The sequence below is a fragment of the Thunnus maccoyii genome, chromosome 10, assembly GCF_910596095.1.
Source record: "Thunnus maccoyii chromosome 10, fThuMac1.1, whole genome shotgun sequence".
NCBI classification, from domain to species: domain Eukaryota; kingdom Metazoa; phylum Chordata; class Actinopteri; order Scombriformes; family Scombridae; genus Thunnus; species Thunnus maccoyii.
Window position 1 is genome coordinate 16,279,660 of NC_056542.1, and position 137,132 is coordinate 16,416,791.

General features: G+C 39.6%; 12 protein-coding genes and 1 long non-coding RNA gene across 20 annotated transcripts; 7 read left to right on the plus strand and 6 right to left on the minus strand.

The window, feature by feature from the left end:
* The first annotated feature begins 1,532 nt into the window (after positions 1-1,532).
* Positions 1,533-13,283, plus strand: tuft1a (tuftelin 1a). The gene is made up of 12 exons (XM_042422636.1): positions 1,533-1,823; positions 8,063-8,143; positions 9,277-9,378; positions 9,503-9,589; positions 9,842-9,892; positions 10,029-10,115; positions 10,884-10,994; positions 11,092-11,315; positions 11,419-11,524; positions 11,626-11,709; positions 11,839-11,933; positions 12,120-13,283. The coding sequence occupies exons 1-12, from the start codon at positions 1,764-1,766 to the stop codon at positions 12,190-12,192; spliced, it is 1,161 nt and encodes a 386-aa protein (XP_042278570.1). The 5' UTR covers positions 1,533-1,763; the 3' UTR covers positions 12,193-13,283.
* A 505-nt stretch (positions 13,284-13,788) lies between these two features.
* c10h1orf43 (chromosome 10 C1orf43 homolog) lies at positions 13,789-17,262 on the minus strand. Of its 2 annotated transcripts, none has more exons than XM_042423370.1 (7): positions 16,947-17,262; positions 15,628-15,729; positions 15,419-15,527; positions 15,262-15,315; positions 14,991-15,160; positions 14,677-14,735; positions 13,789-14,545 (listed from the first exon to the last, which is right to left on the minus strand). In XM_042423370.1, the coding sequence occupies exons 1-7, from the start codon at positions 17,007-17,009 to the stop codon at positions 14,329-14,331; spliced, it is 774 nt and encodes a 257-aa protein (XP_042279304.1). In that variant the 5' UTR covers positions 17,010-17,262; the 3' UTR covers positions 13,789-14,328. The 2 variants fall into 2 exon arrangements, with proteins under 2 accessions (XP_042279304.1, XP_042279305.1); XM_042423371.1 differs by having other exon boundaries at positions 14,991-15,157; positions 16,947-17,261.
* Positions 17,263-17,695: 433 nt separating this feature from the next.
* On the plus strand, positions 17,696-27,668 carry si:dkey-92i15.4. 3 transcript variants are annotated; one of them, XM_042423367.1, is made up of 8 exons: positions 17,696-17,777; positions 17,961-18,102; positions 20,596-23,575; positions 23,660-23,855; positions 24,576-24,674; positions 24,769-25,018; positions 25,120-25,236; positions 25,972-27,668. In XM_042423367.1, the coding sequence occupies exons 3-8, from the start codon at positions 20,955-20,957 to the stop codon at positions 26,133-26,135; spliced, it is 3,447 nt and encodes a 1,148-aa protein (XP_042279301.1). In that variant the 5' UTR covers positions 17,696-17,777; positions 17,961-18,102; positions 20,596-20,954; the 3' UTR covers positions 26,136-27,668. The 3 variants fall into 3 exon arrangements, with proteins under 3 accessions (XP_042279301.1, XP_042279300.1, XP_042279302.1); XM_042423366.1 differs by having other exon boundaries at positions 17,745-18,102; XM_042423368.1 differs by lacking the exons at positions 17,696-17,777; positions 17,961-18,102 and adding an exon at positions 19,200-19,401.
* A 460-nt stretch (positions 27,669-28,128) lies between these two features.
* aqp10a (aquaporin 10a) lies at positions 28,129-33,306 on the plus strand. Its single transcript, XM_042423372.1, has 6 exons — positions 28,129-28,757; positions 30,147-30,273; positions 30,665-30,802; positions 31,143-31,261; positions 31,571-31,788; positions 32,753-33,306. The coding sequence occupies exons 1-6, from the start codon at positions 28,674-28,676 to the stop codon at positions 32,919-32,921; spliced, it is 855 nt and encodes a 284-aa protein (XP_042279306.1). The 5' UTR covers positions 28,129-28,673; the 3' UTR covers positions 32,922-33,306.
* LOC121905251 lies at positions 30,804-35,133 on the minus strand. Its single transcript, XR_006098381.1, has 3 exons — positions 35,046-35,133; positions 30,929-31,000; positions 30,804-30,820 (listed from the first exon to the last, which is right to left on the minus strand). It is a non-coding gene; the product is annotated as an uncharacterized LOC121905251 (long non-coding RNA).
* Positions 34,908-65,007, plus strand: atp8b2 (ATPase phospholipid transporting 8B2). Of its 4 annotated transcripts, XM_042423364.1 has the most exons (31): positions 34,908-35,367; positions 37,801-37,897; positions 39,090-39,157; positions 44,658-44,716; positions 44,867-44,980; positions 46,397-46,495; positions 46,674-46,735; positions 46,837-46,909; positions 47,320-47,390; positions 47,497-47,576; positions 48,153-48,311; positions 48,404-48,492; positions 48,708-48,904; positions 49,388-49,508; positions 49,974-50,061; positions 50,169-50,203; positions 50,318-50,477; positions 50,584-50,772; positions 51,879-51,994; positions 52,150-52,314; positions 52,739-52,850; positions 53,768-53,873; positions 55,172-55,412; positions 55,609-55,792; positions 57,058-57,281; positions 57,389-57,472; positions 59,470-59,715; positions 59,888-60,026; positions 61,653-61,783; positions 62,757-63,365; positions 63,453-65,007. In XM_042423364.1, the coding sequence occupies exons 3-31, from the start codon at positions 39,133-39,135 to the stop codon at positions 63,540-63,542; spliced, it is 4,068 nt and encodes a 1,355-aa protein (XP_042279298.1). In that variant the 5' UTR covers positions 34,908-35,367; positions 37,801-37,897; positions 39,090-39,132; the 3' UTR covers positions 63,543-65,007. The 4 variants fall into 4 exon arrangements, with proteins under 4 accessions (XP_042279298.1, XP_042279297.1, XP_042279299.1 ...); XM_042423363.1 differs by lacking the exon at positions 37,801-37,897; XM_042423365.1 differs by lacking the exons at positions 37,801-37,897; positions 39,090-39,157.
* Positions 65,008-65,620: 613 nt separating this feature from the next.
* Positions 65,621-77,479, plus strand: il6r (interleukin 6 receptor). Of its 2 annotated transcripts, none has more exons than XM_042424275.1 (10): positions 65,621-65,867; positions 68,707-69,339; positions 70,645-70,768; positions 71,489-71,658; positions 71,775-71,944; positions 72,169-72,325; positions 72,998-73,035; positions 74,131-74,188; positions 74,514-74,619; positions 74,854-77,479. In XM_042424275.1, exons 1-10 carry the CDS (start codon positions 65,786-65,788, stop codon positions 75,113-75,115), a joined length of 1,800 nt encoding a protein of 599 aa, XP_042280209.1. In that variant the 5' UTR covers positions 65,621-65,785; the 3' UTR covers positions 75,116-77,479. The 2 variants fall into 2 exon arrangements, with proteins under 2 accessions (XP_042280209.1, XP_042280210.1); XM_042424276.1 differs by having other exon boundaries at positions 74,134-74,188.
* Positions 77,480-78,826: 1,347 nt separating this feature from the next.
* On the plus strand, positions 78,827-82,159 carry LOC121905904 (RIIa domain-containing protein 1). Its single transcript, XM_042424489.1, has 4 exons — positions 78,827-79,063; positions 79,172-79,248; positions 80,256-80,302; positions 81,047-82,159. The coding sequence occupies exons 1-4, from the start codon at positions 78,980-78,982 to the stop codon at positions 81,115-81,117; spliced, it is 279 nt and encodes a 92-aa protein (XP_042280423.1). The 5' UTR covers positions 78,827-78,979; the 3' UTR covers positions 81,118-82,159.
* A 213-nt stretch (positions 82,160-82,372) lies between these two features.
* On the plus strand, positions 82,373-96,469 carry otoa (otoancorin). The gene is made up of 28 exons (XM_042423722.1): positions 82,373-82,514; positions 83,324-83,391; positions 83,526-83,575; positions 84,552-84,573; positions 84,840-84,888; positions 85,318-85,459; positions 85,672-85,734; positions 85,833-86,020; positions 86,101-86,234; positions 86,863-86,981; positions 87,084-87,226; positions 88,383-88,491; positions 88,625-88,849; positions 88,930-89,100; positions 90,334-90,474; positions 90,688-90,737; positions 90,856-90,976; positions 91,066-91,184; positions 91,298-91,439; positions 91,612-91,805; positions 91,895-91,985; positions 92,461-92,772; positions 93,030-93,179; positions 93,260-93,402; positions 93,894-94,030; positions 94,210-94,307; positions 94,407-94,551; positions 95,872-96,469. The coding sequence occupies exons 2-28, from the start codon at positions 83,334-83,336 to the stop codon at positions 95,952-95,954; spliced, it is 3,399 nt and encodes a 1,132-aa protein (XP_042279656.1). The 5' UTR covers positions 82,373-82,514; positions 83,324-83,333; the 3' UTR covers positions 95,955-96,469.
* On the minus strand, positions 96,461-105,912 carry znf687a (zinc finger protein 687a). The gene is made up of 11 exons (XM_042423721.1): positions 104,395-105,912; positions 101,906-103,906; positions 101,409-101,664; positions 101,065-101,288; positions 100,779-100,963; positions 100,503-100,679; positions 100,251-100,413; positions 99,912-100,151; positions 99,709-99,821; positions 99,228-99,330; positions 96,461-98,754 (listed from the first exon to the last, which is right to left on the minus strand). The coding sequence occupies exons 2-11, from the start codon at positions 103,883-103,885 to the stop codon at positions 98,143-98,145; spliced, it is 4,053 nt and encodes a 1,350-aa protein (XP_042279655.1). The 5' UTR covers positions 103,886-103,906; positions 104,395-105,912; the 3' UTR covers positions 96,461-98,142.
* A 91-nt stretch (positions 105,913-106,003) lies between these two features.
* LOC121905483 (26S proteasome non-ATPase regulatory subunit 4-like) lies at positions 106,004-110,911 on the minus strand. The gene is made up of 10 exons (XM_042423723.1): positions 110,809-110,911; positions 109,565-109,705; positions 109,368-109,482; positions 108,756-108,842; positions 107,828-107,896; positions 107,455-107,670; positions 106,991-107,099; positions 106,725-106,862; positions 106,320-106,375; positions 106,004-106,228 (listed from the first exon to the last, which is right to left on the minus strand). The coding sequence occupies exons 1-10, from the start codon at positions 110,832-110,834 to the stop codon at positions 106,058-106,060; spliced, it is 1,128 nt and encodes a 375-aa protein (XP_042279657.1). The 5' UTR covers positions 110,835-110,911; the 3' UTR covers positions 106,004-106,057.
* Positions 110,912-113,562: 2,651 nt separating this feature from the next.
* Positions 113,563-127,487, minus strand: LOC121906213 (phosphatidylinositol 4-phosphate 5-kinase type-1 alpha-like). The gene is made up of 16 exons (XM_042424936.1): positions 127,417-127,487; positions 124,014-124,048; positions 122,987-123,079; positions 122,614-122,744; positions 122,383-122,500; positions 121,417-121,569; positions 120,989-121,288; positions 118,553-118,788; positions 118,337-118,420; positions 118,166-118,214; positions 117,906-117,990; positions 117,596-117,766; positions 117,303-117,435; positions 117,146-117,208; positions 116,930-117,029; positions 113,563-116,798 (listed from the first exon to the last, which is right to left on the minus strand). Exons 1-16 carry the CDS (start codon positions 127,460-127,462, stop codon positions 116,796-116,798), a joined length of 1,800 nt encoding a protein of 599 aa, XP_042280870.1. The 5' UTR covers positions 127,463-127,487; the 3' UTR covers positions 113,563-116,795.
* Positions 127,488-129,286: 1,799 nt separating this feature from the next.
* Positions 129,287-135,278, minus strand: LOC121905749 (extracellular matrix protein 1-like). The gene is made up of 11 exons (XM_042424247.1): positions 134,995-135,278; positions 134,126-134,185; positions 133,765-133,833; positions 133,479-133,535; positions 133,298-133,333; positions 132,911-133,185; positions 131,991-132,196; positions 130,779-131,067; positions 130,474-130,673; positions 130,062-130,143; positions 129,287-129,881 (listed from the first exon to the last, which is right to left on the minus strand). The coding sequence occupies exons 1-11, from the start codon at positions 135,062-135,064 to the stop codon at positions 129,708-129,710; spliced, it is 1,518 nt and encodes a 505-aa protein (XP_042280181.1). The 5' UTR covers positions 135,065-135,278; the 3' UTR covers positions 129,287-129,707.
* Positions 135,279-137,132: the final 1,854 nt, after the last annotated feature.

The window sequence follows — 137,132 nt, forward strand, 5'->3', positions numbered from 1 at the left end:
CACTGTGGGAGATTATCTCAAACAAGCTCCAAGTCTCTGCAAAGTCATTTTAATACTGTACGGCCTTCTTTAAACTTCAGAAAAAACATTGAAAAACATTTAAGGATGCTTTGGAAAATGGAGCAGTAATGTAAAGTTCAATATTTGTTATTTGCTGATAAGAGGTTAAAATTGAATATAAATTACTTTATGATGAATAAAACGTGTGAAAAAACACCATAAAAATCCTTAAATCACTGAATTGAATTCTTGTTGTTTTCCATTGCTTTGTAAGCCTAGTAGACACTTTTTGAACAGGTTCAGTCAGGAGATACACCTAACAGTTAATAATTTATGGATAAACTGAGCTGTGCACTGATCAACATTTAGAAGACATTGTCTTTGGACAGTTGAATAAAATTGTTTTAGTCTTTATAGCGGCTACCACCATAACACAATAATCATGATGTTGTAAATGGGAAATAATGCTGTAGGACATGTTGACCTACGCTGTTTGTTTTCACTGAGAAACTGTTTTGCATTGTTACTGTTGCTAGTCTGACACGACGTTAAGCTGATGAAACGCCTTAAAGGACCCGTGTGTAGGTTTAAGTGGTGGTGAGGTTGAAGATTGCAACCAACTGATTACCCCCACACCCATCCTCATCCTCCCCTTCCAAGCACGTAGGAGAACCTACGGTGGCTGCAAACCTTGTGAAAAACACAGAAGGCCCTCTCTAGAGCCAGTGTTTTGGTTTGTCCGTTCTGAGCTACTGTAGCAATATGGTGGTGCAAAATGGCAGGAAGAGGACTCGCTTCCCATGTAGATATAAAGGGCTCCCTCTAAGGTAACAAAAACACAAAGATCCTTATTTTCAGGTGATTGTACAATAATAAAAATATACTTGTCAATATTATATTCAATTTCTGCCAAGTCTGTTCTGCTAGATGCCACTAAATCCTACACACTGCACCTTTAAATGTTCAATCAAGAAAAAGTTAAGTACAATACACAGTACATGCTAATGCTGCTGCCAATACACAATTGATTGTGTCAGTTTACTGCTCTGCAATTTCTTGCCAACATACACAATGTATTCATCTGGCTGTACCACCACATTAAAAACAATTATTATCGTCTTTATGTGTGGATGACATCACACCATAAATCATCTTATTTTATTATTATACACTAATGAAAACATACTTTTGAATGTTATATTCCATTTCTGCCAATCGGTCCCCTCTGAATCCTACACACAGACCCTTTAAAGTCCCAGAAAAGCTTATCCTCCACTCGTCTTGTATTTTGTACAGTTGTTTAACAGATTAGGAGTGAACACAAGCGCGAGGGAACATTGTCATCACCTAAAGTAACAGTCAGGCGTTACAATGTAAAGTTCCTGAAAACTATTGTGCCAGAAGTTGCCGTGCTGGAGGCAGCAGGTACTTCCAGCCGTGTACTGACCCTCCCAGTAAAGAAATCCCCTGTTCCCACAGTGCCCTATTTGGCTGTTTCGGTGTGCTAGTGGGCGGGCAGGCGTGGATCACTCCCACAGTGACGCGATCACAAAAGTGTGCTGAGAGGCAGCCAGAGAGGAAGGAGCAACACACACATGAACACACCGGGTCAGAGGACTGATAACAGCAGCAGCTACCGTGGACGAGCAGCAGACAGAAATTGACAAATTCTTTTCACGGAGGAAGGAAGCTTTATATATTAATTCATCATTTCATTTATTTATTTATCTGTGGAGTATTTACTATTATATTAGTGACGAAAGATGAACGGAGTGACGAGAAGTCTGTGCACATTTGAGGACATCAGAAACCAAGAACATGGGGTAAGTTACTTATTCATTCACAGGTGTTTTTCCTTCTTCTATTTAATTATAAGTAGACTTGAGTGTGTTTATTTCAATTATGGGCGCATTATGGGAAACATAAGCAATGCATGGATTGATGCATTAACCAGAACACCAAGAGAAAAAAAACTACTTTTTCTCCCACTTTTTGCTCAATTTTTTGAATCTGTTTGTCCTTTTTCAGTTATTGTTTTTCTTTACTGCTCAATTTTGTGGACTTTTGTGGAGGCTCTGTGTTATTTTGTGATTCTGTCATGGATCTTTAGGCTGAGTGTCCTCATCTGTTCTAAGTGGTGTATTTACAATTAAGTCTCTGGTCTAGTAATTAAAGTATTAGCCCCCTACCTCCCAAGACCCACCGTGCACACATACTGTAGATGTAGAGACAGAAGCTCAGTATTAAGTTAACATCTGTGCCTGTCACAGGTGCCTTCTGCTCACATCATTTAAGAGCTTACAGTTGCAGTTGTGACAGACAGTGAAGGCAGCTCAGGAAACTAAAGCTTTGCTGGTGCAGTATGAGCACCACCTGTGCATGTGAAGTTGTTTTAAACAGGATTAAACTGCACTCTTCTTTGATTTGCGTGCATGCTTTACTGCCTGATACTTTTTAATGAGTGATCAGCAGCTTCCCAAGTCACGCATCAGGCTTTACCCCTGTCCACTGTCTGTATAGTAATGGTTTAATCATTTACCTCACCTGTAAAAGAAGACTGTTAACCTGCACTGTGGTTTATGAGGTTGCGGAGCAACCAGACACTTTCATATTATCAGCTGCCTCCTGCTGAGCTCAATAGTAGAGGCAGCAGACAGATCGGCTGCGCTCATATCAGATTATTTTCTCTAATAGAGACAACCCTCCCAGCCAGGATTGTGTTGAATAAAATCTAACTGATTATGGTTATAGTAGTTAATAGTTTTTGATACGAGTGCAGAATCCGAAAGCCTGATTGTACATCTGTGTCAATGCTAAAGGTCCAGACTTAAATGAGAGTGACTGTTGTGTAACAGTTCAACCGCCAAAAAGGGTACAAAGTGTACAAAGGGCAGCACCAATCACACTTCTAATGAACTGATTTAATTGTGTGAGAATGTGTCATGAAGCAATATGTGAAACTCCATATTTACTCAGCGTTTATTCAAGTTGTCATATTGTTGTCATTTTAACACGTAGCTGCTACCACATTTGCATCACCTTCATACAGAACACAAATTCGTCTTTATCAGAGACAAATCCCATAGTCAAATAATCATACAGCTACAGTATTTACATATCTGATATGGTTATACAGGTCAGACTAAATATAGGAGCCGAAGTATTTCACTTCTACATGTAACATACAGAAATGAATGTGCACGTTTGAAAGATAATAAAGATAAATAAAACTGACACCCTTACTATTAATCAGGGATACGTCTGTAAGGATACATGAGGAGAAGGAATGTGCCTGATGTAGCAGAGAAAAGCCTTGTTTTGTTGATATGTGAGTTTCCCGGAATTGAGATGATATGATGTGAAACTAAAGAGGAGGAACAACCAGCTCTGGATATGAAACAAAATGTTCTATAAAGTTTAAAAAATTGACCAAATTTAACCTTTTTTATTCATAAAATGATTTGAAACTTGTGGTGCAATTTCCCATAAACATAATGACGCAATATACCGAAACCATTTTCTGTCCTCTCAGGCACTTTTTAAATAATGCCACAATTATCCCTCCAGACATTTAGTTTCCCTGCGTTGTGTGACTTCAGACATTCCCTCCGTTTTTCCTTATCCTCAGTCACCATCTCAGTCAGGAGTGTCTGACATCACTGGCTGGGAATGGGCCAAACATGACATATACATGCATCTATGTAGAGGAACGAGAGGGGCACACCTGCTTCACACACAACACAGAGAAGGAAAAATAAACAGAGTTTCTCTTATTTTCTGTAGAAAATATACTCTTATCAGTGAGGGAACTCACTGATATAGGACAAGTCTATCTCACTTCATGACTCAGGACTGTGCTCCTAGACTAGCCGTATACGGTCATGGTCCACCTAGTCAGGTATTCACATGATGGTAACACACACACAATCCAACAAACGTTTCACTTCACACCCCAGCTCGACTCTTCCCTTTAAGTTTACTTAACCTTTTAGTTTGCACAGGCTGTTGACTAACTGAAGAGTCAGGACTCACAGTCAGTCACCACTTAACTATCCTTTTAAACTGCAACTCATCGAGTGACATGAGCTGTTAGATGCTAAATGATTTAATCAAGAGAGGACATAAACTAAACAATCATTTTCATTATCTATTAATCTGCTCTTTTTTTCATTAATCGATTAATCATTTAATTTACAAAATATAAAAAAATAGTGAAAAATGCCAACATTTTACACCCAAAGGTATTTAATTTATCATCATATATGACATATGAAACATATATGATATGAAAACTTCTCAACACAACCATTTTGTGAAACAAAATGTGGCATTGTGTCATGAAAAATGACTAAAATGATGATCAAAATAGTTGCCAATTAATTGACTAATTGTTGAAGCTCTACCTAAAACTCACTAGTACCTGCTTAGGATGAGCGAGTCAAATGTTGTTTGACCTTGTCCTCCCATTCCATTCCTGCCACAATTCTTAGTCTTGTTTACTTATTCTTCGATCAAATATTTCTACATCTCTGTCATAGCTTTGCTAAGTTTAAACTGTATTTTACCACAGCAAAGTTCCTGCTCAGCTGTTTGTGTTAAGACAACATTAAACACAGAGGAGTTTGGCAGGTTATGCTAATGATGACAAAGGATTTTTAGAAAAACAAATTTATCTTCCTTATTCCATATATAAGTACGGTATTGAAGGAAGTATGACTTTTGCACTAGTAAAAACATTCAAAGCGATGCCTGCAGCACCTGTGTTGTCAGCTCACACCTGTCGGCTCAGGGCCTCATCGGCAGAAGGTTTACGACGCAGATGGATTAACGACATAAGTGACATCTGTGCAGCAGGTTTGGGAAAGCAGAGGGACGGAGTGATTTAATGGATGGCGAAGTGCAGTCACGCATACAAACTCACAAACACTTGAGGAGTTGCTTGTAGAATGCAGGTACAGCACCTGGAGGCACAAGAAGGATGATTTACTATCACAACCACTTCAGAAATCAGAACACTTTTATATAATCTTTGTGGTTTTATATATCACGTAGAGCTTTAAGTAATATCTTTCCTTTTGCCCCAGATTCTGTTTATCAGCAGCATTCCCAGGGAGGTAGTCACCCCCCTCAGCTAATTTAACCCAGATGATTTACAGGCCTCCTGATGCCAAAATCCAAAACAAAAGCGTCTTCATACTCGTTAAGCCCTTCAGCCTGGCCGTACCCCGTGATCTTTTGTGCCTATTGTCGGTGTACCCAGCAGTGTGGCCGCTGTGTGTGCTTAGTTTCAGATTTCTGCTTTGTTATAAAGGTAGTGTGTACTTTGTGTATGTGTATATGTATATGTGTGTGGTTCCCCGCGCGCGAACGGCTGTGTACGTGTGCATGCATGCGTCACCGTCCATGAGCACATCCCACTGGTCCCTTTGTCTGTGTCCCCGGGAAAGTCTAGTATTACAGGTTATCTTTGTAGGTGATATAGATGTCATTTGTGTGTGTGGATATGAAAGAGAAAATAGACAGAGAGGCTAGTGTGTAAATAGTTGATGGCAGAGCGAGGATTAGCAGAGTCTTTGGTTGTCTATGAGGGGCCAGAGAAGTTGTATAATGATGGATTCCTTCTTAACAACTCTCCCACTGTTCCCCTTTCTCTCCCCCTCTTCTCTTTTCCTTCCCTATTAGAGCTTTCAGGTGTAATTTGAGAGGAAAGCATGTTGAATAAGAGAGGAATTTTTTGCTTTCATTTTCCTAAGTCCTGTTTGTTGTGGCTGACCATCTGTTATTTCCTCTGCCCACTTGTATTGTTCTTGTTACTCCTTTTCTGATCTCTCATGGCTTTTTCAGGCTCATCTGTTTCTCTCTGCTTGTTCTTCCATTACTCTACTTCCTGAGCAGATACCCGGTTAATCATAAAGACCTCCTGTATGCTACACAGCTTTTCTTTCATAACATCTCGCCGTTCTTTATCATGGCATTACGCAACACAATCCAGTTCATTTCCTCTGTCTGGTTAACATCATGGCCAGCACACTCTGCATATCAGACGTCGTGGTTTCTACACAGTAGAAGTGCCTTTATTCGCTTTGAATGCCATTCATAAGCTGCCAAAACAATCAAGCTTAAAAATTCAGTCTTGATATTTGAAGCAGCAGTTGACAAATCTCACTTTAGTAGCTGTTCTGCAGCTTTTGAGTATATCACCTGATTATAGATGTTAAAATCTTCTTTTTTTTGAGCACTTCAAAATGGAAATTTTACCACCTACAACTGGGCATCTGCTGATGAAGATCACAAGTAGGGCTGCAACTGATGTTTATTTTCATTATCGATTAATCTGCTGATTAAATTCTCTATTAACCGAGTAATCGTTTGGTCTATGAAATGCCAAAAAACTGTGAAAAATGTCCGTCACAGATTCCTAAAAGCCAAGGTGATGTCCTCAAATTGCCTGTTTTGTTCCACCAACAGTCCAAAATAGAAAAATATTGAATTTACCATCACATAAGACTAAGAAAAGCAGCAAATCCTCACGAATGACTGGCTAGAACTGGGGAATGTTTGGCATTTTTACTTTAAAAATGACTGAAGTGATTAATCACTTATAAAAAAAAAAAAGTTGCAGGTTATTTTTCTGTCAATCAAATAAATGGTGATTCAACAAATCCTTGCAGCTCTAATCAAGAGATATAGTTGAAGCTACTAAATGGACCTTGAGATGAGATTGTCTTGTCAACTGCCGAAACAGGGTGTGCAAGGTAACATACTGAACCTTTTGTCCTGCATGTTATGTACCAAAGGAAAACAACGAAACCAAATACGGCTGTACAAGAGGATAAATAACAAATGAAAATACACACACACCCAGTCAAGCATACTCCATACTCTCATAGAGAAATGCACACATGGTAATCCTCCACCAGATTCATTTCTTATTAACCAATTATGGGCAATATAATATATCACCAATGAATGTGATGATTTGTGCTCTTCAGTTATGTAATTGGTTGCATGTGTGCGTTTGTTTGCCGTATTTAACCACCGCAGAGCATTGCATCCATTCCTTCTTTGCCTGTTCTGTGTCTCAGAGTTGACATAAATTTAAACACAGGGAATACACAACGTAACATAAACAGAACAGCGTGAGTTATATAATGTCTTTGACCTCCTCTCTCACATCCACATACTTATACTTGCACACACACACACAGACACACTGCGTATCAATTATAAGGGGGTTCCCTGAGCCGGAGGACACACACCCACACACATCCTGGCTGAGACTTTTCCTGTTAAAGGGACTTCTATCCTGAGTCTAAAAGAAAACTGAGAATGGGCATCCTGGTTGCGTTATGGTTAAAGTGCATACCATAAAACCGCAACGTCCACAGCTCGATTCCCAGCTTGGGGTCCCCTGTTGCATACTACATCCCCCTCTCTTCCCTTATTTCCTGTCTCGCTATACTAACTCTCAAATAAAAAAAGGCAAAGTTCCAAAATAAATCATCTAAAAATAAAAAAAGGAAAACTGGGAAGGTCTGTGTGTTTTGCTTTTTTTCCTTTTTTTTCTGTTTGTTTGTCCAGTGTTGCATCTGTGCATTGTTTTGTCTCTGACTTACTCCTCCCTCTCATATTGTTCGCGCGCCAGAGTGTTTATGGCTACTGTGGGATTTCGTTGCCATGGAAATGTTCCGTCTAGCTTGACATTACATTTTCTGCCCCCTTTCCCAGAAATCCAGCCACTTCTTCCAATTGGCTGTGAGCATTTGGAGAGTTTCCGCCTAAGTCCCTATGACGTCCATAGCACACAATTTAAATCAAACAATCTGTCTCTGTCCAGCTGTGAAAAACTTTTGCTTTCTCTCTGACGCTTGCACCCCTCTCTTCTTACTGGATACTGCCCTTCTCTCCCTCCTTCTCTGTCTCGCCCAGTGAGTATGACTCAGTCTCTCCTCCTCTTTTTTTTTTCTCCAACTGAAAATAGTGCTCAATCAGTCTCTCCATCACATAACGGTCTCTTTGTGGATTCACTTCATCTTCTCCTTTTCTGCATCGGCTTTTTCAGGAGGGGTGCAGGCGACTGCGGCTCACACTGCACGACCAGCACCAGGCAGCTCGGAGCGCAGAGCAGCAGCACAGGGACAAGGTAAGAACTTCTTGCACATGATAACTTGGCCTACAATCTCGACTGTTACACCAGAACAATCAACATAATCTGAACATTAGAACAACAAGGAATAATAATGGAAAGTAGCATGAATTCAGTCAGTGTTTTAAATACATGATTTGGATACTTGATGCCTCAATCAAGTTCTGCTATAATCTTTTTTAGATACCATGTTGCAACGTTTAAATATATCTTTTTTGTGGATACACTGGGTCATATTTGTTGTAAGACATGAGGAAGAATGATCTGCAATTTCTTATGATTATTTTCACAGTATTTGTGTGTTTCTCGGCGCTACTGTACATACATACACACGCATCACGCCGCATTCCTACACACAAACCATACAGAGACACAAACCACATGTAAACATGCCATAGCTACCATCAGCTTTTCATTGGCGTGGTTCCTACACAGAGCTGCTCAAAACTTCTCAACACAACCATTGTTCAACCAAAACCAGCGCCAAAGTTATATAAAAAAAGGGGACCACCAGAGCGGCAGAGTTACATAACATCTCCCCACCTTCTTCTGCGTGTCTCTCTCTCTCTCTCTCTCTCTCTCTCTCTCTCTCTCTCTCTCTCTCTCTCTCTCTCTCTCTCTCTCTCTCTCTCTCTCTCTCTCTCTCTCTCTCTCTCTCTGCTTATGGTTTTAACCAAGTCTGTCCACCACTTCCAAAGAAGCACAAGATGTTTATGGGATAGTTTAGATCTCCATAGTGATTATGGCTAAATGTTTTTGCCTCCTGATTATAGAGCCTCATAGTCAGTCATATACACTTGAGAATAATTTACTCAGGACACGACTGAAGAAAAGAGTTTATTTTTGACGCATTCAGTTTTTCCAGTAAACAGTTTAAATGCATCTTTCATGTCAGATGGTCCTGACACCTTCATTTTAAGTTTTAAATCCCTGACAGGAATTCATTGGTGTTCTTCCAAATACTGTTTTGCAATATTGATCAGAAACGTGCACCAACTCCTCCTCTAGTGTTAACAAAGCACAGTGACCTCATTCATGTTCACAATTGCTTATGATGTTTGGAAATGTACACACCCATCCTCTCATGCTCTCGCAACACTGTTAACTCCTCTGATTTCTAATCTCTCAAGCCAATCGGACGTGCGTTCGCACTTGTGCAGCCGGCTAGTGACAGGACAGCTCTGACCCAGGAACCAGTGAAATCTACAGAGGAGCAGGTGGAGGTCATCAAGGTGGGTGTGGCACATTGACTGATGTTTTGTTTTTTTGTTTGTTTTTATTTCTAAATATGATATGTATGACTATTTTTCATGATTTCTCTGGAGTTCAACATCCATGTGTCCCTCTCTGTTGTAGGTGTATCTAGAAGCCCGCAAACAAGAGCAGCAGAGACATCAGCAGAGCCTGAAGATGCTGTCAGATGAAGTTTCACAGATACAGGAGGTCAGTCTCTGGACAGAATCTAACTCTCGAGTGTCTCACTTATACACAAACACACATTGATGTTACGGTATCTCAACCCTGAATCCTGGATTATGTAAGAATTTGCATGTTCCTCACGGCTCTTACACTCCTCTCTTGTTCTCCCTCTGCTTATGATGAACGTCATGTGTTCCACCTACTGAAAACACACAGAAATATTATTTTAAAAAATAATATCTCAGTAACTCACCATTATGTTTGTATTTCACACAGGTGAGATATTGCCTGAAGTCACTGAGGGAGCAAATGGCAGCCAAAACCAAGGTAGGTCTATTTTGAGCTGCTTTGTGCCCTTGCTATTGTTTAAGTCACATCCTGTATGCTTAATGGTATTTCCTCCACCTCTCTCATCCCCATCTTTCACTCTTCCCTTGCCCGTTTCCTTCTTTTCTCTCTCCAGCCGCACACAAACGGGTGGAGGGTCAGCACTCCGTTCAAAAAGAGTGTCTCATCTGCCGCCAAGGGAGGAGCTAAAGCTGAGGAACAGGTGAGCAGCCTCTCATGTGAACAACCTCTATTCAAGGTTGTGTGTAGACAGTATATGTACGCTGGAGCAATGCACGTATCAAACCTTGCACGCATTTTCTTGTGGGGACATTGTGTGCCAGTGTGGTTCATTTGATGCCTGTAAAGCGATCGCTTGACACTCAACCCCAGAGGCACAAAAGGAAAGCAGGTGTAAAGTTAAACAGGGGGACAAACAGATACGTGATATAGAGTAAAAGAGAGGATTCAAATGACAGTGAGAGTAAATCTGCTTACAGCACCCCAGGGTGTATGAAAATGTGCGAGAGGGCTGTTCCAGCACACACTGTTCCTCTGCCTGCATGTGTTATTGTATTCAGTCCCTCCTCATTGTTCCCAGCATTCCACAGATGCTTCATCCTTTAATAGTTATGTTGCTGTCTTTGAGCCACGCACTTTTAGCAACCACTACTATTTGCATGTCAGCACTGTTTTGTACGAAACCATCAGCGCTGACATCATTGTGTTTTGGTTTAATTGTTTTTGTACCAATTATAGCATTTATCTGTGAGTCACACTACGTTTTACTCACAGCAGTGTTGCAGAAGTAGGGAAGAAATACATGATCCAACCGCTCCAGTGACGCACATTACTACGCCTATTTTATTTATTATGACAGCAACACCCACTGGGCTTGCTTTGTTCACTCCTCAACATAAACAAGATTTTACATTACATCATTATAAAAGTATCTATCTGCTGATCTAACCTTTCATTCTTTCTTTGTCAGGAAGCAGATGATGAAGCAGAGAGAACCAAACTGAGAGAAGTCAGTAAGCGCTTATATGCGCAGCTCCAAGATGCAGAGAAGAAACACCAGGAGGAGAAAGACAGGCTGCAGGTAGCATAGACATATAGCTTGTTTTTACATTCATTATGCATTGTTACAAATAATGTACTCTGTATTTCGGATGCACTAAACTCCCTGTGTCTTCTAGGCTGAAGGCAGCAGGCTGAGGGAATGTCTGAGCGAACAGGAAGAGAAGTTGAAGAGCACAGAAGAAGCCAGCGAGAAGAAAGACAAGCGCATTGAAGAGCTCCAGAGGCTGCTGGGAGGGATGGAGCAGGAGAGCTCCACCCTGAGGGAGGCTATCCGCAACCGCGAGGAAGAACTCCGAGAACTACGCAAGATCAGGGAGGAGGGCCACAAAGGAGAGCAGAGGTCAGCTAATACACATACAAACAAACAGAAAAATGTATTCTTTCCCAATCAGTGACAATCCAATCACTAGTGGTGTCTTATAACTGTCTGTATGTATTTTTAGGACTGAGCAGTTGGAGAAGGAGGTGGCTATACTCAAAGAAAAGATCCACCATCTGGACGACATGCTGAAATGCCAGCAGAGGAAAGTCAGACACATGATTGAACAGGTGAGACTCACATGTGTGAGAATCTGCAGAGCAAACGCATCATCTCCGTGTTCATATTTGTGCAGGCCTCACTGTTTGACTGTGTGTTTGCTCGTCTTTAGCTCCAGAACTCTCGCATGGTGATCCAGGAGCGGGACCGCGTGATCAAAGAACTGGAGGAGAAAGTAGCTTTCTTAGAGGCTGAGGTGAGGGCTGCTTTCTGTCTCCCATAAAAATGTCTTTTTTTTATGACATTTCAGTGGGAGTGAGAAACACCTTTTTTTTTTCTTTACTGGAATAATGTGAACTGACCCTGTGACTTCCTGTGTGTGCAGAACCGAGAGATGCATGACCAGATGGACTACTTCCTGGGAGGGCAACGGTCTAATTCCTACCTTTCATCAGAGCGTAACCCTCAGATTGTCTACAGGTAATTTATTTTACCCTTCAGATTCGTACACCTGCAAACCTGGCCTTAAACAATACATGCAAACACACACATTTACTCACTCACACTCAAATATCCACCAAATCTAGTCGTACACCTGCATACAGTAAGTTGCATACCGGTGAATTGTTTTCATGCTGTTTCTCTCTCTTCCTCTTGTCTCCTTAGTAAACCAATCAGGCCGTCCAACTCTTCTAACAAACCCCTCCCATTCATCAAAGTCATCGAGATCAAGTCATGAAGCGACCATGCAGAGAGAAGACAGTTATTGGAGGGAAAAGCTCAGAACCACCAAACTGTTTTGAATGCAGACTGAAACCAAACAGCGGCTCCACTGTACTACCATTTGTTATGAGCTTCTCGAATGGCAACACTAACACTAAGCATTTGCACCGTGTACACTCTTGAAGGAAACTGTGTGGTGTTTGTTGGCTCACACACACACACACACACACACACACACGCACACACACACTGGGGCTTGTTGTGTGTCTGTGCGCGTGCATTTTGAATGACTGTGTGTCAGCTTTAATGTAGATACATTAAACATACTGATTCAGCTGATGTGCATTTTAAGTTTTGCATGTAATACTTCATATTGTATGCAAGTGTTTTCTTGCCCTGCCCTGTTTTGATTACTTTTTTGACCTTTGAGTTGATATTGTTAAATCAAAACAGAACTGCTGTGTAAAGTGCAGGATGGCAGACCTTTTGCCGTTATGTTGTTATCAAGTCCATATACAGAAATGTAGCATTAAAATGGCTAACTACACTCTCATGACAGATCAGTTTCATGTAAAAAAAAATCATTAACCAGATGATCTAAATCCTGTGTTCTTGTACTCATCAGTCACTCATTCATGGCTCACTTTGATGTTAATGTGTAAATATTGACTGTAGCCTATAAAAGGTATTTAAGTTGTTCTTCCAGTGGAGCCATTTTTAAATAATAATAATAATTATGTGTTTTTTAAGCCCTAGACCACTGTCGGGCACTTTATGAAAATGTGAGGAAGGGGTCTGCGGAAGGAAAAACAACATTGTCAGAGGCAGTGAAGATATTTAGCAACATAATAGCTTCATAGAAGTGTTGTTATCCTTCATATTTCTTGTAAAGCATTTCAGTTCCTGTTCACTGTGTTTTTGTACATAACATTCATGAATGTGATTTGATGTGATTTCTGCCTAACAGCTTTCTCCTTTGTATTTATTTATATTAAATAAAACCTCTAGACAGCTGTTGTAGAGGAGATTTTGTATGAAGTATATTCTAATCTCTTATCTGTGTTTGTGGTTCTCAGTGTAAAATAAAAAAAAATCCCTGAAAATGAATACAATGCTTCATTTTACCTTTGAGAACATTTACAGTACCAGTCAAAAGTTTGGACACACCTTCCCATTCATTTGAAAGAAAGTGTCCAACTTTTGACTGATACTTTAAGTAGATACTAAGAAGGGGGCGCCCTCTCCTGGACACTATGTATACTACAAGTTGGCAAACTGCACTGACCTTGTGTAAACACATCATACAACACTCGTCTGTCACAGTTTTATGGCAACTTGTACAGTAAGTACCTCACAGAAAAAAATCATTCAGGCTCACTGGGAACCCTTTATCCCAAATGAAATAAACAGTTCAGACTTGTGGGGCCCAGACTACCTCAAACAGAAAAAGAAGACATAAGTCACAAAAGAGACTGCCCCAGATGCAATAACGCACATCAACGCAGTGAATTAATGCACTGGAGTACTGTTAAATTACATTGCACTGAGAGAAGTGATTAAATTAAAAGAGCACTTAATCATCAAAATTCATTAAAGCAAGTATGGCTTCTGTAAAACACCAGTTTAAGGTTTAACAAAAAAAAAAAACCTGCTGTCAAATTCACTGCAACAAATGAACAGCAGAGACACATAGATGTAAACACAAGTGGCATTAACAGTGCTTTTTTTTGTGTGTGAAGTAACAATTAACACTGGTAACTATTAGCACATTTACGCACAATTAATTTTAACAAGTCTGCATAGGCCTTTACATTGTGCAATAAATACTGATTGTCTTATGCCATTGCATAGCCCCATAGCTGTAGTTTTATTTTGGTCAAATCAACCCTACTTACTATAGTCCCCTACTATAGTCTACCCAAATTTAGCACTCATGCTTGCAATAATACAGAATAAATGCATAAGCTACACTTAGGTTAAGAGCACTGTCTCAGTAGTCTGATATGCAATATACTGTAACCAGGCAATATGTTTAGAATATAAAGGCAGTGTTCACTCTGTAACTATCTGGCAGTCGCCACTCACAGGCACTTTAATCACCGGCACTGCTACCTTCTCCTTGACCTTTCCTTTAGGCAGACGTTACATATTTTCAGAACGTACTGTCCAGAGTGTTGTAGTTGTCTTTGAAGTTCTTAAGCTCCATAAAGTTTCTTGGCCGCTTGCTGCGCTGCTGTGCTGCAGATGTGAGGTAGGTGGTTTGGGTGGGGGACGAGGAGGAGCTCGCAGGCTCTGTGATGGTGGTCAAGTCTTTTGCTGCAGTCTGGTGGTACTGGCTCGGAGTGCTGCTGCTACTGTGAGACTTCACACTGAAGGGACGAAGGGAGAAACAGATTGTTCCCGGTGTATAATTAACATTCCATGTTGGGATTAGCATAAAAGAAAAGCTGTGAGGGAGTAAGAGAGTGCAGTGGGGGGGAAAAGAGTTGTGATTACTCACACAGAGGCCAGTTCTGTTAGAGCTTCCTGGTATTTTAGAAATTCTGCTTCACCAAAAGCCTACAGACATTAATGAGGACATCAGTAAGGACATGCGGGACACACACAATTCACCCTTCAAAATCTGTCTTTAAACACATTTAAAATGTTCAAATATTTATAATATTTATATATATATTTTTTTTTTTACAATCTCTCATATTTACTGTATCTGTCTGACTTTTCAAAGTTAATAATTCAATTTACTTGTTATTAATTTGGACTGTTTGTTGAGATGAATTAATGACAGTGTGTCTGTGGTACACACACACTGACCTCTGCACCATGACGTGCTCTATTGTAACCATCCAGCACAGTGTCAATGAGAGAGCTTTGGCTGTCTCGGAACATGCAGTGGGAATTTCGCAGCTGCAGAAGCCAGGTCCGAAATCTTTTCCCCGTCACAGCGGTAGACGTTCCTCCCAGTTGACGGAAAGGGAGATCTACTGACAGACAGTGCTGGTATTAGAGTGATAGTGTGGAGGGATTCATACTCTGTCGTGGTGAAAGCAATCCAAACTGTGATTAAGGTCAGGATTAATCTTACCAGTGTCTCTGACGGCATCCAGTGCTCTCATCCTGTACAGGTAGTCACAGCAACCTGCAACAAACACACAGACTCCTCCATTCACTGGCATAAAAACTACTCATGTGCTGTAGATACTTTCAAGTTTGATGTAAGTGTTTTTCTGTATGTCTCTTACCAGACTGTTCTCTCTGCTTTAGCCGATCATCATCTGGAGACAGCAGACGAGGCTCAAAGTGGATTTTCTGAACCTGGCACAGTTTGGCTTCAATTTCTTGTCTCAGCTCCTACAGCACACACAAGAAACACCACGCTATCAATATTATAGTTAACCAGCAACATACTGTGAAGGATGACACTTCTGGTTCATAATGGTGCGAGTGTTACCTTAGGAGCATTGTGGCCGAGGGGAACATGTGGTCCTCTCCGAGATTTCATGGCAAATCGCATAATTTGTCTTTTCACAAATATGAACAGCAAAACAAACACCTAGAGGAAAGTCAAAAGTTAGATAACCCCCAATATTTTTTTTGTTTGTTTATTTACTTTAATCAAGTGTAGTGAACAAGATGCCAGGGGATGATAAACAGAGCCAAATAACGAAAAAACACAACAAAAAAATTATGTAAATAATTAAATCAAAATGAAAAGTTGAAAAAAAAAATACAAAAGGAAATATTAATATTACTAGTTACTACATACATTTGCATGTTTAACTGCTTTTTGCATTATTTGAAGCAAAAGCTGCTTACATAGATTATTGGGTTTCCTGTTAAACATGTTAAAACAGGGCTTAACTTTAAATTTGCTCTTATGAATGTAGAATATGGCCTCATAAGTACATCAGGCTATTAATACAGAAATGCTTAGAGTTGTTCAAGGCAAAGGTACATTTTTATCTTTCCAATGCTTGCAAGTGCTTTCTGTATTTAAACCACAAAAAGTACAATTATTTTATTTTATTATTTTTTTTAAATCCTAAGCATGTAATCTGAAAAATTACACAAATATCAGTATTCAGAAGAATGTAGAATAAGGTCCCTTTTAAAAACTTTTATTTTATTAGTGAATATACTGTATTACTGTGAATATAGGTGAAATGATTATTTTGACTGTATTTAATATATTTCTATTTTGTATACATCACTAACTCTGTGTTATCAGCAATCATCTAACATACAGTAAGCTACACTTAAGTAATACTGGAAACATAAAAGATAAATATACACAATATACACTAATGTAACAAAACCTCAATACATTGCAATGTTTTGACAGTATTGCAGATTTGGTGAAGTGATAAACAATTATGTTTTAATGATGTCAAGTGGTTCAAATAAGGAGAAATGTTTACAAACACATGTTGCATTGATGTGCTGATCTGTGTCTTTTAATGGGTATTTGAACTCTACGAACTACTGTATGCATTGGTTTAATGTGTAAAGACAGCACTTTGTGTTTATGGATAAGAATATAGCAAGTAAGTTTAGCTCCTTGAAATAAGGGTTTTACATACTGAAACTCTGGAAAATGAGCCAAGTTACATGTACAATTCTGGGTCGACCTCAGCATTTGATAGTCCAACAGTTTCTTATGTCATATGCTGACATTTCGGTTGTTGTCATCGTGAGTTTAAACATTTAAACTTGACTCAGCTATAACACAGTTAGATCAAAATTACTGATAACAATGCGCAATAAACTCACCAGACTACCGTAGGCCATTACAAGCACAACGTTGACGCTCGACAGACGAGTATTACTTCGCATTTTCACGCAGATATTTATTAAACGGATTAATGTTAACGTTAAATAACAACTTCAAAGTGCGTCCAGCGGTTGATATTTGTAAGGCAGGCGGTTTCATTTAAGTAGTCGCTTTTAATACGTGAAGCTGACGTTAAACGAAAGACAGAAAACGGAGAAGTTAAGAGGAGTAAAGTGCTTCTTTTTTTTCTTCTTTTTTTCTTTTTTTACATTTCGCTGTCTAGTTTGTTGACTTCCGGGATAGTCACGTGACAGGTACGGGCAGAGGTGATGTCACGTCTGACGTTGTTTCTCTGGCCTCTTGTGCCACCTAATGTTGAAAGTAACTTCACAGGCTCACCCAGCAAACAAATAAATCAACACACAAACAATATTGATAAAGAAACGCAAACTTGAAGACTATTGTCAGTGAATACAGTCATTTTCAGCTTCAACTGTCACATAAATAAAAAGATACAAACCAGTATACCGCTTAATTCCCCCATTTATACACCCTTTATTTTTGTGTAGCTTCATATTGAAATCCCTACAGACTATCTATATGCACAGTACTATCTATATGCATGAGTGGACCCACTGATTCAATACTGTAAACTATCATTTCTCACAACACTCGTGCACAACACTTGTGCTGTACACGTGCTGTATCACATGCTGAGTCCTACACGCTAAAGAATGAATTTAAAGTACCAGTGTGTCTGTGTGAGCAAGACAGTCATTTGCATCCATCCTGCAGAGACACTGAGTGCCATTCTTCTGTCAGGAACAAGGGTGGGTGTCTCTGGAGTCGTACTGGAGCTATTTACCCCTAGTGACAGACTTATCTCTGTCCTGAGATGACCATGGGACCCTGCAGCCACTCTTTGTTAGGCTGGTCATTGATTGGATCATTAGAATACTAAGACTTGGCCTAGGATCAATGCTTCTGACTCAGTCTGTTCTGACTTTTGACAGGACAAGACTTTTTTTTTTTTTTTTCGCATTGCAGCATGCTGATGTGGTAACCACAGTTTCCTCTGTCTTAACGGAAGAGAGTAGCAGGTGCATGCAAAAACGCGCCAGCAACAAGATGAGCCTCTATGTGCCAACCAAAACTGTAAGTACTGGTAATTCTTTTTTATTTATTTAATATATCTTATAATGAGCTTAGCAGTTTGTTCCTCGTACATCTGTATTTCAATGGCTGTTTGTTCACCTTCCCACTTTGCAGAATCCAATTTTCCCACGAACAAAGCTTCTTCTTCAGTCTGAATATAAACTATCAGCAATCTCAGATGCCTCTCCCCTTCAGTCCACATTACAGTCCCACAGACTCAGAGCACTGGAGGACAAATGTGTCTGCTCTGGAGTTCTGTTTTGTTGTACATATGTCATGTGAGAAGTGCACTTGTGACAATATTTATCCCTGCTGGTATTTCTGGGTCTACATGAGCTCTTTCTGGTCTCTGGTCCCAATTAAAGGTGCTCTGTTATTATGTATTTTGATACCTGCTCAGCCCAGATGACTGGACTCAGGTTTGCCTAAGGTGTGGTGATATTATAAGCCTTTGTTAGGAAATGTCATTCTTGTTCCGTTTCACACAATTATATGAACTGTATCTCCTCTCCCTTGAGCTATGAAATGCTGATGTCACGCTGTAGAGTGAGAGACAGAGTTTGAACTGTCTGTAGAATGTGTATGTAAGCATGTGTGTGTGTGTGTGTGTGGAAGTGGTCTGTCATAGGCTACTTTTGGGGACAAATTTCAGACTTATGACCAGTTAATTGGTGACAGCTTGTCCAATTGGGGATAAAAATCCGTGTCCTTAGTCGGGAAAAAAGCTGGTTTCTGGGTCAGTGGTTAAGGTTAGGGTTTGGCAAGTAGTGGTTATGGTTATGGTTAGGGTTAGGATAAGTCTCCAGGAAATAAATGTAAGTCTATGTAATGTCCCCAAAAGTAACCATTTTCTGATGTGTATGTGTGTGTGTGTGTGTCTGTGTGTGTGTGTTTGTGCACTCCCTGTTGAGATATTTAGTGTAACACATTGAATTGTAGTCAGGAATGCAACCCTGTGAGAAGATGAAAAATAGGGAGAAAACAACAATGGGGGGAGGAGAGAGAAAGAGAGACAGACAGAGAGAGAGAGAGAGAGAGAGAGAGAGAGAGAGAGAGAGAGAGAGAGAGAGAGAGAGAGGAAGAACAGAGCAGAGAGAGGACGAGAGGATAAACCAGTGTGGCCAGTTTGCGTCACTGTACACAGTCCATCATGCAAAGCTGATGGCAAGAGAAGAAGACAGAAAGAGAGGGAGAGAGAGAGAGAGAGGGGGGTTAGGAGCTGATGTCATTACAGAGCACTGCCTATGCCCATGTCAACACAATGGTCTAGCATAAGTACAGGAGTCACTCGTAAGAAAGGTAAGGTGCATGTGTGTGTGTGTGTGTGTGTGTGTGTGTGTGTGTGTGTGAATAAGTGAGTAGATTCATGAGCAAATTTGTAATTGTGTGAGTGAGTAAATGTATTGTGTTTTTGTCTGATCTCTGGGTGCATTTGTGTTTTTCTCGGCGTCAGTTGCAGTCAATTGGAGTTTAAAGTAAATGGGGCCATGTTGCCCAGGTTACCCAGATGGGAGGCTTTGTAACCTAGCAGAACAGGTGTTTCTGTAAACCGACACTCAGACTCAACTGCACTGGAAAGCACCACCTGGAACTGTTACATGTTGTAACCTAGACTTCATAAAACACCATTTACAACTTTTTCTAATTATTCAGCATGTGCCTATGTCATTCACCTCTTCATTTGTTTTATGTCAATAGTGATGATTGGATCCTAACTCCAAGATTATGAATGATCAAAGATGCTTTCACTGGCAAAAAGCCTGATAACCCTGATGAACCATTGTCCATCAGTAGCCTAACTATCTTGCTCTCACTAAGCTGTATGTAAATCAAAGTGACTTTGTCCTCTTCTCTGTCCATCTTATCTGATCATTTCAACTGAAACCATTGTTACAAAGTTTCAATCAGTTGTTGTCTTCCTTCTACTGTATAAGACTAATACGTGCAGCACAAAGACTGATTGTGGCACTTTAATGCATTGTTTTCACTGAGTGGATTGCTGTTGGGTGGGTTTTTCCAGTTTTTGCTTCAGGTTTAGCTGACGTTGACAGGTAGTAATGCTGCTTGTGTAAACAGCCACTATGATATGTGTGTGTATAACAGAGAGCAGTATCTGAGTCTTACTTTTGTGTCAATGGGCTTATTGAGTCAGTGTGCGGGGAATGTTAGGAAGGCAGGGACGTGTTGCAAAATTACATAACTGACAGGGGTTTGGAGTGAGCACAGTGTTTTTGGTTCTCTGGCGCTCATGCCCTATCTTTTGTTCTATTTTTTTTCTCATCCCGTTTTATCTCCCTTTTGTGATTGCCATATCTTCTCCATTCGCTGTCCACTTCATGCTTCTCTGCAATATTTTATGTTTCCTCTCCTTAACCACTATATGATTTCTGTTTGACCACTGTGAGCAGCCAGAGCAACCGCAATCCACATATCACAACATTCCAGCCAAATCCGTTCTGAGGATGGAAATTTGTACATTTTTATGCTTGGCAGGAAATGGGAGCTGTTCGCTGAAGTTGTGCTGGGTAACTGAAGACTCCTGGGGACAGAACAACAAAAAAATCAAGAAGAGGGGTCCAGAGGAGACACCGGCTAACCACGAGTAGCATCACTGAAATATCAAACTTTTTAAAGCAGGATTTGTGTCATTACAAGAATCTAAACATGCAGGGATTGTAGTTGTTCCACTGGTTTTTGCACACTTAAAACTGCAGCATTCAGACAAATTGCTTCCACAGTGCAGTCTAAAGGACAGTTGCTTGGAATCTCTTAAATATCAAGTTCACTCTCCCACTCTCTTTTTGGGATTTGGCACTTGACAGGTGGTCATTAACTTTGTTTACTCTCAGACAATGGACTTGTCCTTGCTCCCTACTCCAGTGAGTGAGCAAAACAGGCAGAGGGCAGGAGCACTCTTCACTGTCCGATCGGCCAATTCTCCCTCTTACAGTCTCACTCGCAGGCCAGGTGTTAGAAAACCCAAGGCTTCTTCAGAGGAGGAGAGGGAGAGCGTGGCGGAAGCAAGAGAAAGAGAGACATACGGGAAACACACTGGCACAAATGCTGCAAACAAGGAGGACAACACAGTCACTGGACATCAAGCCAGGACAGGCAGCAGTGACAAAGGTCAGTGTGAGGAGAAGGAAACATCAGGCCACAAAATGTCTACCATGCTGAACCAGAATGGCACAGCAGACAAAACAATCACAGACTTTGGCATTGACAGAAGTTGTAACCCTGCATCTGAAAGCCGGGGCAGGACAGAGTGGAGAGGGTACGACCTGACAAGTAGAAGTAAGAGTTTAGATTGCAGAGCAGGGGCAAGAAGCCCTGATCGGGGCACCAGACCACCTGACATGTCATGTAAACAAGGAGGGGACATCAATAAACAGGGAAGGATAGGAGTTGAGGGTATGAGGGGCAGGTTGGTGTCTTCAATGAAGGCCTATAACTCCTCAGGTACAAGTAATGTTCAAGAGAGGATCCCAATGAATTACATGAACCAAACTTTGGACAGGGTCAGTAGGGATCATTCCCTCCCCTCCAGACTTAAGTCACAGTCTGGACCTGGCTCTGGTTTCAGAGAAACAGCCTCATTTGGGCCCAAAGGAGGCCAGAGTATATCGGAGCGGATACAGAAACTCTATGGGTCTGCTGGTTTTGGTAAAACAGAGGATTGCAGCAAAATTAGGGACTCCTCTATCCCTGTGAGAGACTGTTGTGATAGAGAGGAACAAGCTACAGTGTCCCACTGCAAAGGATCAACCCCGGATTCCCAAATTTCACCACAGCAGAGGTCATACGAGAAGGCAACAGGAGGGACCTTCCCCAGGCGTTTCTCCTCATTTGAGAAAAGGAGCCTAAGTCCAGTGCAAAGCAGGAAATCATTCACCTGGACAACTCAAAAAGACACCTCAGGTTCTGACAGTTTGCTTTCTCCAAGGACAAGTGGGAGCAGGGAAACAACACGAGGAGGACAGTGGCAAGACCAGATCCACAGCAGGTATTCAGAGGAAGGTGGAGTTAGCTGGGGTAGAGGGTTAGTAGAGATGGGAACAAGGTCTCTGGATAGAGCCAGGAGCAGGCACACTATAGCAGCTCAGATTAGATCAGCTAGGGCTGCAGGAGGAATTACTGCTCCTCCACAGTCAAACACTTTCTCAGAAGAAACATCTTTCGGAGGTCCATCTGGAACCAGAAAGAGAAGAGCGAGTGAAAGTAAGGATCAGGGAAGGGCAAACCATGGAGAGGAAAAGGGTGAGACACTGAGAGAAAGACCTGGGACAGAGGGTGGAGTTGAATTGAAGAGCAGTAATGCTGATGAAGATGTATTTGAGTCAAACTCACAGAGTATCAGAATCAAAACAGTGGAGAGGAAGACGTTTCCAGAGAAGCCAGCAGCCAGTGTGAGAAATAAGATCAATCAGTTTGAGGCTCTGACACAGAGATCCCAGGGTATAGCAACAGGCCAGGTCCTGATGTCCAGACGGACTTTTTCTGTGCCAACGCAATTCAGCAGGGCCCAAGATGGAGTGAAGAAGAGTGGGTCAGCAAAAGCAATAGGTGAACTGAGGGACAAGTGGGAGGGATTGAGAGAGGGAGGTGAGAAAGCTGAGGAGAAAGTGACAGGAGTAGGAAAGAAGCTTGGGTCAGAAAGGTCTTTATCACTGGATGAAGTTGGACTAAGATTAGGGAATAAAGAGATCGGAGGGAATAATTTGGCAGAGAAGGAAGGAAAAAGTACAAATAGTAGTAACAACTGCATTGATGATTTTGGTAAATATTTAAGACTCAAGCATACACTAGAAATTCCCTTAAATGGAGGAGCTCAACAACATCGCAGAAACTTTTACATAGATGAAACCGATTTCTCCAAACTCTCAAGCCCTGAGGAAGCAGGTGATAAAGGCGTGACGGCCAACAATGCAGCATCCCTGCAACTGCCTAACTCCAGAGACACTTCCACTGGTTCTCTTCAGTCTATTGAGCTGTCCGGTGTGCAGAAAACAACACCCACTGGGATTACTTCACCTGTTGGCGATGATGACAAGACTCCAACAAACACCCCAAACCAGTCGCCCTTTCTTTCACCGCAAAATGACACTCCCACTGCAGAGAGTGAAAATAAAAGCATTTCTGGCTCCGCACAAGCAGCCAAAACTCCTGAACCAGACTCCCCACCTCTCCTTCGTCCCCTCGCCACTTCCTCCTACAGCAACCTCCCCAATCTCATCTCTCCAGATGCCAGCGCAGCCTCTCCAAAAGGGAAGAAACAGGTATTGGACATGGATGCTTGGCTAGCTGGCTTAAACTCAAAGATTAAGGTCTGGAATGATGACGAGGATGATTATGAGGATGATGATGAAAGTACACAGAAGGATGAAGATTCAAACTATGATTCAGACTCCGGGGAGTCCTCGGTGACCATCACTAGTAACATGAGCCAGTCAGATCGCAGGAGCTTCTGTGTCAGGTGGGTACTATTAAAATGATCAGAGTCCTGGTTTGACATAGGTGTTCCTTTCAACAGTTTTTTCACCCTCTGTCCTCTCTGTAGTCTTTCAGACCTGTGTAACTTTGCTGGAGTTGACTATGAGTCAGAGAATGACAGCGATGAGTGGCAGTCAACAGGCCGGCGGTCTGCCTCGCTGAGCTCAGATGTGTCAGCGCTGTCATGTGTGTCTGTAATGCCTAGTGAGGAGCTCGACAGGCTGCTGGAGGATGTCAGGGGTCTGGGAGACAACACCCTGCAGGTACCAAAAGAGTTGCAGCTGGCCTTTAGAACTATTTACATGCTTTGCTCTGACATTTAACCAATTTCCTTATCATTACCATGAATTAGGTCACTTTTACAATTCTATTTTTTATCTGTGTCTCTATCTCTCTGGTTACAGTCGGTCATTTCAGTGGCCCCTCTTTGCTTGGCATTGACCTGCATCTATATATGATTTAACAAGAATACATTACATAAGTGGTTTCCAACCTAGGGATCAGGCCCATCCAAAGCGTCACAAGTTAAATCTGAGGGGTCAAGATATGATTAATGGAAAAGAAGAACAAATTAAGTTCTGCTAAGTAAATTGTATTTATTTTTGGGGGACTTTTCTCTAATCTTAGCTTGTTTGTGAAACATTTGGCCTAAAACAGTTATTTCATTGAAGCCATGTAAGAGGGGAAATGTCTGACTATGTAAGGGGTCACCAGACTATTATTATACTTCTAAAGATATTTCTACTGATTAGGATTCAGACCTAAAAATTAATATTGAGTTGATCCTAGTGGCTAAGGTTTCTCTGTGTCCTCTCGATGTGGAGTCCAAGGTTCAAATTCAGATTGGAACCTTTGTTCTGTGTAACCCCACTTTCTTTAACATAGATACAGTAAGACTGCTTAAAAGTCTCAAACATACACAAATCACATTGAGAGTATAACTAGAATTTCTTCCTCATTCTGTCTAACTTCCCTATTTGCAGGACTATGATGATGTGCAGGTGGTCGTCCTCCATAAGGAGGTAGGAGTGGGACTGGGCTTCAGTGTGGCAGGAGGCGTGGACCAGAGCAAGCCAGTCACTGTGAGAAAATACCCTTTTTTTGCTTTCTTCTGTAAAAAATATTTAAATGTATGTCTGTAGCTTCTTTATTTGTTCCTCAATGTCTTCTCTTCAGGTCCACAAGGTGTTTCACTCAGGTGTGGCAGCACAGGAAGGCTCCATAAGGGAAGGGGACCAGGTCTTGTCGATCAACGGCACAGCACTGTGTGGCTACGCTCACTGGGAGGCCCTGAGGGTCCTGAGACGAGCAAAGACTCGCGAGATGGGGGTGGTGGTCCTGAGGAAGGGAGGTGTTAGCAACATCTCGAAGGGGGGAGCACAGATAAATAATCAGGGACTAACACAGACTCAGATCACTGAGACAGGTGAGAAGTCACACTTTACCAGAACTCTGAAAAGACATTAGTCCTACATCTGCAGTAATATCAAGTGAGATACTATATCTGTGTTTTTACACTCCTCACAGGTCAGCGTGTGTGTGTGCGTCTGGTGAAGAACACCAGGGATCTTGGCTTCAGCCTGGAGGGAGGTGTAGGTTCAAGTCAGGGGAACAAACCACTCTCCGTACAGAAGATCTTCCAGGGTGAGAACAGGAGCTCAGTATGTCAGATCTTCATAGAGAAAAAGTTGACATTTATACATGATTTGAGTATTATGCCATCTGTTTTGGCTGAAAGAGGTGGACATAAAATACATGACATGGCTAAAAGTATTTAGATACCCGAACAAAGAAAGCACTTGAACATTATACCCCTATGTGATTGTTGAACATTTCATTCTAAAACCATGGGGAATAATCTACTGCTTTAAGAGCCTCCACTCTTCTGGGAAGGATTTCCATAAACTCTTGTAACCTCACTGCAGGAAAAAGCAGGCCGGACACTGATTTTGGCTGATAAGGCCGGGATACCAGTTAGAGTTTCAGTTCATCCCAAAGGTGTTGAATAGGGTTGAGGTTGGTGCTTTCTGCAGGCCATTCAAGTTCTTCCACACCAAAATCAGAAAACTATTTCTATATGAACCTGACTTTGTGTAGTTGGACTTTAATGCTGAAACAGGAAAGGGCCTTTCTCAAACTGTTGGAAGAACACCATAAAGCAATACCGCATGGTTAGTTCCTTTAACTGGAGAGCCCCAGACCAAAAGTACATAAAAGTCTGTGAACCAGTATAGGTTCATTCTATCTTCTCAAGTGAAGTAAAATTTCATTTCTAAAGTATGAGATTTATTAATTGATTCAAAAGTTTATTAAAGAAGCTTCAAATTTGCATTATTAAATAATAAATTAAATTAAACGCTCTCATTCTTTCACCCTCAGGAGGTCCATTTGACAAGGTTTATCCTGGCGATGAGGTGGTGGAGATTGAAGGTATAAGCGTGGTGGGGATGAGACGCCTGGAGGCCTGGACTCTAATCAGACGACTGCCCCCTGGGCCTGTGGACGTGGTACTATGCCGGCCTATTACACATCTGGAAAAATGAAGATTATTAAAGTGCTTTGCACACAGTGAAGTTCAGGGAATGATAAAATGACAGATAAAAAACTAAAAGCCATCCATGAGAGACAACATAACCTGCAATTAATGCACTATTTGAGCCTAATGCCATTTAAACAATTCATTTATAGTTATAGCCATTATAACATAGCTCTAAAGGGAAAAAACATAATCCTGAAGACCAGGTGAAAGATGTGTATTGTTTGTGAATTACAGATATTTGGCTCTCTTTTTATATCTTAAGGACTGCATCTACCTCAAGAGCTGAGATATTTCTGCACCAGCCAATATAAAAATGCACTGATGGGTCATACGTCTGTGAAGTCTTGCAACTGTAACTGTAAAGCAATTGTAACAGATAGTTTGGTCACTTATAAGCATGTAATGTGGCACCTGTATATGACACATGAAGAACATTGTTACACATGTTGTAATATATTGTGAATAGTCACTAACTGCATTAAGAGTTTATATTGCTTTTTAATAAATCCTAACTTAAATTGATGCTTTTTATTCTTGTGTCCTGCAGAGGGGGAAAGAGTGATGTGATATTATCTTTTCAGCACACAGAGAAACGGTGGGGAGAAAACAGTGAAGCAGGGGAAACAAATCTTTCCTTTTATGTTACCCGTCTTATCACATCTACTCAAGAGGAGATGTGATAAGATAAGATGTCACTGTGCAGCTTTTACAATCTCCACACACCATGTCAAAGTTTATGTTTTAGAGAGACCACCTCTTTTTTACTCTTTTTTACTCAAATCTTCAAACTCATTGCAGATAAAATAGCAATAAAAAATGATAAAAATCAAAGTATATTCACCATAGGGGATGCAAAACTGACTTTGCATGTCAAATAGTCTTGGTGTGTTTTGTATCTTATCAGATATCAACTCATTTTCCTGCCTCAGTCATGTGCCTCCCGGAAATTTATCAGCAATAACGTGATTCTTTACTCCTACACAGCAATTATTTGGGGTTACATAATCATTAGGAGTCCAGAGTCCAGACAGAGGAGAGATGAGGGGGGAGGCATTCCATGAATGATATAATTATTCACCGTATGTTGGGGCCTTTTCGACTTGAAATCCATTGACATTATTTACCAGTTATGCCATTTAGATTTTAAATTATCAGACACAGAACCAGCTCCATTAGCTTTTTAAGCATAAGTCTGATTTGTTTACTGGAACACATATATTTAGATTATTGAGGAATGGTGATGAATGAATGATATTGATCAAATTTAAGAATTTCTTCCTCATACACAGACCACTGTGGGGAATTTTAGAGTATTTTCCATGGCTAAAACTTAATGTCAGTCAGGCTAAAATTAGCCTCCTTTAGATTTCCATTTTTGCCATTTTGGCAGTTTATACACAAACTTTTATTGATGAATATTGGTCCTTAAATAAATAATATAAACTACTGACAAACAATTATATGAAAACTTGTTCCCTACAAACGCACTAGTGACTTGAAATTTATGACTTTCAAAGTTTTAGAGTCAACAGTTGTTGTGCAGATATTGTAATGTCAACAAATATATTATATATATATATATATATAGGTCATATATTATAATATTACTATATTTATTTCAGTTTTGTTAGTGTTACCTGTTGCAGTCTCTCACATGGACTCCTGTGTGGCACCTTGAACAGATCGATGACATATAGGTATCACTTTAACACACAATGTTATAAGCAGATATAAGTAAGTGAAATATTATAAAGTATTTGTCAACAATCAATCCATATTTCTCCTATGAAGACATATTTTATGTTATTACAACTGTGTTTTCCTTTATTATGATTCTGTTAATACACCAGTTTCCTTATAGGTGCCCACCGTACAAGAGGAGTTACGGTTGTTGACAAATACATTAATTAACACTTATATCTGCTAATAACTACATTATAGTGTGTTAAAAACCATTAACTATTTATATATTGTTTATGTATGATAAATAGGGCGATTTATAGTATAGGTGTTACGAAATAAAGAGTGCTTGAAAATGAAGAAAACCTGAGGTATATCTATCTGTCATTTACATCTGCTTTCTTTAATTATTATGCTGCTTTCTGTTGCTATAACGTATATCCTGTGGCTCATTGCCCTCTGTCAGTGCTGTCAACACATAATCTGAATCTGACTCTGTTTATGGCCTCTGTCTAACAGCTGAGGTACATTACACTCTCTGCAACAGCCAATCCTGAGATGTGACAACCCAGTAAATGAGTAATAGTGTTTGACCAGCTGTGGAGACAGGGAAGGCTGAGGAGAGACGTCCAGGTTGAGGTGGGATATAGTGCACTGGTCTCTCCAGATGCTCAGGTGGAGGTTGTAGCTGGAAACTTTATTTTTTTTGTCACTTTCTTCACTAAAAGCACCACATCAGCTGCTGACAGATAGACAAACAGATTGGTTGGCAGAGCTGAGGCCAGCAGCTGGTCTGTCTGACAGCAGAGACAGAAAGAGAGCTGAGAGAAGAGGGATTTCATCTTCATTTTCAACTCCAGCCATGTTGAAGCTGCGCTTTCTGAGAGTGAAGAATGCCCTGGTGCGAGAGTTCATGGCTGAGTTCTTGGGAACTTTTGTCTTGCTGGTAAGTGACATGTGACTCTGTGAGCTGGCTTTTTATTTTGAGGGTACTAACAAGATCCACACAGGGTTCAGAAAGCAGGGGGTTTCTTCAAATCCCTTCAAACATAGAAGTAAAAAGCTTGCAAAACATAAAACAAAACACAAGAAGAGAGAAAGATTTGTACATTTAAAGAAATAAATAATAACTTGAACAGTATCATAACTTTTCTAGACTTTGCCTTAATTTACACAAATTTCCTTTTCCTATTTACAATTTACTTCTTTTTAAATAATTTTTCTTCATTCATGTTATTATTATTTTTATTCATTAAAAAGAATGTCCTGGAATTACAGCATATTAAAAAACTCATATTGTCATTGTATTGGTTTGTCTGCTCCAAAGTTTGAAATGTATCATATATACATTTTACATAAATAAAAGAAAAATTGCGAAGATTGTCTACAAATTTTTGAATATTTCTTGTACATACGACACTGGAATCGCTGCTGAAGTTTTAGAAAGACTGACGTCATATGGAGGCGGCTTTCAACAAATACAAAAGTAAATAATTAAAGCACTTCCCAGAATCAGAGTTATTGGGATGTACCAAATGTATCCAGTATTATTCAGTTAACATGTGGACAAATGAGGAAATGTTTCCATTCCTATTTTAACTGAATTAGTTTATTTTGTTTTGCCAAATGAAGAAAGTCTTTTGACTGTCAGATATATACAAAGCAACAATGAACTTGACATAATCCATCAAATGAATTAGTTACAATAACTAATGTAAGTTTACATGAAGATCCATACCACATCTCATAATTTCACCTACTTTCATTCAGCTACTGCTGCCAACAACTTTGATGTCCTTGGCCTTCACATTAACTGTTATGACAATATAATTGAGTTTAAGGTGACCTCGATCCTGTAATAAATACATAACTTAATTAGTGATTTATTGCTCATCACATTTGACCAGAAAACACATTGTTGAGGTATGGTCTTTATGAAATCGATACATAATTTACAAGTGTGTGTTTACTTGTTACATGCTCTCATCTGTGCCGTTCAGAATCTTATTGTTTGTTTTATGGCCATTTAGATAAGAAGTGACTAGTCTCATCACAAAGTCTAGGTTTATGAGGTTAGTCTGTATTGTCTGTGATAACTGATCAAATGCTTGTTATATAAATATATTATATAACTCAATCCCAAAGAGAACATTACAAAATGTGCACTTGTATGTTTGCCTGTCTGTGTTTGAGGTGACCTTTGATGTCTGTGGATTTTTGCCATGGAAGGATTTTCTCTTTTTCCTGTAGAGTTTACAGTATTTCTAAGACTTTTCATGCCATATACTGAGTTCTCTCGCTCTATCTCTCTATCTCCATCTTATCTGCCGTGAAGCTCTTTGGCTGTGCTGCTGCAGCGCAGGTGAAAACCAGCAGAGACACTAAAGGCCAGTTTCTGTCAGTCAACATGGCCTTCTCTGTGGGTGTGATGTGCGCCATGTACCTCACCAAAGGCATCACAGGTATAAAAATGGACATAACTTTTTTTCCAATGATGTGATGTTTTAACTTATCACACTCTCAGCCCGACATCCCTGGGAAATGAACATAAAATCTAACAGCAGAATTAAGTTTACTGCCTCATACTCTGAGTTATGACTTTTCCATTACTGCAGACATTCACTGATCTGATCGCTCTAGATTTATCACATTAATAACTAGCAGTCTGGGCAAAGAGTCCATGTCCAGCTTTTTCAAGGTCTTCAGTCTGACTGATATCTACCCAGCAGACAACTACTCTGGGTTGACACGCTATATGGCTACAAATAATCAGATATTTCATTACCTTCCAATCTCCCTCACTGTAATTCACTCCTCTCTTCCTCTTCCTCCATCTCCTGTTTTTTTCTGCAGGTGCCCATCTGAACCCAGCGGTGACTCTGAGTTTCTGTGTGTTGGGGCGGGTGCCCTGGGGAAGGCTGCTGCCCTATTGCCTCGCCCAGGTGGTGGGAGCATATGTGGCATCAGGGCTTGTCTATCTGGTCTACTATGGTTCTGGCACCTCAAACTCTTAAATCATTGACATACAGATGGGTGATAAAGAAAAAATATACTGCATAGAACGAATTCAGATTATTAAAAATCTTGAATATGAAAATTATATGAATAATACAACACCTGTCTGAGATTTTGGGCTGGCTTGTTAGACATCACTCTTCATCGCCATCAAAACACCAAATGAGGGAGTATCTGTTGGAAGAGTTCAGAAATTATACCCATTACAAAGACTTCCATTTGTTGCCCATCTGTACTGTATATACATACACATTTCAATCCGGTTTGTTTTGATGTTTGCTATATTTGCATATCATGACCTCTGTTTCTGCCTCAGATGCTATAATGGACTTTAGTGGAGGAGAGTTGACTGTTTACGGCCCAAATGAAACAGCCTCAATATTTGCCACATATCCTTCAGAGTACATAACTTTGTGCAGAAGTTTCCTTGACCAGGTGAGTTGGAAGGATAAGTTGCCTTTTTCACGGCCGACATTTTGACTTGTCATAGTAGGAAAAGCACACTAATAACATTAACTATGGTTCCATTTTATTTGAGTGTGCCAGTAACTCATGACAGTGTGACAGTGAGCCAGCATGCCTAATACCAAGACCCTGAAGCAGAAGTAGGCCATCATTAATTTTATTATTTACATCTGTGTTTTTCCTACTGTGACATGTCAAAATGTTCATAAGACAGGTTTTCATCAGCATTTTAACAGCTGTTTCTTTATTGAACCTTGCTGTGTTTATACATTTTATTAGGTAGTGGGCACTGGCATGCTGATGTTGTGCATCCTGGGTTTGGAAGAAGGGAGGAATACCCCCGCTACCCCAGGGCTGATCCCTCCCATAGTGGCAGGGGTTGTCCTGGGGATCTCCATGTCAATGTCAGCTAACTGTGGTGCTGCAATAAATCCTGCTCGGGACCTGGGGCCACGTCTTTTTACACTGACTGCAGGCTGGGGCCCTGAGGTCTTCACGTAAGTATCTTATCTTACATATACAGCGTACAAGCACAGTACTAAACACACACAACTTCTCTGATTGATAATTTAAGAGTCTGTCACAGTAAACATTTAAGGCCATCCTGACATTTAAAGGCCATCCTACAAAACTGTTATAATGACATTTGAAAAGGGACATCGTTTGCCATTCTTATTGGTCTTTGACCTTGTGTGCCTCAGAGTATCATGTATGTCAAAGGTTATCAGCATTTAGTGCTGTTTTTAACTGGGTCACTTATGTATCAGCTTGTTACAGAACATCTGATTATGATCTGCTGTTTGTTTCATAATGCAACGTGTCTCTATATGATCTTATCGTGCAGTTTTCTGTGGTTCACAGCCATTACGAACTCCAAATTAACTCTAAAACAAGTTGGCAAGCACAAATAATTGCCTACTTACACTCAGAGCAACATTATCATCCCTTTGCAGTCATGTTTTTGGCGTCTTGGAAAATTTAAGTTAGCTCTGTTTTGGGCTCCACCAACAGAAAAAAATGTCTGAGGCTTCAGGTTGCTAAATGTTCTAGACCAGCTAGTCGGTATTCTTTGTCTATCTGAAATTTTCACAGAGTTGAGACTGAACCATGCGGTAAATTGAGACCCTTTTAAAAACATGTTTGACATTTTATGTCTAGAGAGATGAAATGAGGGGAGAGACAGATGGGAAATGCAAACATGCACATTATGGTTCATGGTTGGTTGCTTTAACCCCTAGACTACCAAGATAGTCTATCTGTAGAGCTGTAGAGAGGGGTGATAATTGTCTGAGAGTTTGTCACAATGCACAAAACCTTTCATATATACTGTATTGTATGTTGATTAAAAAATATGAATGCAGCTTTAAGAGAGGAGAGAAGTGTCTAAATGGCTGCAGAATATTGCACTTGACTACAAATACTCTTTACTATATCTCTGAATCCTTTTGTCCTGTTCTTCAGGTGTTACAACTACTGGTTCTGGGTACCCCTGGTGGCCCCACCTATCGGAGGCGTTTTAGGTAGTTTAATGTATTTGATCTTCATTGAGTGCCAACTGCCTGAAAATCCTCCAAGGAACCAGTCCACTATCACCACCATCAGTGAAAACATCAAGCTCGAGTGTCGGTGACAATCAAGTTAAAGGCTGCACAAGTGTTACTGAAATCATCGTAAATTATGTTTGTGAAAGCAGAGGCAAATGTTAAGACAAATGCACACACATCTTGTGATCTTGTGTTGAATAACAGGATATGCTTTTTATATATAATTTATGTAGTGAGCTTCTTAAACAGTAAAGTTGGAGGCAGCTGAAAAAGATATCAATTGTCTGATAAGGCTCTTTGGAATTGTTTTAAATATTGATTTATTCTTAGTAAATTATATCACTATGTTGTATTCACGTTTTATGAAATGCTAAAATGAATATTGAACATGTGTTGAGCTGATAAAGCTTTACTCTAAGAAAAGAAAATACCTCAGTCTCACTCTTAAATATAATTCTATTCAACTTTGAAACAGTGTTAGTATGTCAAATTTTGTGTAAACTACAGTAGGTACAAAATAATCCTGACTCCAGAGCTTTTAACTGTATCACACAGTTTTCATCAGTTATACAGTATAAATATAATTATTTATGCACTTTAACTTGGAGTTTTCTGATGTAACTGTCTTATTTGTTTCTGCTGATTTGTTTAAACTTATATTGTGGCACTTCACATTATAAAAATTTCAGTTTCATTTAAAAAAAAATCCAAGAACTTCATGTCTTTCTTGAAATATTTGAAAAGAAAAACTGACTTAATTTCTACATTATTGTTAGTATCTATTCCGAAATCCTTACAGAAAAAGGCAGCTGTACGTGTTGTTGAGTTGATTATCTCTTAATCTGGTGGCAGAGAGGGAAACCATTTTGTTGTTTCACCCTGCTAGTAAGCAAATGTCTTTGCTAATATAAATATGCTGCAGTGTTTACTGTATGTGAGGTAAACAGGGTCAAAGCCTGGTTGACATTCCTCTGGTCTCTTGAGTCCACTGGGAATACAGTACACTCAAGAGAAGATTGTGACATTGGTTGATTACAGAGTAATGATGTGTTTGAATCTTAGAGGCATGTTCACAAAGGTCAAGATTGTAAATTGGTGCTCTGCGACATTGACACAAACTGTAAATGTTATCAATTCATAAGCAATAGTAGGACAAGAGGGCGGAGAAGGACAAGACAACAATCTCAATGGTCTTTGGTAGCCTACTTTTTTTCTGCTGTAATATTTTCCACAGAGGTCTGAAGTGCACTGTCAGGATAACAATACAGTGACTATATTGAATAGCCATTAATCTAACAAGAGAGATTAGTCTATTCCATCCCTGGTCTGATGTGGAAGAAGAAAATTAAAATAGTTTGCATGCAAGGCCATCTCTTCATCTTCCACAGTATTCTTTCTGCTCCTCATATTATTCTTCACTTGAATATTATATAAGCATACGTCTGCATGCTAAAATGTTTTCAAGCAATAAAAATGAGTGTTGATAAGGGTATATGATTGTGTGTTTTAAAAACACTTAAGTTCAGTTTGACGTTATACCATTAGAGGGCAACCATTTTGGGTAAATGAACTGCACTCATAGCACTTTTCCACCTTAACAGCTTTACAATTTTTGCCTCTCAGACATACACACACCCACACACACACCAATGGGAAGCTGCCATGTAAAGGCGCCGGCAGTGGTATCAATGTCTTGCTCAAGGACACTTTGACAGGAAGAACTGGGGATCAAACCATCAATCCTGCAGTTAGTGGAGAATCCGCTCTACTTCCTGAGCCGCAGCCACTTTGAAGTTTTAGACTATAAAACTATGGAAAGTGATTTAAAAAGATCTGTTATGTGACATCCCATGAATTTCCACTATCACAAATATTATTATAAAATGTGTTTACATCCCTCTTGTTGAATCTACAGGTGCAGTGTATCCTCCCACAGCAATTGCACCATGGTGGGTTACACAGATGTTGTTGCGACCTTGAGCAGTGAACAGATGTTGGAGCAGGTATTGCTGATAGAGCAGCAGAGGGCGCTATGACACCAAAAAAAAAAACAAGCACATGGCTATTGATAAATGGCAAAATGTATGTTCAGACTGCCAAGTTTTTTTTTATGCGTATACTAAACTGTTATGAACAGAAATATATCCTAATTTGAAGCACTTTTAAAAGTTTTGCTTCCAAACAGTGGGCATTCTTAAATATAAACCCACCACAGATGCGGAGCAAAATGTCAGATCATCAGTGAATTTGTCCACAAAGTCTTAGTGCAGAAGGTGGAGATGGAGGTGGAGAGTGAGAGGGAGACTCAGCCCCTCCTCTCCCTCCTCTCTCCTCTCTCCTGGCCGAAGCCAAGCTTTCCCTCACCTCACCTCGACACGGTGTCTCCAGCGCATCCCCTCCCACCTCAGTGGCCTTACATCACGGGCCAGCGTCGCCTCTGATTCAAACCCCCGAAACCTCACCATGACCTCGGCGAGAGGAGCAACGAGGATGTCTCCACCAGGAACGTTTTTATAACGCCAACTTAAAAAGGTAAGGTCGTGTCTCCTGAGCTGTTGTGGTGATGGTTAGCTTCCTCATCATATACACCATGGCCAGCCGGTTTGCTTTATCAACTGATGATATTGATGTGTGTCTCGGTTTTCCTTGTGAAGTGCTCAGCTCGTCTTACTGCACCAGACTATGTAAGTTACTGTAAAGCTGCTCAGTGTGTGCAGCAGCTACGCTTCTTAGTTTGAGGGGATTTTAAACCTCCCACAAGAACTTATTGTAGCCTATAGAGTTTATAGTCATTACATTTTTCCCAAATTCAAAGTGAAAGTTAATCATGTCACTGTGCATTGACCCAAGGCCACTATAGCACACTAACTGCATTTACTCTAATGGATGTCTATGGACTGTGGACCTTGTGGTGTAAAATTAAATTACTCATGAAGAAGTCCACAGCCTGCCTTCAGAGCAGACCAGTTACACTATACTTAACTTTGTTAGAGTTATTCTAGTCTTTTGCTGTTTCACTTTGTTATTCTGCATTTCCATACAGTAATCCTGTAGTTCATTTTAAAAGGATGTCATGCAGATATCACAAAAAGTGAAGTATATCAGAGGAGATTAGAAACTCTGTCAAATACTCTAATTTTATTATCTGAATATAGAGAATGTGTTAAGTATGTTGAGTATACACAAAGGTGAACACAGCAGACATTAGGACAGATGATTAAAACAACAACAAAGCAAAAGGCCACTTTATGGTTATTGGCAACAACACACATCGGAATAGGAGGGAAATATATTCTCTTTTTGGGCTGCAACTACCAATAATTTTCATCGTCAATTATTCTGGTGATTATTTTCTAACCGATTAGTCGTTTTGCCTTTAAAATGTCAGAAAATAGTGAAAAATCCCCTTTATAAATTCCCAGAGTCCATGTCTTTATATGTCTTGTTTCATTTTACCAACAGTATTCAGTTTACTATCATGTTTGACAAAGAAAAACATGAAATAATCATTTATGAGAAGCTGAAAACAGCTAATGTTTAATGTTTTTGCCGAAAAACTATTAAAATGATTATTCCATTATCAGAATACTTGAATAGTATCGACTAATCAATTAATTGACTAATGGTTGTAGCTCCAGCCTCTTTATAAACTTAGTTACCTCTCAACAGATACACAACCTGTCTTCAGAGGCCACATGCATTGAGAGTTTAATGGTTGTTGTTTCAGTTTGTTGGTTAGTTTCTATTTGAAAATAACAATAGAATTGACTGTTGGTCCAACAAACAAAGACATCGCCTTGGGTCTTAGAGAATTATAATAGAAATTTTAATCAATTAACGAAAAAATAATCGGAAGATTAATCAATAATGAAATTTATCTTTAGTTGCAGCCTTAATTTGTTTTTATAATAGTATATCAGAGGAAAGTAATACTTACATAGGTCGTCCTTAATCCACTTTAAAATTATGTGAAGACAGAGAATGTATAGAGTATGTCTATTAGGTGCAACTAACGATTATTTTCATTATCGATGAATCTACTAATTATTACGCAGATTCATCAATTAATCAGCTTTTCAATAAAATGTGAGAAAATAGTGAAAATGCCCGTTATAATTTCCCAGAGTCAATGGTTACGTCTTTACATGCAAAACCCAAAGATATTCAGTTTACTATCATGTATGACAGAGACAAGCATTAATTTATCACATCTAAGAAGCTAAAAACAGCAGTTTTGGGGGGGATTTTTGCTTTAATAAAAAGACTAAAACAATTAATTGATTATCAAAGTAGTTCCTGATTAATTTTCTGTTGATCAACTGATCGATTAATCAACTAATTGTCTCACCTCTAATGTGCAATGATTGGGAAGATAATATTTCAGACAAAACAAATCAAAATAGCATCTTATTCCCCTATTGGCACATCAAAACCAGGAGGGGAAACAACTAGTCAATCTATAAATTTCATTTTTCCTTTTATAACTGGCCTTCGGAGCAGGACAGTTATAACGACTCAACTTTATCTTAAACTCTTGTTGTTTCAGTCAGTTGTTCTGTGATGTCTTGTGAAAATAACAGACTTATCTAGTCGTTCATTTTAGAGGGATGTCATGCATCTACCGCTGTTTTATAATTTATAACTGTAATATCCCTGAGACTAAAAACACAGTGTTATACTCTCAGGTCATGCACCACAAATCCACTTTTGAGCACCACAGACCTACAGTGTGTCTCTACAGGAATATTACAATATATAATGATTAACATGTGAAGAAGTGAAGCTGGTGTTGCCGCACATTTTATTAGGGATTTTTGTTGCTCCAAATCCTCTAAAACATCTGCTTGACTCCACTGAGAGAGATGAAAAAAAGATTTTTGCCCAGAGGCCAAGAAATCTGCTCAGATATTCAGTGTGTTCCTATTGTTTCTCACTCCACTGGCTCCCATCTTTATTTCATAAAAGCACTGCAGGTCTACGGGGTTATATGAGGTGCCAGCCACAGATGTAGAGCGTGAGAGAGAGGGAGGGAGGGATGTGACAACTGAAAAACTGAAGAGAGGTGAGAGACCATGACAAACACCTCTCACTCTAGACAGATAAGAAGATTTAGTATAAAGTAGTGTAGAAAGTGAGAAGAGAGCATGCAATATAAGACAAGAGTGTATGATAGGACAAGAGACGAGACTGGAAACTGTAGCTGAAAGCTGATCGGCCTAACTTACATGGATATAGACAGAGGAGTTTTTTCTCAAGAGTATCGATTGGAGACTCGCTGCCTCGAGTCCCTGTCTGCCATACTGTTTGTACCTTCTAGTATGCACTACAAACCCCAGCCAAAGATGTATAATGCTTCGCCTCTGCAACCCCATCTATCATCTTTCTGCCTCTCTGCACTGTCACTTATCCGAGATAAAACACAGCGAGTGGAAGCAGTGAGGTGTGTAATCTTAACAGGTCAGCATAAATGGAAAGAGAGGAGACACGTGTACAGGGGAAAGTGAAGAGGAGGAGAGGAGGAGATGTTTTGCTGTGCTGTGAGTCCGGCAGGGGAGAAATGTCGCTCCATTACTCTTTCTCATGCACCGTAGGAGGAGACTGACAGTGAATCTGGAGCGAGCCACCAGTCCCCAGACACAGCGTGCAACAGAGACAGATGCAGCTCTCTGCTGAATGTCATTTCCTCATTAGGGCTCTAACAGACCAGAGATGGTCTGGTGTGTGTCCTGCTGTGTAGGGGGTTGTAGTGCCTGACTGATTCTCACTTTCTCTCTATAATGCAAATAAATGGTTTTCATACTGTGCATACAATGTTTTTGTGTCATGACACTACAAAAACATGCCAGAAAATATCACTTACTATGGGTTTGCTGAAGTCCAGGCATGTACACTCTCCTCAGTAGAGCTGCAGCAGCTCAGCAGAGTAGTCGATTAATCGAGTGACAGAAATTTAAACACCAACTTTTCAGGTGATCAAATAATCATTTTGAGTCATTTTTCAAGGAAAAATGCTAAAATTCTCTAGTTTATCTTCTTAAATATGAATATTTTCTGGTTTCTTTAATCCTCTATGATAGTAAATTGAATATCTTTGGGTTAGTTGAGACAAAACAAAACATTTAAGGGTGCATCTTGGGCTTTGGGAAACATGGATCAACATTTTAAAGACCAAATTACTAATTGATTAATTGGGAAAATAATCAACAGATTATTTAGTAATTAATACTTCTCTACTGTCTTCTTTCCTTCTGCAGACAGTCCCATGGGCCATAGCAGAAGGAAGCTGGCAGAGTGGAGATGTTCAGAAAGAGGCCTCCTCCAGGTCAGTACCAGACACTAAACACCCTCATCACGTGTCCATTCAGGTAAACTTGTTCTATTAGTGTCGGTGTTCCTGGTGGCTTGATGAGGGTGAAACTATGGGATAAAGGATGAGCACCTCTTGGGCAGGCTAGCTCAGGAGGACCTTCAGAGTCTCTTTTCACCTGGCATGACTGGCCGGAGTATAGATAGCTCTAAACCACATTAACATACAGGTATAAATGCAGACAGGAAGTACAGAAGATAGAGTCTAACTTGTCCAAACCAAGTCTTGAGGTATTCAGAGATGCAATGAGAGAACACTGCGCACAATAGGTGTGACTGTAAACGACTTTCATGTTTTTATCCTTATTAATGTATATAGTTGTTATTCTGTACATGTAAATGCAAAGGGGGCCACAGTGGAGAGGTGCCCATGCAGGGTTGTACTTCAGAGCCTCAGAGATCTTAGTAGTAAGCACTGCAGGACATTAAGGGGGCCCATAAATTCTATTTTGGCATGTCAATAAATATAAAGTTTGATTGTAAAGTTGGTTTCTTATTACTCATCCTGATGAAGACTTGCAGTCTACGCTGAGTGTGTGGGTCTGATGCACAGCATGCAGCAGTAGAGAGTATTGATTTTTGTTGAGGTTTTTTGCAAGGGCAAGAAATCCTACTCATGATAATGCATGTCATCCAATCTCACGTCTTTCCTCCCTCTCACATCTGTTCTGTTTAAATGAACTAAATACAAGAATACCAGTCACTTTCATTATTCGAACTGAGCTGTCGACACCTGGATTCATGTAGCTCTTAGACAGCTATATGTGCTAATATTCATTGGACAATTATTTATTCTGGAGAAATACTTAATATGATGAACGTTTAAGGCATTACATGTTCCAGAAGTGGCGGAGAAGCAATTTACTGCAGGTACTTAACCTGCAGCAGCACATCTTTATTTAGTGTATTTCATGTGCGTGTCGTAAATAAGCTTCATGTAGCCTACAATATCAGGACAATGCATAAGTGAAGCGTGCGTCCGGTCATTTTTAATGTGTCGGCACGAGGCTTGCAACGCAGCACGTGCTCAGACACCTGCCAGGCCCTGCGTGCACTGCAGTGTACCATCTCCATTTAAAACGCACAGGAAACTGGACCGTTGCACGAGCCACTTTGGCTCCAAACGCCACAGCCGAGATCCAATCACCGCGTACCGTTTAGAGCCAACATGGCGCCCAGTTTCCAGATCCCAGCGACTCGCTCAGCTGTGGAATCCCTGCAGAGGCGGTTGCCATGGTAACCGCATAGTCTATGTGGTTACGTAATGCTTAAAGCAGGCAGTGTTTATGTTGTGGGTGATGCAGACTTGCACATGGTGATGCGACTGATCCATTTGTCGTTAATAATTGATAAAACACTACTGACAACCTTAAAGATACGTATAACTTTGCCAGCTAATTACTAATATTTAGCTATAATAAATGGGCTATAAATCTTGGAGATTTATAGCTGGAGAATGTGCCAAATAAGCGACTGATAAACTGTAAATTTTGTGACTGCCCTCAGAAAAATTACCTCAGTGTTTCTGCTGCAGGAAAGGGAGAGAAAACAGAAGATAGCACAGATGGAGCAAGTGCGTGTGTGTTTTGGGGGGTGAGAGAGGGAGTCACACAGAGGCAGGGATGGGACGGTGCGCGGTTAATCCAACTTGACTGAAGTTGAGACCGGAGCTTCAGCCCCGTCCTTGCGGAGATGTGGCGGTCATTTGTCGTTGAAACGGCGCACATCTAAAATAAATTTTTAAAAAAAGAAAAGAAAATTGAGACGGTGACCTTTAGAAAAGTCAAGATGACCGTACCGAAAGACATCCCGGAAAAATGGTTTCCAGTCGTTCTTTCCCTGCAAAGAAAGAAACAGAAAGGACTCAATGGATCCAAATCGAAAAAGAGGAGGACAGGTACGAGTTTCTGTGACAATTAAAGCTGTGGTTGGACGGATCATTTGACAAAGAGCTTTTCATTGTCGCAGAGTCTTTACTGTTGTTCTTTTTCAGCGTCGTCAGGAGGTTGTTGACTGTAGCATCAAATAAACATTCTTCATCCTCATCTCAACTGAGTCCAAGTTTCATTCCTGTCCCTTCATAACACTCACTCCATTTCATTCTTAAGTATGTGTTAATGTGCACAGCTCATCATATTTTATGTCAGCATATTTTATGTCAGCATATTTTGCTTTTTGTAATGTTCCACTTAATGTCTACTGGTCATACAAATCACTAAGCGATCCTATCTGTTCACTGCCATTATCTGACATCAATTTCCAAGCAATCTAATGATATGGAAAGTACAATAATGCTCATTCTTCATAATTCACTGTGCACTTTTTCACTGTCAACCAGTGTTTTGGCTCAATCTCAACTTTGCTTTTACCTGTTTTCAGTCCTACATCCCAGTAAACAGGAGGAGTCTAATGTGTCTTAAAGTCATTGCTCAGTTTTAGCGGTTTCCTGACTATTAATCTGTGTAAACAAAACTGAGTTTATCTGAGTTTTCTGCATGCGTAAATACGTTGATGTCCTTGTCTCTGCTGCCTGAGACACTGATCAATCTTCCAGGCGCCAGCTTCCGCTGTCACTGCACTGCCTCGTCTGTATCCTTATTCCTTAGCTTAACTATCACAAATCACACTGAATGTGCACCTTCATTTGACCTCCAGCATATCAGTCTGTCACTGTGTCACTCGCATCGCTTTCCAACAAATTAGATCACTGTGTGCGTGTGCGTGTGTATGCGTGTGCGTGACTGCAGATGATTAGATTTTCATCTAATTAAATCAGCCACAGTGAGCAATGATCACCTCTCCACAGAGTCTTATCCTTACTTAGCTTTAGTCATGGCAAGGACAATAACATTTCCCCATAGCGCAGATTAGCGCAGTGTGCTCTTTGGTCATTACTGTTATGACTTCAGCCGATGTTTTCTGTGTTATGAGAGTGTGTGTCCCTCATGGAGACATAAGGAGATTCAGAGCTGTGGCACGTGCCCTCACATGTCCAGCCATTGGGGGGGAGGGGGGGGTGTTAAAGAGACAGGGATGAAAGAGAAGGACTTGTTTTGGACTGCAGTTAGTCACTCTGTGTAAGATAGTATGATATTAAGTATTTTAGTTAGAATCAATATTAATGTACTCCTTTATGTCCCAGTTGTTTATAGAAACCTTATGCTTATGCTCACTGCAAATCCAGTAATTTCTCAGTAATGGAGCTTTATAGATTTATACAGACTTGCTGTGCAGCATCTTGTCTACATCAGGGCTTCTAATGCCCTTGAAGCTGTCAGAGACATTAAACACTTAATGGGCAGTTTGCTAAAGATGCTCATGCATTCAGGTTGGGTTGGTCAGGAAGCCTGTGCCTCTGTGCTTACCTGGCACAAGCATCTTGTCCTCTTCGTGGAGGGCTAATGCAGCCTTGGCACTGCCTGTCAGACAGAGCTCTCTGGTGAACACTTGCCCCAGAAAGCAACATAACGACCTTCAGGTAGATTGGAGAAGGGCCAAAAGGAAAAAAGGAAAAAAGAGAGGGCGAGGATTAGAAGAGTTTCAACAGAATAGGTTTTGGAGTATCTGTGTCTACAGGATCATACCAATCTAAGATATTGTCACACTAACCAGAGTTTAGAAAAGACAACGTCATGTGGTGCAAATACGCTCAAAGTCTAGCAGTTGTAACATGTCAACCTAACTTTAGATGCACAGTAGCTCTAATATAGGGGAGTCGACTGTCATGCGAAACCAAATTATATTTAACTTCTTGTTCTGAATCTAATAATGACAAGACATCTTAACCAGTAAAACAAGAATATCTTAAATGGTTTTAGAAACCAAAGAGGCCTATTTTTATTGTTTGTAATACATATTTAAAATTATTACCGTTAGTTGGTCAATATGATTATTTATACTGTGAGACAATATAAATTTGACAACTGTCAGATATTTTGCCATAGTGTTTAGGTGAAATCTATCCCTACAATATTTCTTGGTGCATGTCACTGAAGGCAATATAACACATCAATGAGCAGCACTGTTTCATGCCAGTATTGAAGTTTTATATGATTTTTGCATCAATACAATGAAGCACTGTGATTTTTCTGGTATTTCCTGATTTTGCCTGCCTGGCTATTTTATACATAAACGACTTCTCAATTGACTTTAACATTATATCTTAATATTGTCATATAAGATTGAAAACTCTCAAACACTGTGATTGAGGGTTTTATCCATATCATCCACTCCTGTTGTTACAGCTGTTTGGACTCTAAAATGCAAAACAAATGGAGAGAATCATTTATATTTTCTAACCCGACTAAATCCACTTTGACAAAAGCCCAGCTGGTCTGTAGCCGACCGAAGCTCATCTGTCGCGCCAAATGTGTCTTATAACGTGACAACAAAGAGGAGCTGTTATGGGTTCTCTTTAAGTGTCCTGTTTGTTTGGTGAAACTGAACACAGCACAGAGACGAAGAAATGAAAGGTAAGACAGGGCCTCTCAGTGCTGCAGAAACACAGGAAACCGCATTGTCTTTGTTTATGTGTGTGCACATAATTATGGGGCAATGGCATCTGTTGTGTGATGTCCCTTCCTGTGGCACCTTGCAGCCATCAGTCAAAAGTATGTCAAAGACTTTGTGGTTTTAGAATTACAGTACCTCTGTGCATAACATGTTTTGGCCCTGAATTTTTATATCTGTGCATATGCGTGCATGCGAATCGTGTACAGCTCTGTGCAAAACAGGCCAGTCATTTCATTTAAAAAGCTTTCTCATCAATATTAGAGGACGCTGGCCTGGTAGAGGAGGAGGGGAACTCCCAAACTACTTTGCATCAGCATGAACAGAAACCTAAAAACAGCAAGAGGATAAAGAACACGGTCAGGGGGAGAGTGGTACAAGAGCTCAAGCACAAGAAGAAGAAATTATCTTATTTCCTATAGATTAAAATCTGTTCAAAAGTGTACTGAGTGTTTATCTGTGACTAGCTGTAATGAGGCCCAGCGACTCAAACAGACATACACACACTCATCAGTAGTTAGGTGTCGTGTATCTGGCCCAGATTGCACATCCGGTCATTAAGAGACAGAAGTTGCAGCTAATTACAGATCAGAGGTAATTGGTCTGCTTGTTAGAACCAGTGTGTGTGAGGGAAAAAGAATGATTGTGTCTGCCCCTCTGTCTCCTCTGATACTATTCAGTCAACCTCCAGCTTTATTGAATTATAAATAAACTCACAAACAGTAGACCATCCTTCTGGTGTCTGTCTCCTTCACTTTCTCTCCAGGACTTCAGAGGATGTTACTGATAATGACATTTTTTAGGATTTATATCTGATTTATTTCAGATTTATATCAGATATGTCCTTTAATGCATTTTGACACACACACAGATGCAGAGATTGTAGTGCTCTCTGTGTGTTTTATGTTTTGATATAATCTTTCATGACTCATTTTGTGTTTTTGCAGAGGAGGAGAGAAGGGTCAGAGCCAACGACAGAGAGTACAACGAGAAGTTTCAGTATGCAGTAAGAGAGCTTTCTGTTTTCTCCTGTACATGTTCCAAAATGTAGAGCTGTCTTTAAAGATAAGAAAACAGTTAAATGTTTGAAACAATTCACTTGAAATAAAGTCAAGATTTATATTGGCTTTCTATTTTTACCCTCCTCCTAATCCAGAGTAACTGCATCATGACATCCAAGTACAACATCATCACCTTTCTGCCCGTCAACCTGTTTGAGCAGTTCCAGGAAGTGGCCAACACCTACTTCCTTTTCCTGCTCATACTACAGGTGAGGAAAGGGAAAAGGGAGAGAGAAAGAAAGAGTCCAAGCATGTTTAACCTGTTAAGCGACACTGTCCAACCCGTAGGACACTTAAGCCTTAGTGGTATTTTCAGGATTACTTATACTCATTCTGACTTTTTGGTTGTAAAATTTATCTTTTAAATGAGACCAGGGTTATGACTTTAACCAAAAGGGTTGAAGAACAGTAACCTTCTTATTTTGGGTACATTGTTTTCAGGCTTAGGGTGCCTGGTAAGAGGTTAATTATTATGTGTTGGGTGAGTAAGTTTACAACTTTAAGGGACAAAGATGCATCAGTAAATGATGGTTAGTGTAAGACATGCAAACTGAGCTCTAATTGCTGATAATAAACCTCTTGGGAGGTATTAAAAGGGAAGGTTGAATATTTAAGGTGAAGGAAATAGGAAACCCATTAAAAATCCAAATAATCTCAAAAAATAAATAAAATCTCTGAGGGTGGGTGATTAGAGAGAATTAGTGAGCTTATTGTAACTTGTAACTTGCTGACATTTTAAGCCTTATGAAACCCTTTTCAAAGCTCAATGGGAAAACACAAAGTTATACGGTAGTCAAGCTAAAAACAAGGCTTGCTCGAAGGAAGGGATCCACCTCAGTGACAGTATTGTTAAGAGAAGAGTTTGACATTTTGGGAGATGCTCTTTCTTTGGGGGATTCGCTGCCTCTCCTATGTTTGTACAGTAAACATGAAACTACTGCCTGCGACCAGTTAGTTTAGCTTAGCATAAAGACAAGGTGAAACTTCGGGGACTTGTAAATAGTACAGCACACAATCTCCCTAAAAACGGAAAATTGTCTCTTTTATGCTTTGATTTTTCTACAGTTAAAGCAAACAAAATATAATTTGTTAGTTAATGAGCTTTAGAGGTGCTGGTAAGTAGCTTTTGTTAGCTTAGGACTGAGCTAGGCTAATTGCTTCCCCCTATTTCCTGTCTTTGTGCTAAGCTAAGCTAACTGGCTGCTGGCCCCTGTTACATATTTACAATATAGACATGTGAGTGGTATCAATCTTCTCATATAACTCTTGACAAGAAGGCAAATAACCATATTTGAAATGTTTGAAATGTTGAGCGACTACTTTAAAAGAAGCACCCCAACAAACCTCATGCTTTTCATCAAGCATGTTTGTGTATTGAATTTTGAGTGTGCAACAAAATAGTATGTGAATTCACTGCTGTTCACCTGCAGACTTGAAACCTTCTTACCAGCACGTGAATACATAGTATGATGCAGTCAGCAGGATCCCTGAGGTGCACTCAGGTTCACAGGGATCTATGAGGTCTGCTGTGTGGCCTGGGTCAGATGGAGCTGTATCACATACTGCCTTTGCTTCCCCATTCAGAGTAATCTGGAGCTCAACTCTCTCTCTCTGTGTTTGTCTAGTTGATACCTCAGATCTCCTCTCTCTCCTGGTTCACTACCATCGTGCCTTTAGCTCTGGTCCTGAGCATCACTGCAGTAAAGGATGCCACAGACGACTATGTGAGCACTTATTTTACGCATCACACAAGCTTGCACGTGGATAACATTACAGTGAAATACAGTACAAGGACTCCTGATTACTTTAAATGTAGCCTCACAAACAAGCGGCCTCTGTTAAATATGGTGAGCCTGAATCAGCTCCCTCGCAAGAGCTCACGTTGATCTTTGTCTCCTGTAGTTTCGTCACAAGAGCGACAACCAAGTGAACAACCGTCAGTCTCAGGTTCTCATCCGTGGCTCGTAAGTTTGCTAGCACTGTTGAGGTGTCTTAAACAATATCAACAATATCTTTTCATCTTATACTCTTATCTTCACTTTTTCTCTTTGTTTTGCTATCTCAGGCTTCAGAATGAAAAGTGGATGAACGTTCGAGTGGGTGATATCATTAAACTGGAAAACAACCAGTTTGTGGCAGTAAGTGTGTCTAACATTGATTTGCTACATCGGTACACAAACACACACATGCACACACACACACACACACACACACACACACACACACACTGTCTTTATAGCAGTGCATTAATTTTGTGGTTTAAAGGATAAGACTGGCATTATTGTGTTATGTGTTTCTACAGTCAACATGAAGACCAAAATCATGAATCTATTAGTTTGTCTCTAAATACTCTAAAGCTATGATGTTAAGTGGATTTCAGTATAAGTGCATCATTAGAAGACAATAACAACTGCAGATAGTTACTAAGTTGTGTAGATGCTAATCATTTTCATCAGTGATGCAAACTATCTGTATCTTTCTAATTCTGTTTCTGTGCCGTCAGTGCTGTGCAGTGGATGCTAACCCCAGCTATTGTATCTATTTCCAGGCTGACCTGCTCCTGTTGTCCAGCAGTGAACCTCACGGGCTCTGTTACATTGAGACAGCCGAGCTGGACGGGTCAGAAAACACACCACACCTTACCGTCGACCTACAGTACCTCACAATCCTGCACAAGCAACAGGAAACTACAGTACATCTAAATCACTGTTGTATTATCTTGCAGAGAGACCAATATGAAGGTGCGTCAGTCTGTCTCGGTGACATGTGAACTTGGAGACCCAAACAACTTGGCTTCATTTGATGGTGAGATTTGAGAACCAGCTAATCTCTCAGTTTAGTTTCTCATTCTGTACGTCTTCCTTTCTCAGTAATCTAAAGGTCAACAGCCCTCAGTCTGTGTCTGAGTGTTAAACACAAACACTATCCACTTTCACACCCTTGCGCATTAACAAAGAAAATACACACGCAGTTTCTGCCCTCTCCCGTCAGCACTGAACTACAGCTTTTCATCAACCGCCCACCAGCGTACACAACCAAAGAGTTTTGTGTCAGCAGAGCACGCCCACACACACACACACACACACACACACACACACACACACACACACACACACACACACTCCTCACCTGCTCAGGAAAATGCATCACTGCAGCAAATGAACCCACACTTTGCCACAGATCAACTTACACAAGGTGTGTGTTTCAGCCTGGATGTGTGACAACGGCATGATGTCCCAGGGATGATTAAACCAACACTATATCATACTGCTAGGAAATATATCTAGTACTGTAATTGAATTTGGTGGACATCCATGATGTAGCATCTAATTTAGATTTGTGTGTGTTTGTGCACCTTTTGCTTGTCTCCTGTGCGTGAAGGTGAGGTAGTGTGTGAGCCCCCCAACAACAAGCTGGATCGTTTCACCGGGACTCTGTACTGGAGAGACAAGAAATACACCCTGACCAACCAGAACATGCTGTTACGAGGATGTGTCCTCCGCAACACTGAGGCCTGTTACGGCCTGGTCATCTTTGCCGGTAGGTGTGTCTGTGTGTGTATTTGTGTGTGTAATGTATGTCTGTGTGTGACACACATAGCAGGTCCAACTTTCTCCTGTTTTCTGTTCCAGGCCCAGATACCAAGCTAATGCAAAACAGCGGTCGCACCAAGTTTAAACGTACGAGCATTGATCGTCTGATGAACACTCTGGTCCTCTGGGTAGGACACCCCAAACCTCTCACTTTCATGGCTCATAACTATTTCAGGATGTCATCTCAGTGGCTTGAATCTAGTTTCATATCTTCTCTGATAATGTATTCAATCCTGATTTGGGCTCAACTAGCCAGAGATCCAAATGTAAGATATCTGATTGTACTTTTCAGGTTCCTACTCTTGCTTACATGTACTTTAATGTTTACCCATCTGCGCATCAGATCTTCGGCTTCTTGGTGTGTATGGGTGTGATCCTGGCTGTGGGTAATGCAGTGTGGGAGCGAGAGGTGGGCTCCCTGTTTCAGAGCTACCTGCCTTGGGACCCTCCTGTAGACAACTTCCTGTTCTCAGCCTTCCTCTCCTTCTGGTCCTACGTCATCATTCTCAACACCGTGGTGCCTATCTCGCTATATGTCAGGTGAGGAGACGTCAATGACAAAGAGACATACTGTATTAAAAAAAACTGTGATGAAAGACAAATATGAAAAACCCAAAAACTGAACAGATGCTGTATTAATACTCAGGATATACTGATATTGCAGTTGGCAGTTGTTTACACCAACTGTTACATTATTTACTCCAGGTATTAGGCATTTTCTAGGCATTCCCCCCAACTGTTGTCTCCAGACATCTAAGAGGCCTCATAATTCATATAGTGCAATTTCTTGGTTAAATCTTATCATATAATCATTTTAATGCTACATATAAAGCAGGCCTAAAATGTGTACATTCTTGCCTGTATTTAGATATTTTCATTTAAGCTCTGTAAACCTACACTGTACAGTACAACCCAACAACTACTCGCTTGTCATGGCGGGGTGTTAGAGCCGTTCTGCTTGAAACTGGCACTAAGTTGGGTGACTTTTACTCTACTGTTTGTTTGTAACTGTTTGTATATCAGCGTGGAGGTGATCAGGTTGGGTCACAGCTACTTCATTAACTGGGACCAGCAGATGTTCTGCTCACAGTGTAACACAGCAGCTGAGGCCAGGACCACCACTCTGAATGAGGAACTGGGCCAGGTGGGCATCCACACTTATACACCAAACACAGTGTGTGATATTTCATGCATGCTTATGGATTATCTATTCCACCCACCCATCCATCCTACAAAAAAATTTAGTTTTAGCTTGTGTTGCATTCTGATGCTTTTGAGGCTTAGTTCCTGATGCTTTTTTAGATACATGATCATTTCAATAGTCTGTTACTGCCTGTAATACAGACAATCAGTCTTAAATGATTTGAAAGATGTATTTGCATACATTTTTAAATAGATTTTGCAGTAACAATATAATGGAACCACATGTTTCATGCTGCACAAATTGGTTCCTCCAGATTAAAAATAAATCTAGATTTGGAGAGCAAGAAGCTTCACAAATTGGTCCTAAGAATATCTCACCATCTTGAGCTGTACTTTGTAGAAGCAGTCGAACATGTATGCACTCCACCCTAAACCCATTTTACCCAATTTTAATTGTTTCCCTTAGGTTGAATACATCTTCAGTGACAAAACTGGAACTCTCACTCAGAACATCATGAGCTTCAATAAGTGCTCTATCAATGGACAGACTTACGGTAAGTCTACACACAGACACCCACACTTGTGCTGAATCAACACGTGCACACATACATATAACACAAACATATAACACTTACACATCTGGTGTTTGTGTTACTGTTAGGTGAAGTGACAGACCTGTTGGTACCTCAGCAAAAGGTAAGTAGCCAAAACAATCTAAACATTAAAGCACACATTCATACACTGACACATGTATCTACTACTACTTTATGACATGTTATCAGAGTGTCCAGCTCTCCATTTATCTTCCAGAGACTGGACTTTACTCCCTTCAACCCCCTGGCGGACCCGGACTTCTGTTTCTATGACGACACCCTGCTGGAATCAGTGAAAGTGGGAGACTTGCACACTCACGAGTTTTTCCGCCTGCTCTCCCTCTGTCACACTGTCATGAGTGAGGAGAAGAGTGAGGGTGAGAAAGATCTGGGAGGCTGAAAGGAAGCAGACATTCAAACTAACACACCATCTGTCAATTTTTTATAAGCCATAATTTATTCATTTTTCATCTGTCTGTTCAGGAGAGCTGGTTTACAAGGCCCAGTCTCCAGATGAGGGCGCTCTAGTGACAGCAGCTCGGAACTTCGGTTTTGTGTTTCGCTCACGAACGCCTGGGACGATCACCACCACAGAGATGGGACGAACAGTCACCTACACTCTGCTTGCTATACTGGACTTCAACAACATACGGAAGAGGATGTCTGTTATAGGTGTTTAACACTCCTTAATCTGAAAACAAAAAAAAAAATCTGGAAATGTATCAGTTTTCATTTTTTTTACATAATATTTTAGTTGTTTTTTTCCCAAATATGAACAGAAAAATAGTAAAACATGACAGCATCAATATAAAAACTCCATTGTATATAGCACTAAGTACAAAATTAATTGCTTTAATGAGTGTTTTAATTTTAATTATTCGAATTTATACATTACGTGGGAAAATCTGATTAAAATTAAAACAACAATCCAGGCAAACGTCAGCTATCTGCTGAAAAAATGCTATCTGCAGCATAACCACTGAATAGTTTAAACATTTGCTGTTTATTTACTTGGAGGGAATCTGGTGAAAAATCAAATCAAAATAAACTCATTTGCATTTTCTTTTTTTTTTTTTTCATGTTTACTGTAATTACAGTGATCAGCACCTCCATGCAGCTGGAAAAAGCAGCAATTTTGGGTGGATGTGGACATAAAACACAACTGAAAATTAGCTTAAAATGATCTGGTACATTCAACAACTTCAGGTATTTTTTGATGAAAATCAAAAAACACAGAGTCAATGAGTGTGTGTGTGTATACTCCTGAAAATTCCCCACTGCACACACACAGAGGAAGCAAATGTTTGTCCTGTGCTTGGACTCTTCATTCAGAGTCTGAGAGACTATAAACAGAAAAGACACTTACTGTGGATGTAAAACACCAGTGGGCCATTGCAGCGGACTGTGCCTTTTCTGTTTAAATCACAGATTCGTATTTAAATCATAACCAACACTCCTACATGCTGGCAGGAGAAGGGCTATTAGTCATGTTTACATTTTATCCGTCAGTGAGAGTTCACTGTGTGTTCCTGTGAATTGTCCATGTGTAAACTGCTGGAAAACTGCCTAAAAATCACAGGTCATAAATCACTTTCGCCTAATCAACAACTTTAGTCTAGCAACAGAGCAGTGAGACCACATTCATACATCAGTGCCAAACGATATTCAGACAGCCTTTGTGACACACTGGAGGAATAACATTATTGGAAGGTGATGGAGGAGTAGTATGGATTCCTTGGAGTATCTTATCTTAATTACACTCTATCATTCAATTTCAGTGCGTAACCCAGAGGGCAGGATCCGGCTGTACTGTAAAGGAGCTGACACTGTGTTGTTGGAAAGACTCCACCCCTGCAACCAGGAACTGATGAATATCACCTCAGACCACCTCAATGTGAGTAAACACAAGAGTGGTCAACTCTCATATGGGTTTGGATGTGGATGGAGCTGCACTGCCATCTAGTGTCCTCTCATTTTAATGTGCATCCTGCATGTTCGTGTCAGAATGTTTGTGTTTATCTATTAATGTTTGTATATTTCTGGCTCTAGGAGTATGGAGCAGATGGGCTGCGGACCCTGGCTCTGGCCTACAGGGACCTGTCAGAGGACGAGTGGGAGGCGTGGTCCGAGAGCCACCGCTGCGCTGACAAGGCCACCGACTGCAGAGAGGACCGTCTAGCAGCCGCTTATGAGCAGATAGAACAAGACATGATGGTTAGTGACTTGGTCAGGGAGTATGCATGCATGCGTGTGTGTGTGTGTGTGTGTGTGAGTGTGTGGTTTGTATCAAGTGGATAGTCTCACTTTCTTTTTTTGTTTCTCATGCAATGTATGCACAGTGCCTTCCCCAAACATATGACATAAAAAGGGAACTAAGCTTTAGCTGAAGATGTTTCTCAGACACTAATTGGTGAGGGGAAATTCCTTTCTGTTATATATAACATTGTCAGGTCATCACATTGCAGCACATTATCTACTTGATCGTTGATTTAATGAGAGAGAATGGTATTAACTTGTTTTTTTACTATATTACTCAAATCATTTCAAGTCATAACATAGAAATTTCTTTTATTCCCCCTTCAACTTTCCTGTAGTGTATAATACTGGAATTTGTGACTGTGTCTGCCTGTGTGTTTAGCTGCTGGGTGCCACAGCTATAGAGGACAAGCTGCAGGAAGGCGTACCAGAGACCATCGCTGTCCTCTCCCTGGCTAACATCAAGATCTGGGTTCTCACTGGAGACAAACAGGGTGAGGCACACACCTTCATACCCACTTGCAGGACTTCTTTTGCACCCTGTTGTTCAAAAGGCACCATACTCTGCAAAATACCCAAGAGCCACATCTTTGTGCGGAGGTGTTTGCTGAGAATATCCTCTTGTAGAGATGGTGGAAGCACACTGAAGGGTTCGTCATCTCCCAGACCCCATGACGCAACCTTAAATGTCTTGTTTTATCCCGGCCAACAGTGCAAAACCCAAAGATATTCAGTTTACTGTCATTGAGGACTTTAGAAAACAGAAAATATTCACATCTAAGAGCTGGAAGCAGAGAATTTTTGAGTTTTTTCTTTAAAAATTAATAGATTATCAAAATAGTTGGCGATTAATTTTCTGTCAATAGACTAATCAATTAAAGCTCTACACTACTATCAAGCATTCATATGTAAGTAGTGCTGCACCACCATTGCACTCCACCACTGTTGTTTGCTCTGTGATCAAATCTACTGCAACCACATCAGGAAGCCACCCAAAAGTAGCAATCTCAAGATAGTGTTCCCTTGACCACACTGACCAGGAGTTGATCATTAACGAGGCCGGGTCTGCACTGCAGCTGCAATCATGTAAACATACAAGAGCATGTAAACAGGTGCAAAAAGCATTCAGGCAGTCTAAGATGGTGAACAGTGAATGAAGCCAAAACCTCATAACAATGCTTTTCAGTGTGTTGCTAGCCTTTACGGAGGTTTCGCTTGCAATTTGTTTTAAACTTGTGCTGTCAGTCACTTTATAAGACAAAGTAAGATCTTTAAAAATGCTTTTGATCCATCTGAGCTTCTGTACTGGCACCAGGCCTCTTTATCATTCAGCTCCAGTATGTTAAGCTTGTATGTAGCAGTTAACTCACACTCTGGTAACATACTATCCTCCTCCCTCTCTCACACACAGAGACGGCTGTCAATATAGGTTACTCCTGTAAGATGCTGACAGATGATATGACTGAGGTGTTCATCATCAGTGGACACACTGTCCAGAGTGTACGGCAGGAACTCAGGTCAGTCTGTCTGGATGGACGGCTGGATGTCCATCTCTGCTTTACTGTGTCTGTCTTCACTGTTGGAGGAACACTGTTATCTAAAATGACAAAAGGCAGGTGTTGGCCAGAAAGAAACTAAGAAGTATATGCATGATTGGGCTGAGTAGGTGTGGGACCACAGTGGTTCATGTATGAGAATCACTGAAGAATGTGTGACCCCTGCTTCAACTCAGCCACTCTCAGTACTTTTTAAAATTTGTACCCCACATGCCTCACTGCAAAAAGTCTCAATTTTACAAAGTTAATACATCTATTATTGAGTACTTAAATCATATTTTTCTTTTCAAAAGTGAGCATATCAGCCATCTCTGGTGGAAAATTAAAGAATTTTGTAGAAATAGTGACATTGTCATAATGGATGATGTGTCTTGTTTTGAATTGTTATTTTTTTAAATTCTGAAACAAGAGAAGTGAAGTGAAAAAAGCAAAAACAGAATTATCTTTGTTTCTCTTAAATTAAAAAAAACTTTTTTGGACACCATAATGGACATAATGAATTATTAAATATTAAAGTAAACTGAAATTTCCAAATGATGTTTGTTGATATTCTGGTTACTTCTACTATGTTGCCTGCTGTATGAGCACAGACTGTATTTTTCTTATACATGGATTTTACAAGTGATGTTGACTACATACTACTGTTCCCACAACTAGTGTGAAATGCATTTAGCTGTGTTAACAGTACAACAAAAGTTGGGAAATTCCCCTGCATAAGGATGGTCCTGAGAACATACAACACAGCATACTAATACAATCTTAATGATTGAAATATTTAAAATGCACAAAATACCATAAATACAGAAGACAGTACCCTAAAAAAACTGTACCTTAAAGTGCCAAACATGGCCCAAAAATATTAAAATATGCTAAATACAGAGCAAAAACCTGATGCCATATTGTGGCACCATCTGACGCACAAATGATCATACAAAGAGTTGCTGATTCAGGTGCTTCTGAACACTTGATACAGAGATGAAGGCCACGGGCTGAAACATCAGCAATCACAACAACAATAACACCAGGGTATGGGCACAGCTAACCTCAGTTTACCTTTAGCATTAGCATGCTCTTTTTCCATTTTGCCACTTCTTTATTTTTATCAGTTCTTTGACTTGTTTGCTCAGCTGTCTGTTTTCCCTCTTGGCGATGCCTCTTTCATCTCTCTTTTTTCTCCTTCATATGTGTTGTGTTTTGGTGTTGTCATTGTGGCACAGACAAGCCCTGCTGATGTGGAGTATGTTTTTCCTCCTCTTCAGGAGGGCGAGAGAAAGGATGATCGAGCTGTCACGAAGCAGAGATGGAGTGAAGGAGCAGGGGATGGAGAGATGGGTGGAGACCTGTTTCATGGGTAACGGCTTCAGCGACAGACAAAATGGAAATGGTACAGGAGGAGGAGCAAGGCACTGCAGCTGTTTCCCTCCCCCTCAACCACCACCCTCTAACCTCATGGAAAATATCTCTGGAGAGTTTGCCCTTGTAATCAACGGTCACAGTCTGGTATGAATAGCACGCCTCCACAGTCACATATTACACATACAGAGCCAACTGCCAGGAGATAATAATCTTCCAGTGTTATTTACATCAATAAACCATGATCTTCTTCCTAAACTATTTTTCCTCCAAAGCTGCAACTATCACTCTTTACCCTTCACCTCACACTAACCTCACATCTCTCTCTCCTGTTCTCCAAAAGGCCCATGCACTAGAAGCAGACATGGAGATGGAGTTTGTGTCAACGGCGTGCGCATGCAAAGCAGTGATCTGCTGCAGAGTCACCCCGCTGCAAAAAGCTCAGGTGGTGGAGCTCATCAAGAAACACAAGAAGGCCGTCACGTTGGCCATAGGAGACGGCGCTAACGACGTTAGCATGATCAAGAGTGAGTTGTGCGGACGATGGATGAGAGGAGAGGGGGAAGTGTAACTAGACGAGACAGAGAGGAAAGTAAAAGAGAGAAGTTGGATTTAGCTACATGGGTGCAAATGTCTACCTTTGGGCAATGGAAATTCTCAGCAGAAGTGTAGTAGTAGAAGTTGTTTATCTACATAGTGTTACTAGTAATGACACAGGTTGTGTGGAAACATATGTTGCAGTGTGTGTGATGTCTTCATCGAGTTAGGGACTGCTTTCTTGGTGTCTTCTGTTCGGTGTGTGTTAAACCTTTTAAACTCTACTGACTTGCAGATGGACGCATTACTCCAAACTTGTGCTGTGAATCCAAGTTTTGTTAAAATCCACTAAAATTTATGTTTAACTTTAAGTGAGATCCCAAATTTTCCACAGATGCCAAATAAAACAGACTGAAGTTTGTAAATGTGTATATTCATCATTTATATGTAGTACATTAAATTGTTTATAAGACATTATAATATTGTTTTAAGCGGCTATAATGACAATTTCAAGCTCTACTTACACACACAAACATGTCCTTGTAGCTGTTCACAATTACATTATAGTGTGTTATAAACTATTTATGAAATGTTTATTTGTTGTTTATAAATGCTATATATGGAGGTAAAAATGTAAAAAGTGTTACAGAGTATTTACTCAGAACATATTTGCTACCATCAGATATTGCAGAATAAGATGTTTTTTCTCTCAAACAAAAATGAGAAAACAAAATGAGAAAAGTGGATGTTGAGGTGATAACCCAATAACCCAAAGTTTTGTTTCTCTATCTGTGGGTGTGATAGTCTGTGTTTTGTAAGTGTTGCGTGTTTGTCTGTCTATGCACATCATGTGTACATGATGGTTCCTCATATGACTTTAAGCAGAAACACAGTAAATGCAGCAGTGATGGGTGGAGTGGTTCACATCCTGTGATTTATGCTCTTCAAGATGTCAAAATTTGCTGTTTTTTTCTCTGAGGCGTTTGTTTCATCTGTAGCTCTTGTTATAAAGGGTTTACATGTTGTAATGCTTTATAGATCAGTTATGCAGCATATTAACATCTAATAAACGGTTTATAACACACTATAGTGTTGCTGAAAACAAATATAAGTGTTAATTAATGCAAAGTATTTTTCAGTAATTATAACTTCTTCCCTTTAAAGATATATCTTATCTTAAGTCTAGTTTTTCCAACTACAGCCAACTTTATTTTACTTCTCTCATGGTGTCCATCTCTCCTCTCCACTCCTCCAGGTGCTCATATTGGAGTTGGTATCTCAGGTCAGGAGGGGATCCAGGCTGTGCTGGCCAGTGACTACTCCTTCTCCCAGTTCCGCTTCCTGCAGCGCCTTCTGCTTGTGCACGGCCGCTGGTCCTACTTGCGCATGTGCCGTTTCCTCTGCTACTTCTTCTACAAGAACTTTGCCTTCACCATGGTGCACTTCTGGTTCGGCTTCTTCTGTGGCTTCTCTGCCCAGGTCAGAGAGTAGAGGTCATGTGATCAAGGTCAAGAGTCACTGTCACAATTGTGATTATCAATCATGTGTGTGTGTGTGTTTGTGTGTCCATCTCCTTTCTCTTGTAGACGGTGTATGATCAGTACTTCATCACACTCTACAACATTGTCTACACTTCCCTCCCCGTGCTGGCCATGGGGATTTTTGACCAGGTCTGTACAAATCATTACTACAGAGCTTTAATGTATTCTGTCATTGTGTTCTTTCCAGGAAATAGAAGAATCACTTGAATGTATTGTAGGTGTGTCTCTCATCCTTTGGTTTTGTTTTTACTGTGAAGTCTGCTATGACAACAGTAGATTAAAGAAGGACAAAGCCATATTTTAGATAGCCATATTTTAGATAGCAGTGGACTGGCCTGCATCTGCAGGCCAGTCCACTTTAGTCGAGACTGAAATATCTCATCAGCTATTGGATGGATTTGCCATGGATTTTGGTACAGTCAGTGTCCCCAGAGGATGATGTCTTCCGACTTTGGTGATCCCCTGACTTTTCCTCTCGCATCAACACAAGTTTGACATTTATGATCTTTTGTGAAATGTCTTTCCATGACATTTGATACAGATACCCAGAATATTAATTCTAATAACTTTGGTGACCCCTTGACTTTTCCTTTTTGTAGTTTTGAGTGAAATGTCTCAACAGCTTTTGGATGACTGCCATGACATTTTGACACAGACATTTATGTTTCCCCTCAGGATGAATTGTAATTACCTAACTTTCAAGTAACACTAGCAAGACTTAATTTAGTTTTAATTTGTCTAGTACTTTTATTTTACTTTCATGACCACATGCAGAACTAATGACATTTCCATTTGATCCATAACTTTGTGTTGCTAATTTGATAATGAGCAAAGTGCAAAATTAAGATGGTGAATATGGTAAACATCATCTGCTAAATATCAGTGTTGTCATCAAGTACAGCCTCACACAGCTTCTAGCATAACTATAGACTCTTTGGGGCAAATTCACAAAAGGATTGTGCGGCTTTTGCAGCTGCTAAACCTGTGCAAATGACACAAAAAGAAACCGTGTAATTCACAAAGCACCCGCAAAAGGTGAAAGGCACCGCAAACTGCGCTGCCATGCAAATAGCGTCTCGGTGTGCCTTTGCTATTTGCATGTATGTAAATAAGATAATATGCATACACTTGGCGCAAAATTAGCCCCTTCTATGCAAATGATCCTCACTGCAAAAACCGTCCAATTCACAAAGACTAGAGCTAGTAGCCAAATGCAGTTAGAGTGAAATTATTAGCATCTCCAGAGAGTTGGTGGTAACTGAAGGGCTCTCTCTCTCTCTCTCTGTCTCTCTAAACCTGAATCTGTGTGAAACAGCTGACCTGTAGATTTGTAGCAGATCACAGAACATTAATTACTGTCAGATCCTGACCGATCCATTTTAATGAAGTTACTGCTGCTGTGCTGCTGTGCTGCTGTGCTGCTGTGCTGCTGTGCTGCTGTGCTGCTGTGCTGCTGTGCTGCTGTGCTGCGTGCGTAAATGCAAACAACTTCTTTCTCAGTTTGGAGACGCGCTCATCGTTTCAGCTGCTGTGTGATGCTGCAGCCAGCTGTGGGCAGCAAACAGAACATCACTACTGATGTTTCTGCAAAATCCTGGATACATTCAGTGACACATGAACAACATTATTGTAAGATTCAGACATTAATCTAACATGTTTCAGACCTGCCTGAGTCACCTTAATAGCTGTAGCCTATTTTGATTCAAAATTTCAGTGGATTATGTTATAGATGCAAAATACTTGAGAAGTAAAAGAAGCAAAATATATGAAAGTTGGTTTGTGATCGTGGAGAGCTCTGTGTGTATGCATTTCTGCTAATTAAAGACACGCAATTGGAGGCTTTGCACTTGAGGCTTTGCACTCTCTGCAGTTTTCATTACGGACCAATCTGGGTGCTGAGATGTGGAGAAAAGCCTGAAACACTGGGAACAGCTCCACTCACTCAGTCAGACCCAAAACAAGGGCAAATTGTACTCAAAATCTTTTGTGAATCAGAGACGGCGCAGATAGCAGTTGCAAATAATGCACAATTCATGGTGCTATCAGTGGCCGCAATCCATTCTTTGTTAATTCACACCTTGCCTTGTTTTACCTAATACAGCCCCTCACTTCCTCTCTTATTGTAGGATGTCCCTGACCAGAGAAGTCTGGAGTATCCTAAGCTGTATGAGCCTGGGCAGCTCAATCTCCTCTTCAACAAGAGAGAGTTCTTCATCTGCATTGCCCAGGGCATCTACACATCAGTGGTGCTGTTCTTTGTCCCCTATGCCGTCCTGTCAGACGCCACTCAGAGCACTGGAGAGCCCCTCGCTGACTACCAGACCTTTGCTGTCACCACGGCAACAGCCCTGGTTATTGTGGTCAGCGTACAGGTGAGTGACGGCAGAGTGGTGTAAACTTTCCTCACAGCTGGCAGCTGGTTATTCAATTTTTTTATATATATATTGGCTATTGTATATTCAAATACTGCCTGCGAGATCAAAGTGTATTAACTGTGCTTCTTTGCTGTTTCTTGCATGTGTGTCTGTGTGTATCAATGTGTAGATTGCTCTTGACACAGGCTTCTGGACACTTATCAACCATGTGTTTGTGTGGGGCTCTTTGGGCTCCTACTTCACCATCATGTTCGCTCTGCACAGTCAGACTCTCTTCAGGATCTTTCCCAATCAGTTCCACTTCGTAGGTCAGTCCGCTTTTTTCTTTATTTGTCTGTCACACACACAAACACCCACACACACCTAGTGGAGCATGACTAATACTGGATTTTTGTGGCAAATATCAATATAGATATTTTTGAGAATAAAACATCAGCCAAAATTTGTTCTATTTTTATACAAATGCATAACATCATTTTTAAATGTAATGGAATATAGAGGATATTTTACAGATATCAAAAGGCAAGGCAAGTTTATTTGTGTAGCACATTTCATGCACGAAGGCTGTTCAAAGTGCTTTACATAATGCAATAAAAATAAACAACATGAAAAAAGAAAAACAGCATAAAACATTAAAATACTAATTAAAAGAATAGAAACATTAACAAAAGTTAAGTACAGAGACATAAATATAGTATACATAGGTACAGATGTACAACTACTTAAGGTTTTGTGGTACACAGTTACAAAAGGCTGCTTCTACATGTTATGTTTGGTTTGCTCTCAGGGAAAAGTTAGCAGCCCTTCCCCATGTTGATATGAGAGGTCAAGAGGGTTCATATGGTGAAAGACAGTCAGAGATTTATTTTGGTCCTAAGCAAATCAAAGATTTAAAGACAAGTAGCAGTACCTTGAAACCTATTCTCTGTCACACTGCAAACAAGTGCAGAAATCAGAACTGGAGCCATGTGTTCAGCTTTCTTGGTTTTTTTTGGTCCTTTGTTAGTCTGAAAGAACTGAAGTTGCAAGAGAGTGTTTTTTGAGACATTACAGTAGTCTAACCTGCTGGAAATGAAAACATGGGCATGTTGTTCTGCCTGGACATGAATCCTCTGATTCTTGCTATGTTTTTAAGATAAGTCCAAGATTACACCAAGACTTTCCAACTTTTTTTTTGTTTTTTTGTTTGTTTGTTTGTTTGTTTGTTTTGTTTTCAGAGACAGAGAGTTGAGATCGTCCAATCATTGATTTTTTCAGTGCCTTTGAGAGAGAGAATCTATGGGACTGTAATCGCTTGGTGAAAAATTTGGGTGTTGTCTGCATAATTATTATAGTGGATGCTATTGTTTTGTATCATTTGGCCTAATGGAAGCATGTAAATGCTAAACAAAAGAGGACCCAGGATTGAACCTTGGGGAACTCCAAACACTACATTCGTCTGCTCGGCTTTCCCAGTTCTGTAGATAGGACTTGAACCACTTTAGTACTGTGCCTGAGAGGCAACACTTGGAACTAATAAGAACTAAAATCTTGTCTGAATCAGTTTCTAAACAAATATCATTTAGAACCTAATGAGAGTACTGTGGTGGGGCTGAAATTCAGATTGAAACATCACAGTAACTATTTGAGGTTAGAAAGTTACATAGTTGCAGGTAAACAGCTTTTTCAATTATGCCAACAATAAACCTATATTATCAATTATGATATAAACAAATAATAGTAGCCTACATCTTCAACAGTAAACTTAAGTGTACTCCAAATAACTATAAATTAAAGCAATTTCATTTCATTCCACCAGCAAGATCATTCACATGTAAAGTTGTCTTATATCCATGTGTGAGTGTGTGTATACAGGACTTTTGAGATGCTTTACATTGTTAAAATATAGTTGCTCATGTTTGTGTATGTATATTTCTGTATGTTTCTGGGCGCAGGTAGTGCCCAGAGCACGTTATTGCAGCCAGTCGTGTGGTTAACTATTGCATTGGCAACAGCAATATGCATAGTTCCAGTTTTGGCATTCCGCTTCCTCAAGTTGGACTTGAAACCTCAGCTCTCAGACACGGTGAGAAAACACAAGCACACTGATGAGTCCATCTTTTTCATTGCAACAACTGTTAGTGTCACGTCTTCCCAACAGGTCTGTTTGAAACCAGCGTCAGTCAATGATTAACTACACACGTCCAAACAGGTCATCTAAGTGTGTTTGTGATGATGAGTGTAGGCTTACCGTCACTGTCCTCATGCACTCTAAATACCTTGCAAATATTGACTCAATCAGTGTAACATAATGACAGAAGTTTGTACAAGTTAAGAGTGAGCATATCCTTCTCCGTCACTGTGTCTCAAGCTCGTTGAGCATCCAACCGAAGCTGCTGTCAGCAAGCTGTGAAGAAGTTCCTCTTTTGATTTGTTTGTATTTTCTCTACAGTCATTTATTCTGGTTTCTGTCTCGATGATAAGTTTGTGTATTAAATTACGAACAATTTTGAGTTTGAGACAGAGATATCAGGTAGAAAAGTGGCAAAGACGGTTTGATCAACTATTGGAGAGCACTTCTATATGTGCAGGATAGCTAAAAATAGAAATAGCTAAAAATAGCCCAGAACACAAAATGCAAGGCACACCGAAAGTTGTCAGTGGAAAAGTACAGGATTTTACAAACCCATTTCCCATTTATAAACCCCCAGTATTTAAAAAAATGTGAGCTTAAGTATGAGGATTTGGAGTATTTGTGTTAGATAACCTGAAATAGCATTTTGCAATTGCATTGATGTTTTTTTTGTGTCCATATTGCTCATAAAGCGTCATATTTTGAACTTTCATGAAACATTTTGGTGTGTAAACCACCCAAATGAATGTAATTTTCTATCATCAGCTTTTCTTCTCTTTTTTTTTTGATAACAGAATCTAGCATAACAACCTGTTCATTTCAGCCAGAAGCTCTCTTTCAAGTCTGCTGTGATGATCGAACAAAAACGACATGTCATTGAATCCAGCAATGATGTCCCTCTTCCTCTCCTTTATTCCTTCTCCAGGTGCGCTACACTCAGCTGGTGCGGCAGAAGAAGCGGAAGCCAGTAGGTCGTAGCGTGGGAAGTGCCTGGCGTGGCGTGGGCAGTGTGTCAGAAGGCCGTCTGGGCGCTCGCGGCAGTTCTCGGAGGTCAGGCTACGCATTTGCCCACCAAGAGGGATTTGGGGAGCTGATCACCTCAGGGAAGAACATGAGGCTCTCGTCTCTTGCTCTGGCCACCTTTGCCTCCAGACACAGCTCCAGCTGGATCGACACCCTCCGCAGGAAGAAACATAATCACAGTCACACTCCTCCCAGTGCCTCAGGGGAGTGCAGCCCAGCTCCCAGTTGTGTCTCTGGGTCAGTTCCACCACTCTCAAACTCCTCCTCTGTTCTGGGCGGCTCACAAGATACACCCATCGAGGAGGAAACAGGTACAGCACCAGCTCAAAATACACAGACTGTTCCCACCTCATCCGCACAAACTCCACCAGTTTTAGCAGCAGCTTCAGAAACAGTTGCACCTCAGAGTCCAGCCCAAGCCCCCAATGCTGGCGTCCCCCCCTCCACAGCAGTGAAGTCCCATGGGGGAGACTCACCTGGAGGCTGGACGCTCACTCTGGGGACTGTGCAGGTGAGCTACCGTTATTTCCCATTCATATATCCATATCAAACAGAAAACACAACCATACTAACAGTTAACTCTTCCTCTGTCCATTAGGAAGCTCTGTTCAGTTGGAGGGCTCGCACCAATGCATCCAATAGCCCAGGACCACCTGCTGTTGCCAAGGAAACCAGTCAGATCGAGTGAAACATTCAGTATAAATGGAGGAGTTACTCGTTCGCTACTGTCCATCAGATCTTTGCACACACATAGAGGATGTGTTGAGAGTACTGAACACACATGGACTCAAGGAAGTGTTATAAAAAAAACGCTATGTTGTTTAAAAAAAACTCTACGCACAGTACTCCTCTCTCTGTTTCCCAAATGATTCAAAACAAATTCATTAAATCCAAATCACAGGAGGAAGTGGCACATCCTCATGACACAGACTCTGCCAACTATAAATTGAGATTTAATGGTGAGATAATCGTTCCCACAGCGTATGATGACTGTGTTTGTGAATGACTTTCAAAATCATATGATTTATATAACTGAATAACAGTAGCAGGTGCAGAAACAGATGTCAAGATAACTTACTATTAAATGTTTTAGATTGTTTCCAAATAACACAGTTATTTCACAAATTCGCTTCTCTCACAAGCAAGCATACACAGTCACACATCAATTCTCAAAATCAACAATGATTTGAATGAATGAGCAGAATCGCAAGACTTTCAAGGAAGTGCAGGCATTATTAGTAAGTGTTTTTCTGTCAAAAAATATCCTCAAGTGTCTGTGTTCACTATAGTTCTCAGTGAGAACGGTACTTTTAGTTACAGAACACTGCAAGACTTTTCCCCTTTTGTCTCATCGATCCGTTTCTTACCTCTACTCCACGTTTTCTTTGTTTGCATCATATTGATGTGTTTTATAATGGCCCAGTTAAGTTGCACCTTAAAGCTCTCTGCTGCTGTCCCTCCTCTTTGCAAGTGAGGCCTTTTTTTGGTCTGACAAAGGGCCAGATCATGTTATTGATTGTACCTCTGATGCAATGTCTCACACCAACACAGGCTGAACGGAAAGAAAAGACAGACTGCCACTGGCTTACTCTGCAAAGGAACTTTGTGGGGAAAAAAGGCAGTTATGGAAGTTTAAAGGCAGTTTGTCAAAGTCTCACTCCTACATATTGACATTTTGTGTGTGAACAGTCGTGCTGATTCATACACTTGAGTAAAGTGCTTTAAATTTTTATTTGTCCATGAATGAAGGGAAAGTGGTTGGGGATAATCATGCCTTAACAATGCCAAAATGTTGGTCCTACGAGCTCTTTCTGGTTCTGTTAAGTTCTGCTTTATAGAAGAATATAACATCCCATCTGTGTTGCAAATGCTCCTGACTGTGATTGGAGTGAGATCATCATTAAGTAGGGTAACCTGAGGAACAATATAAACCTGTTCTCGGATCTGTCCCTGTACCACAGTCATCGACAAAGCAGCTAAATAAAAAAACACCAGAATGTTGACAAGGTTTGTGAAAACAAGGCAAAACCATTTGGAAATGAATGTACTGTGCAGCATGAATTGTTCTCGGAGGGGTCTGCTTTTAGGTGGAACATGGAGCTGTTGAGTGTTGGTCAATAAACATGTCATCTCTCTTTCATGTGAGAGAAACATACTGTGTCCATGTAAATGTCATTTCAAGTAGCAATCAAAGTTTGAGGTAGAAATGACTGTGCTGCAAGATGTGGTTGAATGTGTTGAGGTAAAGAGAAAAAGAACTGACATGAGACTTTTTAAGGTTTAACCACAACAAATTGCACAATGATTTATGTAACTTTGGAATAAAATAAAAATGCAAACCTTGTTGAGAATATACAAAATGTAAAGCACTTAATAAGAAGGGTAAGCATATGCTTAATTAATGCATGACTCATGATGATTTAATACTTTAAATTAATACATTATTATAAAGCTGAACATTCCCACACTTACAGTATATCATAAGAATATAATGTACCATATATGATAAAAAAAATAAGGATGATGCAGTCACGGGAAGTACAGGATTTTAAGAAATATAGAACTTCTTGTAAAAATCCGTCAGTATTTTAGACAGAAAATAGAAGATTATAATAGCAGGCCTATATTGAGTTTGCACTGAGGTTTTGTTGTGACGCCGTGGAGGATTTCCTCTGTGTAACGGCGCTGATCAAGGGGAAGAGAGCTGGGGTTACACAATAACGGGTCTTACGGACAGCAGACTGCTGCTGACAGAGGAAGCCGGTAACTCTTTAACAAGCCTGTCTGAAGTGGAGGGCTGTCACTTGTTAGACAGACTTTCATGTAGAAAGTTTGTTTTAAGTCACAGCAACTTCCAGCTGTCACCGTGTGACAAGTGTGACGATCATTGATTACTGTCATGACTGGTTAAAGGCAGATTCACTCGCAAACATGCGGATTTTCCTCCCTTTGCTGTGTATTCTGTGCGCCACACCGGTGCACAACTTTCTCGACGGAACCTGCCTCAGAAAAGGTAAGCTCTGACAATAAAAGTCAAATGACCGATGACTAATTATGACTGACTCACCGATTTAGTTTTGATTTTAAAAGTCTAAAAGCAGAAGTACTCAGATTATGTACATAAGTAAAAGTACCAATACATCAATGTAAAAATATTCAGCAAGGAAAGTACATAAGTGTTTCTAAAAACGCAGTTAAAGTATTGCGGTAAAAGTAGTGGTTTGTTCCTTCTGACTGATATATTATTGTATATGACATCATTAGATTAATACTGAGAACATCAGTGTAAGAGCAGTATGTTACTGTTGTAGCTGCTGAAGGTGGAGCTAGTTTGAACTACTTTATATACAGTTAGATAGTTCAGTCCAGTGGTTCCCAACCAAGGGGTCGGCCGCTCCAAAGGGTCACCAGATAAATCTGAGGGGTCGTGAGATGATTAATGGGAGAGAAGAGAAGAAAAAACAAAGTTCTGATACACAAATCTGTTTTCAGTTTTTAGACTTTTTCCTCTAATCTTTGATTTTTAGTGAAATATTGGATCATTTAAAAATTTATTGAAATGAAATCATGTTAGAAGTTTAGAGGGAAAAATCACTATTTGGTGGAGCTGTTAACAACTCATAGACATCTGAAATGTGACTCCGACTACACACTGCTTTTTGTAAGACGTCAAAAGCCAAAAAGATTGGAAACCACTGGTTTCATCTTTAACAATGTGTTGTATTTTAAAACCTTGTTATGTTATCCATTGTGTTAAATCTTCATCTGAAAAGTAAATAAAACTGTCAAATAAATGTAGTGGAGTAGAAAGTACAATATTACCACCACTGTAGGCAATGCAGTGTAATGTGGTTTTGTTCCCTTAGAGGTCCATAGTTATCCACATGATTCAGATTCTTTTCTCTTTTTGATGACGAAGATGATGATGATGATACTAAATTGTCAGATCAAGTCTGAAAATGTTCATGCATCACAGCAGCTCTATTTGCAACATCACAATCACAGAAGACAGTATTCAAGGCCTTTCAGCAAATATTTGATCTGGGATTAAGTTCCATTAATTTCAGGATTGACTGTTGTATAAAAAGTGCTTCGGTCTAATCTTGTTAAATCATGGAACCCTGTATCTGATGATTTGATGGTAACAATTTGTATTCACTGTTCAGGACATGGTCGGGGTCAGAGACGATGTTGTTGGCCAGTCTCTTATATGCTATCATAGTAGGCTGATTCATGACTTTGAAGTAGTGGACAAACACTCACAGAAGTAAAGAAGAACAAAAGTAAAAGTAAAAGAGAAAATAAATTCTGTTTTGTCTTTTTGCAAATTCAATGTGGTCTTTCCAGGATGACAGATGGTCTGTCATTATACTCAAGTATTCGTATGAAAATACCTGCTTGATTTTTTCTTTTAAGATAAGACAAATCACAGCAAACAGATAAAACTGTACTTGGTAACAGCATACTATGTGCGCAGATCAATTTAGCCAAAAATTGATTTATTACTGTGAACCTCCACAGATTATATTTCACATATTTCAGACTGAAGTATGATATTTTTTAAATAGTTCATAAAGAAACATAACACTGTTATAAATAATCAGTATCATCATCCATTTGAAATTATTTGTGGAAAAGAGAAAAAATGTTACCTTATATCCCCACATTACTATTTGTGTTCCACAGAAAAAAATTCAAGTGGTGTCATTTGTTGAGTTTTCAATCAAATTAAAGGATACGTTCCCAGTTTTTCAAGTCAGTGTTAAAACAATAGTCAGGAACCCAAATTAACTTTGAAACAGGTTTTGTTTGTTGTAATCATTCCTCCTGTTCACACTGACCATTGAAAGATCCTTCACAAATACACTTATATATATAATAGTTGGATAGATGAAGCCTTATATTAGTGTTAGGTAAACCTTTAAATACATTTTTGCACAAAACAAGGACTGTGGATTTTGTCCCCCATCACTTACATTGTAAACACGTTTGGAGGGGATCTTCTAATGGTGAGTGTGAGCAGAAGAATGACAACAGTGAGCAAAATCTGTTTAAATGTTCATTTGGGCACCTGACTGTTGTTTTAAGACAGGGTTAAACAGTGAACACATCCTTTAAGTCCTTCATGAATTTAGGCCCTCTTGATCTTCTTCCTGACACCAAAATGTTTCCACATATTAATTGCCAGCATGTCTATGTTTATGTCTATTGGATAATCAGCATCTACTATAAATCTACTTAGTTGTATTTGTTATACTGAACTAAAACCACTGGAGGCGTTGGGGTTGTAAAGCTGTCAGAATTCATTTTAATCCTTTTGGTAACATACATTTAAATTACTGATTTATTACTGAAATGCACATTCAAATTGTATAAATCTTATATGAAAAATAAACCATTCCACATCCTGTGGTAGTTTCTCTCCATCTTCTATATCTGGTCTCTAGGGGACAAAACAGAAACTGTGCAATTGCAGGAGAAATGGAGAGAATGTGTGTTTACGCTGTATAAGGGCAATGGACTTCTGACATCAAGCCCAGACAGTCGGCTAGAAACACAAATACAGTGAAAGACATATCTCAATAATTGGTTGCGTGAGTTCTGAGCTCGATCAGAAATTTAAATAAGTGAGAGATGACGAAGATTTAGATCAGAAATAGAAACAGTTTAGAGGAAACACATATTAAAAGAGGAATTTCAGAAGGGGTTGGTAATTTTGGTCATGCAACGTTGCATTCTTTTTTTTGCTGTGCTTAGTGGACCGCAGGGCAAAAGAATTTGTCAGTTTGTTCAAAATACTGTATGAATTTACAGTTTTAAAAAAAGTCCTAAATTGTTGTTTTTCTCTGCAGAACCTCCCCCTGGTGTGTTGGTTTTATCCTCTGGCAGTAAGTTGGAATTGACCTGCAGCGGTCTTGTGAAGGTGAATGGAGTAAAGGTCAGCATTACCAGAAAAAGCTCAAACATCAACAGGAGATCTTCTGATGCAACTCCTGTTACTGCAAACATTATAACCAACACCACGGTTTCAGTGAAAAGTGATGCAAGTGTAAATACAGGATACCACACTCATCCTGCTGAGGCAGTAGTCAACACTGTGACAGGAGAAAACAGACGCATTGGATATACAGATACAGGATACACAGCCTATCCCACGTCTCAACCAGTCCAGCCTACCAGTGTGAGCAGAGTGCTGAGGGGTGAATCCCACAGGGAGGCTGAAGACATGGACGACGAAGGTGATTATGAGGAAGAGGAAGAGGAAGGGGAGGAAGGGAGCAGGGTGACAAGGGGTATAAAATCCAGGCCTCAGTGGAAGTGGAACGGGAGGACGGTGGGGAAAGGAGACAGAGACTGGGGAGAAGTCACGTTTGAGAGGACAGGGGCCACACTCTCTATGGCCTCAGTAAGACCGAAAGACTCAGGGAATTACACGTGTCATCACAGAGGCAGAGACAGGTTCTCCTTGAAAGTAGCCGTTGCAGGTGAGTCACAACGGCAGTGGAGTTGAGTCAAGTCATGTATAAACATAATGTAAACGTAAAAAGCAAGTCATGCCACACATTTTGAATGTAAGGGTGTTGGTGTAAATGACAGATCTTATGCATTTTTGTGTGTGTGTGTGTGTGTGTGTGTGTAGAGAATCCACTACCTGAACATATCTTGTGGACTTTAAAAGTATAAAGAGTTTTAAAAAAAAGAAAAAAAAAGTGAATCACGATGTAGGGACAGAACAGTGAGACAATTCGGATATTCAAGAAGGTGAATAATATATAACATTTTTCAATCATTTTATTGTATTATTCATTATTAGATTAAATTATTACATTAACAAATATTACCTATGTGTTTCTAAATAGATACAGTACACATTCTGTCACATTCTGTCATCCTGCTCTTCTTTGTTCTGTAAAAAATGCTCCATGATGTCAAGTGCTGTACGCATGTTTTATAATCAAATGTTTTGCTCTTCTCTCTCAGGATAATTTAAAGGCCCCTTTTCAATTATTGCAGTTTAGGGACACCTAAATATAACAGGGCCATTGTTAACGTTACTATTAACACCTATGCTTTTTTCCTGCTAGGACAAGTCAAAATGTCTGCTGTGAAAAAGGTCTATTTGACATGTCACAGCAGGAAAAAGCGCAGGTGTAAATAATAAAATTAATGATGGCTGAATTCCATTTAGCTGCTTCAGTTTCAGGGTCCTGGTATTGTGCATGATGGCTCACTGTCATACTGTCATGGCTTTACTAGGACACTTGAATGGAACTGAGCCATTGTTAATGTTGTTAGTAACAACTTTGTTTCTCCTACTATGATTAATCAAATGTCTGCTGTGAAAAGTACTTTTCAAGTAAAGTCATGAGGGTTAGGGAGTTCAAGCACATTCACGCCCAGACAGTCCTGAGAAGTCTAGGGACATTTAAATTAAACGTAACCATTTAAAATGACAAACACTTCCTGGTTCCAGCCTCTTAAATGTGAGGATTTGCTGCTTTTCTCCATTTTATGTCATTGTGAAATTGTAAATTCAATATATTTGGTTTTTGGACAGTTGGTTGAGCAGAACAATCATTTAGATGTCATGTGATGGGCATTTTTTCCATTGTTTTTAAGATAATCTAAAAAATAATTGGAAGTTGAATCCCTAACAAAAGTAATCATTAGTTACAGCCCTAATCCTACCAGTGAATGTGAATGTGAGTGCTCGGTGGTTGGTGTAGGAAAATGTAGGAGAAACAATGAATGAATGTACAGTATCTCTGCATGTCTTCTATATGTGTTAGATCCTCCTGAGACTCCCAGTCTGTCCTGCTACAAAAAGTCACCCAGTAGTAAGATTCGCTGTGATTGGACACCTCAGATGCCTGTTACTAAACGTCTTAACTGTCACCTCTTACTCAGAAAAGGGTAAGGACAGAAACTAACACTATAAGTGTCTCTTTGAATGATTTATATGTGGTGTGAAGATGGTTGTTAAAAATGTATAAAACATCTTTTAATGGTCCAATCTGTAATATTTTCACCATGTAACCATAATGTGAGTTATATTTGCGTACATACGGTAAGAGCTGTTTGGATGGTTATAAATGGACAATCAAATAGGCATAGAGGGTTCCATCCTTATATTCAATAATTTTATATAATTTCATTTACTTTAAATCATTTTTGTTAACATTCTTTGAGACTTTTGATTATCCCTACTCTGTCATGGTTATTTGCCAGTTTGTCAGTTTTTCCCAATTAAAAAATAGAGTATTTACCTGTTTTAGTTTAACGTTTTAGACTAAAAATTAAAACAATATGCAGAAGTTAGCCACTTGTTTGATTTTGGGACCTCCTGCAGAAACATGTAGGACAGTAGTAGGCTGTGGAGGGTGTGATATAATTTTGAAATGTATAGTACTTCATACGGCTGTTTCTTTTTTTTTTTAAACTACTTGCAGCAGATATCTTAGGTGTGATTGTGTGCACTTTGGTCAGAGATGTCAACACACAGAAGAAAAATAAAGTTTTAGCCACATGACAACAGCAAATCAAGTAACCTTCTGCAGATGTTATACTGTATCTCACCCCTTACTGTGTGAGTGACCGTGTCCTTTCTTTGTCTTTCCCGCTACCTTCTCTCAGCCCATCAGAGACATTCCTTCCTTTGCAGTGTTCATACTCATCTCGTTGTTGGTGTGCTCTTGACCACAATGAGGACGAGCTGAGAACCCTTCATATGGCCTACTTGTGTGTTACAAACATTGCAGGCAACGCCACCAGCACTGTCCTGACCTTTACACCTCTGGACATTTGTAAGTGGAATGTGTCGAGGGCTGGTCTGCCCATGTTATATGTGTGTTTCACTTGATGTGAAGGTAATTATAGCACTCTGAAGCTGAACTTACTATATTCCTTCCTGCACCCTCAGTAAAGCCGGACCCTCCATCACGTGTGTCTGTCCGACAGGAGGAGGGAGAGGAGAAGAGGATGACGGTCACCTGGAGTCTCCCGACGTCCTGGAAGCGTCAAGACACATATTATGAATTAATTTATGAGCTAAAATACCAACCCTACACGTCCTCATTTTCTCATGAACAGGTGCGTGCATGGCAGTTTTTGTGTGTGTGTGTGTGTGAACTTTTCACAGTTCAATAGTTTAATGCATTGTTAGCTTTCCTGAAACAATGAAACACTCTTCTGTTTCAATTGATGACAGCGTTGGTTACATTTCTGAGACTGCATTTTTCAAAAAGCTTATTTTGTCTGTGTGATGTGGTTGTTAAACCTGGTTATCTTACCTGGTTGTCTGTCTATCATTGTAGATACAGATGATCAAGGGCGAACACTCCTACACAACCTCCTATACTATCACCGATGCAATGCCCGGTGTTAAGTACCTGATACAGCTCAGAACGAAGGATGAATATGACGGTCAGTGGAGTGACTGGAGTACACCCGTCTATGCCAGCAGTTGGACGGGTAAATTCACATGTGCACACAAACACACACATAAAGAAGCAATTAAGCCATTTCAAAAATAGAACAGTACAGTAATCCAGTAATACATGATCCATCCGGGACACGGACAAAAGTAGTCATGACAACCTCAAGAGGCAGGGCTCCTGTTTCCTTCCCATATGATTGGTTTTTCCAAAGATGTGTATATAAATATCCTGCTGTAAGGGCATACTTATACTCCCTCCAGTTGTATTTCCCTTCGTCTAAGAAAGCAAATAAGTGTTTTTCACAGGATGCTGAATATTATATATAATATATTATATAATATGGTCAAAAAATGCTCTGGTTTATGTTAAACATATTTGCAAGGCCAGTCAAATATACTTGATTTAAAGACACTTTAGTTTACCTTTGGATTAGGTTTGGAGCTCAGTGTCTTATAAAGGAGCTTCTCGCACACATTATTCAAAATATTCATTCAATAAGTACATCAACAAAACGCTTTGGTCGCCATAAACATTCTTCAGAGTATGAATTATTTTTAAAAGAACTTAAAAGAACTTGAATACATGAGTATTAGTGCGCAATCTACAATGTGTTTATGCTACACTTTTTTCAATGTATAGCTGAATATTCTGTTGCTTCCTTTCCATCAAGATTTTTGATAACATGTATGTATGTCTCTTTCCTCAGCTCCAGTCGAGTTGTCAAATGATCTGACTACTACAATGGTAAGAGTTTCAATGTGTCAATCATTTATGGAGAAATCATTGATGCTCCCTCTCTCCCTCTTTGTCATTTTTAGCCATGCTAGCAGCATGGCCCTAGTGATGGTAATGTCAGTCTATCCACTGGTCAGTCTACCAGTTTGGTCCTGAATTAAATATATCAATAATTGTTGGATGGATTGCCATGAAATGTGATACAGATATAAGTGGCACCCAGAGGATTAATCATTATCATTTTGGTGAATGCTTTAATTTATCCAATACTTTGGTTTTTGATTTTTACTAACCAAAAAAAAAAATTCAAATTCTATGATTAGAGATCAAAATTATATTAAATATTTTCCCAGTATGTCTTTTATAGTGAATTATTGTCATCAAGGTATTTGGCAGTTGGTTGGTCCAGACTGAAATATCTCAACAACCATTGGATTGATTGCTATCAAATTATGTATAGACATTCATGGACCCCAGAGAATAAATCCTACTGACTACTACAGGGTGAACCAATGCCAGCAGGTTGACATTTTTGGCTTTTAGTGAATGTCTTCACAAACTTTGGACAAATTGGCATAGAAGTTTCTACAGACCTTCATGGTGCCAAGCAGATGAAGCTCACGTTCACATTTCTGTTTTTGAGTAAAAATGCCTTCTGGAGGCTGGAGGAGGCTGGAGTCATGAAACTTGGTGCACAAATTCATCACCAAGGTGATTACACACTTTGAAGATCCCTCAACTTTTCATCTAGTGCTATCATCAAGTCAAAATTTCAAATGATCCAATACTTTGGTTAATGACCAGATATTTGCAAAAGTGATGACATTTCCGTCTTAGCTATACTTTGTATTTAGTGCTAATTAGCAAGAGTTAGCATGCAAACATGCAAAACTAAGATGGTGAGCATTGTAAACATACCTGCTCAATATCAGCATGTTACCATTGTCATTGTGGGGATTTTAGTGACATTAGCATTTAGCTCAACGCACCGCTGTGCTTATACATAGCATGAAAGAATACTCTTGTTCCCTCACACATGTGCTGTATACAGTATTCACTGCTGTCCTAACTCACACCATCTCTTGTGTCACCTTCTTTAACTAGCAGTTACCAGAGGAAGCAGAGGAAGGCTCTGGTACCAATGACATTCCCACTTCTGATGGTAAGACAGCTAGCAGACAGCAAAAAATTAAGTGCGTGTGTGAAAGAGAGAGGAGGGGGGGAAAGAAACTCTCTAATTGCTGTTAGCGCTGAAAATCCCCTCTGGTTCACTGGGTTTTAACAGGAAGCCGTGTCATCATAATAACTGAGTCTCAACAACGAAACAAGCCACAGGAAACATGGCTCAACATACCTATCACACACACACACACACACACACACACACACACACACACACACATTCAGTCACACCCAAACATATACTTTGATGGATGCTATTCAGGTCCAATAGGATTTCTCACAGTCTTCCCCTCTCTTTACACCAGAATCAGTGCGTAGTGGTGAAGATGACCCAGTGAAGATGCATCACGTCCTGTGGATCTCTGGTTCATTTGTTCTCTTGTCAGTCATTTTGGCTGTCTACGTGTTCAGGTGATGATATGTCTTATGTTAACTAAATGTATGTCTGAGTAAAAAAGCGTGTCACTAAGAATGTTTCCTTGAAATTCCCTGCTCTCCAACAAAAATGGGTACATTTTCAACATGAGTCAAATAACCAAGGACAGTGAATCACTGTCCTAAATTGCAAACATCAGCAAATTATTTGTGACAGTCCACTTTTAACATGGCAACTTCTTCATTTGAACCTTTCTCTTTTCATTTCAGACACAAGGAAAGATTTATGTCGAAACTCCACAGGCTGAATATCATCACCCAATGTGGGGACTCATCTCAGCCTCAGCCCTCCGCCCCAACATCTCCAGAGGGGCAGGCTCTGATGACCTTTGCCCCTCCGCATTACAGAGAACCCAGAGTGAGCGAAGGTAAAGAAGGGGAAGAAGAAAATGAGGAAGAACATAGGGTGAATGGGAGGATAGAAGCCATGCACTTCAACAACTCAAGTTATTTCTTGGTCCAGAGGGAGTGACAGTCATGCAGGAAACAGCAGGGGTTAAAAGCTAACAAGAACATTTGAACTATAAACAATCTTTGTATCTCTGGATTGTTGACAAAAGGATAATGGACTTAAAATTGTTATGATTGTCCTATGATTCTCAGTTTGAATCAAACTCAGGAACAGCTTGAATATTTTCTGTCTCTATCTCTATTTCATGCCTAAAATACCTCTAAAATGACTTTTTTTGTTGTTGTGTTGTCAACCAAGCAGCCTTTAAGCTACTCTATTCTATATCTGTGCTATTTTATTTTATGTTTTTTATTTTATTTTATTTAGATTTCTCAGTATATACAATATTCACTTCCAACATCAACCAAAGAAAGACTAATAATCTTAACGGCAAAGAAAACAAGACAGGAAGACAAAACGAAACATAATAAAACAACAAAAAACAAAACATAACATAACTTTTACTCCACAAATCAAACAAACAAGCTCAACATCAGTATCTTCATATCTGATCAACTTAAATGATATATGTTAAATATAAATAAACATACACATACATCATATATAACTTGAATACCATTCTACTACAAAAAACAAAACAAAACAAACAAAAAGCAAAGAACCTCAAACCAGGTTTCAGTATAAAGGCCACATTTTTTATGGACCTAATGCTTGTAATACTTCTTCCTATATGATTTCTAATTGAGTTAATTTGTACTTGTTGGTGGCTATCGTCTTTTCCATACTCAAATAATAACACATTTCTTTTTTCCAGTGTAGTAGTGTAGGAGGGTATGTGGATTTCCACTATTTAAGTATCAGCTTCTTTAATATGATTGATGAAAAAAGAATAATCTAACTCCACTTATACCTCACTGTATCTTGTAACAAATCTTGAAATATATAAATTTATGGATTAAAATTAAATTTTACCCCAATACCTCTGATAACCAATATTCTATATCAAACCTAATCTTCTGAATTTTGCTACAGTCCCAAAAGGTGTGGATCGATGAATCTGTAATTCCACATTTAAAACAGTTCCTCGATATATTTCTATTATATTTATTGACTTGAACTCTTGTAGTAGGTTCTCTACATTATTTGATATTGGATTAAAAGCAAGTTTTCATTAGCCATAATACCTCTTGTTGAATTCCAACATCCCCTCAATATTAAATTAATATAATTTCTCTTTAAATCTTGGACCCACAAATATATTCTAAAGTGCAACAAAGTTTCTACAGAATATGATTTCTGCAGGATTCTGTAAACTTTACCTGTTGATTTATTATCTGTTGTGAACCAAATATAATTTCCTCTAAATTTCTCCGCTGTCCAAATGAATGGAAGTCAAAACTTTTGAGTTGCATATACCTGAAAAATTCTTCATTAGACAAACCAAATTTATTCTGCGGATCATTCCAAGAAATAAATTTGTTTTTCATTCATTAAATCATTAACAGCTTCCATACCTCTGTCCCTCCATGTAGACCAGCTTAATAATGAATTTTGAAGTATTTTTTGGAACTGATATCAACTCACTCAAAATACTCTTCAATTTTCTCCATGTTGCTGCCAAGTTTCTTACTATAAAATTGAGAACTGATGTTTTTATCCTTTGAAAATATATACAAGAAAAGGTTTTGAGGATAGATTTGTGCATTTTCAACATGATTCCATTGATCCTCTATTGTATTTTTGGCTCTATGGCTTACTGTAGGTAAAATGCTTGAGTCGAAAGGTCATTCTAATTCAATCCAATTTTAAATCTGGGAGATTAAATCCCCCTTCCATCTTTGGAAGATGTAAAACCTTCCTTTTAATTCTATGATTTTTCTTCCCCCATATAAAGTCTGTAATAATATAATATGTTTTTTAAAAGAATATTTTAGATTGGGTCATTGGTACCGTCGAAAATAGAAATTAAAATTTTGGAAGCCACATCATGTTAAATAGATTGATTCTTCCTGTCTGTGCCATTTTAAAGTGTGTTGATAAACTGTAGAGGTCTAGATGTAGGCCTGATTATGGGTCTGTGTTTAGAATAACACCTAATTTTCTGGTTGTATATAGTTTTGCTGAGGTTTATTAAACAGATCACACAAATCCAAGGTTACTGTGGTTTTTTCATTTAAAATGAGTTTTGGACCATGCTCAAATTAACAATATTAACAATGTTAAAGACTATTGTTAAAGAGAGTGTCTGTGTATTATTGTATAAGAATCAAATCACTAGTCTATCTTAAAAAGCACAGAAACATGCCACATGGTACCACAGCTACTACTGTGATTCACTGTTCTTGCAATATGAACAAAAAAAGTTGTAGGGTGAATTAGAGTAAGAGATTTTTTTCAATTAGTACTTCATCAATATATTTTGATATGAAGTTAATACATAATATCCAAACCCAATACCATTCAGAAATCCCAGAGGTGTTTTCTAATCATATCAGAAAAGAGAATGGATATATCACACCTGGAGAAGAAAGGGCACTAATAAAAATGTATTTGTCCTAAATGATGTGTCTTTCCTAATGTGGGACAGTTCAAGCAGAAAGGTTGAACTCACCTTAACTGATACAACAAAAATGTTTGGTCAATAACACTAAAGGCCAAAGTGTATGACCATGTTTGGTCATTTCAGTAATTACAATGTTTTTGCTGTGAAAATTGAATAGTAATGTATTATATTATGTATTATGTATTACTATTAGCAATAACATAATTTGCAATCTGCCTAAAAATAGCTAAAATTTGAGCATTACAATATTAAGACCCATGAATAACTCTTGGTATTGCACATTTAATGTGCTTATGGGCATGTTTCACTTATTTAAGAACATATGTAACTGTCCCACATTAGTTAAACCATGCTGTCCCACATTTCAAACCACATTTTCTATAGTAGGACAATGAAAAATTGACTGAAATAAAAAAGAAACGTGTTCTCACCATATTATGGCATATTTTGATGTATTAATATATCATAAACAGAATCTGATAACAATTGGCAACATTGCTTCATTTATGATTTATATCCTTAAAGGACAGATTCACAATTTTTCAAGTCTGTCTTAAGACAACTGTCATGTACCCAAATGAACATTGTTTTTCTTGCCATAATCATTCCTCTTGTTTGTATTTCGCCTACTAAGAGATCACTTCATAATGCACTTTCAATATAGCTAAGTGATGGGGACCAAAATCCACAGTCCTCCTTCTGTGCAAAATTGTATTTAAAAGTTAATCTGAAGCTAATATGACACTTTAGCTGTCCAAATTAGTCAAATCAATTGCAGATATCTTTCAAAGTTCAAGTTATTTTAGTGCCAAAGTCCCTCTTTTTGTTATTATATCCACTGAAATGACTAACTCAGACTGCTGAAGCCTCATATAAGCTTTACATAAACTGTGTAGTTCAGATAAATGACTTTGTGGACTTACTGTGGATTTTGGCCCCCATCATTTACACTGAAAGCACATTTGAAGGGGGTCTTTAAACAGCCAGTATGAACAGGAGGAATGATTACAGCGAGGAAAACCTGTTTCAATGTTCTTATGAACACCTGACTGTTGTGTTAAGACAGACTTGAAAAAAATGTGAACCTCTCCTTTAAAAGCTGAATTAAGTTTATTACAAGCAAAAAAAAAGAAATGCATAGAAGCGGTGGACGTATTATCCTGGAGTACGTCGCCACCTGGCGGGCGCAGCCATTCATTGCCGGAGGTCGTTTCCATAGCAACTGTTGTTGTCAGTCGTGGTAACAGTGTCAGTAGCAGATGGCCGTTTTTGTGCTATAAATATTTAGTTTTATATTGTAAGGTGTACTGTAAGGTGCACCGTGTCCTCAGAAAGGTAATTAGACGAACCATTATAGAGAAATGATGGCTGGAAAAGGCGGCTTGACGAAACTGGACGTTGGTGTTTTAAGCGCTGAGCAGCAAGAAAAACTGCGACAGTTCAAGGTAACAGTGGATTTGTGTGGGGATTTTACAACGCAGGCGTTTAACAGCTATATAGCTTATATTAGCTAAACCCACACTGCATTTTAATGCATTTTCTTTTAATTCCAGATCAAGACGAGAATCGAAAACGAGAAGTATTTGAGGTCGCATCCAGAAGTGGAGGTCCTGATAGGCGACTTTCTGAGGTTAGCTCATCTTCCGCTGATTTGGGAAAAGAGAGAGAGAGAGAGAGAGAGAGAGAGAGAGAGAGAGAGAGAGAGAGAGAGAGAGAGAATAACTTTCAGCTAACCTTGCTCACGGTGTCTACTGATGAACTGTTATGTGTTAGACAAAACACACCGAGACAAGATTAAATCCAACATACACCTTATTTGCATATAAAACTCAAACAAACATCCGCACATTTTGTTTTTTCTCTTAGCACTACTGTAGTGTCCCTTTCACTGCTTTGCTGTATCTAATTGTAGGTTTGATAAAGGAAACGAGCAAATAAACAGTATAGGCAACTTAAAGTTAACTACAAATAGAGCGAGGGTTTATTGTATTTAGGCTACATGTGTGACGAAAGGGTTTTCAAACTGATATTATAATATATTAAATATAAATATTAACATCTCAAATACAAATAAAATAAGGCCGGAACAATTACATGCTGAAAATCTATAGACTATAATAAAACCCAATCAAATTAAGGTTTGTGTAAATAGGTTATTAAATAAACTCAAGCAGACAAAATATTACAATCTAAATTAACACTCAGTACTTTTAGATTAAAGTCAGTTCAGTTTGGCTGCTGACTCTGAAGCTGTCATAGGTTTATTTATTTATTTTAAAGGATGTTTTTTTTGTTGTTGTTTTGGGTTTTTTTTTAATTTTACATCAGAGTTTGTCTGCAAACTAGCCATTGTTCTTATTTACTGATAAACTTTCAAAACTTCTTCTAAGCTGCTCTGTATGTAACATTATATTTTACATTACATGGTTTATGTTGGATGTTGAAGATTTATTCACAAACAAATTAACTCCAATAAAAGTCTGAGCTGCTTTAAGGTTAATGCATTTCAAACCTCCACGCAGCCTCTTGACCACTACTGAACTATTGAAGTGAACTTTTAGTTTGAAAACACACACACACATCAATAATCCTCATACTGTGCCTGATAATTCTCACATCCTTGTCCTCCACTCACAGAGATGTGCTTCTTAAAAGGCCTGTGGACATTCATGAATTTGCTGCAGGTGAGTTCTGCACAAACACACACAGCCAATCACTCTATTTAATATTTTATATGTCACGTGTTTGGTTATGATGTAAATGTATTTTTCTTGGTGTAATGGTATTGTAACTGTATTATTTGTTCTGTAAGTGTGTTGATTATACTTTATATTTTATTTTACAGGATTGTGACTTTCTATATTTTCTTATTGTCAACAAATCTAATGAAAAGACCAAAAACCAACAATGAATTGATCTTAATATTGTTGCTAAAACCTACAGTAGCTTCATACATACATACAGTATAGCTTCTTCTTTTGTACTACAGACCTCCAATGTTGTCCAAAAATGATCAAAAATACATCAATGAGTCACACTGTTCCATTGAGTACCATTAAAATCATCCGTCCCAAACAAATGTACTATTAATTCCTGTTTGAATATTATTTGCTTAAAACCATAGCGTCCAGCTGGTTTATAAAAATATTGAACTTTTTCTAACAATGAAGCTACATGACCTGTTTTTAAAGATTTAGTAGGAACAGCTGAGTGCCACTGACACGGTAGGGACATCTAAAAGTATGAGAGACAGGCTAATGCATTGTTGACAGTAAGAAAAATACAGCATGAAGCTATCCTTATCTTTTAAATGGACCCCAAGAAAATTAGTTGTTGCAAAAGTAATGACTAGTGATGATCCAAATGAACAATACTTTAAACACACACGCATAATTTCACCACTAACTAGTGTCAATGGTCTCCTTCAGATCACTTCACCAACCCAAACCTTCATGTGGTTATTGGCTCCAAAATGGAAGGAAACAGTGACATGGAGTGAAACAGTCGTGGTTCTGGAAGTTTCTCCTGAGTGTCTTTCTCTGTACCGATCAACATGTGTGTTGTGTGGACTCTATTTTAGTAACGAATGGATTTATGTCAGTCCAATTGTCAGATTGTTATCAGACATATGCAGGAAGTTGGCTATGAGGGAAGATGGTAATAGCCGTTCCTAATGAGTGCAATTAGAGGTTAATGAGAAGAGGATGTCCTGAGGGTATTACACACACACTGTTCTGTTTGTCACATCACCCACATGATTGTGAAGCGAACCAAAACCATCTTTTTGTATTCTTACTGTTACCCATGTACTGAACTTTAATGAGTGGACACACTGTAGTCTGTATTGATCTAGATACGGACTGTGTCCTCTCGACTATGTGGACCACTTGGAACACAGATTGTGAAAAATCAGAGGTTACCGAAAACCAGTCAAGATATTTATTTGACTCATTTATTTTTAGATGAAACTGCAGTTTTTCTTTGTTTTTTCCTTTTTTTATGTACATTGTGCCATTGGAATATTGGATACACATTTGTTTGGAAAATATAAATTTATAAATCACAAAATAAGGATTAGACTTACTAATGAAACATACACTTTCAGAGTTACAGTCACACATTAGACGTAGTGAAAATTACACTTTAATTAATTAATTTATTAACTCCTGGAGAGAAGCGTGAGGTTTTTCCATTGAGCTCCTGTCATAGTTGGATTTAGCATCTAAATCTGTTTACAGTGGAATTTTTGCAGTGGCCTTGACATTCAAATGTGGTCATTTCAATATTCAAGAGCTGCTGTTTTATGTTTGCCAGCTTTCTCCATGGAGACGTTGAATAGAGCCTTTATTGTGTGGTAATCTTTTGTTTGTTTGGGGGTTTTTTTGGTTACATAATTCTATTTGGACAATGCAGTTCTGTATTAAGTTGTAGTGTATGGAATTTATTAACTCATCCATCAAATCAGCTTTAATTTGAAATTATGTAAGATACATCCTGTTGTCTAACTTCAAAAATAAATAAATGACTGCTCCTTCAACTGATACCTATTATTTATTGATTCATTGTTAACCTGTCACTCAGTATTGTGTCATTGTGTTAGATTTTCAAGTCTACATTGGTTTAATTAAAAGATCAAAAAAATTAAAATAATTCCTAACCCCTGTCTGTCTGTCTGTCTGTCTGTCTGTCTCTCTCTCTCTCTCTCTCTCCCACACACACACACACACACACACACACACACACACTGTTATTTTAAAACCATGCACCTGCTTTGGCTCAGTCGAGGACAGGTAGCCACCCAGCTCACATCAGACTTGAGAGAAAAGCGCAAAACACATCCTTACTTTGTCAATATCCTGTTTTTTGAATTGCATTCAGAGAGGAGACGCAGACCCTGTAAGTAATAACTTAATTGTACATAAATGTATTATTTTTAGAATAGTCATAAAAGTTATTTGTTTTATTTTCTGTATTTATGATGCGTTGATAGTTTCATATTTGTAATGATGTTGAAGCAGTTTCATTGCCGCAATATCATACAGTTTGATACATATGTGTATTTTGTATGTTTTAACTGTTTTGAATGCTTCAATCATTAGCTCCATAAAGTCATGTTAATACATTATATAACCAGCAAATAAACAATTACACATTAAAATCGTAATCTTAGTCTGACTTTAAAAGAGGTCACACACTGTCTTGGGACAATAGAGGTCATTATCCTACAATGTCCCTGGTAATCATTTGATATTAAAATGAGAAGTCAAATCAGTGGAAAGCAAGCAAATCAGATGACAGCAAAATACAAACTTCCAAAGTAGAGGGAACTCTCATTATGTAAGACTCACTGAGGAATTCAGAGATGTTTGGCAGGAGAGAAAAGAGGCTGACAAAATGTTATTCCACAGTACATCATGTACCTGTTTTTCACAGCATGTTATCCTCCAAAGTCCACAGAGCCTCCCATAGGATGAGTAACGAATATGGTAACCAGGGAAGTATGAGCACAAATCCTCAGAGGAGGAAGTATGTCAGAAAACAGCAGGTGGCTCGCATGGAGACAAGTTCTATAACAACTAGAGAACTTATAGCATCCTATGGAGGGTTACTTCTTTTCTTTCATGGAAAGAAAATGTAATGAAAGGAATATATTTCTATAGAAATTGCTTAATGTACACTTTGAATTATGTCATCATGTTCAACAGGCAGGCAGGCATGGCTCCAAAAGGAGGAACATTTTTCTTTCTACTCATTGTGGCCTGTGCAGCCTTTGGTAAACAGCAACACAACCACATGCATCATCTCCTCTTACATCTTGGAAATTGCTTAAATCAGAATGATACAGAATGAAATAGCCTTAATGACAAGATGCCTTAATAATTATTCATTATTGCTGTATCCAACCAGATATGATGCCTGGAAAGAAACCTGACTTCAAGGACATGGCCAAAAAAATGGTATGTAATTTCATGAATACTTTTGAAAGAGATTATGTCTCATCTAGAAGCAGTATGCAAAACAACTTTTTTTTTGTTTTTGTTTTTTTGATAAATACACATTTTTAGGTCCAACAGTCACAGTTTTCTCTGTTGAAAAGATAACTGAGCTCTGTCAATTTTTCGATCACAATACTTTGTCCTCATGTCCCAGATGCTGTGAAAAGATTTTCCATTCCTGATGTAATTTTATTTCATGCAGGGGAGGGATGAGTATACACATGCACTCATTCATGGCGTTCAAATTTCATTCATTAGTAGTAATTGCAATGGAATAGCATCCTGCTATTTTATGGTCACAGAGGGTAAATGGTCTGGTTCTTATGCTGTAGTTATTTTTTTCCATACTATCTTCTGTGCAGTTCTTTCAGCTTGAATGTAGTATCATTGTTAAAACTTGGTTTAATAAGCTGGGTTTGTGCCAGGAAGTTATTAAAAATGCTGTAAGATCCTCAAGAAATTTTGTTTTTTATGTTTAAATCACCTTTTTATGATAAAATAAATTATCAAGTACAAGAAAAATGTCCCTTTATTTCCATTCTGTCACAGAGAATAAAACTGTTTTGCATTATGACCTGCTTGTTACCGTCATCCACAGGCCTCTTGGCTCCATACCCGCCCTTTGTGCCTTAATGATTTTTGTAGAAAACATCACAGCTTGACATCAGTAGCTTCTTCCAGCAGACCATAACTGTCCAGATTGGGCATGTTACACTGTTAACTTGCGATAGTCGTACGTAGTAATCTGAAACTCATCATCTTCTCCTATCATCTAAATGGCATGTTGTTTTGTTTATATACTGTATGAGAATCCCATAAGTAAGTGTTGGTCAGGTTTTAGGGTTGTTCACATTTATTTTGAGTGTAATTGTTTCGTCTAAATGTCTTATATACTGCATAAACATTTAATGATGAAATGTGTGTTTATTTCCATCAGATGATGAAGTGCAAGAATAAGGGTGAGAGAACTCGCAACACACTTTTTAATGTTGTTAGTGTATGTGTGTGTGTGAGAGAGAGAGAGGAAAAGGGTGTCTTACATGCATTTGAACATTATGTCAACATGTAATTCACTGTACAAATACTAATCCCCGTCCTGGGTGTGTGAATGTGGCAGTGTATGTTTGCATGCATTATGAGTGTCCTCTGTAACATGAGTCATAGCAAATAATCAGACCAGTCCTGATGTATCAAAATCAAAATATTGAGGGTTGCTATGTTACAGGATACCCAATACCTAAGATGAGACTGCTGCATTCAATCTTCAATAACAGGTAATTTAACATGACAGTTAATTTAATGAATAGGCCAGAAAATGTTTTTTTTCCCCTCCCGAATTGTGTTACAGGTTAAACTTGCCACATGCCAATTTGGCAGTAGCTATGGTCAATGCATTATAATAACACTGAGATCCATGAATTATTTTCATTTATTCTCTTAAACACTGAGATCCATTTTAAAGCCATTTACTTTAAGTTGGTATGATGTCAGCCTGTTCTTTAGGCTTGTACAAATGTTTTAGACGCTTGTGAAGAGATTTATTTGCTGGGAGATGTGAGTAGGGACTAATTATTGTGTCTGTAAAGTGCAAATTTCTCTTGATAGTTAAAGGATAAAATGAATTAATGAATGAAATACAAAATATGATATCAAAAACCATTTCTGCTCACCAGCTCTTGCTTCCACTCTCATTTCTCTTTCAGTGACCTGCCGACGGAGAACCGAAATGCTGACCAATCCAACCCCCTGCAATCTGCTTTTCTCGATGTCCTGGATTCAGTCTCTACTGTGAGAGCCGACCAAGACTCACTTGGCCGTGTCCCCTTGGATAAGCCAGATAAAATGGTACGCATGCAGTCAACCACATTTACAAGAGTCGTTCAACGAACAATGTTTGAAACATGTTTTGCATTTTGTATATTTATTATTCTGGATAGCAAGTTAGTTATTGATTAAAACCATTATGCTCATTGTCGATGGGTCATTTTATACATTATTTGTTCAAACCTGCCTTACCCCACACACACTGATTGTCTCTTTTCTCTCTCTCTTTTTAGACAAACAAGATGTGGAATTGCACCCATCTTTCAACCATGATCAATCTGATGAGAAACTCCTCTGTCAGTACTCCCCACTAATGCCAAGAACCTAAGGAAAGAGGATATAATCCATAAATTAATGCTGCTAATCATGTTTGCCATCTTTGTCATTCCCTCAGGAGGCATCTGCATGTTACATGCGAGCATTTGTGGCTCCTCTGTCCTGGGCGACGTTGACCACCCAGGGAGAAAACAACATGGACTCAGGCGACTATGAGGCACTGCTGTTGGCTGCCAAACCTGCGCTGCTGAGTATGAAAAGAATGATCTTTCCTACCAGAGTAGAGGGCCAAAACATGAAAATGATGTGAGTGTGTTTGCACAATTATTTTCCTCACCAACTTTCATCAACTTTTTTTAACACTGTAAAATTGCCGTTCGTTCCAGGATGAGGATGCTGCGGGGGGCGTATGATCCCATGTCCGAGCATCAAAGGACTCAAGTGTTAAAATGGGCAAAAGAGCAGATCACTGAGAACTATTTCAACTGTTCTCTGAGGCCATCATCCAACTCCAGATCAAGTAAGAAATGAGTTAAGCCCATCAAGTCAGAAACCTCTTCCTACAGTAAAAACTAGTTACACATTCTGATATATTCACCACTAACTATTTATGAGATAATCAGATCAATTCATATTCTTTATTTTAATCATAAAGAGAAAAGAAAGGAAAGATGAGAAGAAAAGATGGGACGCATAAGGTAAAGAACTGACTAAACCGAAGAGAGCACAAGCACTTAAGAAATAAAGAGGCTGCAGAGAAAAAGGAAAAAGGGAAAAATGTCAGAGGAAAGGATTGAACAAAGCAGCTGAAATAGAGCAAACCACAAATTAAACAACAAGCAACAGAACAGGCTGGTTGTTCAATGAACGCTAAAGAGAATAGTGGAGGATTGTGTGTGCCACAGAATAACAGCACCTGTTTCATGTGTTTTTGGTGCACATATTTGCAAGCCACAGTGACTATGTTTGCATTTGTTTTTGTCCAGATCTTTTGATAGGACTTAAATCCAGGAAATCATGCAAATCACAGACAGCTTCTTTTCTGTTGTCTATGTAAGAGGATGTTTAAAACAGATATGTAAAGGTGTAGCTTTTGAGGTATTGTGTGGGTATTAATGTGACTTGTAAGAGCCTCATTTATTCTGTAGTGTTGATGGAGCGCTGCGAACCTTCACTGAAATGGCTGAACTTGGAGGCGTTGATCATGATGGGGCCTTACCTCTCCCGTTTAGCACCACACGATGTTGACTCATCTCCTAAAGAAAAGGTTAGGGTTTGTTTAAAGTAGGTTAAAGCGCAAATGAAACTGGAAATAGCAAGATCTTAATTTGTTGCTCTCTTGGTTTGTTTCCTTCACATTCTCTTCTAGCTGTGTGAATTTTTCCACTCAGACCAGTTCAGATCCACCTTGAGTAGGGTGACCCCCATGAGCCCCAGACTGGGCGAGAAGTTTCTCCAAAAATTTCAAGAGTGCTTCAGTGGACAGAAGGAGATTGCAGAGCATATAGACAAGTGTGTATTCATGTATAAATGTGTGTATATTAGTACATTAAAACTGTGTGGATGGGTGGTTGAGAGCATTGCTGGCTGAAGATCTAGCCTTAAATACCTTTTTAAACATTCTCAACTGTCATCTGTCATTTCCTGACAAAACAGAAGAGAACAGAGGAACAGACTCTTGTGGTCTCAATGCCTGCTATTCACTATGTACCCTGAATGTCACACCTCTGTCGTCTGCTGTTGAGTGTTGAGGTTTGGGGTTTGTAAGGAGTAAAAGTCTTAACAGATATGAGAGAGAGCTTTGTTACAGGCACTCACTCACTATAAAAGAAAGAACAAATCAACAAAAAATGTCCACAATAGCATCTCTGTCAGGCTATACTTAGGCAAAGCAGTGATTTGAGCTTAACACTAATGTCAGCATGCTAACTTGCTCACATGTGACACACATATAACAATGCAAACTGATGTAAAGCAAGTATAATGCTTATTATATTCACCATCTCAGTCTAGCATGTTAGCATGCTAACATTAGCTAATTAGCTTCAAACACAAATTACAGTTGATGCTGATGGGAATGTCATTAGCTTAAATATTAATTCATAAATATTAATAATACTAATATATTTTGTATTAGTCATAACCCAAAGTATTAGACAAATTGAAATTTTGGCCTGACGATGTCACTAGATGAAAAGTCAAGGGATTGCAAAAGTATGTTCACCTTGGTGATGAATTTGTGTACCAAATTTCATGACAGTCCCTCCAATAGTTGTCATGAGATTTCACTAAAGGCCACAAATGTCAACCTGCTGGTGGCAGATGATCAATCAGTAGAGCTCAGTAGGATTTATCCTCTGGGGAAAACAAATGTCTGGACATAATTTCATGGCAATCCATCCAATACTTGTTGAGATATTTCAGTCTGGACTAAAGTGGTGGACCGACCAACAAATACGTTAATGACAATAATTCTCTATAAAAGACATCATGAGAGAAAATATCATGTAATTTTGAAGTCTTAGAATTTAATTTTTTTGGTTAGTAGATTAAAGCAGTGCTACGGGGAGTTGCATAATACAGATGAATGTAACTGGCATAATAGAGAGCTGATTACATTTAGAGTTAGTTAGAATAATCACCACATTTTGTCTTTGAACTTCCTCAGGTTTGGCACACTGGCTTGTTATTATTACAATGCTCCAGACATGACTCCTGATCTCAGCAAGAAATTCCTCTCTCAGATTGCCGACTGCAACAGCCCCAGAATCATAAAGGTATACCTCACTTTCCCAGTCTTTCACACCCATGTCTTTTGCTGCCAGGTCTGAAGTAACAGATGGAATTAATTTCATGAATCTTAGTAATCTCTTGTTTGCTATTTGTCTTTTTACCTCCTCCTGACTCAAGGTGAAGAAGCGCCTTCTTGAGTCTGTGATATCAAATTCAAACAGCACCAACATTCTGGAAATAGTAAGCAAGCTGGGCGGTTGTGTTACCTTGTTGTCTCCCAAACAACTGTCCATGATCCCTGACACCGATCTCAAAAAAATTCTCAAGACCCTGGGACCCAACGTCCAATGGACAAAGGCCCAAGTGTGCACTCTGATCAAGAACCAGCTGGGCAATAAGAAGGTGAGTTTACATTGCTGGTAGCTTGTCTTTCTCATGCTCTACCTCTCACTCTGTACTTATCCCATTCTGCTTTCTCTTAGTGTAAAAAGGTGTCATACAAGGAGCTGAAGGTACTTCAGTCGGTTATGGAAGGTGTGCCAAGCTGTATGCTCAAGCATGTCGAAGCCCAGGAGATTCTCAGTGATACAGAGGGTCTGAAGAACATCTCCAAGCGGATGAGAAGGGGGCAGTTGAAGGCCGTGCTGCAGCGGGTGAGTAAGGAGAGACGAGTAGGAAACTATGTGATGAAAATATGAAACGATTGTGATGAAATATTAAGATAAAAGTTTGCCTGTTTGCCTGTCAGGCTAACAGGTCTGTAGACGATGCTGGAGGCCCCCACCACCTATGCAAGGGTTTTGTTTATCGATTTTAGTTCGGCATTTAATACCATCGTGCCCCTTAAACTATAAACTATAAACTCCTCCATAAACTCCAGGTGCTGGGAATTTATCAGTCTCTATGCAACTGGATTTTAGATTTTCTGTCTGATAGGAAGCAAGTGGTTAAGGTAGGTAACATGTCCTCTAGGCCTCTGACCCTCAACACTGGGGTCACATCTGCTGTACTCATAACAGTGATTGTGTATCCCATTCTGAATCTGTGCAGATTATTAAATTTGCAAATGACAAAGCAGTGACAGTCATGACTTTCTGCACCAGCTTAAAGAGTTTGGTGTAACTGGGAAGACGATGCTGCAATTTTACAGTGCTACTGTGGAGAGTGTCCTCACCTTCTCAGTCACAGTGTGGTATGGCAACACAACCTCCCTTGAGAGGGGACAATTGGAAAGAGTGGTACGCACAGCATCTAAGATCACTGGCTGTTATCTTCCTTCTGTCTCCTCCACATATGCCACACATATCAGATGCAAGGCGCAGAGGGTGATTATCAACCCCTCTCACCCTGCTAGCTTCCTCTTCAAACCCCTCCCTTCAGGAAGGAGACTCCAGAGTCTTAATTGTAGGACATCTCGCCTCAGGAACTGCACATATCATGAGGCTGTTCAATATTTGAAATCTGACACAAATGCATTTGCAGTAGCAGAGAAAGCATTAGCCAACAAGCACTTTAAAAATAGGTACATAGCAGCACAAAGCAACAAGCACTTTAAAACAAATGTAGCAGCACAAAGCACTTTTTCCACAAGATGATACTATGCAGGACATTAATTATGAATAAATGTGATAACTATTTTTGCAGTTCTTGTTTTATCTATTTTATCTGCTTTATATGTGTGTTTTGTCTGTTTTTAAGAGCTATACTGAAGCAAATTCCTATCAGATGTATTGACATAGCAATAAAGTATTGAATTGAAAAATAAGGAGACAAAAACACGTTGGAGATGAAATGAATGATTAATTGTATTATCGTTGGTATCCTGTGTATTTGACATACACTGTAAATATCATTTTCATCAGAGGAATTAAATGTTTCCCCTCTAGCTGCGTGAGAATGTAGATCCCTCAGAGCTGGTGCAGAAGCTGCCTGGCCCTTTGCTTCGCAGCATTTCGCTTAACAACCTGGACAAAGCAAAGATCACCTCTTTGGACCAAGTGGAGAATAAAATCTGGAGTCTGCCACAGGTGACCTCTGTTTTGCCTGAATCCATCTCTGAAATATGTGGCTATCTCTATTATCTCACCGCTTATTGTTTTAATGTTAAAGAGATGTTAAATTAATGTAGTCTGGATCACAGAATCTTCCACAAATTAATCAATTAATTCTTATTGAAGTTAATGAGGTGTGTTTACTCAAGAATTGGTGCCACACTTCCCCATTTGTTTTCCTTTCCTTAGGCGGCTTTCCTGGCAAAAAAGTTACATGATCTAAAGCAACTTCAGTATAAGTAAGATATACAGCAGTGGCCAAAATACCAGAAATTCCAGAAATGTATAAAATGTATACACACACAGTATATTCTGCCATTGCTTTATATGCTAACAGTTAAAATATTATTGGAACAGGAGGATGCGTTCAATCCTTCAGGGCCTTACCTGTAAGATGATTGACAAAGTTGCTGACAGTGATGCTTTGGACTTGGCTGAGGCCATAGACGAGGTGCCACAGTGGCTCTCCAAAGTACAAGTATGTATATACTCACACATACAGTATACATACACATAGAAATAAATGTTAACATGTGCGCTTCATTTATAACAAATATATGTTTTCAGACAGGATGTGCAGCCCGAAAGCTTTTTGCAACTTTGGAGAAAAAGAGACGTGATTATTTCAAAACCATCACAGTGGAGGAGCTGAATGACATTCCCACATCCTTGCTTCTTCACCTCCTGTAAGAAGATATACTCTGTTCTCTGTCTTACTCAACCATGTATTAAAAAGCATTCTTTAATAAAAAGTAACAGTCTCCATTTCTCCATCTCTGTCTTATTCAAACTATCCCAGGCCTTCGAAGGTGAATGATTTGCCTGACTCCGTGTGTCCAGTCTTCCTCGACAAGATGGAAGAGGCCAACCTGAGCTCATTACCTCTTCGTAGCCCTTCTCGACCCGCACTCACCAAGAGAGCTCTGCTCTGCCTGATCAATGTACGTACAAGGATACATAAAAATGGCTGCCAAAGGAAAAGAAAAGCCAGCATACAGTCTATATAGTATATATGCCATTAGAGAGTCCTGTATGAAGGCATCTGCACACCAATTAATATTACACTGTGAGTCCAGTGGTTGCACACATGCAGTGTTTACTGTGCATTTGCAGGGAACAGCTCTATCTGGACTGACCATCGAGGATGTGTCCAGGGTTGGACCGCTCTTGTGTGAGCTTCAGCCTTCCCAACTGTCCCTCATGGTCCCTGATGTTCTCAACTCCACCCTGCAGGACATGGCTTCCTGTCATCACATTCCTCAGCCCCACAGGGCCGCACTACTTAAGCTGGTCAAACAGACTTTTGGGTAGGACATGCTCTCTATGGATGCTGGAGTTACTGCAGAGAAAGACAAGAAAAAACAAGTGTCTGATCACCTTTTTTCACCTTCTACAGGGATCCATCTGATTGGTCAGCTGAGACTACGGAATCACTTGGTCCTCTCCTGCTTTTGGATGACAGTGCAACACCTGCTCTGCCCAACAAGGTCTTTTCTATGTGTATTTTGTCATCTTCTCTGGACAGTGATGCAGCTCATGATGTCCTATTTGCTTTTTCACATTTATCATGTCAATTTTATTTATATAGCCAAATCACAAATTTGCCTCAAAGGGCTTTACATTTTCAAAATGACACCATCCATCCTTAGACACTGTGTTCTGGAAGAACTAACAAAAAACATAAAGGAGGGAAAGAAAGAAGCCTCAACAAAAACAACAGAGGAGGTATCCCTCTTCCAGGGCAGACAGACATGCAATAGATGTCTTGTGTAGAGAGTAGATAGAAATAACAAGTAACAAGTAAAATTACAATATGGAGAAAAAGACTGACAATATTAGGTAAACAGATTTTAAATATATGAAGAATATGGATCTGGAATACGGATATCAATAAATCATCAGTAAATCATGCCCGCGTTTTTCATGATGTCTTTTTGTTTTTTTTCCTTCTATCTCTGTTAGCCTTGGATGAAGGATGTTCTGTATTTCCTAAAGTCACCCCTGCCCCACATCTCAGAAGTTCTGAAAAAGAAATTCTTCTATCTCACCATCACCACGTCACAGAACAGCACTAACTCTGTCCATAATGCTATCCCTGACAAAACCCCCAATGTGGAGTTAATTGAAGAACTGCAAATGACCAACGTCTACTGGACAGCTAAACAGCTGAATACAATCTCAAAGGACACCTTCCTCGCTACTGTAGAAATACTTGGGTCCATTTCTGACTACGACGCAGACCAACTGGCTGTGCTGAGTGAAAAAGCAACGGAGGTACAGTAAAGGCACTGATCCTGAATGAATCATGATCATTTTCTTTCTCTTGTTTTAACATTTTTGGTTAGTTTTATTCTCCAAGTTGTCGCCAAACTCCAAATTCAAAACAAGGGAAATTATGAATTTTTTAAAGTTGTAATTGCATGTATCAATGTAGAAATCCTACATTTAATGTTCATTACAATCATTTTATCAACATAGTCACCCCTGGAAGTCTTATTCATTTTAGTAAGTGTTTGTGTTTCTTTCTGCAGGCCTTTGGCCCAGTGTCACAGATGACTGAGAGTGCAGTCACACAGATAGGATGCATAGCTCAGGGCTTCTCCAATTCAGACCTGGAGAAGCTCCCCTTCTCACTGGACACTCTGGAGGAAATTGCCCACTGTAGCTGGAATGAGTCACAGGTTGAGTATAAGCACAGCTCAATATGCAGATGACTGTTATACTCATGATATTCACTAATCAAGATGAACCATCTCAATAGATACAGTCAGTGTGGAAGAGCGTTGCTAAACTTAACAACCTGAAAGCACATCAGCTGGGAGCTGCAGAGATGGTGGCACTGAACCGCTTCATCTGTGGCCTGAGCCCCAACGAGATCCAACAGCTCAACTTGGACGCCTTCAAGTTTGTGCACCATACAGACCTCTCTCATGGTTTTATTTATGTCAACTTTCTGCTTGTTATATTCACAAATTCTTTTATTTCCAAATAAAATAGTTTATATATATAGTTAATATTAACTAGTCAGCACCACACACTACTTGTAATTTGAGATAATTGGAGCGAAAACAGCAGTATTCATATTATTAATATATAAACAAATAATTCTGGATGCTTAAATAGTTTTAATGGCATATCAAGATACAATCAAGAGCAAGATTCCACTCAAAGTTTGTGTTTCCTGGGTCCAGACCTTTGAATCTGCCTTTGAACTCCACCAATGAATTCTTTGCAGCAGAATCAAATATTTTTACTGTCATAAGCCGCAGAATAAGATGGTGTGTGTGTGTGTGTGTGTGTGTGTGTGTGTGTGTGTGTGTGTGTGTGTGTGTGTGTGTGTGTGTGTGTGTGTGTGTGTGTGTGTGTGTGTGTGTGTGTGTATGTGTGTGTCACAGGGATGCTGTGGGTTCAATGAATGGTATTCAGTGCTCCTTCAAGATTGCTCAGTACCTGAAAAGTCTTGCTGTGTCCGCCTTTGGGGAGCCCAGCACCTGGACTGAAGCACAAGTGTCCGACTTGGGCAACATCATTGGTGAGATAATTTCCCCTACTCCGTGTTCTCTTCAGGAAACCAAACCCCATTGTAGTATGTCTGAAAAAAGAACTGTTGGACCATCATCTGGTGCAAAACTAGTTTTAGTTTTTGTTTGGGTTTGTTGCTCAGCAGCAGCATCGTACAAAATACTGATGCACTGTTTCTGTTTCCCTCAGCTGGGTTGAATGTAAATGAGTTGGCTTCTTTGGATCCATCTGTCTTCCCATTTCTCAGCGAGACCTGCATCACACTCATTCCTCCAAAAAACTTTGCTGTGAGTAACTTTCTCTAACCTTCTCCTGTCCCTCTTTTCATGTGAGCTGAATCTGAGTGGCCTCTGACCTCTGTGCAACCTTCTTTTTTTTCCTGTCAGGCACTCTCCGTTGCACAACTGGCGGCTCTCGGACCTGACAACGCTGCCATGGTTACCAAAGAACAGCGAGCTGCACTAGGAGGCAAGCAACTGGCTTCCCTTGAGAGAGCTACTTTTGGCTCCCAAACAGAAGAAACTGAGTCAGGTAGGGAGACACATGTACACTGCTGTAAATTAACATATTCTGCAGTGTTTAAATACTGCGTTGTTATTATTACATAGAGTATTATATAATGTTATACTGTTAACATATTGATAGCTCTGCTTTACAACATTTGTAACCAATAATATTTTACCTAATTTTACCTACCAAAAACAACTTCCATGGGAGCCTGGCTTCTTGATTTCAATTACATTTATATAACAATAAATATTCACAATTAAATAAGCAACAAACGAAGTTTGGTATTATTTATTAAAGTCCCTGGAAACATATTTTCTCAGCTTTCTACTATGAGTGATGTGATCCTACGTGAACAGAGTTTTCTGCTGAAGTTGGAACAGTTTTGGTTATTTCAAATGAAAATCTTCTGTATTTGTGTTTCTTCTGTGCTCTTCTCACTGGCTTTAAGTGGACAGGGCTTAGTAAGGAAAAGGTGATCACAATTGGTGATCATCAAAATGTAATGTTGAAGAAAAATACGTAAAGTGGCTATAATCAATATTTTCATAATACAATGGATGGTGTAATGTGAAATGTGTCTCCTATAGTGACAGTAATTCCCTGCAGTTTAACCTATGGAGCTTTACAGTGTCTTTCAGCACATTGTTTTGGTTTACTATTTTGGTTCACTCTCATGGCTCTCATCAGCCTCACACCCAGATACAGCAGCTGAACAGCCAGTTATTTCCCTCAGGAGCTGGTGGAGACCAAACCAGAGCTAAAAGGAGAGTGAATACGGGACTTATATTCATTAGGTCAACAGGAACCTGTCTGGAAATGAATGATAATGTTACTCCATATACGCTGGATGTGTAAATAACCTGTTTGTTAACAAGTTCACCATATCCACTTAAAAGGTGATGTCAGTGTTGTGTTTATCTGCTGCCCCCAAGTGTCCAAAATGATCAGTTGCTGCAGGTTTAATTATTTCACCTTTCAGGGCCCTTAAGAGATAAACTCTCAAAAACTAACTTATCTGTTTCATCAGGACTGTGTGAGTGTGATCAGATTGACAATGGTGTTGAATGTCCACATTTTGATTCTAACACTAATGAAAAAACTACATGACTTCACCTTTTTCTGAGCCCCACCCACTTCAAACCACTAAGGAGAGCACAGAGGAAAACTGAAATTATTCATGGAATAACCAAAACTGTTCTAACTTTGGCAGAAAATTGTGTTCACATAGGACCCCACTGCTAATAGTAAGAAAATTAAGGTTTTTGAGGCCTTTAAAGGCTCTCAGTAAGGAAATCTTTGGATTCAGTCTTTATATGACTCTAATGTCACTCTCTCATCCAGGAGCTCCATCGCTGAGTGTTGAGGGGATCTCGGCCTTCATGAAGCCGCTTCTCTTTCTTGTCATGGGTTTCCTGCTGCTGTGAGAACAGTCATCACATCCACCTGCTAAACCCGCAGGAGCTTCTGCTAACCAAACACATGTAGCCTCTGTTTTCTAAGAAGTTATCATTATAGAGCACTTATAATTCTTCCAAGTTTATCTTATTTTTGACAACATGCTGTGAAGACGTTTCTCATAGATTGACTGTGAGATAATTTGTGTGTGAGCATAGAAGTGTGGCTGTTGTACACAATATAATCAGATGATTACAGGTAAAATGTGCTGGGATTTATCTTCGCCTTAACATTTGTTCACTTTTATATATTCTATCGCTATATATTTCTAAGAAAGTATATTTTAATAGAACTAAAAGAAATATTTGATGTTTGTTACTCTGGTGTCTTATGCTCTCATAATTTGGATATTTGCCACAGATGGAAAATTACATATAATTAAACTCAATAAAGACGATTAATGTACTGACTTATTGAGATGTTACATTACTGTTAAAATGGAGGAAAAACAAGTTATAAATAAATAAGACATCAATTCAACTGATAATGTGCCAGTTTTATTAATCTTTTTTTTAATAAACGTTTGGTTAGAAATTATCTTGTCAATGCAAAAACATAAAAATAGAACAATGTGTGTTAAAGCATTGGATAATCTCCTGAGAAAGTAAACACAAGCATACACAGGTCACAGACAACTACAGCAAATTAAAGGAATTTCTTTCTTTTTTTTTTTTGAAACACAGTGGACATTAGCTCAGTCTATGGATCCTGTGGTCAGAGATATTCAAGCAAGCCCAAAACCTATCAGACAGATATGAACGGCTGAAAATAGTGCTAGTTGACAAAAAACAAAAGAAAAAAAAATCAAAACACGACACAGCACTCAAAATCTAACAGAATACAGTAATCTGATTACATCCAGTTATGCAGAACAATCATTTTAAGATGCTGTAGCAGTGCCAAAGACTAAAGAAATACTCAAACACATGATTCTCGTAAGGAATAAACATTATCACATACATGCTGATCTTTTGTTTACAGTGATCTCATAAAACAGGATTTAGACAAACATATGCCCCAATACCAAAACCCCCAAATACATCATTTTACTTCCTCACAGAGAAGGAATAAATCAGTTAATCTGATGTAAATACAGTACATTACATTTTAAAAAAAGGCATTAAACCTTCATTTCAATGGTTTTGAAAATTTTACCAGAATAACTTGAAATTGTGTACACTTCAGATCATTGCTGACCATTTTCCACTGCATACTTTATTTTTTCAGGTTGACTTCTTTCTTCCAGAAAGCTACTGGTCAACGTTTATTTCAGTAACGTATGAAAAGAAACTTGAATACATATCAAAAACAGTCACTGGCCGCTGTAATTGGGCAGCGAAAAGATCCCTCTCTAACATGATTTTAATGTAAGTGAAGGGGGACAAAATCCACAGTCCTCTATCTTACACACAATAGCTTCCATTAGTTCAGAAGTTCAGCTGAAGTCTGTAAATAAATGTTCATATACACACACTAAAATGTATATTTGCCAATGGCTGCCTTTAAAGATATAAATCAATCTAAAATGTTATCATATATTTTGGATAATGGCTGGCAATAAGTTAGAAGTATACACACTTGATAGCCACTGAGCTAACGTACTCTAAACCCCTGCAATGATTCTCTAAAAATATGTTTAAAAAAGGACTTTACAAAAAAAAAAACAAAAAAAAAAAAACACCTGGGTTGGCATTCAAGAGTCTCAGTAGGATGAAATATTGAAATCAAAACAGTCACATTCCGTCGCTGTCTATCAACATTCATTGAAATAACCATCTTAATCACAGTAGCATTTTGTACTAACATTCACAGTTCCCTACTGGCACATTAATATGTGAATGTGGTCACAGCAGTGAACTAGTCAGACTAACTGTCCACTGACAGGGGAAGAAGCTCTAATCTCATTAGTATCATTACTGAACACAGAAATGCAGCGTTAGATCCTGAGTGTCAAACGTAGAAGGTTAAGGCTCGTCTCGACCAGTGAGAATCAGATTTGATTGTTTTACAATCTATTCACATACAAACTCTATTCTAGCAATCTTTGGTTAAATTAGTGCATCGGTGTGCTGACCCACACTTAAAGGAGAAGTCAGGGATAAATAAGGCACTTTTTCATCATCTACTGACACTACCCTTCCTCTCACATCTGGCACCTTAGGTAGTTTTTCCTGCGTTCCTTGCATTGATAAAAGCCATACCGTGAGTTCTGAAGTGTGTATTCAGATCTGCTGCCTTTTCAAATTGTTTGCCACACACCTTACAGGCCAATGTGCCATCCTCTTCCTTCCCCTGAGCCATGGAGAGCTGAGAGGAAGGCGACGCTGGTGCGAAACCGTCCAGAGAATCATGGTTCCTGCTGTTAACAGGGGAGGCTGCCGAGCGCGCGCCGAGGGCTTGCTGGTTGTCAGTGTCTCTCACTTTGTGGATGATGAAGCGATGGCGTGACAGGGAGGAGATGGACGTGAAGCAGGCGCCACACTGCAGACACTGCTGATCGCTAGCCTCCGGCCCCGCTCGCCGGTGCTGAACGATGTGCTCCAGGAATGCTGCCTGACCCTCTGTGGTGAAACCGCAGGGCGCACAGCGGAACCCCGACTCAGGGAGAGAGTATGGGGCAGGTGCAGAGGAGGAGCGCAACTTCTTCACTGGACTCACTCCATCTGTGGATTCTTCATCCTGCTCCGTCTTCATGGGTCCTCTCCGTCTGCGGCGAGTCCCTAAACTGTTGTCCTGTTCTGAGGAGCTCTCTGCCTCATTTCTGCCTCCCTGAGACCAAAGCAATTCAAGACAATTGTTGTTACCATATTGGCCCGAATATGAGATGATATTTTAACCTGGAAAATACTGTATGTTAGAAAAAGTGGGAGTTGTCTTATATTTTCGAGGACTAGACATTTATGTGTTCACAATATCAGATATTATTTTTGAATGAAGAGAGTATCAGTGTAACACCAGCTCCTACAGAGTGTTTCATCATGGGTTGTTTGTAGTCTTAATGTCGTTAGGCTAGTAAGTGTATTCGAATCAGTTTATAGTGAGTCTGTTATCAGCCCTCAAAGTGTTTTGTTAGCCCAGTTGAGTGTGTTGTGTCTTCAAAAAAGTATTTTCCCAAAAACAGGTGTTGGAAAAGTATGTAGGGGGGTGGTTGTCTTATAGTTGGGCCAATACAGTAATATCATCTTAGTAAAAAAGTTTTTCCTTTTTGACTTCTAGTGAGAAATACAAAGCGAGTGGCTCACCATCAATGTGTCCTGACCCACAGTGTCCTTACTGTGTCTGAGCTGGATGTGCCTCTCCAGCAGTGCTCTGCTGCTGAATGTTTTCTTACTCTCAGTACAGAACCTACACACACACACACACACACACACACACACACACAGGAGGTAAAGGAGTTATCTATTTTGATATTTAAAACAGTTTAGCACCTTTAAATGAGACAAATGCAGTAAAGTGTGGTGATATTCTGTTATCCTTTACTGATGTGTTTAAATGAGATTTTTATCAATACATTTAACACACCAGTCTAATCTACTGATTGCAAGGATTACTTTTACCATGCAGCATTTATGTACATCAATCACTTTCAGGAGTTATACTTCAATAAGTTTCACAGTTTGTTGTATATTTTCTGAAAGCAAATCTTGTAAGACTTTGAGGGTTTACAACTACAAACCTCTAGATTTAGGTTTCGTACAGTCAGACAGTATGTGGGATACTTACTGGCAGCGGAAGGAACGATTCATGACTTTGTGTTTGTCTCTGATGTGGCGTCTCATACTGGAGGTTGTGGTGAAGGAGCTCTCACATTTGTTGCAAGGAAATTTCTTCAGAATCTACACAAACACACACATGTATGTGACTGTATCTGATAACAAACTGAATTTAGTGAAATCATAGATCTTAACTGGGTAAAACTTCCAGACCTTGTTATGCTGTTTGGCCATATGGGCAATGAATTCCTCCCGGTCTGTGTAGCGAGCATGGCAAGGCACACACTTCCACCCTGAGGGGGTCTTTATCCTCTCTGTCTTCACTTTTTCCTCTTTATCTTGATCCATCAAGTCTTCCCCATCTGAGCTCTCCAACTTCACTGAAGGCCGTGAGCGAGAGGAAGTAGCTGGGGATGAAGGCAACTCTTGTTTGAATGTGAGAGTCTTGTGGGTCTGAGAAACAGAACAGGGGGAAAAGGAGTGAAATTAAAAGGCTGAGATTGTTTCTTGTCTCACTGGGCTATATTAGATCATATATATGTATAGATATACCTTGAAATGGTCCATTAGAGAATTCCTCTGAGAGAACAGCTTGGTGCACTCAGGGCATTTAAACACGTGCACCTTTTGATTGGTTAAATGAGTGTCAAAGTGGACGTACAGCAGGGACTTGTGTGTAAAAACTGTGTCACACATGACACATTTATAGATCAAGCTGTAAGAAAAAAAACAACTATTATTGTAAAAGAGACATTTCTTTTCATGTCAGCTTCAAATCTGTGAGTGTTTGTGTGGACGCAGTACATGGCCTGTCCTTCAGTCAGCGTTGGATGTTGGGCAGTGATGTGGTTCTGTATGCTGGGGGCAGATTTGAAAGCCATGGGACAGCTGGGGCACTTGTGGAACATGTCACAATGAGCCTGTTGGATGTGAGACTTCACCGAGTTCAGCCCTCCAAACACCACCAGGCAGCTGGAACATCTGCAGGGAGAGAAGGAATTATGTCAAAATGTAAATTGAGTTTCACAACAGTATACTTTTTTATGTTTAAGTGAACAACCACATGGAGAGATATCGCACCTGTACCCGATGCGGCGTGCAGAGTGCAAACAGATTTCATCCAGATGTGTTTGAAAGAGCGTCTGCTTGGCCGTACCACCACACTCTGGGCAGACGTGCGGTTGGCAGCCTTGGTGGATGCGTTGGTGAGCTGCTGCACTGCAGCTATTGGGCAGGAGCATTGGAGGAGAACATTCTGTGCATGACTGGAGAACAACAGAAGAAGAATAAAGTCAGAGTTCATGTTGTATTTCATAAGAAAATAAATGTTTTTTCCCCCCTTCACACCTACACACACTGGACTCACAGTGGTGTGTGCTGCTTTGATTTCTTGGAAATGCTGGGCCACCTCTTCTTTACTGCTGAACTGAGCCTGACACTCAGGACATTTATTACCGATGTACTGCAGTGCATCTGCTTTCTTGTTAGTTATTGCTTGATGTGGCTGGGGTACTGCGTTTGGGGTGGCCTGGCCTAAAAAGGATGATGATGATGCTGAAGAAGGTGACAGGAGAGACGGAGAAAGCACACCTGAGGAAAAGGAGAAACAAAAGAGAGAGTTGCATCAAGGAGGAATATACCATCACACAAGACTCACATCCAAATAAATAAACAAACAAAGGTCCTGAGACAGAAACAACTTCCACTAACCATTTGGCGTTGGCTCCTGCTGGACAATCATCTGCTCCACAGGTACAGGTTTCATGACCAGGTGTGAACACTGCATGATCAGGCCTCTCTCCTTGTGCTCTCTGGCGTGTAAAAGCAGGCTGCACTTGTTGAAGAAGACCAGGCGCTTGGCACAGTGATTACAAGTCACCTCAATCCTCAACGAGCGCCGGTCGTAGTGCCGTGACAAACTCTGCTCCAGGGCAAAGGCATCGCCGCACTCCAAACAGCGGTAACCCTGCAGAGGACCAAACATTCATCTTCTCAGATATGTATGCATGAAACTGAAAAACTATACTGAGAGATCATGATGGGCCTGCCTGGTGGGAGCATTATCCTGTAAGTCAGAGCGAATGACTTTCTGTTCATAAGTGGTAGTGAACCCTCTTTTAATGCAATATCACAGGTTATTTATACTTGTACGTCACCTCCTGTTCCTTCATAATATTTATGTTTACATAAATGAAAACCTTTCTCACCTGTGCAGGTAGAGGAAGGCCCCACTCTGCAGGAGGAGGAGAGCTCAGATCTGGTTTATAACTGGGCAGCAGGTTCTTGTTGTTGAGGATTTTGTTGAAGGCCTCTACCAGGTTGGTCTGACTCTTGGATATGATCGCCCCGGTGCTGTTGACTATGGAGGCTGGTCTGCTGCTACTTTGAGGAGGAAGTAGAGCTGCAGGTGCAGGCAGTGTCACCCCACTGTTGAAAGTTTTCTGACCCAGGCTCCGCAGGTTGATCCCGCCTGGGCTGACCCTGGCTGACGAGATGGAGGGCAGGGCTGCGGTTTTGGTGATGCTGACAGCTGTGGGGGAAACTTTAGGCTTGATGGTCATTGCGGGTTTGTCTCTGACTGTACTGGCACCATCTAGTGTTGCAGCATCCTGATTAACTGCAACTGCAAGAGACTGCTGTGATACCTCCTTCCTGGATCTTGTGTTATGACCCTCTGGTGAAGGTTTTGAGCCCCGAGCTCTTACGCTTCTTTTAGGTGCCGCACTAGTCACAGTCCTTGTGAAGTTCCCTGAAGGCATTTTGATTTTAACTTTGAGTGGGCGCAATGCAGATGAACCTGTCTGCGCAGCGCTAGCAGACACAGGATCCTCAGACGATGTGCCATTACCACATTTCTCCTCGTTTTCCACATCTCCAGCCGTCTTTTCACTCTGCTCCTCAGTGTCACCTGGCCTGTCCTCTTGGCTGGGCTCACTTTCCATGAGCTCGTCTTGGGGATCGAAGGCCGTGTGGTTCACTGCTTGACCTGGTGTTGGGACCGAATCAGGGCTGCTGCTGCTGCTGCTGCTTCTCTTGTGGAATACAAGACCCGTCTCACTGGGCGGTGGGCTCTCAGGCGAGTCCCTCTCATCAATCACATGCTCTGGGTATTTCTCCTCTTGGACTGATGCAGAGCCCGGATTGACAGAGGGGAGGCTGTCCTGGGGGCTGTGTGGCTGAGGAGCTGTGGAGGAATGGGTGGGGGTGGAAGGTCGCCCCCCCTGCGCAAGTTGGACTTTAGATTTTACCAATGCCAGAGAGGAGGAGAGGGGAGGAGGAAGAGAAATGTGGCAAGAAGTGGTTTCAGTGGACCCACGCAGCTCAGACTGAGGTTTTGCTCTGTGTTTAAATTTTGGAGGAGAGGGCATAACAAACTCTGGGCTTTCCTGGATCACCAGCGGACTTCCTAAGTCTGGTTCTGAGTCATCTTCATCCGAGTGTGTGACACGCTTCATTCCAGCCTTAATAGTCCCGTTTTGTTGTAAAGGGGAGGGTGGCGAACTGTCAAGGAGAGAGGTTTCCTCTGTCTGGGGGGAGCGAGGAGGAAGGTGAGGGCTAGAAGAATGCAGGGAGGGAGGAGGTGGGGATTTAGGACCGGTGCCAACTGAAGACTCGGGGTAGAGATGGGGCTTCAAACTGTTCATGACATCAGTTGTGTGCTGGGCTAATCCAACTCCTTTATCACATCCTCCCTCGTTATCGTTCAGTGACGGTGAATGCCGAGGCCACAGCTCTGTGTCGACCTGTCCCTGATTGCTGGTGGTAGATCCCTCAAAGCCATTGGCAATCTGGGGTTCTGTGGCTCCATCAGCGGGGGGTTTAGTACCCAGCTGTGAGGTGACATCACTCAACTTGACCTGAATCTGAGAGTCAGAGCTACTGTTTGAATGATTGTCTGTTTTGGCATCATCCCTGACAGACTTCTCCTCCTCCTCCTCCTCCTCCTCCTCTTCACAAGACTCAGACCGTACTCTGTTCTTCACAATAACACTGACCACAGGTGGCTCACTGTGGCAGGAGAGCAGGGAAAAGCATGGAGGGGACCCCTTCTCTCTTTCCTCTGCATTAGTCCCCACTTCATCTCTGTCCTCCTCTGGACTTGACTGGATGGCCTCTTTAGCATCAATGTCAGGAATGTCGAAAGCTGCCAGCAAATCATCAAAGTCTGGGGTCTTCATGTCCCCCATGGCCAGCACAAGGCTCAAAACCTACCAAGGCAACACATGAGTCAGAGTAATTCACAAAGCGTCATTCATTTAATCACGACACATTTTGCTTTGGTACTAAACTTTTATGTCTAACAAACCGAAAATGTGACAGCTGGTAGCACAAGAGGCTCGGCTGTGTGCTCAAAGCAAACAAAAAAATACGTGTTGTGTTGTTATCTTGCTCCAGACTTTACTGAGGAAAAACACAAAGCTCTAAATAAACACACACACACACGCAAGTTAGATAAAGTTGCTGTTTAGCAAGTCAAACGTAGCTGTCATGTTACAAGTGGCTAACAGCTATTTAGCATGTAACGGCTAGCTGGCCTTGCTAACGTCAACCGTCCAACTTTCTGCAAGAAGTCAAAAGCTGTTTTTCTAAGTTTAACACTCAGCTAATGTGGTCTCGATATATTGTGTTGGATGTGCATTGTGTTTTCTGCTGTTGAGGCTGACATTAGCTCACGCTTGTATCCAGTTTTAGTTACCTGCTGTTAGTTAGCGAAGTTGGTTCCTGACTTTCCCCTCGGACGCAGAAGTTCTCCGTCACCAAATTATGCGACAGTGATTTTCCTCCCAAAATGTTTCAGTTTATACAACAAAACCATTGCTTATAGTACAAACTACGCTTCCTGCAGTGACCGTATATTGCTACCAAACTTTCCTAACTTTTCTTAAATGTGAAAATACAAAGTAGAACCTACAGAAGTGGTAGAAATTCAGTTTATTTATAAGTACAGCTCTTACATATAATTTTGACATAACGGTACTTGAGTATTTCCGTTTTGATGCTCTTTTATCTGACTGCTACAATTACTAGTTACTTTTAAGATTAAGATTTTGCATTAAAATACATCATATGACATAATAAGCTTATAAAATGCAATGCATTGTTGAGAGTTTAACCAGTGGTTCCCAGCCTCTTAAGCTTATAAACCCCCTTAATTGTCATGTTTCAGTTGTCTGAGTTGTTAGCAGTTCCACAAAAGAGATTTCTTCTCTTAACTTCCAGATGATTTCATTTAAATAAGAATTTTACACCAAAAGCAGTGTAAGCATGCAACATCTCAAACTTTTTCTTCTTTTGCGTTAATCATCTCAAGACCACTTCGATTTATTTTGTGACCTTTTGGATGGGGCCTGGCCCTTAGGTTGACTCAACTATTAAACCACCTCAGCCAACTACAACAATAAAATTATACTCATGCATTGATAATGATCAACATTAACTTAACTTAATCATAATCTAATAATGTAATTTATAATAACACATCAGCCACAGGGGGCATTTGTTTGCATAATGAGTACTTTTACTCAAGTAGTATTTTGAAAGCAGGACATTTAATTGTATCTGAGTATTTTACATTGTTATACAGCTACTTTTACCTGAGTAAAAAAACACTTATTCCACCACTGACCTACATGATTTCAAATTTTCTCATGCCAAACTATGTTTACATGTATTTCTGAGTTACACTGTTTACACTGATGCTATATACATAGAGGGCTATGAAAACATAACCTGTTATGAGTGTACAGTTTCTGTCTGCAGTTGTCAGGACTACCCCATCCCCTGTCTATGTGTACTTAATTACATGTCATGTATTACTGTTGTGTTCAATAAGGAACATTTACAAAAAAACATCCATTTTAAAATGCAAGCACCATTTTTAACTGAACAATGAATATGTAATACCAGTGAACTTACGTAAAATTAAATGCAACATTCATTGATGTTCAGAAACATAGGTGTGTAAAATTTAACTGTTGCAGCTATCACAACTGTAAATAAATTTCAAGCATCAGAAAAAGTTACCACTTTGTATTCTGTAAATTTATTGTGGATTATAATCTTCCCGTGCTACTGAGTAGTTATATTACAAAAGATTCAAAAGTAAGCATATCTGCTTGGCACAAAAGAAGTTGAAATCAAAATACTCCCAAAAATCAGAACACGACTTTAACCTAAAGTTTAAAAATGGCAAAGGTTTGTTTACAGTCTGCACAGCTACATAAACAAGATGATGAAACAGAAGATGAACAAAACAAATCCTGCATTGAGGAGAGTAGTAATGTTACTGTGAATAACACATGCAGTGCGATTCTCAGGAGTTTTTATTTAACATATATCAAGTTCCTCTCTTTGGATTTTCATTTCTTTTTCTCCTCATCCTTCTTGGCGTCAGGTTTAGAGCCTGTCTGGGAAGCCAGAGAGCCCATGGCGTTACGGATGGCCTCGTTGTTGGGGTCGACTCCAGGAAGGTTTTCCAGAACGCTCTGAAGGAATTCTTGATCCTGCATAACATCGTAGTCCTCTTCATCCTGGACACAGATAATGAAATGTTGCTACTAATCTTCACCAAGCATTTTTAAATCTGATGAAAAAATAGATCTAATAAAGGCTTGTGCTTACCTTAGCTTCACTGGAGTCCATGTCAGCTCCAGTGTCCATGTCCTCAGCGCCAAACTCTACAGGAAAAATGGAACAGAAATGTTGTTTGAGAAGGAAAAATGGGGCTGACAGATAATTGTAGCCATTTTTAACCTGAGCTCTATATTCCTGGATGGAGTGCTGCTGTGCATATACACACATTAACAGTCAGATCCACATTAAAACACATCATTTCAACAACATCAAATATCTGATCCGACATGACTTGAATGCAGCAGATAAGCGAGATCTTGCTGTAAAGGACTAAATGATGTCTGTGTTTTATAATGTTGATGTGATGTATACTGAGTCTCCCTTTGTCTTAAAGACTATAAATTCTCTGGGAAGAGAAATTCAGAAAATTCAAAATAGGTGTCCATGTTTAACCTGCTCCTGATCCCTGCATGGACATCTGCAGAGCATAGGCGATCTGTTCATCCTCTGTCATGCGGCTAAAGTCTGGTAAAGCAGGTGTGGCTGAGTCTGTGTTGGGGACAGACATCTTCAAGAGGGCATCCTCGGACTCTACAACAGAAAGACAGAAACATATGCCATGTGGAAACACTCTTTGAGCAGTGTAAACTCCCACACTGACAGAAAATAAGAAGTTTTTAGCAAGTTAGCAAAATCAAGTTAGCGGGCATTTTTCTCACCATCTGCAGCGGGGGAGGAAATGCCAGCTTCTGCAGCTGACGCAACAGCAGCTCTGCGAGCTTCATCCTCCTGTCGTTGCCTCTGCTCCTCCATAGACACTCGTAGAGCCTAGAGAGAGGTGAGGAGAGGAAGAAAACAAACAAGGCATAAATAAAATAAAATAAAAAAGTGTGGGCTCTTTCCATGTTATCCTTAAACATTTTAACTCATTTCATTTGTGTAGCAAAATGGCTGGAAACAAAAAAAAGCGACACGGCTGCATTACTTGAAATACTGACAAGTAGCATAACACCATAGAAATATACTAAGAAGAAAGAATGAAAAAGATAAAATGTAGCATAGAAGGTACGTTTGAAGAGAACAGCAGCACTGAGATGAATAATTATGAGAATTTTAGAGGCAAAAGATGAGAAAAGTTAAGTCTAAAAAGAACTATAAAGGCCCTTTTCTCCTGCTCTCTTACCAAGGCCAGCTCTGGGTCTGCGCTGGGATCCACTCCAAACTCAAAGTCACTGGCACCCAGGCCTAGCACTGCACCTCCCTCTCCGGCCAGGATGGGTGAGGACAGAAGGGCATCGGCCAGACTGGGGCCTGGAGGCACTGTGACCAGATGGGAGCCTACTCCCTCTTTGCCATTCAGTGTGGTGATGAAGGCTGTCAGCTTCTCTGTGTTCATCTCCTGTGAGAAAAAAACAAGGGTGAGCACATGAAGCGGACAACACAGAGAGGTAAAACCGTCAACAATAGCAAATTAGATATTATATATAATGGTTGAGTGTGTGTGTGTGTGTGTGTGTGTGTGTGTGTGTGTGTGTGGAGCATTGTGGGTAAAATACCTCCTCTCCAAAGTTAATGACATCCACATTGACTTTTTCTTTCTTCAGACGCTTTGCCATTTTGACAAGCTACAAGAGAAGACAAACACAAACATTCCATGTTTTATTAGGGGCCTGACAGATATATGGGTCAACTGCTGCTATGAGCCAATTTAATTTTTCCCCACAGATGAACAGGGATCTGATTCATGAAGAAGTATTAATAAGTAAGCTGGATAACAACACTGAGTAAACCTGGACCAGCATTTTTTTGGAATGCACCAATCAGATACACCAGATCAGTATTGGCACCCAAACTGAACTTATTAATTGTATCAGGTATCAACCATGACGTGACCAATCTAAACTAAATAATGTTACTTTGTCAACAGTGGCTCCACTATCAGTTGCATTCAGTCAGTCAGAGCCGGCCACAAACTCACACTACTAAACATTTTTAGATTTTAGATTTTAAATCAGAATCAGTATTGGCCAAGAAAAAGTTAGATCAGTGCATCCCTACTTTGTTTACATCAGTCTATGTTCCCAATTTGAAATTTGAAGTTTTACTCAGCAATCTTACCCAAATACTTTTGTCAGACAGACCCCTGCTGTCTGCATATTTCCACTGATAATGTTGTGTTTAACATTATGACTTTAACAGATATTGACTGTTAAAGTTGAGTTTGTCAATTCTCTCAATAACCCAGCGAGAAGAACTGTGTCAGTTTACCATTCAGTCAATTATTTACATTACGCACTGTGATCTAACTGTTCACCATAATTACAGTTCAGGGTGTGGTGAGCAGAATACTTTCTGATAAGATATCTACCAATCCATCTAAACAAAATATTTAAAGTCTGAGGATTTTATCCTTCAGGTTATCAAAATATAAGTCACAAATCATGACACACAAAACACATTGATTAATGTCTGAACTTAGCTCACCTCTTTTTCGTTGTCCTCCACTGGGCTGCCAACAAATGCAATTATGCGCATCTTGTGGTTTTTGCCCTGTCTGTGCTTCAGAGCCAACTACAGAGGAGAGAGACATAACACATGAGCAAAAGAAACATATGAACTGACATGACATTTTGACATGTCATAGCCAGAAAAGCACAGGTGTTACAAATAACATTAATGATGGCTGCATTACATTTAGGTGAGCTTGTTCCAGTTGTACATGTTGGTTCACTGGAATGACTTACTGGGACTGAGACACTGTTATTAGTTACACTTGTGCTTTTTCCTGCAAAAAAGTCAAAATGTCTTCTGTGAAAAAGGCTTACAGCTCCTATTAATTGTGAATCCTTCTTTTCAAATCTCAGACTGCCTGCCCTGTTTTTGTACTGTACCGTGGGAGAGGAGAAGCAGTCACAGCTGGGTTCAACCTAAAGTTGTTTAGGTTATAGATAAAGACTTATTTAAACTTACAGAAATAACTTTAACTGACCTCTCAATGTGTTCTAATGTTTATAAAATTCACTTCACAGACCAAAAGTTATTGGTGTCCTACAGGATGAGGAGGAGAACACTATGTTATCAAAGTCACAAACTCACATGTGCCACCCTGATGCCGGTGCAGAAGCTGATGTTTCCACGAGGCTGCACAGCATGCAGCTTGGACAGTATCCTCCCCGTGTCTGGAGTCAGTGTCGTCAGCACCTCGCAGTTGCTTCACGGGGACATAACATCTGTGTTATTATCTTAACATATTTTAAATGTCAGTACACTAATTCAAATGCACTGTCTCTTACTTTGCCATGGTGATGAGGCCCACATTGTTTTCTGGGTTGCTGCGAGTCTTGGAGTGGCAAACAATATTAACTGCGTCCTGCTGAGCCTGCAGCCTGGTGGGCAGAAAGTCTCCATTGCGCATGTACTCACTGTTGTCCACACTAAGAAAAAACAACAGGACTGTTAACAACTGCTAGTGCTGGAAAAAAAATGTAAAATACACAATTTGACAAAATATTGGTATCGGCCTACCAGCAATCGATATTTTGTCAAATTGTGTATTTTAATACATTGATACATCGGTGTATCTCTGATGATAACATGTACAGGGAGATTACCCTATTGATGAAACAATTAGTCATTTAATTGATTTGTTGATTGACAGAAAATTAATAACTGACAATTTTTTTTTATAAGTGATTCATGTTTTAAGTAATTTATCAAGCAGAAACAATTTGTGAAACCACTCAATCAAATGTGAGGATTTTCTACCTTTCTCTGAGTTCATTATAACATTTTGTGGTTTTGGACTGTTGGTCAGACAAAAAAAAGCGATTTACAGAAGTCATATTGGGAATATGTGATGGCTGTTTTCTAACATTAAACAGACAAAATAATTAATAGAATAATCTATATATTGATCGATAATGAAAATCTTGAATCGTAACCCTGATGGACACCATAATCTGTTGGTTTGTAATAGAAACGTAACGTAACTGTTACAGTAACACAAACCAATGCAATAGGTCTGCGGTACCGATACATACTACACTTGAGACAACGTTCATGTTTATTAGTTTTGATCAGATTGTGTCAGAAACAACACACGTCTCTCTGTATACATGCAATATCGTGATCTTTAAGTAACATGTTAGCAACAATATATCCAAATGAATGCTTGCTCCAGTTTTATTCGGCGTGAGGCATAACTCAGGACTTAGAAGCTCAGTCCTTAAACCTCGTTTAGCAACACTACGTTGATTATCGTTATTGGGAATATAAAGTGCTTAGAGACCATAACCTAACTAAAACCTTTTAGCCAGCTAAGCTAATGCTGGGAGCTGCTGCTAGCTAACGTTTGGCTGTAGAGTGACTCAGGGAATAGCTCATCTTTAATACAAAAAAAAACAAGTAGCTTAAACCTGCACTCATGTTTCAAACAAACGACCTCAAAACGCGTATATCAATTCATCATGCATTAGATTGTTTTAGTACAAAACTGGCATTTAAAGTGTTCATTTTAAACATATTTTCATTTCCTTACCAGACCATAGTACTTTCAAGCACCATCTTGATGTCTGTCGCGTTCTACGTCATCGTGATGGATTATGGGTAATGGTGTTTTCTTTAAAAAAAAAAAACTGTACAGATTGTTATGAAGGGGGTTAATACTTCTGAAATACTTTAATTCTTATGATACATCCATGAGTTAATAGCAAATGAAACATTGTGGGATACAGATAGCTCAAAAACGGTTGTTGGATGTATGCTTAAATATATGACTATAATAATACTAAAGTTCCCCTCCACTCAAAAATATGTTTTTCTTCCTGTTCCTACAGTTGAATGTTTGAGTTTCACTGTATGTACAGAATGATCTCAGTGCAGAGTGTGACACTAGAAGGCTGTTTTCACATTCATCTTCTGAAAGTGGAAAGTTACTCTGTACCCACTGAAAATCCAGTTAGAAGGGGCAGGCCTACGAGCATGATTCACAACATCCCAGATAGTTTGGAAGCCAGTGATGGTCTAGTATTCAACTTATACAAGTGTGATGTGGAAACCTGAAGCCTCCAGTGCACAAACACTGATAATTAACTTTACAGTGAAGTAGGAGACATCTTGTGTCCAGCAGTTAAATTTGTGAGATGAAATATATTTTTAATTTAGGGAGGAGTAGATGTAATTTCAAGGATTTTTGTGGAAAAACCATATTAGACATAAATTATTAAAGTAGAGTATTTTATATACGTCTAAACATGTCTTCTATTTTTCTTGCTCTGTGGGCTATCAGATGTGCTTTTAACCAGTGATGTGCACAAGAGCACAGGGGTGAAGTTAACGAGGATGTTTGCACACCATGCATCACAATAAATGTCTGCTATTAAACCTACACATAATGAACAGGTGTGGTAGAAAAACAAACCCTATTAATGCTAAAAACAAAGAATGTAAGTGTACCATTATGGAAAAAGTAATGCCACTGTGACCACCTCCACCCTTGATGTTTGTGTTAGCCTTTTGTTGGGAAAGAGTTCACAGTCCTCCGTGATGAAAGCAGATCAAACAACAATTTTCACCTCACAAATAAAACAGGTCCAACAACCCGAAACTATCCAGGTCATCCAAACGAAGCTGACACAGCCAGACTACAACGTAAAAGACCACACATCCAGTTTCAAACTAAATCATTTATATTGATTTTTATAACCCCCAAAGGCAAGTAACCATTTTTATTTAGTGTCATTTTAATCATTGGCTGATATGTAGGCTACTTCCTTTTTTGTAAAAATGTTTTTTTAATCTGGGTAAACCTGCAGATGTTGCCTGACAGTGATGAATGAATGCATTATTGAGCTGAGCGTATTTTAGAAATGAATTACTTAACTGCATTGAGACTAAAATATTGACTTTTTGAAATCTCAGATGGAGAAACTCTTGCTTCTTACAGTGATGTTTGCATCATGTTATGCAACACCCCAAGGTAGGCCTATGTCAACCTTTATTCAGTCAAAAAGACTTCAAGAATAAAAACTGTGTGTACGGAGGACGAATAATGACATTTCAATATAATTGAATGAAGCTAGCGTACTTTGTTTCAATCATATAATGTTTAAGGTCTTGACAATAGTCATGCTCTCTCCTCTGATGACAGTTAAAGAGTTTGTTCATTTGCTTTTCCCGTTTGTCTTTCCTAGGGAGAGAAACAAAGATTATGTCAAACTACTGACAGATAAAACCACGCTCAGCTCTGCGACTGTCTGTCTCAGGTAACTGAGGGAATCAGACAGCTTTTTTGTTCATTTTTATGTTTAAAACAATGCTTCTTCTCAGTCTCTCACAGCTGGTCCACCTGTTTAGATTCCTCACAGATCTCACCAGGGAGTACGGGCTCTTCTCTTTGTCTAGTCTCTTGTACCGCGATGCCTTTGTTCTGTTTAAGGCAAGTTCAGCGTGTGTCAGTGTGTATGCTCAGGGCAGTTACACAAACTTTCTGTCACTGTCATTTCCTCCAAACACCTGGCATTCCTTGTGTGCCACCTGGAGCTCTGACAATGGGTTGGCTCAGTGGTCCAAGGCTATATGAATGGTGACAACTTCACCACAGGGAATGTGTTCAACTGGAGAGCCCTGGAATATGAGATATTAGGGATGGTTTTGGTGGATGAAGACCCTGAATATGTTGCAAAATGGTAATTAAATGATCTTTTTAACATGATAGCCTGTAGACATGAATAAAACCTCTTCAGAACCCATAAAAGATGGTACTGCTTCAGTGTAAATGTTTTTTTGTGTTGGCTGTGTTTAAAGATCCCCTTCAGACATGTATATAGAAAATAAATACTCTGCTTTAAATAATGTGTCTGATATGTATTTCCACAAAAAAAGTTCAATTATCTTGCTAAAATCCTTAAAATTACATTTGCTCCTGCTCCCACATGAAGAATCCAGAATCTATAAAAATACTTTTCATTTCAAAAGTTTATGTCTCTTGCTTCACTGTAAAGTCCGTTCTCAGTTTATCTGCACTGGAGGCTTCAAGCTTCCACATTACACTTGTCTAAGCTGTATACTGGACCATGATTGCCTCCAAACTGTGATGTCACAAATCATGCTCATAGATACACACTTTAAGACTCAGATTTGGGAGAACAAAGAATCACGTGAACAAGAAACAAAACACCTTTATGAGAAGGGGACTTTAAAAAAACAAAACAAAAATAAGACACAAAGACATATTCACAACCACCATATGACAGGAAATTAGATAATATCCACTAACAAAGAGACCCAAAACCAAGATTTAGAAAATATGTTTAATCCTTTAAAATCAGACATGAAAACATCACCACCACATAACTGAAACATGGCAGGAGGGACAGGCAGCACATATTGCATGAGAAGGCATTTCAGTGACTCCTATGTACATATACACATTTTATACACAGTAAAAATATAGTAATTGAAGCATATAGGACAACCAGCAACATTGGCTCGTGGGCCGTGTGAAACATTCATGTAGAAAAGCATGGGAGATTAACAACCCAGAATCATTATGGAGAGAATATATCTATCATATCACAATCTAAACATGAAATATAAAAAGTGAAATTGTCAAATAGTCCCCCTTCATAGGCAACACACGCTATAAAGTTTCAGACATCCTTCTGTCAGTATACAGTATACGTACAATCATCTAAGATACATAATACAACTTTATCATTTCAGCCAACAGCAATCAATCATATTAATAAATATACTTCTTTGAACTGAAAGGTGGCATATTGTGGTTTATATTGCATTACTTCAAATATATTGTAGTGTCTACACTTAGTGCACCGACATTTAAGCACCGAAGGATTACGTTTTTCTTGTGCCATGGTGTAGTACATAACAACTGTAACAGAAACTCCTCTGTATCCAGCAATTACACAGTACCACCGACCCAAAAAACAAAAACAAAACAAAAAAAAAAAGGTCTGCAAGAGTTGTAACATAATACAGCTGTCACAAATAGTATCTGGATTTGTCTAATCTTAAAGTATTGGAGCATTGGAGTGTTTTTCTTTGGTGGCTTTTTCTCCCTAAACCAACAGAAAATGACTTTAAACTGATCTGCTTGAAATCGATATTTTAAGTTTTCGCATAATACCAGAAATAAGTATTTTCAAATACATCATCTCAACTAGACAACAGATTGTAAAAGAGGGGTTCTACTAGCTACAACACATGTAGTAAATTAAACATGAATTTCACAGGAATGTGGTGGTGAATCTTGAAATGTCTCCGGCCACGTGGTAAACCAATTCTTCAGAAAAAAAAAAAAAAACAAACAAAAAAAATTCTTTACAGGGACTGGGGTTTGTGTCAGATACAGCTTATCAGACATGAAACTATTTAGCAAAGAAAACCAAAAAAAAAAAACATCCAGTTTAATAATAGATCCTTTAAAAACACAGGTCAACCCAGTGTTATTACCATATACAACATATCAGTCCATGCAGGTGTCCAGGAGTGTCTAATTTCATTTTCATGACTGTACTGGATCCTGAACGTCTCACCCGTCTCCTCTGCTTTTCTCTTTGGTGCCACGACTGGCTCATAATACAAAAGGCTCAGTCCTAAATCCTCAAATGTGCATTGATGAACAATGAGTTTTCCTTCTTTCTGTATCCACAACTCACGACCCCCCACCCACCCACCCCCCTTTCTCCCTCTCTGCTGCATAGACCACATGTGCCTAACAAACACGAACAGCAGTTCATTCGATGAGATGACGTCTAAGATCTTCAGGTTTGCTACAGTCACTCGGTAGTGATTAAAAAAATGTCTGTAACGGAAATCACTGGGGTAAACAGCTTTCTGCCAGCCACCTCAATAGCTTGTTTAGTGCTCTAAACAATAAGATAAACATAAAACATTTCATGAAAACACAAAAGCAGTTTTTTATGAATAGCCAAGTAAAAGCTGAGTACTACTACATACAAAAAAAATACAAAAATTGGTTATACACATGGTTAATAATGTTGGTCCAAGAGTGGATGTGGGCAGTGGTCATTTCTGTAACCAGCAGAAATGATCAATAAAGAGACAGACATCCTAACTGTCTGATGTCGGGAGAAGATAACCAAAAGGGATTGTAATAGTGTTTGCGTTAAAATCTCTGAAATTCTTTTAAACCCTGACAATTGTTTGGTTGATCCAGACATACAAATGGCAGTTTGATGACTTCAGCTATAGTGATAAGGCAGGTTTGTATCTGCTACTAGAGCACTAACCTGTAAAAAAAAAAAAAGTCAGCTATACATCCCGTGTTAGTGGAGGGACAAAACATGTAAAGGCACAGACATGACAGACATGTGACAGTAGCTGGAAATTATTATTCTTCTATTAACTTAATAGCGTGACTTAACTTAACAGCATCTACTGGCCAGCAATGCTGTCAACAGCTCTTCTCTCTGTATGAATTTATATTTTAGCACATATGGTCACATCAGAGGGGGAGATTTTCAGGGCTGCACAATGTGGTCTGCCATGTTAATAAGACACATTCTATAAGAAAAAACATAGTAATGTACATTCAGCAGTGGTAAGATCTAGCCGGACCTTTGCAGCACCACCATGGCTTCCAGCAGAATAATTTATAAAGACTAAATGATCATAATAGGTCTGATTCAAAATCTGCTTTCAAACAAATACTGCACATCCACAATCAGTGAAATGAAATGCATACATGATTGTAGAGTGGACAGCAGCAAGTGTTGATTTGAATGATTTCTATCGATGACGAACGAGAGAACCACTGTTAGCTCAGAGTGCGCCTGCTCATGAGGAGTGCTGAGGGGAAATGGATGTGTGGTAACAGGAACATTAGAGTGTGAGTCATGGAAATGTGAACCCACTTAGACACAGCGCCAAAAAAAAAAAAAAAGTCACTCGACAAATGCAGGCTATGCCCTTCATGTGCTTTTAAGTGTTGTGTGTGTTTCTGCTGAACTGCTGTCTGTGCCCACTCGCATGCCCTTCATGCTGTGAAAAAGTGGGTGGGATGACTGACTCTTCGTCATCCGCTGGTGACTGGGGCATGAGCTTTTTACAACATATGACTAATCATTTAGTTGGGATTATGTCATGGCAGCAGACATACATGTTGTGAATATGGGGGGAAAAAAAAAGCTTTGTTTAATTAATGTAATGCTGCCGGAGCTACTAAAGAGCTGCCAATTCAGGGTCATGAGCCTTTTTTTTCCAGGTGTTTAAAGAAAAAGACAACAGAGCTTTGGGTGGACAAATGTGTGCACGCACCACTGCCACCGATCCCACCATTGCTTTCTGCTTCGTCACAACCTCCACTCCACCTGGCTGCTTCATCCAGCATCCTCTGTATATACTTGTAGGGCTGAGAAAACAACAGAGGTGCAACGGAGGGTCCACAGTGGATGCGGGTGACTTTCACTCTCTTTATCCTTACTTCCGCCCACCTCACCTCTTCCAGAAACTTCTCATCTTTAGATGGCACTGTGTCCGTTTTTACTGTGAAGATCAAACCAATACCAAGATTATGAAGCTGAATAAGAAATTTACAACTAATAACCATTTACTAATTCATAATGTCATGGTTTTAGTAGTGATATGTGTATACGTGCACGATTTTTGAGACTTACAAAACAGATGTTGGTCTCGGGGATGATGTCAGATAGTGAAACTACATCTTCGTTTCCGGACAGGTTGCCTGAATTATCTACAGTCTCTTCTGCCCCCAAACTGGAACAGAGCAAATGCAATTAATGAGACAAGATGACTAAGACAAGTGAGACAAACAACTTGATGAGGTTGTTTATGTTTATGACCAATAATTGCTGTCTGGGAACCAGCAGTACCTGTGGGAAGCACCCTGGTCGTGATCTGTGTTAGCCGCTTTGTGCACTTCCACCCCTACAGACCTACAGAGAAAAGTCAGAGCAGATGATATAAAAACAGTGTGAAAGCGAAATGGAAGAATAAAAGTCATGTATTATTATCTTGGTGATGTTTTACCGTAGAGGGGGAGAGGTGGAGGGAACTCCTGTGCTTCCTAGTGATGAGGTGGACAGGTTGGCCTCACAGTCAGCAGAGTTTTCTACCAGCGGAGGGGTCCTCGGAACAAGATCTGGTCTGCCCAACTGCACGCCTGACAGCAAATCATCAACAGGAAACCGGATTATTGCACATTTCGACACCAGTACCTCCAATCTGAGTACAGCTATGAGAAAAGTTGCGGTTGTGGATACAATAAACCGCAAATCTACTTCATGTTCTGATCACTTTGCTTGTGATGCCTCAGTTCTTACCGCTGTCAGCCTCTGAGTCTGTGCTTTTATAGTGGCTGTGGTAGACTAGTCTGGAGTCAACAGATGACTGTCCTGTTAGTTGGGAGAGTGGGGTCGGACCTCCCAGGGTGGGGGCCCTCCTGAGCCCCCCCTGACCTCCACCACGGCTCTTCTTAGATGGTGATGGTTTTACTGAAGATGACAAAGGCCATAAAGGGAGAAATGATCAATTCAAGACTTTTTCACTCTTGTGTTTTCTACGCTGTCAGGTCCTCAGGATATTAACTTCCATTCAGGGGATTTAAAAATAAACACACACACACATACTTACGTGGAATTTTCCTGAACACTGTGTTGCACATGAATTGCTGGAAACGATCTGCATAGAAACCAGGCCTGTGAACTGAGACTGTGTCCTACAATTAAAACAGTAACAGAGCTATTAGAGTCTGATATTATGTACTCAAGTCTAGATGCAACCAAAACTTACTACTACAAGATATGGGTTTCATATTAACACAATTTATAGCCATAAATCTCTCTCTGAGCCTCTGCACTTAAAGACTCTTTAATTAGTGTGTTGGCTCTTACCCCGTCATGGACCAAGGCCTTCCAGGAGTGCTCCAACTTCTTAATAAATCTAAAGAGTAGGACATAATTAAATGATATACTGCAAATTAAATAACGGGTAATGTAGGTAGGAAGCTCGCTTATTAATTAAAAAAGAAAGAGGAACTGATTTCGATGCTATGAGACACCAACCTGTAGGACTGCAGAATGTCAATGATGCCGATGTAGATCAGTAACCTGTCTCCTCTATTATTACGAGCTGGGATACCCCCCATGCTGGAAGGACAAGGCCAGAGCAAAAACAACAGATCACTGAATTGTCATTTCCCAGTCACAGATTACACTACAAAGCAAACACTGCAGTTCAAACGCAGCTCTTCTGGTGGTTGGTTAAACAATAAGACTCACTGATCTTCTGAATCCAAAGCTCCCTTTCCACGAGCTTCCCCCTGGATGGACTCCATGGCTGTACAGTACAGACTTTTCTGGGCTTGCGGCCGGCGCTGATCTGGGGTCACTGCTCCCTCCGATCCCCCACTGTCCCCTGAATTGCCCCCAGCACGGTCCCGCTCTCGACAGGCCTGCTCCATGTTGTGGATGCCCATCAACAGACTGTAATCCATGATCTTGAAACTCTGTAAGAGCTACATAATACATACAAAAACAATGATTGAGTTGACATGATCAGCAATCGGAGCAACCCCTCATGACATGAAATTTACACACACAGTTTGATGACAGCAGTGTTTTGGTGAGCTTTCTTTTGTATTTTGATTAGTTTAATGGTTTGAAGTGCACTGACAGAGAAGATTGAGTAGAGGGGTACGATAGTACTATAGAAGGAAACACTAGCAAACTTTTACAGACAAAATATTCACAACATTTTGAATGATATAATACTTCCTAAAACTGGATGCTGCTTCAATCATGAGCATTGTTTGTGTTGTGGTACTTTTTTGTTACTTAAAAATGTTTGAGTGGTTGACCCTAAAAGAGGTGCATTTACCTTATTCTAAAATGTTGACTGGGATAAAGGTTAAAAATTCTTTTTAGCAATGCCAATGCCATCTAAATAGGATAAAAAGGATAGGCTGATATGACCTATAGACTGTAAAAATGATGGACATAGGCACTGTCACTCACTGGTTTTTGGCATTTTGACCGTCACCATCTTGGATTTTAGGGCCAGAAGTGACGAGAAGTGACCATATTTGGACAGGAGGGTGGAGCTGAGCCTAACGCTAGCTGGTAGCTTGGTTAACACAGTGCATTTACTGTCTATGGTTAACTGTGATAATGCTAATGCTATTTTTTGCCAGTGAAAAACAGGCTTAAAACCATTAAAACAAAATGTTCTTATCGGAAAACTGAACACCTGAAAATCAAAGTGGTAGTACAATCAAACGCTGAACAAGACTTTTTTAGGTGACAAAAATGTTACAATTAACTTTCATTCACAGAAAAAACACTGAAATAACGACGACTATGGCTACACCTTCACTCTGTGAAACGCCTGTTTATGTTGCCGTGGTAGCAACTTGTCAATCACAATGTAGCCACGCACTAAGGCACCCTGCTTTATCATCAAATTTAAATTAAATGGGACCATAATTTACAAAATGAACATCATGCTGTATTGAAGACTTGATACTAGCAACTGAAACCATAAACTCATTTAGAAAGTGTTTACTGAGTTAATACATCAAGTGAGAAGTAGGGTCATTTTGTCATTGACTTCCATACAATACTTGTATACCTCCATAATACTTGTACAATAAAATTAGGGTGAGATACAGATGAGCAACACCAATACCCGATCAGACAGCGACAGTTCGCTTTTACAATAGTACACAACCAGTCACAACCACACATTGACAGTGTGGTCGTGCTGGTTGGGTTAACAGAGAAGATCACTCAAAAGTGTTGATAAGTGGATTTAGACCAGAGGAATGTAAATGTATGGACTGTAGAAGTAAAGTAACAGTGACTCAGCAAACACAAAGAAGGATTAGCCTCTAAAGGCTCTGCCGTGTGTATTATTTGACTTTCCCAAGACTGATCAACTAAATTATATAGAACATAAAGATATCCTGTGTTAACATCAATGATAAATGCCGCCAGCCACTTCCATCATTTGAAAAGGTATCATCCCTCAAAGTAAACAGAGTATTAGTTTGCAGTGTCATGAAAGCTTGAGTCATCTCTTAAACACTAGACTCCTGTTGATGATCCTTCGACTGCCAGCAGTGCTGGAGTTCCATACTAAGCAACAAACAACCTTGAGAATTGCCTTAAAAGAAACAGAAAATTATAAGTTTAAGAGAAAATAACTAATTTCACTTCCCTTAAGTATTACCTCTTCCAAGGTGGTTATCGTGACTGTTGCTTTGTCTGTCCATTTGTGTGCAGAACACAATTTTTTATAATATTTATTGGTACCCTACAGAACAAAATCTATCCACTATGTCATTGGAAAAATTAAATTTTAATTTTTGCTGGCATTAGGTTGGCCCTTTTAAAAGACGACCTGGAAAAACCTGAGTTATAAAGTGACTGTCTCTAAAATATCTTTGGTATTTCTGCAAATTTGTTTGAGCACTGCCATTATTAAGATTTGTTGGTCAGAAAGTTTGATTCGATATATTTATTTGGTAGTTATGTGATGGCACAATGATAATGTATTCTGCTGGTGTACTATCTGAACTTGTTTAGGAATTTTAATATACTTGCATATTCAACAGTGCATATAAATGTTACCAGTAATTCCATGTGGGCTGAGAGGCTTGAGTGCATGCTACTTGAATAAAAATCAGTCAATGAAAAACAAGTGTCTCTCTGACTCACCAAGCAGTCCCTCTGTATAGTCTTGCACAGGGCATTGTAGTTGTCCGCTTCCAGCAGCAGGCCGTCAGGCAAGTCCTGGATAAAGTCTAGGTCTTTGTATGTGGGAACAGCCTTTTCTCTTTCTTTAGGTGATGCTCGTCTCTTATAGGTGGAGCCCTTCAGGTCATATTTGAGGTGCATGGGGATGATCCGAGGCAAAAGATTGTTCATCACTACAATACGGATATTCTTGCCTCCTGCCTGAACACAGTAGAGTCCGTAGAACTTGGGTAACAGAGTGCGCTTGTTTTGGTTTATATTCTAGAAAAGAGGAGGAAAAAAGAAATTGGAAAAACATGAGTTCCCACTCATTCAAGGAACCTACTCTCCAGATAATTATGGTTATTGAAATTATCATCACTCATACTGAACACACTCCCACTTCTCACCATGAAGTATCCAGGAAGGAGTTTCTGGAGAAACTCTGCCTCTTTGTGTTGAACAGTCTTGATGATGAACTCATCATCACTAGAGACGTAGAAGAGGGATCCGCTGGCACCAGGGTTGGACAGCTCGATCAGTGGCTCGTTACACAGAGAATACTTCAAGAGAAAGAAGAGTGCATTAGTATCCAGTCAAAACAGAGCACACATGTTGGCATAACCAGAGCTCTAATTAAATGAAACAAGTGGTTCTTAACCTGGGGGTTGGGTACCCCCGGGAGGTCGCTAGGATGTTGCAGAGGAGTCACAGAAAGACATGGAACAATTTCTAAACGGGAGCACAAAATCTCAAAATGCTGACACGAAGAAACTGTCAGCAGAGAAAGAAAACGCTGGAGAAAACACTGTTATTAAATATGACAAAAAGTGCTGGGAGTAGCCTATGTCCAAGTCTACCTACACAGGAGGTCTAGTGTAAGAAGAGCAGCAGCAGTAACTTCAGTCTTCTATCTGTGTCTACACAGGATGTGTTCAGGTGCAGTATTGAGTGTAGGTCACCTGCGTTTTGGCAGCACTCAGAGCCCAATATACAATTACTATAGTTACACATGTAAAACAGAAGAAAAGCATAAAAATAAGCTTTGGGTTGCTGTTACATGGGTATGGCAGATACAAGCTGACATGCTGCCCGTGTAGACGGCTGTATTGATTAAAATATTAGTGTATCTTTTACATCAGATGCACATTAAGATGGATGACTGAATCACAAGACTGTAACGCTGAATCGCTGCAGAGAAACACCACAGAATATTAGGTGAGACTTTCTTACCATGTGCAAAACATTTTCAGTCTCAAAAGGTGATCACACTCGCTAAAAGGCTGATCTAAATAATTCCACAAAATAAATCTGTGTAAAGTGTCTTAAATCAAAACAAGAAGTGTTGGCAGTGTGAGTGCGGTCTAAGTACTGACCAGGTAGTCATCTGGCCGAATACCAAACAGTTCTCTGAAGTAACGGAAGGCAATGGGAGCGTAGGTCTTAAAACGAAAGTCACTGTAGTGATGAGCAGGAGTCAAGTTACTGCCTTCACTGAAACACACGAGAGAGAGCAAGAGACAGAGAGACAATAAGAATCTACATGAACCCCAAAAATAAAACCACAAATTCAATACATTCACTCAGTTACGACTTCTGTAACCAACCTGGGGAAGAAGATGCTTTCAACCACCACAAAGTCCTGCATGAGAACATCTCGTTCTGCTTTTTGGCTCAAGCTGCCAACTGTGTGAGTGATGCCCAGTTGGATGGCACCTTTTAGGGCAGATGATGTAGTCTGCAGGGGTAAGAGAGGAAAAAAATAATAAGCACTGGAACAAACAATATTTTACGCCTCTGACTTCTATAGTTTCACTCACTATTCTTGGGTGTCTAGTCAAAGGAATTTCCAAACTATTTTTAGAATATAAACACAAAACACGTAGGCGTACACACTGATCCTTCTTCACTTTTCAACTCTGCTGCTCAGTGTTGTGGGTGTCAACAATCTGATGTCACTGACCCCTGCCCTGTTCTAACCTTTTTATAGGTGGTCTCTCCCGTGGTGGTCTCAACACCCCGGTGTCCAATAGTCTTCTTCATGCTCTGAGTTGTGCCTGAAGAGCCAGGCATCTGAGAAGAGGGACAGAGAGGAAAACATTCAAATACAATAAAATACAGCCTGATGTGTGTTTGTGAACATAGAAGGCAAAGAGCTAGATGTACGCAAGCTTTAGGCCATATTGGGTAAACATCTTCACGTGACGACCTTATCCTGTGTTCGCACAGCCATCATCTCAGCTGAAAAGTTGCTGAACTCTGAGCTAAGGTCAACTTGTGTGGCGGATGAAGGGAATGAAAATAATGTCAGTTGGTCTGCTGTGACCAATACCTTAATGTCCACTGAGTATGTGTTTTCTGCTTTAGTAAATAACGCAGGATCTGGATGTGTCGCATTCCTGCTCTGGCATAAATAGACCCAGCGTGTTCGGATAGTGGGACTGGAGGAAAAGAGCAGTGGGTTGGACGCTCTGGCCGGTGGACACTACCACACAGGCTAGAATGACAGCAGAGCGTCTCCAACAGATGCGATGGAGCCAGAATGCGACACAGCCAAATCCGGTGGACACTGGCCCTGACTGTAACAGAGATGTACCAAATAAACCTACATTAGTTTGTCCTTTCCGCCTGCCTCTCTCTTTTTGCCAAAATTTCCATCCCTACAACAAATATCCTCATATTTTTATTGTTATTCTTTAGATTTTCTATGATACTATAACACTGCATACTCTCCTAAAGTACAAGACACTGTTGTCCTCATGTTCCTCAGGCATTTATTAACCTGATTTCACCTGTACAACACAGGCCAGTCCCTTACTTCCATCAAAACGCAATGAGCTTTCGGTGATGGATGTCTCAAGCTGATGACTGCATGAATGTAGGCTTGAACTCTCTAAACTTGTTCTCCTTCCCTCCTCAGAGTTGACTGGAACAACATTTACTTTACTTGGGGCTGTAATGCAGTCGTGTTTTGTCAATTCAGTGAGGCAATTGTTGATGTATTCACCTCTGGAGGGGCCACTTTTATGATGCCGCTGGTCCCTAAAGAGAGAAAAACAAAAGTTAGAGAAAGACAATGACTCTTGGGAATCTAAAAGGAAAAACTCTGAAGACTTAAGGAACCACTAGTTTCTTTGTTGTTGACTCAACTTCATGAAACCTGTAAATGTCAACCCATGCAGTCAGAGTAAACTTTTGAAGTTTGAGTTGGCAGCTTTTAACATGGAAGAATTTGTTAATGGAGGTTTAAGAATCCCTTTGCTGGTTAATTAGCAGGGCTATTTCCAGCACTGGCTGATGAGTATAACGCCAATGATGAGCCCAGACCTAAATGTAGCCACAGTTACTCACTGTTGCTCTTGATACCACCAGCTTTATGTGAACTGGAACTACTTCTCCCCTGAGCTGGCTGCTCCAGATTCATCTGGCCCCTGATGATGAATATCTACATTCACCACCTCCCTTTGAAAAACAGTACCACTTCTAGCTCTTTCTGCAACAGCCTACTTTGTATCTCACGGTAACTTTGTGATTAATATTTTGATTAAGTCCAATATGCTAACACTATGACTACCTAATGCTTGTTAAATTAAGCCATTCAGCAAGCTCAACTGATCAGCATAGGTAGCAGTAGTCTCCTTGAAAGTTTGTACCGTCAACAAGCAAACACCTCTGGAAAACCACAGATAAAAAAGTTAAATGGGTTTAACTTCCTGTGTACGCATGATGACAAAAACAGCACACAGTAGTTTTGAAAGAAAAGCACACAACTGAAATGAAAGAAAAAGTCAACATGAATTCCTGTGTCCTTACATAAACTTGCTGTTTAAACCTACTTTCTCACCCACTCTGTGAGCACCTCTAGCCTGTAACCAATGGCAACAGCTGCTTCAATGCTGCAGTGCTACGGGTCAATATATACAAAAAGGATGCTGGGGAGTTTATACACCTGTAGTAACAATCCTGTGTGTGAAAACTCATCTGTGTTAATGATATGGCAGCATCACTGAATGCCATGCATCTCTTTTCAGTTAGCAGGGACACACTGCAATCCACCGGGGAGACAATGAGCATCATTCTGCCCACATTCCCTCTTATTATGTAAAACAACACACTATATCGTCACTACTCATGCAGTTTCTGCTCACACATACACACACAGAGAAACACACACCCATGCGAGTACCTCGCTGAAATGCTCGCCTCCAGAACTGAGTCCTAATATCTGTGGAGCAGGATATGGTCAGCCTAAATGGCTTAACCTAGTAAATGAGCAACACTACGCCAACTTAATGCATGAGTGTATTTAAGTATGAGAACATATGCTTCATAAACAGAGATGCAAAGATTAGTCAATTACTCGATTAACAAAATTATTCTAGACTTTAATTATATTATTACATATATATATATCTATATACACAAAATGACTTGTTCAATACGACATGTTTTGATTAACTGTTTATTTCATCTTTTAAGTAACAGCCTTAATAGTTTTAACTTCTCAAATGTGAAAAATATGCTGCTTTTACTTGTCTTTACATAACAGTAAATTGAATATCTTTAAGTTTCGGACTGTTGGTCGGACAAACCTGGACATTTGATGACATCACCTTTAGGGAACTGTGATGGGCATTTTTCTCAGTTTTCTGATGTTTTACTGACCAAGAAGATGAATCAATTGATAAAGAATATTATCGGCAGATTAACCAGTTATGAAAATGATCATAAGCGGCAGTTCTTTTCAAAACATTGCAATTTTCAGTGTCAGCATATTACTAGATAATAACACATGCTGTGCAGCAGATTTAGGGTAGAAATTAGACTAACCCAATTACTTAACAATGACTTTAGCTTGTCAGTGGCTGGAATTAAGACAATAGGCAAACCATCTGTTCCTCTCTGTATACTAAACAAGTCCCTGCCAGCCTTGTTCACATGTAGCCTGCAGCCTGCACAAGGCAAGAATATGGGACATGAACAGTCTCTCAACATCATTTTCTGTCTATGAAGACTCCATAAATATACTGGTTCTTAGCCCGATTAGGAAACAAGGCTAATAAGGACTAGTACGGAAACCACATTATGTTACTGTCACTCAAGTGTATGTGAGTGTGTGTGTGTGTGTTTGACAGAAAGCTGTATCTTGTATTTGTACAGTCTCGGGCTCTCAGCCATGTGGGAGCCACAAGAGTGCGGTCGAAGCCACTATTTTTATTCACTGATTCAGACTGGGCGGCTACACAGAGAAGAGCAACTCCTCTGTACACAGGAAAGCTAAGAAGTGCCGCACAACTAAATGGATTAACAAGATGCAACGTCCCCCTCATCTGTCCTGTATTCAGAAAATAAGAAACTCCTGAAAGCATTTCATCAGTATATATGTTGCCACTGAAAACAAGTGAGAGACCAGTTCATCATCAAGTCACCATACTTCGGTCTGATATTAAGAAAAGACTTAATTGGCCCAGAGGGAAATTTGCTTTGGACTCACAATGCTGTACACTACCAAATAATTCAATATTACTTCTCATCATACATCTCATAAATACCATATTAAAAAAGTACAATGATTACATGAAATTACTGAAAACTGAATAAAAACCAAAAAAAAAACTATAAAAACTTAAAAAGATCCTGGAGAAGCAGCCTTTCATCAGGTGAACAGAAGCTCATTAATTAGATAAGCATAACATGTAGGAAATCATTAAGATCTATATTTATTTTGATAACACCCCACCTAAACTGTGAATCTTTGAAAAGTAGCTGATGGGGGGATAGTGTTGAAGGTAGCCTACTTGATAGAAAATTATTTTTTATTGCTATCTTGACCACAAACCTGGTCAGACAGACGGGGGAAGAGGAGGGGGTGAACAGGCGAGGAAGGCGAGATGATAACAGAGTAGCTACCGTTAATTTCCCCTTTATTTACTAATAAATAAAACGATATTTATCTGTAAACCTCACCCTTTGACCTCCTGCGTCCAGCTAACTCAACGCTACCCTTCAATAACACACAAACAGCGAGTTAACGAAATGACCGGCTTGATAACAAAACACAACACTTGAGCCAACGTGGTTTGGGGTAATTAAGTTATTTCTTTACGTTATTAACCTCAACAAATAGGTCGATATAACTGGTTTTGGCTTGCTTAACGCTTCGTGAGGTTAACAATGGCACTAATAAAGGTTTAGTAACTAGGTAGCTAACTAAACAAGCTAGCCGCTGCTTGGTTCATTTGTTAGGCTGAAAGCCTCGTTGCTAGCTTAGTTAGCTAACTGGCTAACCGGGACACGATAAAGCCACAGTCACCGCATTTAAACACTCTCATCTCTACAAAAATATCACACAGATCCATTTGTGTGTTCGTTTAAAGACAACAAAGGAATAATATTTAGCAGCTAGCTACCTGTCGGGGCTGTTGATCCCGAGTCTGCTGTCCCAGCAGTCGCCATTACGATTTGACTGTTCACATCACAGACAGCGCCGACAGTTGAATTCTGCTGCTCACGTCGCAGCTGCACCACAGCGCCCCCAGTGGACAGAGGCGGTTCAAGTTTAAAGGAAGGGTTCACATTTTCTTCAAGTCTGTCCTAAAACAATAGTCAGGTGCCAGAATGAACATTGCAATAGTTGTTTCCCTTGTCATAATCATTCTTCCTGTTCATAAGGGATTAGAAGATCCCTTCATAATCCACTCACAATGTAAGTGATGAGGACCAAAATCTACAAGCCTCCTTCTGCACAAAAATGTGTTAAAAAAAATTATCAGACTTGCTTACAGAATCTCTTCTGACCCCTCACATGTTTTAAATTGAGAATACCAACTTTTGCCCTCTAATAGGTGAGGTAATCAGCTGCTAACTGAGATCTGATGTGATATGTATGATTGCCATGACTGTTTGATGTTTTGTATGTCTATGAGAAGTGTCATATGTGTAACTGTATATTTAATATGTGCGTAAACCTCTGAAACAGAACTGCCTGAGGAAGCAAAATGAAGTTCAGTGTAAACTGACAAGAAAGTCAGAATGTATCACATCATATATGAAGCTAATATGAAGCTTCAGTCCAAATTAGTCAAATCAAGTATATATCTTTCAATGTTAGTCTTTTTAGTGCTTAAGTTCCTCTTTTTGTTACTATGCTTCCACCGCAGCTCAACAGGGACACACAAAGAGGGAATTTGATGCTAAAAAGACTGTAAATGTGGCAGATATCCACTTGATATGAATGACTCAGACTGCTGAAGCCTCACATAAGCTTCAGATACACCTTTTTGCTTAAAATGAGGACTGTGGATTTTGTGCCCCATCACTGACACTGTAAGTGCATTTGGAGGGGAACGTTCATATGGACACTTGACTATTGTTTTAAGTCAGACTTGAAAAATTGTGAACCTGTCCTTTAATACTAAATATTGTGCCAATTTTGTGTGGTGGTTTAAAACAGGTATGCATGCAAGAATAAAGAGATGTAAGCTACAATATAACATTACAAAAGCACTACAGAGAAAAATCATAAAAACATCTGGGCTTTATGCCTTAAAAATTCAGGGTTCTGTGAATATCTTACTGTAACATATTTTCAATACCTTTGACCACATTATTTACAATATATGTTATAATTGTTTCATCAATATTCTTACTCAAAGAGCTGGCCTATGTATGATTTAATATCTGGAAATGTATGAATTTGTGCAAAAAACAAGAAAAATCTCAGTTGTTACTGTTTTATCGAATAGTAAAAGGACCATGTTTTCTTTTATGATATATGTAGTTAGTTGGTCAGGTATCTATGGAAATAAGTTATATTCTAACTCCTAGTATTTTATCCTATGTAGTCTCAATTTTATAAATTACTTCTTGTTTGTGTCGTGCAACAGTTTCTTCAACAGAAGAAGAATGTTTAAATGGACCAGAAGGCAAGATGCCGATTGTTTTCTGGTGTTCACTGCCAGCTGTTAAAATGCATCCTGAAATTCCCATAAAAATCACATTTGTTGCACAGTTAAGAAACATACAGTATAACATCAGATCATGTCCATCTGTCCAGGTGATATTTTGTAAATGTACATTTCAATTTCAATCTAAAAGACATCCTTTCATAACACATTCTGTTTCTTACTTGTGACCATCACATTTACATCCAGTTGCCAACAATCCTCACCAGCTTGAGTTTTCTTAAAATGCTAATTTTATTGCACCAGGCATGTGGTGATTAAACTAACAGTACAGGTCTTTCATGCAAGAAGACAAGAAGCAAATCACACAAAAAGGTACATTTAAAAAATGTATTTATTAGAACCATTATTGATTTGATCTTAACCACAAAATCATTTAAAAAGAAAATAACTGATCTTGCAGCGTACAAAGAATAAAGAAAATGCCTTCATAGTCAAATACATAAAGAGCAGCCTATAAAAAAAAAATAGTGGTACAGTGACTCAGACAACAGTCTGGTTTACAAACTAAGCACTAAACAATATCTTGATTTCTTTATGAATGCACTCTTGTGATGGCAATGCTTCTCGTGTGATCTTAGATAAAAAGATGAAAAATAACACAGGCAGCAGATGAAGCTTGAATTTGGTCCACACTTCAGATGTGCTTTTCATCTTACAGACCTTTAAGTGGGATTTGTGTACCATTACTTGAATGGCCCAGTGCCAGTAGGGTCAGTAGCAAAAGGTCACAGGGTTTAGGAGATTGGGCACCTTTTCTTCTGGCGTGAGAGACTGGTTGCCTTGGTGACGGCATCCATGAGAATTTTGGCAGTGCACTGTGGAAACTCTTCGGAGGGCAGGAGGCAACAGCGGCGGACAGCTGGGGTGGCATCCACTGAAGAACAAGCCACCTGTGACATTTCCTCAAGCTGATGTCATGTAGAGAACAAGGCCAGACAAAAGAGAAATAGAATTAGAAAATCTGAGGTTTGCGCTCATAGCGCCCCCACTTTTAGCACTTCAAATACTACATTTACTACGTTGTCTTCTGATTTGTCTTGCTAGGTTTTGTACAGACTCACTTCCTTTTTGATGATTTTTTAACTCACCCTTTGCATAAAACAACCAGTCTGGTCTTGTGGAGATAGGGGGCAGCATTCCCTCACAAAGAGAGGAAAACCAACACGGAACCTGAAGCAAAGTCAGAACACATTATGTTTCTATCTTTTATGATACTCAAACAGATTGTGTACACGTGTTTAGTTAAATGACAATATCAGCAACACCAAATATACTGTAGATACACAATGTCCGCACATTTCAAGATAAAGAGATATTTCAGTGTGTTAGGCAGCTTAAGATTCATTTATTTTCTGTGGCAGAAGAAATGACAAAAAGCATCAAAAGAAACAGAAGAAGAAGAATTGTACCAATGCAAACTTAAAAAAAAAACCCACCAGGAGGTAAAGAAAAAAAGGAGACAGGAAGATCCAAGAGCAGATGTAGGAAGTACTGTCTTACCTCTTCTTGATGATCTTGTGTGTGTCACAGACTTTGTTAAGTGAGAGCTCTTCAGTGGCCGAAGTCATGTTGTAATATGGGTCAGGAGACATGTTTTGGAAGCAGTTGTATTGATCATTTGCTCCATTGCCCAAGCAACAGCTGGAAGCAGCCTGATCACTGGTCTTCTGCAAGCAAAACTTCTTAAGCCCCTCGCGCCACTAAGATACAAAAGGAGAAACAACATTAGAAGGAATTAAAGAGAGAGGCCATATTACTTTACCAAAAAGAACAAAACATTTATGTTTGTAGGTTTCTCGCAATACCTTTTGTTCAGCACAAAAGAGCACATCCTTCCTCTTTTTGCAACACTGTTTGAATCCCTTCTCCATCGAATTAATGGTCTTCGCCTGACGAGCCACCCATTCATAGCCTCTATTTGGCAAGCACCTGACATTATAGAGGGGTCGAATATTCTGGTTGCGACACAGTGACTCAATGACAGTTGCGGTGGGTCGTCCAGGAGGAAATCTGATGTCAACTTTTTTGGGAGTTAACAGTTTCTTCTCCTTTTTCCCTCTGCTTCCTCTAGTTCTGTATGGAGTCATCACTGTCCTGTAAAGTATGAGTCATAATCTTTAGACCCAAACATGACCTCCTCTGGCTTCTGGGATGCATTGAATCTCATTCTCTCCTTTGTCTTAAAGGATAAGGTTGGTGTTATTCTATACTTTTGTTACAGTCAACAAATCTTATGAAAAGACAAAAAACTGTGTTAATCCATATTTCCATACGTTCTGACTTATCTACCATATCTGTGGCTCTTGGACCCTGGTTACTAATGAAGATGTTTATCACTTTTTTAAAAAAGGGAACTAGTAATTCCCTATAACAGGGCACTGTAGTTTTTAGCAAATGTTACTGAAACAGCAGTAAACTGTGTATTTGTAGGTAACTGTTTTTCACTGTAGATTAGATAGACAGTCCAAAAGGGGCAATTTGTTTTGTAACAGTAGTCAAACAACCAATACACATCATAAAATAAATAAAAGACATAAAATACATATAAACATACAATAGATGTCGTCAAATTAAATTGCATTGAGTTATAAAAGCACAAAGAGTCCATCAGTCCTTTGTTAAAGTGTTTGTGCAATAGCAACTAGGCCTGCAGCCTGTTTAAGAACCCAACGGCTGAGGGAACTAATGGTCTCAGATATCTGTTTGATTTGGCCCTCCTAGGGAAAGTGTATCTCCTCCCTGACGGCAGGAGTCAGAACTCTGCATGAAGAGGTTGTTGAGGGTCCACCAGATTAATACATAGTCACTGACGCTGGGTGTAGTCTTGGGTGAAACAACATTTTAAAGTTTCACCAGAGAAGGCAGATAAACACGGCTTTTCAGCCTGATGTTCAGTTATTCTTTAATCTTGAATTCAATTCATGTTAAATATTATAACATAAAACAATGTAACATAATGATGACACTTATTGTAGCTTGATTGTCAACATGCTCATTTTATTGATTTCTCTGCATACCTCCCGCAAGTGTTGGGGTCAAAGTTGAAGCTGGCTTTAGAGGGGACCTCTGGCATTGGCAGCTCCTCTGTTGCCTCATAGTTTGGGTTTGGAGCATCGTTATGGAAGCAGTTCAGTCTCTCGCTGCCACTTAGTCTGCAGCAGTGATAAAGACGATCCTTTACTGATGAGTCCTCTTCACAGAAGGATTTGACTGACAGCTCCCACTACAGTAGACATTGAGAAGTAATACCAACAGTCAGGGTGTATGAATTAATCCTTGAATACTGACATGAAATGTGCATGCCTGAGGCCGTTGCTGAATGAATAGAGCACCTACAATTATGCAGAATCACTTGAGACACATTTCACCAAAAATGAAAAACAACCACGGTAAGAGGAAAGTGTTTAGATTAAAGGAAATGCTTTTATTCACTGAAGAACTTTGGACAGGTTTGTTGAATGCCATTAGACTGGTGCTCATGCCAAGGCCTGTCTGTTATGTCTGCAGGGCTGCAAATAATGGGCTTATCGACTGGAAGCACTCAAGGCCTTCAACTTTGTTTAAAATGCAAGTATCATCATCTCTGCAATGTGAAGAATGTTTCATGCAAAGACACCGAGTATCTGAAAGTATCACATTACAGCTTCAGGAATATAGTCAAAATGAACATCAAAGTTGTAAATAACAGAAAGTCTATGAAAGCTTTCCTCCACATAAGGGATTAAGCAGATAACGATAATTATATCTTGGTATTTGGCATGACATCCTATTTGTTTGGGATTCAATTTTATCTCCACAGTGCATTCTATCAAATATTGTGTTTTTCATCATGTTGGATTTGTGTTGCAACGAACGAGAAGATGCTGACATACTGAAAATATCATCTTTGAACAAAATTTGTTGAATAGGCTGTAAAAAGGCTGTTGTGAAATCTCACCGCTTGTGTGGCACAACAGAGTGTCACTTCCTTTTCCCATGTTTGGTTCCCTTTGCAGCATGTACTGAACCAGGTCTCTGCATTATTGACAGCATCGGCCCTTCGGACCTGCTGGCCAAAACCAGAGCGAGGAAAGTAGGAGTCTGGGTAGCGGGGACGAAGGTCTGCATGGAGACAGATGGCTTCAAGATTGTTCGGGGTCGGCCGGCCAAGGGGGAACTGAACGGGATAGTCCTGTATGGGAGGGAAAGAACGGGGCCAAAAAACTGGTCGACCTTTGAGGGAAAAACAGGAAAACATACTGTGACTTGATATTTCTGCAGTAGTAGGAGATACAAAACGTAGTAAATGAAAAGTCAAAAGAAAGAGAGGAAAATAGATACACACTTCCTCTTGGTGTCAACATTCCGGGTCTGGAGCTCCCTAAAAGGACAAGGGCAGTATCATTAAACAGCACTTTTTAAGTGTTTTCTTAATAGACTTGCTGCTTTGTTGGACAGGAATTGGTGGAATATGACAAGAAAGATTAGTAAGAGAAAGTGGGAGAAGCAACAGATAAGACACTTACCTCTTTCATTCCGGGCATCAAACTTTGGAGACACCATTACCTGCTCTACTTGGAAGTCTATGAAAACAGAGAAAACAAGAAACAAAAAGGACACTTAGGACTGTGTGATTCACTACTCGCCAAAGTAAAAAAAACAGTTAGGCAGACAGATCCAACAGATCTGAACAGCTATAGTGATAAATGTGTAAAGAGGACATGTAAATCTACCAAAACCAAGTTTGGCCTGTTATGTAGTTGAGTCAAATCAAGCACATAACAAATGGTAGCAGGACAAAACAAGACATACCCTCAGGATCAAAGAGATCTGACAAATCTGCCTCTTTCTGCAACATGAATGACTCTGGTTGTTGCATCTCTGCAAGACACATGGATTGTAAAATTGGTTGTAAAAACAGTTATGTACACACATAAGACAAAAGACAAAAAACACACACACATTTATTTCTATAGGTATGATTGTTTCCATAATAGTCTTGACCTGGCCCATTAAATGGCATGCATAAGCTAAAATCCTGTCGTAACCTTAACCTAAACCTCAAACCCTAAAATATCCTCTTAAAGTCGTGACAGCTTGCCAAAAGGCAATGTGTCTTCAAATTGGCACTAGTATGTGAATACACTCATGCAAAAAAAAAAAAAAAACACACCTTGCATGATGATTTTGTCAAGGTCAAAGGTGACCTCACGTTGCTCAACGACCTGCTCATCTGGAAAGTTGTAAACACACAAAGAGAGAGAGACAGAGGAAGAGAGGAAGAGAGGGATGCCAGGCAATGTTATGCAACTCTCCATTGTTTTGGAAGAAGTATTCATATATTTTACATAGGCAATAGTAGCAATTTGACCACCTAAAATTATTTAACTGCAAGTAAAAGTCCTCTAGTGAAAAGGACACTTAAGTAAGGTTTGGAAGTAATATCAGAAAAATGTACTCATGGTATTAAAAGGCAGAATGACCTCTCTATTATTACTGATGTCAGTGTTGTAGTTGGTTAAAGTGGAGCAAATTTTGACTAGTTTGCATGCCATTTGTTAGGTTTATCTATAACAATGCATCATATTTTATCAACTCATATGTAAATGCATAAGTATCTGAACATACTGTATATCTGAATCAGCAAAGTCACTTGTAGCTTTAGCTGTGAAATAAATTAAACTTTTAAGTACAGTATGTGCTTATGAAATGTTGTGAAGCACCATCAAATGTAAATATTCAAGTATTCATGTACAAGTACATGAAAATTGGAGTCACTTTAGTAATTGCACTTAGTTGCATTTCACTACTGGTAAAAAACATGTAATCTCATCAGAACAGAGGTGTTTAAGAGTCTTCTTGACACGGAAATGAATGTCAGAGGGTCCACTAGGCGAAACAGACGCACTTACAGCAGTTCAGGCTAACAAAAATGGAGCCGGGCCATCAGCCAAGAAGGAAACACAATTTCTGACACGATTAACATGAACAACATGTACAACAACAGAAAAAAAAGGAGGAAAACAAAACATCAGTACCAACCCCTGGATGCTGAGCTCATTACAATCAGGAGAAATGCGGTGGCGCAGACTGGAGCCCAAAACGAGCCCATTGCAAACTTTCTGGTGTCTATCTTTTAGGTTTACTGTTTGTCCTGCTGCAGCTGCTGACGGTCCTCACAGTAAGAGCAAAAGCCGCCCAGGAAGATACGGTCAGCGGGGCAGCACACAGACTGGCCCGTTAATTGGTCCAACACACGCCTTCGTGCTGTCTGTCTGGCTGTGAGCGAAATCCCGCAACCAGGCCAATACTTTTATGGTTGTTTGGGGGTTTAAGGAGGGGGGGATGAGGCGGAGAAAGGGGAAGAGGGAGGGAAGGAAGTTTTTCAACATGACTCATAGGATATCTGTTAAAATCCTGTTATGATCACTGTTTGCTGTAAATGTCGCTGAGCCTTAACGCAAGTATGGGCATGACTCCTCTATGTTTATTATTTGTTCTATAAGTCACGCGCACTTGCTGCTCTGTCATTATGCGTTGGGAGTTAATTATCGCCTGGCTGAGCTGAGCCAATCAGCAGTTCTTGTTGAAACATGTGACCAAATCACTGCTTCAAAATAATTAGGCAAGTAGACTAATTATACTGTAGGATTGTGTCACATACTGGAGGTGATTAAAGGTATAAGTATTATTGATTTGTATGCTGCCAGTACAAACAGTAAAAAAATCAGTAAAATACATTTATTTGTGAACAAAAAAAATAAATTAAAAAAAACATTATTTTTTAAGACAGAAAAATACTCTTCCTGGAATAATAATTTGTGTCTGATATATTTTTCTAACCAAAAAAGTCACCTACTTTCTAAAAAATGTTTTAAATTCCATCTACTCCGCCTTCCTCATTGAAAAATCCAGAATATGAATATGCATTGTTCATTTCAAAAGCTTAACTATTTGGTGCAAGATGTTTCCTACTTCACTGAAAAGTGTGTGTGCACAGGGGGTTTCAGACTTCCACATCATATTGTGTAAGTTTCGTACTGGACCACCCAGCCATTGGACTGGCTTCCAAACTAGCTGTGATGTCAGAAAACAATGCTTGAGCATAAACACAGAGAGCACAGAGAAACTCTCACTCTTCAGCCAATGATTGAGAAAGCAGCATTTTAGACTCAAACTGTGCACATACATCATTCTGCACAGTGAAGCTCAAACATTCAACTGGAGTACGAAGAATCAAAACACATTTTTTAGGGGGTCGTTAAACTCTTTAATTAAACAGCTGAATTCCACTTTAACACAAATTGTTGAACCAATTTATTTGGCTCTAACCATCAAGATTGAAAGGAACTTTTCTAAAATGCAAACACATTTTTTAAGGATTAAACCTATCAAACTAATATAAATTTTTATAATTAAAATCCTTGTCAATCACTGTTCCTTGTAAAATAAAGTACAATTTCATTTTGTCAAAATGTGACACCTTAAAGGGGATGTCTAATGATTTAATATTGCACTTCCATAAGGTTAGGAGACATAAGGGAGGTAGATTTAAAAAAAAAAAAAAAAAAAAAAGAATAATCAAACTCAAAGCAGCAGAGCCTGACTTTTAGTCTCAAGTATAGGCCAAGAAAACACTGGAGCCTACATTTCCCATAATGCAAGTCAGTAGCATATTTTGTTAGACCCACTTGCCTGTTAAATGTTCATTTCTTTCAAATGCCATGACCCCAATTTGTAAAAAAGGCTTTCAGCTAAAAAATTTGTGGTTTCCAGGCCCAAGCTAAAAAGCCCCGAATGACATCATCAAGGTTATTTTTTAGACGTCACCCCACAGAGCCGCAGAAGATATTAAACACTGTCAATGGTAAACCAAACTTGATACGTAAGTTCCTGAGTGCACCTTTACTTAAGGAAATGTATTTTTTGATACTTATATTTTGCTCCAGTAAACCACTGAAAAAAGACTCAACAGGATGAACAGGCACTGTGATTTTGAATACTTTCCCAAATACCAGCATGTATCATCATAAAGATGAATGCTGTGGTAGTTACTTCAATACTAATTTTGTTCATATCACCCCAAGTTGCTATGGATGTTCTGATTGTTCATTGACAGATATCAATGGCCTTAAATTCCTAGTTATCTCACATTCAGTTTGAGTCAAGGGTTATCATGA

Bases quoted from the DNA above. Each gene is read 5' to 3' on its own strand.
- tuft1a (XM_042422636.1), top strand. From the start codon at position 1,764: ATGAACGGAGTGACGAGAAGTCTGTGCACATTTGAGGACATCAGAAAC. The intron at 9,590-9,841 runs GTCAGTCTCTGG...TATTTCACACAG, and splicing joins AAGTTTCACAGATACAGGAG to GTGAGATATTGCCTGAAGTC. The intron at 11,934-12,119 runs GTAATTTATTTT...TTGTCTCCTTAG, and splicing joins AACCCTCAGATTGTCTACAG to TAAACCAATCAGGCCGTCCA.
- c10h1orf43 (XM_042423370.1), bottom strand. From the start codon at position 17,009: ATGCGAAGTAATACTCGTCTGTCGAGCGTCAACGTTGTGCTTGTAATG. The intron at 15,730-16,946 runs GTGAGTTTATTG...ACTTTCCTCTAG, and splicing joins TAATGGCCTACGGTAGTCTG to GTGTTTGTTTTGCTGTTCAT. The intron at 14,546-14,676 runs GTGAGTAATCAC...TCGTCCCTTCAG, and splicing joins CTAACAGAACTGGCCTCTGT to TGTGAAGTCTCACAGTAGCA.
- si:dkey-92i15.4 (XM_042423367.1), top strand. From the start codon at position 20,955: ATGGACTTGTCCTTGCTCCCTACTCCAGTGAGTGAGCAAAACAGGCAG. The intron at 23,576-23,659 runs GTGGGTACTATT...TCCTCTCTGTAG, and splicing joins CGCAGGAGCTTCTGTGTCAG to TCTTTCAGACCTGTGTAACT. The intron at 25,237-25,971 runs GTGAGAACAGGA...TTTCACCCTCAG, and splicing joins CGTACAGAAGATCTTCCAGG to GAGGTCCATTTGACAAGGTT.
- aqp10a (XM_042423372.1), top strand. From the start codon at position 28,674: ATGTTGAAGCTGCGCTTTCTGAGAGTGAAGAATGCCCTGGTGCGAGAG. The intron at 28,758-30,146 runs GTAAGTGACATG...TCTGCCGTGAAG, and splicing joins TGGGAACTTTTGTCTTGCTG to CTCTTTGGCTGTGCTGCTGC. The intron at 31,262-31,570 runs GTGAGTTGGAAG...ACATTTTATTAG, and splicing joins GCAGAAGTTTCCTTGACCAG to GTAGTGGGCACTGGCATGCT.
- atp8b2 (XM_042423362.1), top strand. From the start codon at position 40,990: ATGACCGTACCGAAAGACATCCCGGAAAAATGGTTTCCAGTCGTTCTT. The intron at 46,910-47,319 runs GTAAGTGTGTCT...ATCTATTTCCAG, and splicing joins AAAACAACCAGTTTGTGGCA to GCTGACCTGCTCCTGTTGTC. The intron at 50,204-50,317 runs GTAAGTAGCCAA...TTTATCTTCCAG, and splicing joins TGTTGGTACCTCAGCAAAAG to AGACTGGACTTTACTCCCTT.
- il6r (XM_042424275.1), top strand. From the start codon at position 65,786: ATGCGGATTTTCCTCCCTTTGCTGTGTATTCTGTGCGCCACACCGGTG. The intron at 73,036-74,130 runs GTAAGAGTTTCA...TTCTTTAACTAG, and splicing joins ATGATCTGACTACTACAATG to CAGTTACCAGAGGAAGCAGA. The intron at 74,189-74,513 runs GTAAGACAGCTA...TCTTTACACCAG, and splicing joins TGACATTCCCACTTCTGATG to AATCAGTGCGTAGTGGTGAA.
- LOC121905904 (XM_042424489.1), top strand. From the start codon at position 78,980: ATGATGGCTGGAAAAGGCGGCTTGACGAAACTGGACGTTGGTGTTTTA. The intron at 79,064-79,171 runs GTAACAGTGGAT...TTTTAATTCCAG, and splicing joins AAAAACTGCGACAGTTCAAG to ATCAAGACGAGAATCGAAAA. The intron at 79,249-80,255 runs GTTAGCTCATCT...CTCCACTCACAG, and splicing joins CTGATAGGCGACTTTCTGAG to AGATGTGCTTCTTAAAAGGC.
- otoa (XM_042423722.1), top strand. From the start codon at position 83,334: ATGGCTCCAAAAGGAGGAACATTTTTCTTTCTACTCATTGTGGCCTGT. The intron at 90,977-91,065 runs GTATGTATATAC...ATATGTTTTCAG, and splicing joins AGTGGCTCTCCAAAGTACAA to ACAGGATGTGCAGCCCGAAA. The intron at 91,185-91,297 runs GTAAGAAGATAT...AAACTATCCCAG, and splicing joins TCCTTGCTTCTTCACCTCCT to GCCTTCGAAGGTGAATGATT.
- znf687a (XM_042423721.1), bottom strand. From the start codon at position 103,885: ATGGGGGACATGAAGACCCCAGACTTTGATGATTTGCTGGCAGCTTTC. The intron at 101,665-101,905 runs GTGAGAAAGGTT...GGTCCTCTGCAG, and splicing joins GCCTTCCTCTACCTGCACAG to GGTTACCGCTGTTTGGAGTG. The intron at 100,414-100,502 runs GTACTGCGTCCA...TTTTTCTTACAG, and splicing joins CTGACTGAAGGACAGGCCAT to CTTGATCTATAAATGTGTCA.
- LOC121905483 (XM_042423723.1), bottom strand. From the start codon at position 110,834: ATGGTGCTTGAAAGTACTATGGTCTG. The intron at 109,706-110,808 runs GTAAGGAAATGA...GTTTTTTCTTAG, and splicing joins CTTGAAAGTACTATGGTCTG to TGTGGACAACAGTGAGTACA. The intron at 109,483-109,564 runs GTAAGAGACAGT...GTCCCCGTGAAG, and splicing joins GGCCTCATCACCATGGCAAA to CAACTGCGAGGTGCTGACGA.
- LOC121906213 (XM_042424936.1), bottom strand. From the start codon at position 127,462: ATGGCGACTGCTGGGACAGCAGACTCGGGATCAACAGCCCCGACAG. The intron at 124,049-127,416 runs GTAGCTAGCTGC...TTCTCTCTTTAG, and splicing joins GGGATCAACAGCCCCGACAG to GGACCAGCGGCATCATAAAA. The intron at 121,570-122,382 runs GTCAGTACTTAG...TTTCTCTTGAAG, and splicing joins TTCGGCCAGATGACTACCTG to TATTCTCTGTGTAACGAGCC.
- LOC121905749 (XM_042424247.1), bottom strand. From the start codon at position 135,064: ATGGGCTCGTTTTGGGCTCCAGTCTGCGCCACCGCATTTCTCCTGATT. The intron at 133,334-133,478 runs GTAAGTGTCTTA...TTGTCCTTTTAG, and splicing joins TGATGCCCGGAATGAAAGAG to GGAGCTCCAGACCCGGAATG. The intron at 129,882-130,061 runs GTGAGTTAAAAA...ACATGACATCAG, and splicing joins CTGGTTGTTTTATGCAAAGG to CTTGAGGAAATGTCACAGGT.